At 43.0% G+C, this 144,179-nt stretch overlaps 4 protein-coding genes across 5 annotated transcripts; 2 read left to right on the top strand and 2 right to left on the bottom strand.

The window, feature by feature from the left end:
* The first annotated feature begins 19,069 nt into the window (after nucleotides 1–19,069).
* On the top strand, nucleotides 19,070–24,163 carry LOC145358330 (E3 ubiquitin-protein ligase RNF183-like). The gene has a single exon (XM_080212255.1). It carries the CDS (start codon nucleotides 19,070–19,072, stop codon nucleotides 19,637–19,639), a length of 570 nt encoding a protein of 189 aa, XP_080068381.1. The 3' UTR covers nucleotides 19,640–24,163.
* Nucleotides 24,164–30,377: 6,214 nt separating this feature from the next.
* Nucleotides 30,378–72,144, bottom strand: prpf4 (pre-mRNA splicing tri-snRNP complex factor PRPF4). Its single transcript, XM_080212233.1, has 14 exons — nucleotides 72,081–72,144; nucleotides 66,781–66,965; nucleotides 62,300–62,486; nucleotides 58,924–59,008; nucleotides 58,726–58,805; nucleotides 56,540–56,633; nucleotides 54,775–54,869; nucleotides 48,181–48,239; nucleotides 46,389–46,512; nucleotides 41,195–41,284; nucleotides 40,503–40,625; nucleotides 35,635–35,742; nucleotides 33,174–33,292; nucleotides 30,378–31,533 (listed from the first exon to the last, which is right to left on the bottom strand). Exons 2-14 carry the CDS (start codon nucleotides 66,941–66,943, stop codon nucleotides 31,340–31,342), a joined length of 1,521 nt encoding a protein of 506 aa, XP_080068359.1. The 5' UTR covers nucleotides 66,944–66,965; nucleotides 72,081–72,144; the 3' UTR covers nucleotides 30,378–31,339.
* Nucleotides 72,145–72,300: 156 nt separating this feature from the next.
* On the top strand, nucleotides 72,301–79,643 carry cdc26 (cell division cycle 26 homolog). Its single transcript, XM_080212152.1, has 2 exons — nucleotides 72,301–72,433; nucleotides 79,203–79,643. Exons 1-2 carry the CDS (start codon nucleotides 72,353–72,355, stop codon nucleotides 79,374–79,376), a joined length of 255 nt encoding a protein of 84 aa, XP_080068278.1. The 5' UTR covers nucleotides 72,301–72,352; the 3' UTR covers nucleotides 79,377–79,643.
* Nucleotides 79,644–83,196: 3,553 nt separating this feature from the next.
* Nucleotides 83,197–141,290, bottom strand: slc31a1 (solute carrier family 31 member 1). Of its 2 annotated transcripts, none has more exons than XM_080212090.1 (5): nucleotides 141,200–141,290; nucleotides 98,364–98,516; nucleotides 91,236–91,308; nucleotides 88,037–88,205; nucleotides 83,197–87,290 (listed from the first exon to the last, which is right to left on the bottom strand). In XM_080212090.1, exons 2-5 carry the CDS (start codon nucleotides 98,478–98,480, stop codon nucleotides 87,089–87,091), a joined length of 561 nt encoding a protein of 186 aa, XP_080068216.1. In that variant the 5' UTR covers nucleotides 98,481–98,516; nucleotides 141,200–141,290; the 3' UTR covers nucleotides 83,197–87,088. The 2 variants fall into 2 exon arrangements, with proteins under 2 accessions (XP_080068216.1, XP_080068215.1); XM_080212089.1 differs by lacking the exon at nucleotides 141,200–141,290 and adding an exon at nucleotides 117,421–117,507.
* Nucleotides 141,291–144,179: the final 2,889 nt, after the last annotated feature.

Raw genomic sequence — 144,179 nt, 5'->3', positions numbered from 1 at the left:
AGGCTAGACCAGATAAAGATGGTATATTTTATTCCTTAAAAGGACATTAGTGAAGCAGTTGGCTTTGTACAACAATTAATGACAGTTTAATGGTCACCATCGCTGAGGTTAGCTTTTAATTCCAAATTTGTCTTAATTAATTGATTTAAATTCCACCAGCTGTTATGGTGGGATTTGCACCCACACCCCCACAGCATGAGCCCGAGTATCTGTATTACTATAGGGGAGATGATGGCCTAGTGATACTATCCCTCGACTATTAATCCAGAAACCCAGATAATGTTCTGGGGACCTAGGTTTGAATCGCACCATGGCAGATGGTGAAATTTGAATTCAATTAAAGAAATCTGGAATTAAGAGTCAACTGATGACCATGAAACCATTGTGAACCAGATTGTCATTGTCAGAAAAACAAATATCCTTTAAGAAAGGAAATCTGCTGTCCTTTCCTGGTCTGGACTACTTGGGACTCCAGGGCACAGTGATGTGGTTGACTCTTAACTGCCCTCTGAAATGGCCTAGCAAGCCACTCAGTTGTAACAATCACTACAAAGTCTCAACGAAGAAATGAAACTGGATGAGCCACTTGGCATCGACCTAGGCACTGGAAAAGACAACGGCTAAACAAACAGCCCTGTCAACCTTACAAAGTCCTCTTTATTAACTTACTGGAGGCTAGTGCCAAAATTGGGAGAGCTGTCTCGCAAACTAGTCAAGCAACAGCTTGACACAGTCATTCTCACGGAATCATACCTTACAGATAACACCCCAGACACATAGAACATAGAACATTACAGCGCAGTACAGGCCCTTCGGCCCTCGATGTTGCACCAATCAGTGGAACCAATCTAATGACCCTTTAACCTAAACTATTCCAATGTTATCCATATGCCTATTCACTGACCATTTGAACGCCCTTAAAGTTGGCGAGTCCACAACTGCTGCAGGCAGGGCATTCCACGACCTTACTACCCTCTGACTAAAAGACCTACCTCTGACATCCGTCCTATAATTACCACCCCTTAATTTACAGCTATGTCCCCTTGTGTTAGCCATCACCATCCGAGGTAAAAGGCTCTCACTGTCCACCCTATCCAATCCTTTGATCATCTTGTATGCCTCAATCAGGTCACCTCGTAACCTTCTTCTCTCCAATGAAAATAACCTCAAGTCCCTCAGCCTTTCCTCATAAGACCTTCCCACCATACCAGGCAACATCCTGGTAAACCTCCTCTGCACCCGTTCCAATGCCTCCACATCTTTCTTATAATGCGGTGACCAGAACTGTACGCACCAGAGTTTTGTACAGTTGTAACATGATCTCACGGCTCCGAAATACAATCCCTCTACCAATAAAAGCTAACACACCGTACGCCTTCTTAACAACCTTATCAACCTGGGTGCCAACTTTCAGGGAGCTATGCACATGTACTCCGAGATCTCTCTGCTCGTCAACACTACTAAGAGTCCTTCCATTAGCCCTATATTCTGTACTCCTGTTACTCTTACCAAAGTGAATCACCTCACACTTTTCCGTATTAATTTCCATCTGCCACCTCTCGGCCCAGCTCTGCAGCTTATCTATGTCCCTCTGCGAACTGTAACATCCATCCTCACTGTCTACAATTCCTCCAACATTGGTGTCGTCAGCAAATTTACTAATCCATCCTTCTACACCCTCATCTAGGTCATTTATAAAAATGACAAACAGCAGTGGCCCCAAAACAGATCCTTGAGGTACACCACTTGTAACTGCACTCCAGGTTGAATATTTCCCATCAACTACCACCCTCTGTCTTCTATCAGCTAGCCAATTCCTGATCCAAACTGCTAAATCACCCTCAATCCCATGCATCTGCATTTTCTGCAATAGCCTACCATGGGGAACCTTATCAAACGCTCTGCTAAAATCCATATACACCACGTCTACTGCCTTACCCTTACCCACCTCTTTGGTCACCTTTTCAAAAAACTCGATAAGGTTTGTGAGGCACGACCTACCCTTCACAAAACCATGTTGACTATCCCTAATCAATTTATTTCCCGCTAGATGATTATAAATCCTATCCCATATAATTCTTTCCAAAACTTTGCCCACAATAGAAGTAAGGCTCACTGGTCTATAATTCCCAGGATGGTCTCTACTCCCCTTCTTGAACAAGGGACAACATTTGCTATCCTCCAGTCTTCCGGCACTATACCTGAAGCCAATGACAACATGAAGATCAAAGCCAAAAGGCTCTGCAATCTCCTCCCTAGCCTCCCAGAGAATCATAGGATAAATCCCATCCGGCCCAGGGGACTTATCTATTTTCACATCTCAAGAATTGCCAACACTTCCTCCTTATGTACCTCAATCCCGTCTAGTCTACTACCTGGTATTGCAGTATTCTCCTCGACTACACTGACTTTTTCCTGTGTGAATACTGACGAAAAATACTCATTCAGTGCCTCTCCTATCTCTTCAGGCTCCACACACAACTTCCCACTGCTGTCTCTGACTGGCCCTAATCTTGCCCTAACCAATCTTTTATTCTTGACATACCTGTACAAAGCTTTAGGATTTTCCTTGATCCTATCCGCCAAAGTCTTCTCATGTCCTCTTCTAGCTCTTCTTAACTCTCTCTTTAGCTCCTTCCTGGCTAATTTATAACTCTCCAGTGCCCTGAGCCTTCACATCTCATCTTTACATAAGCCTCCTTCTTCCTCTTCACCAGAGATTCAACTTCCTTAGTACACCACGGTTCCCTCGCTCAACCACTTCCTCCCTGCCTGACAGGTACATATTTATCAAGGACTCGCAGTAGCTGCTCCTTGGATAAGCTCCACATTTCAGATGTTCCCAGCCCCTGCAATTTCCTACTTCACCCTACGTATCCTAAATCTCGCCTAATAGCCTCATAATTACCTTTCCCCAGCTATAACTTCCGCCGTTCGGTATATGCCTATCCCTTTCCATCACTAAGGTAAACGTAACCGAATTGTGGTCACTATCTCCAAACTGCTCACCTACCTTCAAGTCTAACACCTGGTCTGGTTCATTACCCAGTACCAAATCCAAAGTAGCCTCACCTCTTGTTGGCCTATCTACATATTGTGTCATGAAACCTTCCTGCACACATTGGACAAAAACTGACCCCTCTAACGTGCTTGAACTATAGCTTTTCCAATCGATATTTGTAAAGTTAAAGTCCCCCATAACAACTACCGTTACTTTCGCACCTATCCAGGATCATCTTTGCAATCCTTTCCTCTACATCTCTGGAACTTTTTGGAGGTCTATAAAAAACTCCCAACAGTGTGATCTCTCCTTTCCTATTTCTAATCTCAGCCCGTACTACCTCAATAGACAGGTCCACATCAAACGTCCTTTCTGCCACCATAATACTGTCCTTGACTAACAATGCCATGCCTCCCCCTCTTCTACCACCTTCTCTGCTCTGACTGAAACATCTAAACCCCAGAACCTGCAACAACCATTCCTGTCCCTGCTCTATCCATGTCTCTGCAATGGCCACAACATCGAAGTCCCAGGCACTAATCCAGGCTGCAAGTTCGTTCACCTTATTGCGTATGCTCCTCGCATTAAAGTATACGCACTTCAAACCACCCTCCCGCCTGTCAATACACTGTGACCTAGAAACCTTATCCATGTCCTCCCTGTTCTCATCCTCCTGTACATTGGAGCTACAGTTCAGGTTCCCATCCCCCCTCTGAATCAGTTTAAACCCCCCTGAATAGCATTGGCAAATTTTCCCCCCAAGATATTAGTTCCCCTCTGGTTCAGGTGCAGACGATCCCTCTTGTAGAGGTCCCACCTACCCCAGAATGAGCCCCAATTGTCCAAGTATCTGAACCCTTCCCTCCTGCACCATCCTTTTAGCCACAAGTTCAAATGTTCTCTCTATTCTTCTCCATGCTATCCCACGGCACAGGTAACAAACCACCATGATCATCTCTAGATATGTCCTGTTCCACCAGTAGGACAGACCAGCAGAAGTGACTGCACAGTCAGGAGGGAGTTGCCTTGGGAGTCCTTAATATTGACTCCGGATTCCATCAAGTCTCATGGCTTCAGGTTAAACATGGGCAAGGAAACCTCTTGCTGGTTACCTCAGACCGTCCTCTTTTGGCTGAAAAATCAGTATTCCTCCATGTTGAACAACACTTGGATGAAGCACTGACGGTGGCAAGGCCATGAAATGTACTCTGGATGGGGGATTTCTACATCCACCACCAAGAGTGGCTCGGCAGCAGCACCACTGATCGAGTTGCTTGGGTCCTAAAGGTTACAACTGCTAGACTGGGTTTGCAACAGGCAGTGAAGGAACCAACAAGAGGAAATAACATATTTGACCTCATCCTTATCAATCTGCTGGCTGCAGATGCATCTGTCCATGGCAGTATCAATAAGAGTGACCACTGCACAGTCCTTGTGGTGATGAAGTCCTGCCTTCACACTGAGAATAACCTCCATAGTATTCTGTGGCACTATCACTGTGCTAAACTTTGAACCGATCTAGTGACTCAAGATTGAGCATCCATGAGGCGCTGTAGGCCATTAACAACAGTGGAGTTGTACTCCAGCGCAATCTAGCAGCAGTGTGTACTATCTACAAGATGCACTGCAGCAATTCACCAAAGATCCTCAGACAGCACCTTCCAAACTCATGACCACTCCCATCTAAAAGGACAAGGGCAACAGATAAATGAGAACACCACCACCTGCAAGTTCCCCTCCAAGCCACTCACCATCCTGACTTGGACTCCTTTGCCATCGCTGGGTCAAAATCCTGGAAGTCCCTCCCTAACAGCATTGTGGGTCAACCCACAGAACATGGACTGCTGCGATTCAAGAAGGCAACTCACCACCACCTTCTCAGGGCAACTAGGGAGGAGCAATAAATGCTGGCCAGCCAGAGATGTCCATGTCCCACGAATGAATAAAAAAAATTATTAGTCAAGTGACATTACCACTACTATCTTCTCCCATATTTAGAAGATAGCAGTGGTCCTTCTTCTTCAGCCATTGGTATTAGTTTGATACAATCGCTGGTAAGTTAGGCCATTTCTAAAGGTAGTTAAGAGTCAATCACATTTGCGGCACTGACGTCACATATAAGCCCCAATCAGGTAAGTATAACAGCTGGCTCCTTTAAGGGGTGTACACCACGAGAGTCAGGTAATCTGATCACTCAATAGGGATGAGCACATGGTTCTTGGTGCAAAGCCAAAGTAGATTCTAGAGCTGGAAGTGTTAACATCGTGAAAGTATTCTGTATATATTTATCTGCTTAGAAATAAACTGTTATTGTTCATTATACTAACTGGTGGTCACCATTCCTTGTAATTATTACAGGAAGGATGACAGATTTCATTTCAGAAAAGGTATTTTCTGACTATGTCCATGTCATTATCACCACTACCAGTTTTTCCAAATTCACAAATTGCCCAGGTAGGAAGCGAACTCATATCCTTTTGGATTAAAAATCTAGTACTTGGATTACTATCCCAGTAGCAGAATCATTACACACAGTATCCTGGTTTTAGGAAATTGGGAGGTTAGGGAGGGAAAGTCAATGATTTCCTTTGAATGATTGTTTTTTATTATTGCCATTAGGACTATTGCTAGATCAAGCATGTCTGAAGAGAAGCCCTGTGATTTAGAGTGTGCCATCTGCTTCAGCAACTACAACAACGTCTTCAGAACTCCCAAGTTATTGAGCTGCGGTCATACCTTCTGCCTGGAGTGCTTGGCCCGAATGAACATGAAGTCAAATGTTGCTGAAGCCATTTTGTGCCCCTTGTGTCGTGACCTGACACTGGTTCCCAAGGATGGGCTGCCTAGGCTGGGCAATGATCTGAATATCGTGTCATGCCTCCCAAAGGCAATGCAGAGAATACAGAGCATCCACTTCAGCCGCGAAAAAGGCAAGCTCTTTGTGAAGAAGGCACCAAGGTCCCAGAGGAAGAAGAAGACAAAAGTCAAGATGTTCTTTGTTAGCACGGTTAGTCAGAGTCTGGACGTGGGTCACCCAGCCGAACCAGAAAGTGAAAGGCAGCAAAACCAGAGCTGTTACTGTTGGTCTCACAAGTGGTTTGGCATTGTGACAATTGGTGTTATCCTGATATGTGTGGGTCTTCTCATTAGTTCGATTTTGTTGTTTAGTGATGGTTAGCCAGTGAACAGCAGTAGACTTAATCAACACAAAAGTCATAAACAGTCCTGTAAAAGTTTGTTAAGCACCTGAAACCAACCAGCACAAGGAACTTCATTGAAAATTTCTGGTGTACAGGACCAGTAGTGGATTAACTGCCACATGGATCCCTAGGCTGAGCTTTAGTAGGGCCCCCTGACCTTGCCCCTGCCCCCTAACCCATCCTTCGTTGAATAGAATAAAGTGACATTAAGTGACGTTAGATAACTTATATTGTTGTACTATGTATAATGTACTACATGGATTGGACGAGCGTGCCAACTTGTGATATAATTACTGTAGGCCAACTCGACGAGCGTGCCAATTCGTAATGTAATAATGTCGTCATGGTAAACACAATCTCGTGGCTGCAGTACGATGTCCTAAAAGTATTATTTCTAAATGTTTTTATGTTTGGAGCCTAATTTAGAAAATAGAAGTGTTTGCAATATTCCAGGTATGATAAAAGTATATGCAAAAATACTGAAATATCATCCAAAATACTCACGTGTACACTCAATTAAACCATTTTTTTGTACACTCAATTAACCCTTTGAAGGAAAAAAACGACATAAATGTCATTTCTCGGTAGGCTGATTTTGTCATGTCTGCAGTGATTGGTCAAACAAGATTTACCAACCGCTGTTGTTCCAATCAGATGCCTTCTTTCTTCAGCTTCATGATTGTGTCATATACATGTTATTAATAATAATGAATTTGAACTCTTTGGCTGCTGAGCGGTGACAGCAAGTCATTTGTCACGTTGTAAACAACAACTGCGGCACGCAAACGAGTCTGTTTTCACAGGTGGTAAATGTGGTCAACAACAGTTTTGATGATGGATTATGCAGTGATGATAGTGGGAGTGATTTAGATGCCAAGGATTTTGATGTTGATATTGGTGAATTATCAGATGATCGTGAATTTGATGATACATTGATAGCACTGGAGGCAGTGGTGACAGTCATCGTGCTGTGGTGTGGGACTGATACTATGTAAGGGTGAATGTTGAAAAAGTACTATATGTAACTAAATATGCACTAAAATAACTATGTATACATGTTATAGCATTACAATAAACTCTTTGTTGCATTTATTTTGTATTTATTTGCTTGTAGTACAAATCTGGGGGTGAAGCTCCTCTATTTATACATATTTGTATATTAATGCACCCACAGGGTATAGTTATGAAAATTTATTCACCTTTAAAAGGGATAAACCAATTTTTTTTTTGCTCTCAGGACACCCTCCCTTCCGGGCCCCTAGGTTTAAACCTACTCAGCCTAATGGTTAATCTGCCACTGTGCAGGACAAAGAACATTCAGACAACATAATTTGTGGAACATTAATATAAATTGCACTTGTATTTTGATTGTGTGCAGCTGCTAAATTCACACTCTGCATTAAATACTGCTTATGATGCCACCTTGATCTTTTCTGCACCTAATTTGAATTTTGTAAGATCCATCACATTGAAGTTTAAATACTTTAAGATGTCTTTAAGTGATATAAGTCTCCTGCCATATTTTCTCGAACTGCTCTCCTACTAGCTGCCAATATCACTTATTTCCTGCCCAAACAACATTCCAAAAGTAAGGAGGTGAAAAAAAGCAATGTCCAAAACATAGTACAACACAGAGCAATAATCAACATTAAACAGTAGGGGATTTTCACAGTAACTTCATTGCAGTGTTATTGTAAGCCCACTTATGACACAAATTAATAAATGCTACCAAGCCAACGACACCCAAATCCTATGAAAAACTAAAAAAGAGACAAACATGAACTAATGTCCATTAAAAAACACACACACTGAACACTGAGACACACACACACGCGCTGAACACTGAGACATACACACACTGAACATTGGGATGCACACACACACACTGAACACTGAGACACACACACACACACTGAACACTGAGACACACACACACACTGAACACTGAGACACACACTGAACACTGAGACACACACTGAACACTGAGATACACACACACACTGAATACTGAGATACACACACACTAAGAACAAAGAACAAAACAGCCCGGGAAACAGGCCCTTTGGCCCAATGAGCCCGTGCCACCATTTTAACATTATGAGTCCCCATGACCTTTGTCTATGCTTATGGCATTCCACATTGAGGGAAGACTAATTTAGGGACAATTTGTTACACCAATCAGCCTAATAGCACATCTTTGGGGTGTGGGAGGAAACCGGAGCACCCGGAGAAAACCCACGCAATCACAGGGAGAATGCGCAAACTCCCGCAGACACTGGCCCAAATCCATGTATCTGCACAGCAAACAGTGATAGTCACTGAGCTGTCGTGTTGCCCAGCATCTGGTCCAGTTTAAGCGTACACTAACGACGTGAAGCACTAGGCTACTCTCGAAACAACCAGAAGCAGCCCTTGTATGACCCATCGCATGTACGCCCCTTGTTGGACAACAAGGCGGACCGAATCACCTGTGAATTAAAAGAAAAAACATCAGTATCATCCACATCCTTATACACACATTCAAGGGAATCCCCAAGTGAAACAAGTGAGTCAGAAAATATGTTGGAAGGTCCATAGGAATCAATTGATTCCCAGAGACGTCCCAAGGCTCCTGAACCTTATTTAAAACAGTCTCCTATACCCCTCCATCTCCATCCCGCTCATGTGCCTGTGTAAGTAGCTCTTAAACAACTCCAGCATGCTTGCCTCCACCACCTTGCTTGGCATAGCATTCTATACCCCCACTACCCTGTGTGTGAAAAACCTCCCTCTCACATCCGAGTTATACCTCGCCCCCCTCACCCTAAGCCCGTGGCCCCTCGTAATGTGCGTTTCCAACCTAGGAAAAAGCACTGAGACATACACACACTAAACACTGAGACATACACACACTAAACACTGAGACAAACACACAATAAACACTGAGACTCACACTAAACACTGACACACACACACACACACACACACACTGAACACTGAGACACACACACACTGAACACTGAGGCACACACACACTAAACACAGACACACATGCTAAACACTGAGACACATTACGGCTAGTACCCATTTGTCACTTGGGGCATAATTACGCACTAACATTAGATCTTCTTGTTGAAATGAGCGTTGTTTTGCCCTTGCTTCTCAGCTCGCAACTTGGGATTGCTGTTGACGCATTCACACATGATAATGAAGCTTGCACTCTTGAAGCTTTTAAAGAATGCGTGAAGGATTGTATGAATCTTTCAGGTAATCCATTAGTTAATGGATGAGAAGGTGTTGATTTTGTTTGTTGAATACATTTACTATGAGATAATCTGCAAACTCTTGTGAAGTAAACTGTGAACCATTACTGATAACAATCTGTACCAGTTAACTAAATCTTGCAAAAATTTTTTCAATCTTTTCAATGATTTGTTCAGTTGTAATAGATCTGATGACAACAACTTCTGGCCACTTCGAGTGTGCATCAATTATGACCACGAACATGTAAACCTCAAATAAACCAGTAAAATCTATATGCATTCATTGCCATGGCATCTTCGGCCAGTCCCAAGGACGTAAAGGAGACAACAGTGGTGTATTTCTTATTCATGTACAGGATTGACACTGTCTCACTTTTTCGTTATTCTGAACATCCAGACCCGGCCACCAAAAATAATTACATACTAATTCCTTCATCCAGACTATGCCCAGGATGTCCTTCACATAGTTTGTTCAAGAACTCTTCCAAGCAGACTAGAAAGAATAATCACTCAGATTCTCTACAACACACCCACCTTGGACGGTCAACTCAAGCTTTCTCGACACACATGGTTTCAAATCAGGATGTATATGATGCCTTCCAGCTATCATTCTTTCCAATACCATATCCATCACCTTCCCCATCACAGGATCATTTCTGGTACGTTTCTCAAGTTGAAAAGCTGTCACAGGCAAATGATCACTGGCAAAAAATAAAAAATATTAGCAAAACTGGTTGGTGACATCTCCTCAGTAGGGAAAGGTAAACATGATGATGCATCAGCATTAGCATGGCAATCTGATTGACAATACTTTACATAGTAGGAGTGAGCAGATAAGATCAGTGACCACCTTTGCATTCAGTTTGAAGCTAATGACAGAATGTCTTTCCTACAGCCCAAAGGTAGTAGCTAAGAGTTGATGATTAGTCAACAATGTGATATGACAACCATAAAAATGGTGAAACCTCTGTATGCCAAAAATACTCTTGTGCTTCTTTTTGTAGCTGAGCACAGTTAGATTCAGCACATGTCAGAGTATACAGAGCAAAAGCTTTTGGTATAGTTATACCATTATACCAATGGTATAATAGTGAAACAACTGCGCCTACCCCATAAGGTCACAAGCAAGGAGTAATGATAGTTTTGGACTAAAATGAATCGATACTTCAGACTTCTGCAAAATATCTTTGACACCTTTGTATGTGTTCTCACATTCTGTTGTCCAGTCTTATGACTGTTTCATATATACTAAACTGTGTAACCAATAGGAACAAATTTGCCCTAATAATTTACTAATCCTAGAAAATACCTTAATTGCATCACATTTGTCAAACTTGGTGCTTCTAAAATAGCTTCCATCTTTTTAGCTGCTTTATATAGGCCTTCATAATTAATAACATGAACCCAAATACTGATTGCCCCCATGGAAAAAGTCATACTTTTCCTTCTTGCTAAGTGGACTATTATTCAAGTGCTCTTGTTCACTGGACTCTGTAATTAGAATATCATTTACGGGCAGCATGGTAGTACAGTGGTTAGCACTGCTGCTTCACAGCTCCAGGACCTGGGTTCGATTCCCGGCGCAAGTCACTGTGTGGAGTTTGCACATTCTCCTCGTGTCTGCGTGGGTTTCCTCCGGCTGTTCCAGTTTCCTCCCATTGTCCAAAGACGTGCAGGTAAGGTTGATTGGCCATGCTAAAATTGCCCTTTAGTGTCCTGGGATGTGTAGGTTGGAGGGATTAGTGGGAGTACTGTGTGCAGTTTTGGGCGCCGCACCTGCGCAAGGATATTTTGGCCCTGGAGGGAGTGCAGAGGAGGTTTACTAGGCTGATACCGGAGTTGAGGGGATTGAGCTATGAGGAGAGGCTGAATAAACTAGGCTTGTACTCGTTAGAGTTTAGAAGAATGAGGGGAGATCTCATTGAGACGTATAAGATGAAGAATGGGATGGATAGGATAGAGGTGGAGAGACTCTTCCCGCTCAAAAAAGACAGTAGGACTAGGGGGCACAGCCTCAAGATAAAGGGGAGGCGGTTTAGAATGGAGTTGAGGAGGAACTTCTTCACTCAAAGGGTGGTGAATCTCTGGAATTCTCTGCCCGTTGAAGTGGTGGAGGCTGCCTCGCTAAATATTTTTAAGAAGCGGGTTGATGGGTTCTTGATAAGAGAGGGGATTAAGGGTTATGGGGAGAGGGCGGGAAAGTGGAACTGAGCCACAACAGATCAGCCATGATCTTATTGAATGGCGGGGCAGGCTCGAAGGGCTAGATGGCCTACTCCTGCTCCTATTTCTTATGTTCTTATGTAAATATATAGGGATATGGGGGTAGGGCCTGGCTGGGATTGTGGTCAGTGCAGACTCGATGGGCCGAATGGCCTGTTTCTGCACTGTAGGGTTTCTATGATAACATGGTACACCAGAGAGACCACTTACAATCTGATCAATCTATCTTTGGAAGAGGGCTGGTGCAAATGTTATTCTGAAAGGCAATGTTTTATGATGATAATGACTTTAATGAGTAACAATGGTAAGCAAAGGTTAAGATTCAGCAGCTACATTAATCTGTAAATATACTTGTGAAAGATCTTGCTGAATTTCTGCTCGCGTGATAACCCAGCAAACAAACCTTCAATTAAAGGAAGATGATTTGATCAGCACACAACACTGGATTTATGGTTGTTTTAAATCACCACTGATACAAACTGAACCACCTGGTTTCATAACATATAATATGGACGTAGCCCAGTCACTCATTGCAACTGGTTTAGCGCACTAGTATTAACAAACCGCATGAATCCTTCTTCGGCCTTGGGACAAATTGCATTTGGCACCGTTCTTGCTTTGAGACTTTTTGGTTGACTATTAGGCTTTATCTTGACTTTCGCTTGAATTCCATTCACTGAGCCAAGTGTCTTTTTGAATACACTGGTATTTATCCAGAAGGTGCTGTAGGTCTGTTAGGGCATTGACCAATCCATTGACATCACTCCTGTTAAGTTTTATCTTTTCCAGTGATGATCTCCCAAACAGAGCAGGAAAATTACCACAGACCACATGGAGGCAACTCCGCTGTTTGTCCACTCAACTTTATGGTGACAGTGATGTAATTTTTTAATGACACAATCTCTTCTGTGTGTCTCCTTAAAATTACACCAGCTGGTTTTAAAGGAAGATGCCTCAGCTTTTGTTGCTATGTAATCTAAGGAATTAAATATGTAGCAGCATCAGTATCAACTTCCGTTATAATAGGCTGTCCCCTTAATTTCAGAATCATCCAGAATCTATGTCCCTGACTGGATAAGATATTCAGTTGGAGCTCATCATATTTGCGGACATTCTCTTCTTTACAGTCATAATTCTTTTCTTCCATGTTGTTTTTTTTTGTAGAATGCAACTTGTTCTTGAAGACATCCAGATTCTTCTTCTGAATATTCTTCTCAAAGGAAGCTGGTCTTGCCCTACAATTCTTGCATTGACTATCATTGCTGTAGTGTTCACTGAATGGCCCATTTTGGTACATCTGTGACATGTTGCTGTTTTAACTTCTTGTGGGCTGTCCCCAACTTGTCATCCCTGCAAATTGTGAAGCCTCTTTAGCAACCAATTCCAGTGACACTGCAATTTCTACTGCTGTCTTTAAAGTCAAAGCATGCTTAGTAAGCAACCTTCTTTGGACAGTCTCATTTTGAAGTCTACAAACTAGACAATCTTGATGAGTACCTTCTAATGAATCAACAAATTCACAATGCTGTACCAGCATTTTAAAGTTGCCACAAGCTAAGCAATGCTTTTGCCATTCACTTGATTCCCTTGCTGAAATCTGAGCCATTCCATGATGATCAGTAGCTTTGGAGAGTAATGTTCTTCAAGGATTTTTGTCAGATCAATGTCAGCTTTGCGGCATGAACCATACAGCAAAGCATTTCTTCTTTTCAAAGATGTCAGATACTGCCTGGAATCTCATCCTTTTCTTTGGAAACCCACCCCCCGCCCTTTTTTAAAACCACAGAGTTTCCATCCTTTTTCAACTGAGTAGTGAGTCTGATGATACATATTACAACACATCCTGAAACTCAGAGGAGTCTACCCAATTTATTTTTTCAGTAAAAAATGTGTTTATTTTTCCTTAGTTGGTGTTCCTTTACTGGCATTCCAATCTTTAATCCTGTTGTTGATTTTCCTCAGCCTTCTAATATTCAAGGCGCGAGAACCACAATTTTTTTTCTACATAGAATCATCTCAACAAAACAAAATCGTGACTCTTTTTTTTGTAATGTCCTAATTATGTTAGGAGTTGTGGGTACACAAAAACAACAAGATGTGGTTTGCACATATTCAAACCAGCAAGGTTTATTGAGGAAAACTAAATTAAGCAAGAGCCTATGAAAACCCCAATTACATCACCATCAAATCACGTGACTGCCTTTTAAAGTAATCATGTTAACACTGAAATATATAACAGGCATGTGTGCTACACCCCAGTGGTGTGCACAGCACATCCAGACATTTATTCACATACAGATGAAGTCAGAATCCGTGATACTCCCAACTGGTGTTAAGTCCTTTTGTTGGGTTTGCAGCATGGCATTATTTTGCCTAGGCTCGCCTCTACAATTTACACTGCTTTCATAAGGCATGCCTTATGAAGATAGGTTGAGGGAGCTGGGACTCTTCTCCTTGGAGAGACGAAGGTTGAGAGGCAACCTGATAGAGGTTTATAAAACGTTGAGAGGGATAGGGTGGATTCTCAGAGGCTATTTCCCCGGGTTGAAATGGTCGCTACGAGAGGACACAGATTTAAGGTGCGGGGAGGCAAGAAGTGATGTTAGGGGTAAGTTTTTCACTCAGAGGGTGGTGAGTGAATGGAATCGGCTGCCGTCAGTGGTGGTGGTGGCGAACTCGCTGGGGTCTTTTAAAAGACTTCTGGATGAGTATATGGGATTTAATGGGATTGGGGGTTATAGATAGGTCTATGGATTGGCAGGTATTGATGTGATTGGCGCAACTCGTGGGCCGAAGGGCCTGTTTGTGCTGTAGTGTTCTATGTTCTATGTTCTAGTCTCTCCTCCAATTGCTTTATCACTAATTATCACTGAAATGAAATGGGCATACAATCTTCCTTTAATATTTGTATATGTCTGGGAAATTAAGCTTCAATTATCAAGAGTTATTTTCAGAGTCATAGAGTTTTACAGCACAGGATGAAGACTGTTGGCACACTGTGCCTGCACCAAGCACCTATCTATTCCATTTTCCAGCACTTAGTCCATAGCCTTGTATACAATGGCATATCAAGTGCTTATCTAAATGTTGTGAGGGCTCCCACCTCTACCAACTGTTCAGGCAGTGAGTTCCAGATTCCCAAGTTTTTTTGCAGCACCCTTCTAAATCTGCTGCCCCTTACCTTAAATCTGTGCCCCCAGTTATTGGTCCTTCTGTTAAGGGGAAAGGTTTCTTCCTATCTATGTCTCTCAGCTTTGTACATCTCAATTTGGTCCTCTCTCAGCCTTCTTTACACTAAGGAAAACAACACCAGTCTAGCTTGGCTTTCTTTGTAGCTGAAATGCTCTATTTCAGATGATATCTTTGTGAATCTCCTCTACACTCTTTCTAGTGCAATCACATCCTTCCTATAATGTGGTGACCAGAAACGTATACAGTAGTCCAGCTGTAGCGACAAGCATTTCATATAGTTCCATGATAACCTTCCTATGCCTCAGCTAATAAAGGCAAGTATCCCATATGTCTTAACCATCTTATCTACCCGGTCATCTTTAGTTCCTAGTGTCCTATTGTTCAGTGTAATCCCTTCTTTGTTAGTCCTCCCAAAATGCATCAACTCACACTTTTCAGGGTTAAATTCCATTAGCCACTGTTCTGCACATCTGACCAGCCTGTCTGTATCATCCTGTAAGCTAAGGCTTTCCTCCTCACTATTAACATCACATCATTCTTTTTTCCAAATTTCCCTGGATCCCAGCGGTTTTTACCTTCTTGATCAGTCTCCCATTATTGTCAAAAGCTTGCATCTTCAACTGCACTGCTCTCATCTATACAGCTTGTCACTTCCTTTAAAAATTCAATCAGATTTGTTAGACGTGATCTTCTCCTAACAAAGCCATGCTGACTATCCTTGATTAATCCTTGCTTCTCCAAGTGGAAGTTAATTCAGTCCCTCAGAATTTTTTCCAATAACTTCCCTACCACTGATGTTAGACTCACTTGCCTTTCCTCTTCTAAGGTCAAACCAAACAGACAAACTCAAATTAAATTAGGACAAAGTGAAAACGGCAGCTCCCCAAAAGAAAGGGGAACAGCCTGGTTTTTCCTTACTTTCCTTCTTGAATAATGGTACCACATTAGCGGTCCTCCAGTTCTATGGAACTTCTTATGTGGTCAGGTAGAAAATTAGCATCAGAATTCCTACAATCTCTTCTCTCACTTCACGTAGCAGCCTAGGATACATCTCATCTGGGCCTGAGGATTTGTCCAATTATATGCTAAAACCGCTAATACCACCTCCCTGCTAATCAATGCTAATCTCTTCAATTCTGCCACAAAGTACCTCTTTTCTCTATACCTACATTGTCCTTCCCCATAGTGAACACAGATGCAAAATACTCATTTAATACCTCAATAGGGTACCATGTTCTTTCAGTTCCACACCTAGATTGCCACTACTCTTTCCCTGGTTATTGTCTTGCCCTTAATATACTTACAAAACATTGTGGGGTTGTTCTTTATTTTGCCGACCTCTTTGCTCTCCTAATTACTTTCTTAATTAGCCCCTGCACTTTTTAGGCTTCTCGCAGACATCCATTGTTTTGCATCCCTCTTTCTGCCATAAGCCTCCCTTTTATTTCCTCATCCAATCCTGAATGTCCCTTGACATCCACAATTCTCTGGACTTTTTGGTCCCATCCTTTACAGGAACATGTTGACCCTCTATTTTCTTTTTAAATGACTCCCATTACTCTGACATGGATTTTCTTACAAATGGCTGCTAACAGTCCACTTTGGCCAGATACTGTCTAACCCTATTAAAATTGACTTTCCACCAATTGAAAATCTTTATTTGCAGTCCATCTTTATCCTTTTCTACAATTACTCTAAATCTTACTGAGTTATGCTATCACTAAAATGCTTCCCCACTGACACTTCTACCACTTGCCTAGCTTCCGTCACTAAAGTTAGGTTCAGTACCACCCCCTCTCTCGTACGACTTTCTATGTGCTGGCTCAAAAAAGTCTCCTGGATGGAGTTTAAGAATTCCACCTCTCTAAGTCTTTCACGCTTAATATTGAGGAAGTTGAAATCTCCAACTATTATTACTCTATTATTTTTATTTGTTCACATACCTGCACTTCTTTTTTTTTTGGGGGGGGGGTCCTATAGAGCATTCTCAGCAACGTGATTGCCACCTTTTTGTTTTTAAGTTCCACATTCTATACCCTGGAATAACTGGGGGGGCGGTCACTCCTCATAGCCAAAATCCTTTGATGTCAGTGCCTCAATCTATCAGCTTTTGTTCAGCCCTCTTCACCCACCCTGCCATAAAGATTTCCCTGGCAGCTGTTTACTTGCTCCAGGTATGAAAGGCCATTATTTCCTAAGCTATGCTTCCAGCTGGGCTCTTGGGTACTGTGAGGCCCCAGCTTCATGAGGAGACCCAAGCAGGCAGTTTGCAACAAAGCAGCCTTTTTGGCTAAGATCAAGCATCAGATCAAGCCCAAGATCAAGAGCAATGCCTTTTTTTGACAGTTTGGATCTTGTACATCTCTCTTGACAGGACCATGAACCTGATTTGAATTGGTTTTGGAACAAGGTAGGTGATAGATTGAGGGCTTGCCCAGTCCACTCGGTGACACAGTGGTTAAGCATTGCTACTTCACCACACAGAGTGCCGTGTTCGATTCCCGGCTTGGGTCATTGTCTGCGTGGACTATCCATGTTCTCATTGTGTCTGCGTGGGTTTCCTTCAGGTGCTCTGGTTTCCACCAAAAGATGTGCTGGTTACGGGGCATTGCGCCGTGCTAAGTTCTCCCTCAGTGTACCCAACCAGGCCCTGGAGTGTGGTGATTTTCACAGTAACTTCATTGCAGCGTTAATATAAACCTACTTGTGACTCTAATAAATAAACTCTGAACACTGGCTTTGTAACTTTAGGAATGGAGTAAATTTTAAAGGAGGGGCAGTGGCCTTGAGAGGAAAACGTCCTCAAGCTAAAAGCAGGAGAACCTGTTCCACTAGCTTCTCCCACAGCACACACAAGACGAGCGGTCCTTTAAGTCAGAGAGGCAGCAGTTGCTGGAATGGGAGAGAGGGAGGGGGAGTGCGGCATCAAACTGGGACAAGTGGCCAACTGACCCAAATGAAGAGAGGAGAGAGCACCCAACCGGCCAAAGACCAAGACATCAAGAATCACCTTCAGTGGGAGGCGGCGGTGCTGAGGTGGCCTGGAGACCGAGTCAAGTGTCCACTTGCCTGGATGACCCATTCTGACCCGTGCACGGTGGGGTGAAGGCGGCGAGGCCCTGAAGCGGGAGAGATGTCCACCTGAGACCCGGCCAGATGTCCACCTGAGTGGCGGCACATTGTGAGGAGGAGACAGAGAGAGAGAGAGAGAGAGAACGCTGGGGAGGGGGCAGCCTCTGGGCCGACTGCCGGTCACAGGGGGCTGAGTGGGTGAGAGGGGGGCCGGTCTGAGGGGAGAGGGGGGGGCCGGTCTGAGGGGAGAGGGGGGGGCCGGGTTGAGGGGAGAGCTTGTGCGGGGCTGAGGGAAGTGGTACCAAGCGGTCGGGCTGAGTGAGGGGAGAGCCGCGGGAACCGGCTGAGGAGACGGGTCCGGATTGAGGGTCTGAGGGGGGATCCGGGTTGAGGGTCTGAGGAGCGGGTCCGAGTTGAGGAGGGGGTCCGGGTTGAGGAGCTGAGGAGCGGGTCCGAGTTGAGGAGCGGGTCCGGGTTGAGGAGGGTCTGAGGAGCGGGTCCGGGTTGAGGGTCTGAGGAGGGGGTCCGAGTTGAGGAGGGTCCGAGTTGAGGAGCGGGTCCGGGTTGAGGAGCGGGTCCGGGTTGAGGAGCGGGTCCGGGTTGAGGAGGGTCTGAGGAGGGGGTCCGGATTGAGGGTCTGAGGAGGGGGTCCGGGTTGACGAGGGGGTCCGGGTTGAGGGTCTGAGGAGCGGGTCCGGGTTGAGGGTCTGAGGAGCGGGTCCGAGTTGAGGAGGGGGTCGGGGTTGAGGAGGGGGTCCGGGTTGAGGGTCTGAGGAGGGGGTCCGGGTTGAGGGTCTGAGGAGGGGGTCCGGGTTGAGGGTCTGAGGAGCGGGTCCGGGTTGAGGGTCTGAGGAGCGGGTCCGGGTTGACGAGGGGGTCCGGGTTGAGGGTCTGAGGAGCGGGTCCGGGTTGAGGGTCTGAGGAGCGGGTCCGAGTTGAGGAGGGGGTCGGGGTTGAGGAGGGGGTCCGGGTTGAGGGTCTGAGGAGGGGGTCCGGGTTGAGGGTCTGAGGAGGGGGTCCGGGTTGAGGGTCTGAGGAGCGGGTCCGGGTTGAGGGTCTGAGGAGCGGGTCCGGCCGGGCGCGCACCGCCGCCGCCGATGGTTCGAGAAGCGGAGGCCGGCGCGAGCTCCCGGGTCGCCATGGCAGCGGAGGGTAACGGCACCGAGTGCGAGTGCGCCATCTGCTGGAACGCCTATGACAACGCGTTCCGCACGCCCAAGATCCTGGAGTGCGAGCACACCTTCTGCCTGGAGTGCCTGGCGCGCATGAGCCTGGCATCGGTGCCCGACATGGAGCCCGGCATGTGCTGCCCGCTCTGCCGCCGCCTCACCCCGCTGGGCGCCGGGCAGCTGGTGACCGGCCTGCGCACCAACGCCGACATCCTGGGCCGCATGCGGCTGCAGCCGCTCCACGTCTACCTGGACCACGGCCGCCTCTTCTACAAGGGGCCCGGCAAGGCCAGCTTCCTGCTGCGGCGGCCCACCGTCTACACCCTGAGCCTGGAGGTGGAGCGGGAGGGCGGCCTCCCCCTGCGAACTCAGGCGGCTCCGGCCCTGGAAGAGCGGCTGCCTCAGAACACGCTGTGGAAATGCTGCCAGAGCCCTCCCTGCAGAACCGTCACCTACATCATGATCGCCACCTTCGGAATCACCATCATTCTGGTCATCTCACTCTTCTGGACTAAGAAAATACTGTGGGATTTGGGCTGAAAGAAACATCTTGCATTCATTTAGCGCCCTCCACGTCCTCGGGACATCCTCTTCACGGCCAATGAAGTACTTTCTTTATCCCAGTATAGTGGCTGTTCTAATGTAGGAAATTGCAGCAACCAATTTGCCCACAGCAAGCTCCTCCAAGCAGCAGTTTGACAAATGACCAGATAGTCCGTTCCAATGATGTTGCTTAAGGGATGAGTATTGGCCAGTATGCAGGGGAGAACTTCTGATAATGCTGTGGGATATTGTATACCCACCTGAGAGGACAGACTTGGACTCAGTTTAACGATAAGACAGCACCGCTGAAAGCTCAGCACTCCCTCATTACTGCACTGGAGTGTCAGTCTAGTTGTGTGTTAAGTCTCTGGAGTCTCACTTGAATCTGTAACCTCCTGCCTCAGGTACCAGTGCAGTGAGACAAGGCTGAGCCCTGAGGAGCAGGAGCAGCGTCCAAGTGAAGAACTCTGTTCAGCAGTGACTTCATGACTGGTGGAGAATGTTACCTTCTGTTGGGAGCACAGGTCAAAGGCCTTGGCCTTAATTATGCCTTGAAATCTGTTCTCCAGCTCACAGGAAGGGTCACTAGTCTTCTGTTTTTATAAAGGAGGGCGATATCATCTATTTCACATACAATCCTCAGGCCCAGTGTCATAGTAAAGCTGCTCTTGCAGTCTCTTTACGTCTGACAAATTCTGACTGTAGCATCATATGGATGTAAGAAAACATCTTGCAACACCTTTAGCAAATGATTTATTACTTTTGTCCTCATGCGGTGAAAATGCCTCAGTGCCCCACTGATCTCATTGATCAAAATAGACACGTGTGGTCAGGTACTAGTTTGATCAGGACCAAGAGTCACAATGGCATCATATCACAATTGCAACAAACTGCATAGCAGAGAGGAATAGTGTGGGCTGAGTATATAACAGGATATCCTGCCATCCAGGTGGGGGTCTGGTCCACTAACCCCCATCCAGGTGAGGGTCTGGTATACTGACTTCCGGTCAGGTCAGGGTCTGCTACACAAAGGGGAGGCAGTAGTGTAGTGGTATTGTCAATGGACAAATAATCCTGAGACCCAGGGTAATGCCCTGTGGACCCCACGTTCAAATCCCATTATGGCAGATGGTATCATTGGAATTCAATAAAAATCTGGAATTATAAGTGTAATGATGACCATGAAACCATTGTTAAAACCCATCTAGTTCACTAATGTCCTTTCGAGAAGGAAATCTGTCGTCCTTACCTAGTCTGACCTACATGTGACCCAAGATGCACAAGCAATGTGGTTGACTCCTAAATGCCCTCTGAAACGGCTGAACAAGCCACTCAGTTCAAGGGCAATTAGGATGGGCAACCCAGCCAGCAACACTTGCCATTTAAGCGACTCAAGATCCTTGTAGTATGAGTCAGAGAAACAGACACTAAACAGGGTGTCCAAATAATTTCTGCAAAAGGCAATCTCTCATCATTGAACTCCCCGAGCTTTAGCACATTCATAGAGAATTATGTTGGAAAACACATACCTTTTCTTCAATCTCTGGTTGTCAAGGAGCTACTGATTTCGATTCCCACGGAGGTACCGCCATCAGCCTTTGGTTTTTGAGGAGATACTGCTATCAGACTTTGGTTGTCAAGGAGCTACTGACTTTGGTTTCCAGGGAGATACCACCATCAGCCTTTGGATGCCAAGGAGATACTCTAATCAGCCTTTGGCTTCAAGGGAGATACTGCCAACAGGTTTCGGTTCCCAGGGAGATACCACCATCCGACTTTGGTCCCCAGGGAGATACTGCAATCAGCCTTTGATTTCTAGTGAGATATTGCCAACAGACTTTGATTCCATGGGGAATACTGCCAACAAACTTTGGTTTCTCAGGAGATACCACCATCAGCCTTTGGTTCCCAGGGAGCTAACACCTTCAGACTTTGCTTGCCAGGGAGATACCACCATCAGCCTTTGGTTGTCAGGGAGATATCACATCAGTCTTTACAGCAAGATCACCATACCACATCTAAAAATCAGGAACTCCAACTCTGGGCAAATTGGTTTTGCAACCTTTTCGTCAGAGCCCAGGTTGTTAATAATTCATGGAAAGCTTCAATATCATTTTCAAGATCATCATTAAAGAAAGAAAGACTTGTTTTGATAAAGTGCCTTCAATGGTCTAAGGACGTTCCAAAGTATTTTCTGGCCAACAAAGTACTCTTACTTGTAGGAAATGTAGCAGCCTAATTTGCACACAAGATCCCAAAAGTGGCAATGTGATAATGACCATAAAATTTATTTTGGTGATGTTGAGGGCGATTGGACTGGACTTTTCTGGGACATTGGGTAACATTAGATGACAAAAGCCTTTCCTTAGTTAACATCTGGTACCATTGAGTGAGATGACCAAATTGGCACTTGTGTAGATAAAAATCCAACTAATGCCAGGGCTTTACTCAGAGAGCAGGAGATCAGTAGGTTTTGTGTTTTTCAGATACTGGATGAATCGGAATCAAGACCAGTCATAACGTTAGTGAAAGAAATTAGGGATCCTCAGGAATGAGCATCATGTATGGTAATATTGCGTGACGTGACTGCTTGAAGTTTAGTCTAATATTTATTTCCAGTTTACAGCTGAAACAATGTATAATTTTGGGAGTCAAGGTGAACCTTTCACTATATATAATAGACAGACATGTTTGTGAATACATAATATATGTATTTCTGTGTATGTGTTTTGGCAGGAAAATCCATCTGCTTCACTAATGTTCTCCAGGGAAGGAAATCTGCCACTCATCTAATCTGGCCTCAGTGTGACTCACAGCAATGTGGTTGACTCTTAACTGCCTTCTGTAATGGCCTAAAAACCCACTCAATTCAAGGGCAATTAGACTGGGTGATAAATGCTGGTCTTGCCAGTGATACATCCCATGAAAGGAATTTTTAAAAAAGCTTTGATTTAATTCTTGGGATGTTAGCATTGCTGGTCAGACCACTATTTATTGCACATTCCTAACCGCCCTTCAGAAGGTGGTGGCGAGTCACCTTCATGAACCATTGCAGTTCATAATGGTGCTGCGTTTAGTTTCAGGAACCTAAACCTCAGGAATGATATTTTCCCCTGGATGGCGTACAGCACAAATTCACCAGAATGATAACTACTTTACAGGGTTAACTAAAGGAATGAGTTGAATAGACTTGAATTTAAGAGGTTGAGGGGTGATGTAATCAAAGTGTTTAAAATGATTAAATTATTTGATGGGGAGACACTGAGAAACAGTTACCTCTGGTGGAGAATCCAGACTGAAGGGGCGTAATATTGAAATTAGAGTTAGGTCACTTAGGAGTGAAGTCAAGAAGCACTTTTTCCACACAAAACATAGTGGCAAGCTGGAAATTTTTTTCCCAAAAGGTGGGACAATTAAAACTTTTTGGTTTGAGACTGATAGATTTTTATTAGGCACAAGTTTGAAAGCACGTGCAACAACTGTAGAAGAATGGGGTTGAGTTAGAGATCACACATTATCTACTAAACGATGAAACAGATTTGAGGGGCTGAATGGCTTGCTCCTGTTACTATGTTTCTTTATCATTGGGAGCTGACACCAGGAAGGACCACTTCTGCATGTGTTTAGATATATGTGTTAAAACATGTCCTAGTCATGCAAAACCTGTAAAGCCCCCCTGTGATCTCCACAGAAGCCTGTGTACTGTGGTTCCTCTAGGCTGCGTCCTAAGGAAGGATCCAATTGATGTTTGAATCACCCAGTGGTCTTGTTTCTGACTGTCTGACATACAGCGAGTGGTGGTTCTTTCAATTGGAGTTTGCCTTGTGACCTAATTTACTGAACTCCAGATGATAACAGATGGGTCCCACCATTTAGTTTAGTAATGGAAGATTCAGCCATGGGAAGTAGAGATCAGCGGTGGCCCTAGACCACCGCACAAACCCAATTGACAACACACAACTTGTGAATTTCACAAATTCACACCTCATAAACATTGCCAGTGTCAGCAAGGTAACTTCTGAGTGAGCTTTATAGGATTAAACACCAGCTTGCTGAAGTAGAATGGGTGAGTTACTCCAAGCAAGACACATTAAAATCAATTTATCTTGTAAATTGAAGTGTGCAAGATTTGAGGGGTCTGTAGTCACACAGCTGGTATTTGCAGGGTGCAGAGTTTGGCAAGAATAATTCAATGTTAGAGAAGCGGGTGCAGGACATTATAAACTGAACATTCTTGGGCACATGGATTATATCCAGACACACACAAAACATATCCAGAGACATCTCCTGACATACAGGGAACAAACCCCAACATACAGGAAACAAATTCAGAGATGCATGGAACGTACTGGTACACAAGGAACTTATCCAATTACCCACTGAGAGTGGTTTAAGGATAAGACAGTTCCTGCTCGTACAATGCTGTTTATCAGGGCCACTCTTTTTTTCTAATTATTTCCTATACAATGCACATGTGCTGGGAAAGGACTGTAATATTGTTTATTTTAAATCTCTGTACAACTTGATATGTTCATTAAAAATATTGAAAATGACTCATTTTGGTGTTGGTAGATGAACAAATGCAATATGCAGAATCATTACTTTGAAAGGTGAGGCAAAGAGACCAATGTGTGACATAAGGCCAGCCCAGTAAGGTGGTCCTGATTTCACAAAAAATGGTAAATTTGAAACAGCTCCCTAAGTATCAAGGAGAGTTAGTATAATTTAAACAGTTTTTTTTTTGAGGAGCGCAGAAGCACCTTGATGTGCATGTTTTCAAATATTTGAAGGTGATAGGACAGGTCGATAAGGATGTTAAAGCATATTTAATTCACAGCTCTGTAAATAAGGGTGTTGCATACAAAAACAAGGAAGTCATACCAAATGATTACTGGATGGGCCTCTACTGGAGCATTGTTCACAATTCTGGGCAGGAAACTTCAGAAAGGATGTCATGGCCTTAAAAAAGGATGAGGGGAAGACAGCTTTGTGGAAATATTGAAGAAGCTGGATCTGTTCTTCTTGGAACAGAAATTTAATGGGAAACTAATGCTAGAAATATAGTAGGAGTAGGCCATTCGGCCCTGCGAGCATGCTGTGCCATTCATTACAGTCATGGCAGATCATCAAATTCAGCACCCTGGTCCTGCTTTCTCCCCATATCTCATGATCCATTCACCCCTTTAGCCCCAAGAGCTACATCTAATTCCTCTTTGAAATCACACATTTGGTCTCAACTATTTTCTGTGGTAGTGAATGTCACAGATTCACCACCCTCTGGGTGAAGAAATTTATCTTCACCTCAGTCCTAAAATGTTTAACCCTTATCCTCAAATTATAACTCCTAGTTCTGGACTCCCCCACCACCGGGAACATTCTTTCTGAATCTACCCTGTCTAATCCTGTTAGAATTTTGTAAGTTTCTCTGAGACCCCTTCTCACTCTTCTAAACTCCAATGAATATAATCCTAATCAAATTAGTCCTTCCTCATATGACAATCCTGCCATCCCAGGAATTAGCCTGGTAAAACTTTGCTGCTTTCTGTAAAGCAAGAACATCCTTTCTTAGCTGGAAGATACCAAAACTGCACCCAATACAGATGTTCAAAACTATGAGGGGTTTAATAGGGCAGGTAGGGAAAATCTGTTCCCTCTGGCAAGTGGATCGATAAACATAGGTCATAGATTTTTATTTTAAGTTGGCAAAAGAACTAGAGGGGAAATGAGAAGAAATTTCTTCAGTAAGGACTGTTAAGATCTGGAATGCACCACCTGCAAGCATGGTAGAAGAAAATTCCCCAGTAACTTCAAAAGGAAAATGGATATTTACTTGAAGACAACTAATTTTCAGGATATGGGGGAAAGTCAGGGTTGTGGAACTATATCAGTAGCACCATCTGAGACAGCCCAGGCATGTTGGGCTGAGGGGCCTCCTTCGAACTGTAAATGTATCTGACAATCCCTGAATGTTCAAGGTTAGGCAGTCAAGTGTTTCTTTTTCAATAGGGGAGGTAGTGACATAGTGGTATTGTTGCTGAACTAGTAATCCAGAGATGCTGGGTGATGCTCTGGGGTTCGAAATTGGTGATGGTGAAACTTGAATAGAGATCTGGAATTGGAAATCTAATGATAACCATGAAACTATTGCTGATTGTTCTGGTTCGTTATGCCTTTGAGAAAATCTGTTGTTCTTACCTGGTCTGGCCTATATGTAACTCCAGACCCACAGCAATGTGATTGATTCTTAAATGCCCTCAGCGATGGGCAATAAATGCTGGCCCAGCCAGTGATGCCCACAGCCCATGAACACATATTTTAAAACATAAACAAATAAAAGCAAAATTCATTCTTTGGATAAAGGTATCACCGGCAAGGTTGGAATTTATTGAGATAGCAATATTGGGCCTTCTCTTAAACAACACTGGGTGTACCAGCACCACATGAACCAGCAGAGCACAACTGTTTCATAGGCAATAAGTGCTTGATTGCTGATGCAGATACAATGGGCAAAAGGGTCCCTTTTGTACAACTCGTCCATACAGAGCCATTAACTTCCCAATTCAATCCCTCACTCTGCTGGTAATGGAAAAGGAAATCCAATGAGCACCTCCCACTGACAGCTGTGATTCTCATTGGAAAGTTTGTTGGGCACTGGGAAGGACAGAATTGAGCTGCCGATCGTGCAATAACGCACTTGCAGTTATATTCTTGGCCAAGTTTCCAGGACTTGATCAGTGCTATAAAACTGTATGACTAATAAATGCTGGCCTAGCCAGTGACACCCACATCCCATAAATGAATAAAAGAAAAACAGCTTCAGTGTGGTGAAGGTATTGCCAAGTGCAGTGAGGGAGTTCATTGACTCAGCAATGAAGAAGATACAGTGATATAGTTCCAAGTCAGGACGGTGTGTGCCTTGGAGGAGAACTTAAAAGGTACTGGTGTTCCCTGTTGCCCTTAATCTTCTAAGTGGCAGAGGTCAAAGGATATTTCACAATGCATGGATGGTAGAGGAAGCAAAAAATACAATCTCTACCCATCCCTAAAATATTGGTCCCTTCCAAGTATTGAATTACATGAATACTGATCAAGTCCTGGAAACTTGGCCAGGAATATAACTGCGAGTGCATTATTGCACGATCGGCAGCTCAATTCTATCCTTCCCAGTGCCCAACAAACCTTCCAATGATAATTATAGCTATCAGTGGGAGGTGCTCACCGGATTTCCCCTCCCATTACAGCAGAATGAGGGATCAAACTGCAAAATCAATGGCTCTATATGGCTGAGTTGTAGGGTACAATTTAATTGAGGGGTTTAGGTAGTTTAGATGCAATAAAGTCCCACCATTCATGTCTTCAGCCAATTGTGAATTTGCTCATCTGTGCAAAACATTATGTACATCATTTTGCAGATTGAGGGTCCAACATTTACTCATCCATGAGAGAACAAAAATGCGGTAGAAAAATTGTCATAAAATATAAAAAATGCCCAGATGTTTACAAAAATATGGTATGGAAGGTTTGCACAATATAATGCCTGGACTAGAAGATGCACACTGCGTCATGTTGCTTACTGGAATGTTTGCACATGGGTGTTTATTGCTGTAGATTTCATTTGAGTCTACGGCATAGTATCTGTGCAACCTTTACGTGATCACTATTAAAAAAGTGAATCTGAACCAAGCAGTAAACAACAATAAGCTACAATATTAGATAGGCTCAAGGACAATTAGGGATGCACAATAAATGTTGGATTTTCCAGAGGCAGCAAGGTGGCACAGTGGTTAGCACTGTTGCCTCACAGCGCCAAGGATCCGGATTTCATTCCCAGCTTGGGTCACTATCCATGTAGATTTCCTCCCACAGTCTGAAAGATGTGCTGGTTAGGTACATTGGCCGTGCTAAATTCTCCCTCAGTGTACCTGAACAGGCGCCAGAGTGTGGCGATTCGGGAATTTCATTAACTTCATTGAGTGTTAACGTAAACCTAGGTGACAAATAAATAAAACTTTAAACATTGAACCCTCATGAGCAATGGGGCATCACTGTACACAAAATAGGGGATACATAACCCAGAGATACAGAATGGAATCAAAGGAATGACTGGATTGTTGAAAGTTATACATATATAAAATTACATTGGCTTACTGTTTACAAAACCTGACTTCCCCTTGTCTCACTTAGTTGATGTTAATTAGCATGTCCCATCAGTGGTATTGATGTTACCTCAGCTTGCACAGGGACTCCCAAACTCCAACAATTCTCCTCCTTTACTTCTCAAATGTTAGCTCTTGTTCTCACTTCATATAATGTAAAGTCAAAGAATAAAGGTCAGAACATACCATTTTAAAATGACGATTAAATTGCACTCTGCCTTAATTATCCCTCCAGGTTACTTGATACATGATTTGCCCAAGAGTTGGGCATAGGTCATCAAAATGCAGTGTCACAGAGGATTAACCAGTAAGTCTGCATATAGAGTTCATATTTAGCCTGTGACTAGCAGAACCACAACAAAACTTAGAGTATGTTTAACAAGCAGGCCATGCCTATACTTGTGTCTCTTAAAATTTGTCCAGTGGCTGATTTGAAGAAATAGCAATCAAAACTGCTTCATATTTGTTCCAAATACCCAGGAGTGAGTTACACGCAGGGATCTAAATTAAAGAATTAGATCGTTTGTATTATAGAATAAGGAATACCTGAAACTGAATTATATACTGGAATTTAATCCAGGGGTTCAAAGCGCTTGGCAACAACTTGACTTATCTAATGCCTTTAATAACACATTTCACCATCTTCACAAAACAAATTTTGAGCCACATAAAAATATTCAAAGGAAGATGGCCAAAAGCTTGGTCAAAGAGATGGATTTTAAGGAATGTCTTGTGAGAAGGGAAGATGTTGAGGGACTGAATTGGTGATACAGTCAACTATGGAACAGCAATTAAAATTAAGAATGCTCAAAAGGCCAGAATCTCAGAAGGTTGTTCTGATTAGGGACAGATTAGAGATAGGGAGGAATGACGCCTTCTCCAACAAGACAAGGTTGAGAATTTCAGAAGAGGCATTGCTCAATCAGGAAGCAATGTAGGTCAGAGTGCACAGGGGGTGATGGGTGAACAGGACTTGATGCGAGTTAGGTCATGGGAACAGAGTTTTGGATGACCTCAAGTTTACAGACAATAGAATGTGGGAATTGAAGTAGTTAAATCTAGAGGTGAGAAAGGTATGAGTGAGGGTTGCAGCAGATGAGCCAAGGTAGGGGCACAGTCAGACTCAGAGGTGAAAATAAGTGATCTAGTGATGATGCAGATGGTCAGAAACGACAATGTTGCAAGCAGTCTAGTTTAGCTTCAGGAGTTGCCAATGAGAGGGATCGAGTTGGTGGCTAGGGGACAGAGTTTGATGGGGACTGAAGACAATGGCTTTGGTCTTCCCAGTAAATAAATGGAGGATATTTCTGCTCATCCAGCATTACATATCATAGTCTGACATTCAGAGACACTGGAAAGGAGGGCAGTGGTGGTGAAGTACGACCGAGTTTGTAAGTGTACATGCAAATGAAACCTAATGCTGTCTTTTCAAATAACATTGCCTATTATTGTTATTTATTAGTGTCACAAGTAGGCTTACATCAATGCTGCAATGAAGTTAATGTGAAAATCCCCTAGTTGCCACACTCTGGTACCTGTTTGGATACACCGAGATAGAATTTAGCATGGCAAATGCACCTAATCAGCACATCTTTCGGACTGTGGGAGGAAACAGGAACACCTGGGGGAAACCCACACAGACACAAGGAGAATGTGCAGACTCCGCACAGATAGTGATCCAAGCCGGGAATCAAACCCAGGTCCCTGCTGCTTTGAGGAGCAGTGCTAACCACTGTGATGCTTAGGGTTAGTGTGTAGTTGTGAGATAGGAGGAAGCCAAGGAAAAATCCTTGGGGAACACAAGAGGTAATGGTACTATTATAGGTGATTTTCTGGCTATGATTGGCTATGTAAGAATAGAAGGTGAATGCAGTTCCACTCAGCTGGACAAGTGGAGGACAACATTGTGATCGACAGTATCAGAGGATGTACAGGTTGAAAAGGATCAGGAAGGATGGTTTAACTTTGTCATAGAATGGTTTTGTGTTTTTAAGAAAAGCCTTTTCAGTTCCTTCCTGTCACAATGTGTCCTTCATATCTGAGGGTAGCTACAATATGGAGCCTGGCAAAGAGGTAAGCCCCTTAGCCAGTATGAGGATGGAACCTGTGCTGTTGCTGTTATTTTGCATCATACTCTAGTCATCCAGCTAACTGAGTTAACCGCCCCCAGAAACAGATTGGAGGGATTCAAATATGGACTTCTGGGAGATTAGCGTGGATTTGCTTGGCAGTATCATGTTCAAGGATTTTGGAGTGGAGAGAGGTTGGAGATCAGCGGGAATGACTGGTGGGGGATGTTTTACAAGGAAGCTAGGAGTCAAGGGTTGGTCTGTTTGAAAAGTGAGGTAATGAGAATTGACTTGAAGGACAGGGAGACTGAATCTGAAGAGAGAACCATTAAAATATCAGCTTGATGTACTCCCTACGTATAGGATAATACCCTGCAGTGAGTTACAGGTTGGAATCAGGGGTTTAGACAGTTTATTTATAGAATAATAGATACCCAGTGAGTTACAGAGCGATATCTATGTGTAATATGCTACTGTGACTTATTGAATGAGAATTACTCAGTCTGATACTGAAACTACAGAAACACATTTATTAAAATATCTATTACAAAAGCTTCAGAGCCTAAGCCTCTGTATGGCTTATATAGTACTGCACATGCACAAACAAATTCCGGGAACATCACTGAAACAGCTGGGCTCAGTGTTACACTGAGCTACATAAAGCTGAGTGAGGGTTCGCAAAGTGCTAACCTTTGACCCTGACTGTAGGTGTGCCAGATTTGAATCAGTGCTTCTGCTGATGTTGTTTCTTTGAAGTTGCTGGTGGGAATGAGAAGGCAGCGAAGAACGCAAATCTTCTCCAGGGTTTGTTTTTGCAAGCAGACAAGATCTTGTCCAATGTCTGCTCCACATCAAGGTTACGCTGCTCCTGTGAAGCAGTGATGTGGAGATGCCGGCGTTGGACTGGGGTAAACACAGTAAGAAGTCTCACAACACCAGATTAAAGTCCAACAGATTTATTTGTTAGCAAAAGCCACTAGCTTTCAGAGCGCTCGCTGCTCCTTTGTCAGTTTGTTTAAATTGGCTCTGCTTCACACAGTAAGAAGTCTCACTGCTGTCAGGTGAGGCTGATGAAAGGGCAGCGAGCACTCGGAAAGCTTGTGGCTTTTGTTACCAAATAAATCTGTTGGACTTTAACCTGGTGTTGTGAGACTTCTTACTGTGTGAAGCAGAGCCAGGTTAATTTAAACAAACTGTTAACAATCAGCTTGGTTTTTATGAGGAGTTGGGAAGGTCCAAAACATAAACAGTTCTTAATAGTCCTGTCAATCACTAAGACAAACAAACAAAAAACAAACGGTGATCAACTCAGCCTCCAGGTGACTATGGCAACTTGTGTTCGACGTGAGTTTTTGGAATTGTTGAACTGGTGGCCAACTGCCAGTAGTTTGCTGGTGTAATTACCAGAAGTCATCATTCTCTCCGACTACAGATTAGCGGTACCCTGTTATCAGTGCTCTGTTCCATTCGGTTCACTCAGATGTCCAGAGTTTGAAGGTCCTGTCATACGAACACGTAGCAATTAACTGCCCATTTGGAGAGATGTCCAGCCCCATCACCTTGCCCTCATGCCCGGCCATTGTTTTCAGAGGTGACCACCCAGGGTGTGTCCAAATCTTTGCTGTGTTGTCATAGGCACCGGTCAGCAGGTAATGTCCATCTGTGGCTGTGGGGAGAACATAAATTGCCTGTCTGTTACATGGTGGTAGGTTTGGAGACTAATAACAGATGTCACTTCAGAGACGGGAGTAAAATAAAAATGGTGTCAAGAAACTGGTCAGGGTATCATTGACTTAGTTGTGATACAAACCAGGGAACAAACACCTCATGTCCTTGTTACCTGTGTTGGTGGTGAGGGGTTTTATGTCAAATTTGGATCAGGCACTGTGTCAGTCAAAACTTCCAGCATGTCAGAAAACAAATACAACTGACAAATATTTCATGAACAGACCAGATTCCGGGTATTACACAAAGAGCTCCCAGTATGATTGGAGTAATTGCATTGACCAAAGTGAGTCTGGGCTTGTCACTGAGACTGGGGCCTCTGTAAGAGCTTCACAGTACATCACACACAATCTGGAGCTGAGAGTTTATCAGAATGCAATTTTTAATATTGAAAATGAACTCCTCTCTTTCCTCCCAATTCAAGGAGGTGGGATTGTGGGGTAAAACAGAGACCTTCGTTGGAATTCTACCACCTCGCCTACCACAGAATTGGAGCAGGCGAGGGATGGACAATGAAATATCTGTTGACCTCGAATGGGAATTTCTAGTTTCGCTCGAGCGAGGCTGTAAAATCCCGCCCCTCGTCTCAGACTGTGTGTGAATCAGAGGTTTGGCTGCTGCTCCCTTTCCATTACTGCTCAGCATTTCATCACCTCACCACTCTAATGTATTGGACAGAAGCTGAACAACATAAATGACCCAAAACAATGCCCCGGATTCTCCAAATGAACTGTCCTGCTGTTGTTTTGCTGACAACCTGCTGTAGATAATCCTTGTCCTAGGTCACTTAATTCAAAGAATCATCCAACATAGAAGGTCGTTCAGCCCACCATGTCTGTTCTCACTCTTTGAGAGAATGATCCAATTAGCACCACTCCCCAGCATTTCCTCTCATTGCTCTGTACACCTTTCCTTTTTAAGTACTTATCCGATTCCTTTTTCAAAGTAACACTGATTCTGCTTCCATCTCTTTTCAGGCAACACATTACTGATCACAATCTGATATGAAGAAAAATTCTTATCTCCTCCCTGGTTCTTTGCTCAATTATTCAAAATCTGTGTTCTCTGATTTTTATATTTTTCTTTTATTCATTCAGGGGATGACAGCATCGCTGGCTGGGCCAGCATTTATTGCCCATCCTGAGAGGATTTAACAACCAATCATGTAGTTATTGCTCTGGAGTCACATATAGGCCAGACCAGGTAAGGATAACAGATTTCCTTCCCTAAAGGACATAGTGAACTAGATGGGTTTTAATGTCAATTGACAATGGTTTCATGGTCACTATTAGACTTTTAATTCCAGATTTTTATTCAATTTAAATTTCACCAACTGCCATGGTGGGATTCAAACCCAGGTCCCCAGAGTATTCCCCTAGATCTCTGGATTAATAATAGCGATAATAATAACCGTGCACCATTACCTCCCTCCTTGATTTCTGACCCTTGTGCCAGAGCCACACTTTCACGAACAAAATGCTTCATAATTCTGAACACTTCTTTAAATCATCCTTTAACCAGTTCTGTTCTAAGGAAAACTATCAGAAAATTCACTGTTGGATTGCTTTGTGTGGTACTTACGTTGAAATCTGACTGCTGACAGGAGGTTCTGGTGGGCTGGAATAGTGTAGATGCACTTTCGCTGTCGAAGGTCCCAAACTTTGCAGGTATTATCACCACTTCCGGTTGCTGCATGGTATCTATAAACAAAATCAAGAGAGTCACTGTGAGAAAGTGACAACCAGGTCCTTGTTGCGTTCAGGGAGAGATGTCATTATTAAGCTCAACAAGTTGGTGGACCGTACGTCACATGACACTCACTGACCATGTGTACAACTACAAGTTACAGTGCAGTACACAAAAGCAGCATGTCAAGGAGATGACAGAATATCAAAATATGACTGCAAGTTCAGTGTCACTTCACATAACGGGAGAATATCGGCAAACTGTATACTTCTACAGGAGAATTGAGGGGGTCTATTGTGAGGACAGGATCTGCACTTACTTTAGGGGAGATCTGATGGATCCCCACACCCATTATGGACGAACTCAGGGGATCCTGCACCCATTATAAGAGGAGACCTATGAGTCTGTGCCTGATACAGGCTGACTGATAATTCCTGCACTAATTATGGGGGGACCGATAGGACCCTGCATTACTTATGGGAGGGCTGGTGGCATCTATATTCACTATTACCCATTATTAGAAGATGGAGTCCACACTAATTCTGGGAGGAACAAATGAGGTATGCTTCCATTAACAGATGTATGTGTAGGGTGGACTGGGAGTGGAGTAAGGTGGGTCTGTGAACAAGGGCATTAGCCGCACCCGTCCATTTTGCTGAACAAACAGCAGTTTGAACAAAGTACATTGCAACTAGCAGAGTCCAGTTTAAATATTACATGAATAGCTAAGCTTGTCTACATTATAGGGAGAACAGCAGGACTTGTGATTTACAGAGCAAATAAGTCTAAATTGTTTCTCCATGGAATTTACACACATTGTCCCATAGTTACAAAAACTGGCACAATTTGTCATTGTGTCTTTCAGTCTCTATCAATCATCTCCATTATACATACTGACTGTGAACCGTGCTTTGGCCTAGTGTATGTGATGCTTCTAACTCAGAAGTCATGATGTGGAGATGCCGGAGTTGGACTGGGGTAAACACAGTAAGAAGTCTCACAACACCTGGTTAAAGTCCAACCAATTTATTTGATAGTAAACTCACAAACTTTTGGGGTTTGTCCCTTCATCAGGTGAATGACGAAGGGGCAAACCCCGAAAGCCTGTAAGTTTACTATCAAATAAATTGGTTGGACTTTAACCTGGTGTTGTGAGACTTCTTACTGTGTCTAACACAGAAGTGCATACATAAAAATCTACAGAACTTAAAACATGGGTACAGGCCATTCAACTCAACCAGTCCATGTTGACATTTACCTTCTTACAGAAGCAAACAGTTCTAATGACATTTACCCTTCTTGTTCCTACGACCCTTTACCCAGAATTGCAATTAAACCCGCAATGTTAACATAATATCCGCCTCACAGCTTCTGTTGTTCTCCTGCCTTAGCTTGAAAATCTTTTGTATTTAAAATTTTATTTGTGATCCCTCATTCCAAGCAGCTATTGAAAACTTCTAACTAGCCACTCTCATCTTTATATAACTATAAACATTTCTATCATAATAATCTACAACTTGTATTGATCTAAGAAAAGACCTCCCATTTTTCAAGTCTTTCTTGGTATTTGTATTCCCTACCAGAATCCTTTTAATGCCTCAATATCCTTCCTATCATGTAAAGTCCAATATTAAACATAGAAATCTAACTGAGGAATTAAGATTTTATACCGAGCCATCATTATCCTGTTACATCTAGTGACAAAATCTAGAAATTCATTTCTTTAGTTTTTACAGTTTTATTAATCCGAGATGCTGCTTTCAATATCCTGTAGCCTTGTTCCTAAATTCCTCTGCTCTGCCTCAGCATCAAGTCTATTTCCATTCAGAATACCAAAATGCATAACTTTACACTTAACAACAGAGAATTCCATCAATCATTCTTTAGCCCATTCTCCCCAATCGCATCAAAATTCCTTTTGCCTTTTAAGGAATTAACTACAGCATTGTTTAAAAAATACATGCCATTGAATCTTTTCACCTTGCACTTATCAGATCAGACACAAGAATACCAAATTTCAAAGGGAGCAATAATTTATACAGCTTGAGAAAAGGGTGCTAATTCGCTGGCAAATGGACTAACTACACTTAATTTGGCATGGTCCTAAAATTTCAACATCGTATCTAGACATAAATCACTAACATATAGCAAAACAGAAGTGATTCCAGATCTGAACTCTAAGGTACATCACCAATCATTTTGGAAAAACTGCCTTAACTCTGATTTCTCCAGAATAACCAGTTTTTAATCAAGTTTGTTATCCTTCTTCAAGTTCTAAAACTGCATTGTTCTCCAGTCACTTTCCACGAGATACCTTGTCAAAGGCTTTGCTAAACTTCATATATACTTGGCTTACCCATTGGGAGAGAAGCTGATCCCATAGATCTCCTTCAAGTGTCCCTCCAGGAACATGATGCATCGACCTGTTCGTAAATCCCAAAGCCGCCCAAAGGCATCCAGGCCACTGATCAAAAGGAGAAACACTCAGTATTAGTCAGCAATTAAAAAAAAACTCCTAAGATGAAGTCAACTCAAGCAAGGCCAACCAAGTTTTGTCAAATCAATGATTTTTTCATCACTATCCTTCTGAGATTGGTCTTGAACCTTACTATTCTTGCTTAGTCAGGATGACGAAGGTGATGTCATGAACGATGACTCCTCACCTTCCTTCTTTAGAGCTGTAGAGATGGGACCCTGACTTTGTTAATACCGCTGAAATTCTCACCCAGGTATCCAAGGTAGCTACTTAGGCTGAAGATGGAAAATGAGTCTCCATATTGGAAACCGAACAATTTAGTACTGCTGTTAGTTTTCAGATTGCTTTGATAATACCTTAATTCCCCCACACAGACCAACTTCTTCAATGTACGGGTAAATCCCTTTTTTACAAAATGGGCTGGGGCCATTTTACCGGTTTATTAAAAACCGGTAGTTTTCCCTTAGAATAATAGTAAATCACACAACAATTGGAAAATAAAACATGTAGGCTTGTGCTTCTCCTTCATTAACAAATACATTGCCTACTATATATGGTTGCATAATCATAATAATAGATTTTATACATTATTATGGCAGGTGGGAGAATCAGTGAACAGCGATTTGATCAAACAAAAAGATTTATTTATTTCACACAACCCAATTAATTTTATTCTGTAAAACGAGCATTTCTGGTAAAATGGGACAATGTAAAAATGGGATTTACCTGTTGTCTAAATGTCTCTAATGAACTCACCAGATTAGTCCCAATCTTTCCTCATAACCATACAAATGGTCGAGTAAATGTTCAATTGCCTTTTGAAAGTTACTCTGGTATCTTCTGACAAGAGCCTTTGAGGCAGTGTGTTTATTTATTAGTGTCACAAGTAGGCTTACATTAACGCTGCAATGAAGTTGTAAGTGGAATTGAACCACTATCAGATCAGCCAAGATCTTACTGAATGGCGGGGCAGGCTCGAGGGGCTAGATGGCCTATTCCTGCTCCTATTTCATATGTTCTTAAGTTACTGCGAAAATCCCCTAGGCGCCACACTCCGGTGCCTGTTTGGGTACACTGAAGGAGAATTTAACATGGCCAATGCACCCTAACCGGCACGTCCTTCAGACTGTGGGACGAAACCGGAGCACCCAGAGGAAACCCATGCAGGTACAGGGAGCATGTGCAAGCTCCCCACAGACAGTGCTAGGAATCGAACCCGGTCCCTGGCACTGTCATGCAGCAGTGCTAACCACCATGCTGTCCAATCAGAATGCCCCTATAAATAGGAAGAGACTGAAATTGTGGCTGTTGGGTTCATAACAATTCACTGTGGTAAACGAAATTATTATTTTCTCAATTATTTTAAATTTGTCTTCTCTGATTATCCACCCTCTCGCTGGTGCAGTTTCTTTTTATTGTCCTAGCAAATTCCATCTTAATTTTGAACACCCTGATTAAATCTCCCCCAACCCCCTCGACTCCAATAGGGCAATTTCAGCGTTTTCTAGTCTCTCATCCCTGATACCTTCAGCTCTGTACCCTCTCCTAAGCCTTGCAAACTTCCCAGAGGAACAATGTTCAGAATTGGACACAATACTCCAGCTGAGGCCTAACCTGTGATTTTTAAAGTTTCAGCAGAATTTCCTTGCATTGAATCTAAACCTCACGCTTACAAAGACTGTGATCCAGTATGTTCTTAACAGTTTTAGAATTTGTCCTATGTTCTACGCTTGTGTATGTGAACCTTTGCAGATCACTGCTCCTGCATCCCATTTAGTTTATCTTGCCTCTATCATTCTTCTTCACAAAACTGCATCACTTCACACTTCTCTGCATTAAATTTCATCATGCTATCATGTTTCTGTCCATACTACTGGCTTCTTTATATCCTCTTTTGGCCTACTCCTATATCCTTCACTCTTTATCACACTGGTTTACTAAAAGCTTTTAGAAAATGAAAACTGCTTTTCTTACTCTTATAGGGCAGCACAATGGCACAGTGGCTTAGCACTGCTGCCTCACGGTGCCAGGGACTAGGGTCAATTCTGGCCTTGGGTGACTGTGTGGAGTCTGCACATTCTCCCCGTGTCTGCATGGGTTTCTTCCAGGTGTTCCAGTTTCCTCCCACTGTCCAAAGATGTGCAGGGTTGGGCTATGTTAAAATGCTGACAGCAGTTTAAGAAAGCAACTCACTTGCTCAGTGGCACCCACATTCCAAGAATGTTTGATTGCCCACCCAAGAAAGGAGTTTCCTTGTTCTTTGAGTACAATTTGACTTTCACATAGCAACAAAAGTATTCTTTCCAAATGGGGAGCCCTCCCATCTTTGTTCCATGTAAAATCTGCATACTGAACTTCACTGTCATTAAAAGAGGCAGGATGGACACAACTAGGAAATATAACCCACAGCAGAGCCAAACTGCAGATAAAGGAAGCTTTCTATGTGGATCCTGAAAGTCATTCAGGTGAAACATCGTGGGAGCCACAAAGGCGTATCATTTCTTAACAATGCTCTTCATTCAACCACCACATTCAATCACAAGATCCCAATTTCAAAAACAAATCAGTGTATTTGGAGTGCAAAAATATTTTGTAAAAAAAGCACATGGTCAAGTACTCAGATGATATCAGATCGGGAGATGTTGTAATCTGAATGGGCAATATAAACAACCAAAAAACCTGGACAGTATGCAATTGGATGGTAAAGTGGTGTCTAAAATTTAGTACAGGCAGGAAAAAAAAAGCATACATAATCCAAAATGGAAAAAGGCAAAAGAGACCTATGCATTTAAAAAGAATCAATGCTCAGTGTGTTAAACCAATGCGGAGCAGCAGTCAAAACAACCAGTAGTATGGTATACTACAAGCCAAAAGAGTAGAGTTGAATCACATTTGATATTGTCACATGGATTGTCTCTTGCATTATACAGACAAAGCATACTGTTCATAGAGAAGGAAACAAGAGAGTGCAGAATGTAGTGTTACAGTCATAGCTAGGGTGTAACATAGAATGAGAGTAAAAGATAGAATTAGAAGGTATGCTGGACACAGCTTGCAAGAAGTCGCCTCGCTCCAGCACCATCTTGAGAGGAAGAGACAATCAAACTTCTAGTCACACTGCACCTAAAGTATTCCATCCATTTCCAGTCAACGAGACAAAAGAGACACTCAAGGACTGGGAGCAACGTAGAGACGTATTTGGATAGCTATCTTCTTTCAGGAGATCAAACTCAGATAGAATCTCCCTTTAGGGGAGTACCTCAACATCCATAACTAATGTTACCTCAAAGTTACCGCCTGTACTGAGCTGCACAAAAACAATTAAAACATCTATACACTTGAAGGGGAAGCAGTGGCATAATGGTATTATCACTAGACTAGCAATCCAGAGATCCAGGGTAATGTTCTGGGGACTAGGGTTCAAATCCCATCATGGCAGATGGTAAAATTTGAATTCAATAATAACCTGAAATGAAAAGTCTAATGGTGACCATAAATCCATTGTTGACTGTTGTATAAACGTATCTGGTTCACTATGTCATTTAGGGAAGGAAATCTGCCATCCTCAACTGGTCTGACCTATATGTGACTCCAGTCCCACAGCAACGTGGTTGACTCCTAACTGCCTTCCCAATGGCAATTAATGCTGGCCACGTCTCATGAAATAATTTTTAAAATGGATTGTCTGTACAGAACAAAAAAAATTAGGGGGAACGTCACTGTTCCTCTAACTCCTCGAACAAACTGAAAATTGGCCATTGTTTTAATGACTCATTTCTCTAAACACATCCATGGCACCCTGCTTTTAAGTTTGGAACCAGGTTAGCCCTCGTGGGACAGATGTCAAAAAGACACATTTTTATACCATGTGAGGAAATTGAATCCAGTGCCACCAAAGTCACAAAACAAATCAAGCAGAAAGGACCTTGAGGGAAGTGCTTTACCAGCCCAGCAGACTGACACAGCCCACACAGACTGAACGACCATTGGAGTAACTTTATAAGAGTTGAAGAAGGAGATTACGCTGAAGATGCACAACATGCCCCATTGTTAACAGGAAGGAAATACTGGTCAATGTTTTGAATATGGACAGAAAGTTTCACTCTCTTAATACTAATCTATTGTTTAGCTCTTGAAGGATGCTGACCAACTTGCTGGATATTGAACATAAGAACATAAGAAATAGGAGCAGGAGTAGGCCATCTAGCCCTTCGAGCCTGCCCCGCCATTCAATAAGATCATGGCTGATCTGAAGTGGGTCAGTTCCACTTACCCGCCAAAAAAGATTTTGCCAAGATATTTTTTGTTTTTTTTTATTACTCACGCCACTGAGTTAGAAATCAGATACTGAAAGTTAAAATCCCAATCTTTTAGATTAATCAACATAAGGTTTGAAGTTGTGCAAATAATCTGTTCCAAGAGTGAGGTTGAACTTGCTGGCCAGTAGAAACTGATGGAGAGAGGTGAAATGGTGAGGTACAGTACACAAATGAATCTCCTGCATATACCAGTCATGGGGAGGATAATCTGATCAATACAGCTCCCAGAGAGAGCCAATGGTTTTCAAATGGACAATTCCAGAGTTGCCATGTCTGCAAGGGAAGTATTGTTTTTCATGTGGAAGTTGAGGGAATGAGGGAAAAACGTGTTTTATTGCTGCTGTAGAGAGGAGATCATTTTGGATTTTCAATTGCTGTCAGTTTGAAAGGATTCACCCCTAAACGTACACAAAATGTGTCCAGACTTACCCAGTTCCCACCAGTGAGCCATCGCGGTGGAAGGCAATGTCATAAACACCCTTGCTATGGCCTTCTTGGTGCAGGATTTCCTCTTGAGCTTCCAGATCCCACAGTCGCCAGGAATGGTCATAACTAAACAGCAATCAAAATGTCACCATGGAAACATCTTTTACAATGAAAACGACATCTTCCCTGTGTAAATCTGTTACCATAGAAGTTGAATTTTACTTGCATCAATCTGTTACCAAGATAAAGGTTACCCATCTGTAAACTATATCTTACTTCCAGTCATCTGTTGCCACAAAAACTAGATCCTACCTATAATTATGTCACCGCAGAAACTAGAGAAAATGTTTGTAGGGGGTACAGCACACACGCACACAGACAGATAGCATACACCGGTAGAGAGGGGAGAACAGGGAACACTAATGAAATTCACTGCGAAGTGTACATATTTCCAGTGAGTGTGTAAGACAGACATGGAGTAGATGAGACACACTGGAGGGTACTCTTGTGAGTGTATGAAACAAAACATTGAGAAGAGAGCAGCCTGGAGGTGTACAGGATGTGACAGAAGCCATACATTACGTGTTTCACTTCTAGCAACCATAGCAGGTCATAAAACACAAACAACTTTCTATTTATTCAAATGTAATGCAACAGTTACATTTCCCATTAACTCGGGTAATAGACATTTTTACCATGTGGTGCCCAGAAATCTGCCTGATGGGTGCCACGCCACTCGAGCGACTCGCATTGTGTGCCCTTCAATGTCAGCTACTGGTTCATCACTGCAAAAGAACAATACATTGACAGCTCAGACACATGGGGTATATAGTTAAGACAAAGAGTTAGATTCTTACATAGCACTTTTGTGACCTCAGGATGTCCCCAGGCAAGTCACAGTCAATTTGAAGTGTAGTCACTGTTGTAATGTGGCAACACAGTAGAAAATTTGCACACAAACAGAAATGAAATAACTGACTAGATAATCTGTTTTAGTTATTGGTTCAGAATTGAAAATTGGCCAAAAAACTGGGAGAACTCCATTCCTTTTCTTTAAAATATGCCATGGGATATTTACGCTCACCCAAGAGGCACACAAGAACTCAGTTTAATGTCTCACCCGTAAGATAAACATCTCGGTCAATACAATAGGCCCCCAGCACTTCACTAGAGAGTCAAGTTTGTATTATGTGGTCAATTCTCTGGTGTGGACATAAATTAACAGCCTTCAGATTCAAAAGGTGAGAGAGTGCTATTACTGAGCCAAGGTTTGTCAATGCTAGCATGATGGTATGTGCTTTGTGTAAACAGATCAACCTGCTGAGGACCAGAAACACTCAACAAAGCTTTGCATTCCAAAAAGCTGGAATCAACAAATTAAAATGTAACGTGTAGCTCTTTGACTCCAATGTCAGAATCAAGAATGAAGTGTTACCCAATGCTGACAGGACTCATGATATAATTCACAATAACTGATCCATAGTCTGACCACTTTCCTACACATCTTTATTGAAGCAGTTCAGCAGCACCATTCTTTATTACTTCAGATTCCTGACTTTCCAATATTAAACGTAACAGAGTTTAACTGCAGCCGATAGGGAGTTAATACTGTATGTTATATTGAATCTGTCAAAGAAAACACCAACAGATAGTTTACATCTTAGTTTTACAGCAAAGTCCTCAATCACTAGTATCTATTTATCAAGTGATTATATACAATCGCTAAACTAATGGAGTCCAAGTGACTGTGGGAAATGATACACAATCAATGGGGATCTGAGATTTTACTCCCTCCCTCAATCACAAATCTGTCGGGATTTTCAAAGGAAAGCTGGCCTTGCAAAACACACTGTAACCATTCCCTAACAAAGGGCTCACTCGCCACTTCTGCAAGGCTGAGACACAGACAGAGGACTTGTGCATCCTGATATCCCCAACAGTCAAAGACAATGACTGCTGACTGGGTCTGAGCACTGTCTCTCAGGTTTGTGGGACCAGGGAACACAGGAATGTGCAATGGGACTTGCAGCAAGATGTAGCAACCTGGAAGTTCTTTGTAATAGTTGGTGCCAGAACCTCGACACTCTGATGAGGAACTTGGCACTGGTTTAGATGATATTGAGTAATTATATCCAAACATGTAGAGTTGGCTGACACCTTGGAATCAATCTCAATGACAAATAATTAATCCTTTTGGCTCCATTAGTAGGTTTATCCTAGTGAAAATTAATATAAATTTATATTATACATAATTCTTCCCCAATTTGTTTCCATGAAGATTCAGAAGCTTATAAGCAAATGTTTTGGAAAGGATGAACTGTTTAAAAAAAAAAGTTTTGCAAAAACAGGGAAATTAGTAAAAGCAAAATTTGGAGGAAAAAGGTTAAAAGTTTGACTGAATGAAAACAAATCCTTTAAGTGGAGTTACTAGCATACAAGACTGCAAACCTAGAGACATCAGAGTGACAATGGAGTTTGACAGGTCATGTACATACAGTGTTATCTAAACCAGGACAAGATGACAATGGCTGAAGCGATAAGATAACAGGGCTCACCACAGGCACTCCCAGAGAGAGAAAGTGAGCACCTAGGACAAAGTGGTATTACCTGAGCATCCTGGATGGGGAAGGAAGCTGAACATACTAGAAAAAGTGGGGGAGGGAAGGGATGTGTGAAGTTGAACATCCCATGGGCTGGGAGGTTCTCAGTGGCCCAATGCAAACAGCCAAAAGACTGTAATGAAAGGGTTGTATATTTTATGTAGAGGAAAAGTAAAATGCTACAAATGTGCTGTGTCATATTGTATGCCAAGTGTGAACTGCCAAGTCACAGTGTGGTGTTTGGCACTGACCATAGCTCACACATACTGTCTATAAGCAAAGTTCAGGAGAGACTGAGACACTGCACTGATGACCTAGGCTCTGTAGGTAGGTCAGGAAGACAGGATGAAAAATACAGGAGTAGTGGACTAGCTGTCTTGCGGGGGTTCTCTTAGCACAGTTGGCTGGATGGCTGGTATGTGATGCAGAGTGACACTAATAGTTCAAGTTTAATTCCCGTACTGTCTGAGGTTATTCATAAGGTCCCGTTTTCTCAACCTTGCCCTCACCTGAGATGTGGTGATCCTCAGGTTAAATCACCAACAGTCAGTCTCCCCCTCAAAGGGGACAGCAGCCAATGATCATCTGGGACAATGGTGACTTTTCTGTACTTTCACCTAAGCCTTGAGGCCATGAGTTTGAATCTCATCACGGCAGCTGGTTAGAATTTGAATTCAATAAAAGGAAATCTGGAATTAAAAGCTAGTCACAGTGATGGTGACTATGAAACTATCATCGATGGTTACAAAACCATCTGGTTGACTGATGTTCTTTAGGGAAGGAAATCTGTCCTCCTTATCTGTCCTATATGCGTCTCTAGATCCACAGAAATGTAGTTGACTTTTAAATGCCCTCTGAAACACTTCAAGAGCAATTAGGGATGGGGCTAGAATAAAAATATTTCAATATCAAATCTTATGATTGTATTAGTTGTGTTACAGATGTTGTTAAAAATGGCATTTATAAAATAATGTTCATTAATATGGCTTTGACTGAATTCAGTTGTAATGACAGACAAGAAGGAGACTGTGCTGTACTAAATCCCAATTGGGTGTGCTTTGTGTTACCAGAGGCATCGAGCCCTGATCAATCCTGTAACCTGTATACTGGCCGGCTTAAACTGATGCTATTTCCTAGCACAAAATGTAGGGACCAAAAAATCAACTTTGGCACAAGACTTCCCCACAAGGAATTCAAGCTATTCAAATCACTGTACAAACTATTCAAATTGGGAGGTGGTGGCATGTAGTAACGTCACTGGGCCGAGCTAATACTCTGGGGACACAGGTTCAAATCCCACTAAGACAGCTGGTGGAATTGTAAGTTAAATTAAAAGATCAGAAATACAAAGCTGATCTTAGTAATGGTCACCACGAAATTACCATCAATTGTTATTCAAAACCCACCTTTTTCACTAATGTCCTCTGAGGAAGGAAATCTGCCATCTTTATCTGGTCTGGCCTACATGTGACTCCAGACACACAGCAACATGGCTGACTCTGAACTGCATTCTGTAATGGCCCAGCAAGTCACTCAATTCAAGAGTAATTAGAGATGGACAACAAATGGCCAGCAACATCCACATAATAATAATAAAAAATTTTAACAACTCAAACTATATTAAGTAAAACAATTGAGCAAAGTGTCAAGTTTAGCATTAGACATGGACACCCAGTTTGCAGGTATTAAAGTTCAGTAAAAAAAGAATGATCTGATGGAGATGATGACACAGTTTACAGATTTAGAATTTTAAATGAGTACACTAGGAGTACTTTGCTTATTTAATGTCACATAAAAAAAATATGGTTTAGAATGCTCTATCAATGCGTAATTTATGAATAATATGTATGAACTTTAAAACATAAGAAATGAGAGTTTGAGTAGCCCTTTTGGTCCTTTAAGCCTGTCCGACTACTCAATACGATTTTCTACTTCAATGTCATCTTTCTACACTATACCCTTAATTTGCTTAGGACCCAAAAAGAACTCTGTCCTGAATACACTGAACAGCATCATCCACAGCTCTCTGGGGTAGAGAATTTCAAAGATTCACAACCACTTGAATGAAAAAATGTCTCATCTCAGTCCCAAATAGTCAACCATTTGTTCTTAGACTTTGACCCCATGTTCTAGATTCCCCAACCAGAGGAAACATTTTCTGAGCGCCCAGCCCCTTAAGAATGTTGCATATTTCAACTGTATCACTGCCCATTCTTCTGAACTTCAGGGAATATATGTCTAGTCTACTCAATCTCTCCAATAGGCCAATTCACTTAACGCAGTCGAGTAAATCTTCATTGCATTCAGTCTAGGCTAGGTATTTTCTTCCTCAGGTAAGGAGACCAAAACTGTCCACAGTTTTCTTGGCATGGCCTCACCAATATCCTGTATAATTGCTATAAGACTTCTTTACCCAAACACATCAATCCCTTTTGGCTAACATTCCTTTTGCCTTCCCAATTGCTTGTTACACTTGTATGTTAATTTTCAGTGATTCATGTACAAGGACACCTAGGTTTCACAGATCGTGAACATTTCCCCAGTCTCTCATTATTCAAAAAATACCCTTTAACAAAGTGGATAACTTCATACTTTGTCATGTTGTATTTTATTGGCTATGTTTTCTACTTCTCACCCAAATGGTCCCTAGCCCTTTGCAGTCACTTGGTATCCGCCACATTAGTTATCTTTCAACCTAACTTAGCTTGGACATTGTACACTAAGTCCTCTCAGCTAAGTAACTGATATACTTACAATTGAAAATAACTGAGGCCCAAGTACTGATCCATGCTGTACTCTGCTAGTTACAACCTGTTAACCAGAAATATCCTGTTTATTCCTGTTCACCTTTTTCTGTCCGTTAACCAATTCTAATCCACGCTAAGACATTCTCGCTCATTCCATGAGTTCTAATTGTGTATAATAACCTCTTGTATTAAATGCTTTTTAAAAAAATCCAGTTATTCTAGAACTAGTATATACCTCTTATCTATCTTATTAGTAAGAACCTCAAAAAACTCCAAACAAATTGGTCAAACACAATTCCTTTTCTTTAGGAGCTTGACAGGGCAAATGTTCAGACTGTGTTTCCTCTGACTGGGGAATCTAGAACGCAGGCTCAGTTTCAGAACAAGGGGTCAGCCATTTAGGGCTGGGATGAGGAGGAATGTTTCATTCAAAAGATTGTGAATGGTGCTTTGTGCTTCAAAGGGCATTTTAAACTTGGCCTGACCCCTTTACTCCTCACCACAACTCGAAATGCATGTTTTACCCTGCAATCTTTACTAACCTTTCCAGGTTCCAGAGCTTCACCGAGCCATCAGCTGCACATGATGCCATGTTGCAGTCCTTCTCATCAAGGGAAATGGTGGCCTGGGGATGGAATACAATGGCACCCACATTTGTACTGTGACCTGGTGAAACAGAAAACTCAGTTAGCAATTGCCTTAATTCCTGATTCTTGAAGCACTGCAGTGTTGAGTTAGAGGTCAGTATAGTATACCAAATCCTGGCCCAGTTCTACTCATCCAGTTCTTAGTTCCCCGCGTAAGGGCCAGCTCCATTTGGTCTGAGCAGAATTCACAGGCTCTCTAAGTTTGATTCAGCTCTCATCCAAAGCACAATTAACAGAATCACCAAGCTTCATACACCTCAGAATTCAGGGCAAGAAAATGACACTAAATAACAATAAATCAGTTTTGATAGCTCGGTGGGTAAATGGACTAATCAACAATTGTGCTCCTGACTATTGCACAGCAACATCAACTGGAAAGCGTATCTGAAAGAACGTGGGCCGTAGACAGAATCAAATCTTCAACATGATGCCCCCCACAGCCAAACTGCTGGCAAAACAAACTTTCCCTGCTCACAGATGAAGTGTGACCATTGAAGGGATACAAGAGGGCCACTGTGTCCCAATGCTAAGCCCACTGATGTCAAGGATGAACAGAATGCACGAAACTAAGCTATCGTTTATTTGCTCCTAAGCTAGTGACTAGGAGGGTTACTCGGTTTGCAAATAAAGAAACCAAAAGGAACTGCAATAAAAGCAGGCTGCTGACAACTCAGTGGATGCTGCTAAATGGATAAATTAAAAGCTGAATTAAGATCTATGTTACTTCTGCCAACGAAGCCAACAAGGCAGCAAACGTAGCCAGACAAGAGACTATCCCAGTCTAGAGCTGGGTGAAATTGGAATGGTTTGAGTGTGATTGGGTGTCTGGAACAGTTATTGGTGCTGTTCAAAAATTATGAGATGTGAGTGTTGCTGGCTGGGCCAGCATTTATTACCCACACCTAACCGTCCTCCATTTTAGAGAGTCAACCACGTTCGAGTTACAAGCAAGGGAAAGGTGGCATTAAGGACATTAATGAACCAGAAGGGTTTTTCTCGATAACAATGGTTTCGCAGTCAGACTTCTTATTGAATTCAAATTTCACCCTCTGCTCTAGTAGTATTTGAAAATCCCAGATCATGCCCTGGGTCTCAGGATTGCTAGTCCTGTGACAATGCACCTGGTTAGGTGCACTGACCTGAACAGGTGCCAGACTGTGGAAACTAGGAGAATTTCACAATAACTTTACTGCAGCCTTACTTGTGACTAACTAAACTCTAAATAAATAAACTCTATTTTAATACTAGTACATCACTGTGCATTCATTGTGCAGGGATCCTAAAGTGTAACAAGAGAGATATAAGTGACTACACCTGTAGGCAACTACCTATCAGTCTTATTTCCACCCAGTGTAAAATACTAGACTAGTCTTATAGAGCGGGATTTTCAGGCCGTGTTCATCCTGAAACCGGAAAATCCTGCCAGAGGTCCCTCCCTGTAAGTCTTTCTTGTTGAATTTTGTAAATGATATTCTGGAGTCTAGGGTACACCACATCTGGGTCCCTGGAGCTGTGAGGCACAGTGGTTAGCGCTGCTCGGAAGAATGCTGAAATTATCTGGAAACAAGAGGATGCTACAATGTGCAGGGGGGCATTTTCAGCATCATGAACCAAGATTTACCAAAAGACCTTCCTCATCTATAACTATCTTGTGATTTTGTGGAATCTTCGTATGAGAGTGCCTTACCTCTCAGTGTACGGATGAGACTGCAGTCAGGAACACCCCACAGCTTACACAGCCCACTCCTGTAGATAAATGAGACAAGGATAAACTGGTATCAGCACAACTTAACCAAACATGGCAGGAAATCCAAGAACAAGAACACTCTCAAGTCCTTTCATATATCTTCCAGACACAGCACACAGATTCAGCAGAAAGTATAATCTTTCAGTGAGGATGGAAGTCGGGGTGGGAAGAGTTTAAGACACTCTGACCACTGTTCCCTCGAATTCGCCCTATTTGTTGCACTGTGCATCCCCTTTAAGATTGCCTTGGGGCTGTGCAAGCGTGAACCCTAAAAGGAATGTCTATTGTTCATGGCCTGTTTTTTCCTGTACAGTGCATTACATCCATGCAGCTCCATATTTTGTGTTTTTTTTTGTGATATTTTTAATATATTCTTAGTTAAACAGCAAAAAATTGCAGCATGTTTTGAAACAGATGAATGACACAGGACCTTGCCTGCTGCTGAAAGCCAGCAGGATCCTGGTGTTGCCTCCATCAGTATTAAGTGCCTCCCAGCAAGCTGCCTTCCCCTGGATCAAAGACCTTGGGGACAGAATATCCACTCACCAAAAACTGCCAGCCAGAGGCCAGCAGCTCCTTTGCTCACCAACATCATCAGGGAAGCGGGGGCTGCAGCCAGAATGACAGCTACCAGAGGCCCAGGATTGAGGAATGACTCAGGTGAGAGGCAAGTCATCACCTTAACATAAGAACATAAGAACATAAGAAATAGGAGCAGGAGTAGGCCATCTAGCCCTTCGAGCCTGCCCCGCCATTCAATAAGATCATGGCCACCTTTTGTGGAGTATGGGTGCTGCACTAACAGCAAAGGATGGGATGTTGGGGGGTCTCAGGCATTCCTCCTCTCCTGATGCCAGATCTCCTTTGAACAAGGAACTACTTCAAAGGAAAGGACTAATAAGGACACAGAACAGTCTCAAGCCCCAAAGATACTTACGCAGAGATGAAGATAGAAACAGCCAGTAGGCTAGGGTGGATTGGGAACTATAAACACTTTGTGTAGGACATAAAGACAGCAGGGCACTCAGCATGGCACAGGCAAGTTGCAGGTTGCAGAGGCTTCTAGCCCATGTTAATATTGGGTCAATATTCAGGGTGGAGTTTCCAACCAATACATCTGGGTGGGTAAGTCATGACAAAACCAAACAAGCATCTTTAGTCAAAAAAGCCAGATTTTCACCTCAATTTGAGATTTTTCCTCCTGTCTTTAAACTCAGCTTTTTATGTTCGTGGAGAGGGGGTTGGGGTTAATGATTCACCTAACAAAGCAGAGTTTTTATTGGTGTTCCAGTTACACATGATGGATTTACAAAGGTAATTTCCATTATAAATGTGGTGTAAGCATTTACAATGTGCCAAACTGGCAGAAGCATATGTAAATCAGTAGTGTTTTAACATATTACAGATAAGAGAGAGTTGCAGTTATTCTCCACTGTAATGTAATGATGAAACAAAGGCAATGACTGTCCAAACAAACAGCAAAACATTACAATACTAGCAACACTACAGAGCACAAGTTCATTTTCATAAAAAAGTGTTTTACACAAGAAGATCTTGCTTTTTTTTTCATTCCTCACCACCACTGATAAGCTCTCCAGACTCATGTATTAACCATACTTAATTGCCCTTGAGAAAGTGAGCCGCCTTCTGAAATCGTTTGAATATTTGTGGATTTATTATAACTCAGTGGATTGAATGCAACTGAATGACTTGCTGGTAGTGGCTCCCATTTCAGAGGGCAGTTAAGAGTCAATCACGGTGCTGTGGGGCTGGAATCACACATAGGGTATACTGGGCAAGAGTGGAAAATTCCTTTCTCTGAAGGACATCACTGAACCAGTTAGATTTTTACAATAATCCAATAGCTCCATTACTGATGCTACTAGATTTATCTCACTGACAGAATTCCCCAACTGCTGTGGTGGGATTTGAACACATATTTCTGGATCATAAGAGCAGGTATTTGGATTGGCAGTCCAGTAACATAACTACTATGCCATGGCACAAGCTCAGAGCTCTTCTTTCTGTGGGAAGATCATAGGAGAGGAACCTCCCTATACCGCCGCCCACCCCACCAACTCCCTGCACCAGCACATCAGGTATGCATCCAAGAACTACACCTCCAATAGGAAGTTTTGACTGATGACGAGAAAGCTTTATTCATTAAGAGTGGTGCTCATTTCTCATTTTTAACTGCAGATCTTTACAGGTCCTCCGTTGTCCAAACTGTCATTGGGCTCCTGTTACTTCTAGAGGTAGGGATTTGTTTTACTTTGAAGGAGGTGGCTCCACTAAAAACAAATAGGGATCGTCATTAAATATAAATCAAATAATCCCCATGCCAGCAGCAGCTATAATTGCATCAACTGCAGGATAAGATAAAACGGTGCCCCACAAGGTTACCTAATGTTGGGTATTATGTGTAGTCAGTTGCATCTAGAACTTCCAAAACTTAAGATGCAGAAATACACAATTTTTTTCCATTCATTCATGCGTCATGGAAGTCACTGGCTGACCAGCCCATCTCTAGTTGCCCAAGAACAGTTGAGACTCAACTGGTAGGGCTTGGCCAAAAGGACGTCTGGTAAGTGGGAGACTTTCAAAAGTGTGTTAACCAGAGTTCAGGGTAAGCACATTCTTCTTAGACTGAAGGGCAAGGCTGGTAGAAGTACGGAATCCCTGAATGACTCGGGATATTGAGGCCCTGGTCAAGAAGAAGAAAACAGTACATGACATGCATTGGCAGCTGGGAACAACTGGATCCCTTGAAGAGTATAGAAGATGTAGGAGTAGAGTTAAGTGAGAAATCAGGAAGGAAAAAGGAGATACAAGATTGTTTTGACAGATAAGGCAAAGGAAAATCCAAAGAGCTTCTAAAAATACATAAAGGGCAAAACAATAACTAGGAACAGAGTAGGGCCTCTTAAGGATCGACAAGATCATCTATGTGTGGATCCACAAGAGATCCACTAAAAACTAAAACTCCGCTAAACCCAGCGATTAGAGACAAAGTTTTCAACTGGACATGAAGCAAACTCTGAGCTGCAGTAACTTTCCACTGAGCTGTTGAGAAAAGCATGGATGTTGGGGAACTTGGGGAAATAATATCTTGAGGAGTATACACATTACAAAGGTGGTGGTGCTGGAAGTCTTAAAGCGCGTCAAGATAGATAAATCACCAGGACCTGATGAACAGTATCCCAGGACACTGTGCGAGGCTAGGACGGAAGTTACTGATCCCCTAGCAGAGATATTTGAATCACTGATAGTCACAGGTGAAGTGCCTGAAGATTGAAGAGTGGCAAATGTTGTGCCTTTGTTTAAGAAGGGCTACAGGGAAAAGCCTGGGAACTACAGGCTGGTAAGCATCACATCTGTAGGGTGTAAGTTGTTAGAAGATATTCTAAGAGACAGGATCTACAGACATTTAGAGATGCAAGGAGTCTCTAACAACAGTCAGCATGACTTTGTGAGTGGAAAATTATGTTTCACAAATATGATTTGAGTTTCTTGAAGGGTAACCAAGAAGGTAGATGAGGGCAGTGCAGTTGATGTTGTCTACATGGACTCTAGCAAGGCCTTTGAAAAGGTACCACATGGCAAGTTGTTGCATAAGGTTAAATCTCATGGGATCCAGAGGAAGGTAGCCAAATGGATACAAAATTGGCTTGATGACAGAAAACACAGGGTGGTTGTACAAAAGAACAAAGAACAAAAACAGCCCGGGAAACAGGCCCTTCGGCCCAACGAGCCCGCGCCACCATCTTAACACCACCAGTACCCCCTCTCCACCCATGACCCTTATCTAATGTTTTATGGCCATCCACATTGAGGGAAACTAATTTAGGGACAATTTATTACTGCCAATCAGCCTAATAGTACATCTTTGGGGTGTGGGAGGAAACCGGAGCACCCAGAGAAAACCCACGCAAGCACGGGGAGAATGCGCAAACTCCCACAGACACCGGCCCAAATCCATGTGCCTGCACAGCAAACAGTGATAGACACTGAGCTGTCATCTTGGTTGTAGAGGGTAGTTTTTCAAACTAGAGGCCTGTGACCAGTGGTGTGCCTCAGGGATCAATGCTGGGTCCACTGTTATTTGTCATTTATATTAATGATTTGGATGAGAATTTAGGAGGCATAATTAGTAAATTTGCAGATAACACCAAGATTGGTGGCATAGTGGACAGTGAAGAAGGTTATCTAGGATTGCAACGGGATCTTGATCAATTGGGCCAGTGGGTTGACAAATAACAGATGGAGTTTAACTTAGACAAATGTGAGGTGATGCATTTTGGTTGATCGAACCAGGGCATTAAAGTAAGGTAAAAATAATGTTTATTTATTAGTTACAAGTAAGGCTTACATTTACACTGCAATGAAGTTACTGTGAAATTCCCCCAGTTGCCATAGTCTGGCACCTGTTCAGGTCATTGCAACCAACTAACACGTCTTTCAGACTGTGGGAGGAACCCGGAGCACCTGAAGGAATCCACGCAAACACGGGGAGAGAGTGCAAACTCCACACAGATAGTGACCCAAGCTGAGAATCAAACCAGGGTCCCAGACGCTGTGAGGCAGCAGTGCTAACCAGCGTGCCACTTGTTGGGACTTACTCAGTTAATAGTAGGGCGTTGGGGAGAGTTATAGAACAAAGAGATCTAGGGGATACAGGTTCATAGCTCCTTGAAAATGGAGTCACAGGCAGACAGAGTGGTGGTGAAGGCATTCAGCATGCTTGGTTTCATCGGTCAGAGCATTGAATACAAGAGTTGGGATGCCTTGTTGAAATTGTACAAGACATTGGTAAGGCTATGCTTGTACAGTTCTGGGCACCCTATTATAGGAAGGATATAATTAAACCAGAAAGAGTGCAGAAAAGATTTACTAGGATGCTACTGGGACTTAACGATTTAAGTTATAAAGAGAGGCTGTATAGACTGGAACCTTTTTCCTCTGGAGCATAGGAGGCTTAGGGGCAATCTTATAGAGGTCTATAAAATAATGAGGCAAATAGATCAGCTAGATAGTCAATACCTTTACTCAAAGGTAGGGAAGTCTAAAAATCCCATAGGTTTAGGTTTAAGATGAGAGGGGAAAGATACAAAAGAGTCTAGAGGAGCAATTTTTTTCACGCAGAGGGTGGTGAGTGTCTGGAACAAGCTGCCAGAGATAGTAGTAGAGGCAGGTACAATTTTGTCTTTTAAGAAGTGTTTAGACAGTTACATGGTAAGATGGGTATAGTGGGATATGGGCTAAATGTGGCAATTGGGACTAGCTTAACGGTTAAATAAAAGGGACAGCATGGACAAGTTGGGCCGAAGGGCCTGTTTCCATGCTGTAAACCTCTATGACTCTATAACCACATTGCTAGGGCTCTGGAATCACAAGTAGACCAGACCAGGTAAGTATGGCAAATTTCCTTCTCTAAAGAACATTAGTGATCCAGATGGGTTTTTCTGACAATTGAAGATGGTTTCATGGTCATCAATAGATTCTTAATTCCAGATTTTTTTTATTGAATTCCAATTGCACCATCTGCCATGGTGGGATTCGAACTCAGGTCCCCAGAACATTAGCTGAGTTCCTGGACTAACAGTCTAGTGATAATACCACTCGGCCATCACCTCCCCTAATTACATTTCTCACAAACTCAAGATGGCACAAAGCACTTGACAGCCAATTTTATAGTTTTAAAACGCAATCACTCTTGTAATTTTGAGAAAAGTGGCTGCCAATTAGCACAGATCATCAGCTTTGGTGATGTTGTTTGAGAGATAAATATTGGTTTCTGTGGAGAATCCCCTTGCTCATCTTTGAATATTGCTGTGGAATCTTTCACATTCACCTGAGGGAGCAAATAAGGGCCTGTGTTAAATGCCTCATCAGCAATGCAATACTCCCTCAGAACTGCATATTAGTGTGGAAAATGTGCTTGAGCTTCTGGAGAGTTGGGACATAAATCACTGACTTTCTGACTCATGCCCAAGAACAACCCCAAAGAGAACATGGTACTTGATTATTTTAACTCACTAAATACTTCTTTCCTTCAGTGATATCCCCTGGATCTGAAAGTCTCATAACCTAGAAAAGGGAGATGGATTTTTGGACAGAAAAAAGCCTCTAGTGCCTCAATCATGTGGTCATACATTGTGTCTGAAGTGGACATTCAGAACAGGCTATTCAACCATGCAAAATATTGCAACAGGAGGCTGATCTTGTTCCTATTGCCAGCCACACACAGCACTTTCCAACAAGTGGCACTGGGTGGGGAGGGGGGTGTGTGTGTGTGGAAAGAGGAGGAGAAGAAGGAGGACAGGATATCCTCTGCTCATTTTGTTTCTGAACCCAGGGTTCAGGAACAGTTCCAGCATTTCTGCTATGACCTGGCTGGAATCAACTAATTCAGCAGGGACCAAGACTAGGGATATCTGCCAGCTGTATGGCTCAGTACCATGCCAAGCAGTCCATTCACCCACTTACGAGCCTCATTGAACATTATGACTGGGAGTTGATGCCCTTGGGTCTTACCAGGAAGCTGTAACCAGGAGCTTGGAGTTGGGGCTGAACTGGCAGTAGGAGATGGGCCGGTCATCACCAATTTGGCTGCAGAAGTTATTTAGAGCCTGCAACAAGAACAAATAGAAAATGTTGGTAAGGGTTATGGGGTGTGTCGTGTGTGTGTGTACGTGCACGTGTGTGGACGGTCCTCTTGAGTAAACAAACAGAATTTGCTCTTAAACTGTAGTTTGTTTACAATACAATGAGGTAGTATAAACACAAAAGGGAGAATACAGCAGTAGCTAACCACGAAACACAAAAACCCAACACTGAATAAAACACAAACTTAATTATGGCCTTTCCAGAGATCAAATACTGTAACTGGTAACATTATTGCCCCACGACCAAAACTTCAGTCTAACCCTAACCAGAATGAAAGTCTTCAGTTTCTTGTACCTCTAAGATCTCCTTGTTAAGACTGCACTGGGAGAAGCTAGCAGTATTAAAACGTTCTCGACACAAAATGGCAATAACATCGGAAGAGAACATAGTAAACAGAAATGTAAAGGAAGATCCTCCTCGGCAGTATTTAAAAGACTGATTGGAGAGCAAACATTATTTTGTAATTGGCCTGTGGATATGATAAACAGCTCGGCACCTGACACGGGAGAACTTGGCTATGGTTCAAGTGACAGAAGTCACATGTGTGCCCATCCCTAACACTGACATCTATCACCTTGATGAATGCAAGAACAAATACTGACAGCTTAATCAAATATAATGTGACTTTATCACTGAGATTGTTAATTTTCCTAAAATGGTTTGCAGGGCAAGTGGATGTCAGTGCTGGAAAAAGGCAACATTTTTCTGAATTTTTAAATATTCATGAAACACTGCCAGAGATACAAATTATATACAGTATAAAGCTCTATATTATCCCATGAAACAGTCCCAGGGCAGTTACAGCACAGGATAGCTCTCTCTACACTGTCAGTAAGGAGGGTAAAGTGAGTGTTATGATTCTCCTTTCCAAAGCACTCATTATGTACTATCTTGAACCATCTGCAGCCCATCACCTCCTCACCTCTATTCCTCCACAATAATACTGCTCCATATGCCTCTGGCCTTCCATTTGAGACCTTACAGCTGTGGTTGCAGAGTTAAATCGTTATCAGAACAACTCCCTCTCTTACACTGCTCTCCAGAAAGTGAAGGCACAAGATGCTACATGGACCGAGGGCTCTCGCAGATTCACAGAGCAAGGAACATCGTAACATTCACCACACTTTGCAAAGGAATTCATTGCGATTAGTACTTTGTGCCACTATGATGCAGGGGTGCCAGTCTGAACGCATGGAGCGAAATGGAGCAGCAGACTCATGTTTAATCATTCCACAGTGCAGCATCCTGTAACATTCTGAACAATGGTCCTGTAACAGGACATTAATTGAAACACTTCTGCAGAGTCCCATCAAACACTGTCAGAGCAAAGCTCCCTCTGCAGTGTCCCATCAGCTATGACATGGGTTAGCTGCACAGAAAGTCTATTTATATTATTCTCAACACTTTCAGATTGGGTGGAACACCCCACCCAGCCCCCCGCACCTTACGTGAGCACATCATGTGTCCCCCATAACAAGAATAACACAAGTTAGTTGCAAGTAAAGCTCCTTGCACTATCCAATACAAAATTCACATAAATGGTTGCAATCCACTATATGCTGTTCAGTTCAGTTATATATTTAACGTTCTGTTCTCAAACTATCCAATGTGAGTACACTCCATTTATTCTTACCCGTAAACTCTTATGGAGTTCTTGCTGTCGTGCTGTTCGTGAAGCCTCCGGAATCTCCTTGTTAGCCCGGGCTTCCTCCAGTCTCTTTACAGCTCTGAGAAAGAATATTTAAAAAATTACAAAATTCAGTAATTACAGGTTGATAAACACAATGTGTTCCATACACTAACCCAGATAGATGGTTAGAGATACTCATATTGTCTTAAACACTGACCCAGCAAGATGTGTTTCATTCATACTGACCCAAAAGACGGTACCAAAAGCTGTTTACAGGTTTTATAAAGTGACTCAGTGAGAAAGTGTTTGGATGGTACACAGTATTTTATAAGTTGATAAAGTACAGTGATATCAGTGCCGTACTATGTTTTAGACAGACCATCATCCTACGCCCAATGTGTCTAAAACACTGTCGAACACTCACACCATCATACTGGACCAGTGTGTCTAAAACGCTGTATAACAGCAATACCATTGTACTGCGCCAGACTATTGTAGTGTTTCAGACACACTGGCCCAGTATGATGATAAGAGTGCTGTACTGTGTTTCAGACACACTGGTTCAGTATGATGGTGTAAGTGTTATACAGTGTTTTAGACACACTGGCCCAGTATGATGATAAGAGTGCTGTATTGTGTTTTAGACACACTGGTTCAGTATAATGGTGTAAGTGTTATACAGTGTTTTAACCACACTAGTTCAGTATGATGATGAGAGGGCTGTACTGTGTTTTAGACACACTGGCTCAGTACGATGGTGTTGCTGTTATACAGTGTTTAAACATACTGAGCCCAGGATGATGGTGTTGCTGTTATACAGTGTTTTAGCCACACTGACCCAGTACAATGATGTAGCTGTTATACAGTTTTAGACACACTGGCCCAGTACAATGATGTTGCTGTTATACAGGGTTTCAGACACACTTGTCCAGTACAATGATGTAGCTGTTATACAGTTTTAGACACACTGGCCCAGTACAATGGTGTTGCTGTCGTACGGTGTTTTAGACAGACTGGTGCAGCACAATGGTGTTGCTGTTATACAGTATTTTAAACACACTGGGCCCAGGATGATGGTGTGAATGTTATACAGTGTTTTAGACACACTCATCTCCATATTGCAAAAACACATTCACAAATTCGTGCACATACATTGTCAGAGAATCTCTACTGTGCAGAAGGAGGCCATTTGGCCCATCAAGCCTTCGCTGACCACAATCCGACCCAGGGCTTACACCTGTAACCCCACATATTTACTCCCGCTGACACTAGGGTCAATTTAGCATTGCCAATCAACCTAACTCACACATCTTTGGACTGTGGGAGGAAACGCGAACGAAACCCATGCAGACACGGGGAGAATGTGCAAACTCCACATAGACAGTGACCTGAGGCAGGAATTGAACCCAGGTTCCTGGCACTGTGAGGCAGCAGTGCTAACCACTGTACCACTATGCCGCCCATGTAGGGTAAAACTCTTCGTACGAAGGATATGCAAACTACTGTCACAATCAACTTGTCACACTGTCTGGAAAACTCCTTCTGAAATCAGTTTCTGCTAACTTCACTCTGAAATATATAGGGCTTGTTTGAAGGGGTGGGGTAGGTGCTGGCTTTTCTCATCATGAACAAAGCTTGGTGAGGGCCAATTGATCCCAGTCTACAGAGAAGCAAGTTGCTAAAATATTTATTAACACTATCTCTAGATCACGCTACATTTTCTGACTCATTCCTTTCCCTCTCAATGCTGACTTGCTACTTTGAACTGTGATACAGTCTACCATAGTTCTCATACCATCACCACCAATGTGCATACCATTCTAAATCTGTGCTCGATTCACAGAAATAAATTAAAAAACTAAACATTTCTGAGATTATTTAGACTTACCAGTGCAGAAGTATAATTTCTTTTAGTCCACAGGCGATTTGAAGAGGGATGCACAAGTTGCCCAATTCTTAGGCATTCATTTGAGATGGTGTGAGTGCTACACAGTGTTTTAGACACATTGGTTCAGTATGATGATGAGTGTGTCGTACAGTGTTTCAGACACACTGGGTCCAGTATAATGATGAGTGTGCCGTACAGTTTTAGACACAGTGGTTCAGTATGATGGTGTGAGTACTATAGAGAGATCCCCAAAATGCATACCCAATCTTCAAAGCAGCAACTTTACTGATATAAGACTCACCTTGGCAGTGAAAAGCGAGCAATGTAGACACGAGCGGTCTTCAAGGTGCTGGGGCCCTCATGATACCAGGTTTGCTGATGCTGAACACAGAAACATCATTCAGTTAGTATTTTAGCCAAACAGCCATGATTTCCCACCTGGGGTCAGGGATCATCAGCAATATATTATAACACACTAGAACAATTTCATATGCCTCACCTCCTGTCGGCTTTTCTTTGCATCTTCTGTCTTCTCGGTTTTCTTTAAGGCATCAGCTCCCACCACAGACAGGATATTGCGTAATCTGGAAAAAGGCAGCATAAATTCAGGAGTTTGCATGCGCCTCCCAACATGATACCCACACGGCAGCTCTTTTAACAACACTTCAACCTCTGAGTTGTTATCAACTCCAAAAGTCTAAATATAGTAAAACGAGGAAACTTCTGAATGAGCCCAAAATTCTGAATGCATCCATGAATTAAACCTGAGTGTGAGGGCTGGCTGCAGAGTTGAAGTGATAGTTTGCATTTTTATCGTGATTAATACCTGTGCAACACGGGTGCAATGTTCAGGGTGGGAGATAGTGAAAGGAAACTGAGCAGGAGTGAAAAACAGGAAGGAGGGCCAAAGAATCCTTCAAACTGAGCAGGATCTCGGGACGAAAGGAAACGACACTTGCTGAAATCTGAAATAAAAATGGACCTGGGAATAGAGGTTACTCAGCTATGAGAGAAAAGATTAGTGAATATAGGATCTTATATTTATCGTAGAATCCCTACAGTGTAGAAAGAGATCATTCCGCCCATCAGGTCTGTACTGACTCTCTGACAGAACATCTTACCTAGGCCCATCCCCCTGCCCCATCCCCATAACCCACATATTTACCCATTAATCCCCCGAACCTGCACATCTTTGGACACTAAGGAGTAACTTAGCATGACCAATCCACCTAATCTGCACATCTTTGGAATATGGGAGGAAACCGGGACACCCAGAGGAAACCCATGCAGACACAGAAAGAATGTCTAACCTCAAGGCCAGAATTGAACCCAGACCCTGGTGCTGTGAGGCAGCACTGCTAACCACTGTGCCACCATAATTTATCCTGGATTCATGCTGGGGAGGACAGAGAACATGCTTCAGCATCATTAAGGGATCCTAGATAAATCTCACCTTAAATCATATTATCAAATGAAATGATTCCCATGGAAATGGAACACATAGAGACAACTATAAAAAAGGACAATTCTTTTACTTAACTGTATGGGCTTGTTTTCCCGATTTAGATTAAAGGCAAACAGCTCCCCCTTGTGCTCAACTGTACACTTGTTAGTGTATTAAATCAACAAAGCCAGAGTAAGCAGAAAACAAAATTAAGCATCTGGGAGATGAATAGGTTCCCAAATACGCTTGTACAAAGATGATACGGCTACAAATACTGCCACTCACGCACCATATCAAGTCAATAACTGGGAGTTGGGGGCAAAGAAAAAGTAATTATTAGCAGGATGAGAAAGGAGTTGAGGAGCAGTTTCTTCCCCCAGAGGGTGATGCTGTTTTGAAACTAACTGCTTGAAAGGGTATTAGAGACGGAAACGCTCACTGCAATGAAAAAAACTTTGTATTGGAGCTGCAGCAACTTTCAGGGCTGTGGAACAAGACCTGAAAAATGGCTGGATAGTTCTTTTTGGATTATACAGGCCTGATGGGTCAAATGGCCTCATTCTGTACTGTAAATCTTTCAACATCTGTCGGTGGTCATTGCAACAATTACCTCTTAAGCCCTGCCCCCAATAATTCCATTACCCCAAATCCAGCCCTGTAAACCTCTACTTCCAAAGACAAAAGTGAAACTGAACTTTAAATTGGTTTTGTTTTTAACAAATTGTCATGGGTTTTTAACAGTCAGGCTGGACCTATGCAGGGAGGAGTTGGATTGCAAGGCAGTGTGCTCAGAACTCTGAAAGAATGATGTGGACCCTGGGCTGGCCTGCCAGGAGTGGATGGATTCCAGACCAACACATCTTCAATATAAATCCCAACACATAGCCAGGGCTCCACTCCTCACAATCTCAAAGTTAGCTACTCGATGAAATAAAAATGGACACTGCTTATAAACGACTTTTACACACAGTTTAAGAGGGTGCACTGCTTAGACAGCACACACCATGCTTCTTGTAAAAGTGAAAGTTAAACTATTGATAGACAGTCACATTTCCTGCGCCAGAATTAGAAATCTTCAAAATCATTGTGCCACAACTACAGCCTGTGCCTTTTTTTATTCTGTCCAGTCTGAATCCTTTCACTATATTCCAGCTAATGGACAAAATGTTTGCACTCAGCTGCAGCAACCAGATTTCATGACACTAATTGAGGCTGGCTTGAATTAACACATCACAATATTTGACATTACAATGTGATGGAAGTGACTGTTCAGACAATTCCAGGAGAATATCCACCAACGAACCACCAATTCTGAAAGCCAACGCCACCAGACTGTACTCATCCTCATAGCAAATATCCCCCGATTATCCATCCTCACAGCTGTGACGATACTGCACCTTTGAGTAATTTATTTATATCATGTTTCTGGTGAAGTTTACACATAAACTCTGATTACGATGCCGAATTGTCTACAGCCAGCACCCATCTACTGATTCTGCAGAAGGTTAATTGCTCCTGATTACTGGAGTTTGGTTTTCATCTGGGCTAATGCATTAGTGTTATGTTAGGGTTATCCCCTGGGGTTTTTCAGAGTAGGGTTTGATTAGGTTGACTGACAGGATAATTGTGTGTGTGGGTGGATCTAGGCTTAGAGAGCAAAAAACAGTCCCAGTTTGAACTTGATAAGAACAGTGGCTCTTTCTGGAAATTAAAGTATGGGGAACTGCTGGAAAATAGGTATCTCTCTCCAGATGTCTGCAAAAGACAAGAGGTGTTTTTCTTTCTCTCTCTCTGGAGTTCTGTTGTGAAGACACATTTTCCCCTGGTGTCTGCTGCCTGAGACTCAGCAGACGATTGACTCTTCAGAGGGGGTTAAAAGACTGGAGGACTGTGCATTCACATAAGCCTGTGTGTCTTGCTAACTGATTCTGAAGAGGCATTCACGTCGATGGAAATATTGCTTAAATTGAACTGATAGAACTGGCTAGCAGTAAGAAATACACCTTGTCATGTTTAAATATTTCATTGGTAAAAGTTATGCTAATTCTTTTTGTTATATTCTAAATGTGTTGTTGAATAAAGTTTGTTTTAATAAAAGCTTCATAGTGGGTCAATAGAATCACACCTGGAGTTAAACACCTAATGCTCACCAATGCTAGAATCAAAAATAGTTGGGATCTAGGTTAGCTTCATAATGTACCTTGGAGTTTCTCACCTGGTCCCAAACACAGCCAAACCCATCAGGTCACCCATGGTCACAACGTTACTTTTCCTCACAGTTGACTCCAACCAAACCACCACTCGCTCCCTCCTCACAGAAATCCCCACCAGATCATCTCTCTCGGCCAATCTACCAGACAATCCATAGTGAGCCAATCCCATGACTGTTCCTCCTCATAACCGAATCCCATCACAGTTAATCAAACTTTACCTCTCTCGTCGCTCCGCCGGTCCTTCACCAAAAAGTGTGATTGGTTCTCCAAGTGCTCGTAGGCAGGCCTTCACCTCTGCGTCGTCTGTAGAAACATTAATTTGCCGAGCTCGCTTTCTGCGCTCAAATTCTGCCAGCACCTCAGCTTGCCTCTCACTGACATGCTCTTCGACTTCATAGAACTCGTCTGGACAAGAGAGATCAGAATTAAACACAACACTGATTCCCACCTTAGATATTCACCCTCCTGGGTCTATGTTGTACACAATCTCTAATCAATAACAGATGGATTGCAATTTGGAAACAGGCCATTCACTCCATACCTGGCCATGACACTGTTTGCACTCCTCATGAGCAGAAGTCCTAATCCTACATGCCTAACCCAATCCCATACAGGTTTATCTCCCTTTTCTTTCAATCACATTCAGCTTATTCTTAAATAATGACCTGATCTCTGCTTCAATCCAGACACCTCTCAATCTCTCTGTTAAAAGGGTTTAGCTCTCTTGGTCCCAATCTTATGTGATGTCTACTTGTCCTCGACACCTCAATCTATCAAGTCCCATCCAATCTTAATTTTCAATGCCTCTTATTAAATAGCATATTATTCTAACCAAAACAGACTGTTTCTCGTGCTGTCTGCTCCAGGTGAACCTGTGCCATATCCTCTCTATTGCCCCAACATTCTTCCTATAGTTATGAAGTAAAATCAGCGGGCAGTTTTTGACTAAGGCTTTAGGTGGATTCATCATGACTTCAACAGGTGACACTCTTGCTTTTGGATCAAGTCCAATTCGAAGTGGGACTTGTTCCGGCATGGTGGCACAGGGGTTAGCACTGCTGCCTCACAGCGCCAGGGACCCGGGTTAAATACCGGCCTCAGGTGACTCTCTGTGTGGAATTTGCATGTTCTCCCGTGTCTGTGTGGGTTTCCTCCGAGTTCTCCGGTTTCCTCCCACAGTCCAAAGGTATGCAGGTTATGTTGACTGGCCATGCTAAATTGCCCTAGTGTCAGGCGGATTAGGACTGTAAATATGTGGGGTTACGGGGATGGGACCTGGGTGGAGTTGTTGTCTCTGCAGGCTTGATGGTTAAATGGCCTCCTGCTGCACTGTGGATTCTATGAACTACAAGGGCACAAAATCTAAGTTGACAGTGCAGTAGTGCCCGAGATACTGTCAAAGCTGCTGTCCTTGGATGAGGCATTAAACTGAGGCCCCCATCTGCTTCCAATGGATCTAAAAGATTCCATGATTCTATTCAAAGAAGAGAGGGTTGTTAACTGTATATTAATTGTGTTTATTAATTGGATGAAGGTGGTGGGCATTAACTGTTCTGTCACATATGCCCCTATAAAGAGGAACAGACTGAAATTTTGGATGTTGGATTAAGAGATCTGTGCTTGTATTGTATAACTCTATAAATAAATGCTCAAAGTGTGTAAAGACTGGCTCTAGTTCTATCTTTCATCAATTGTCATCCTGAAATAGAACAGGGGTGCCTAAAGGTGAAAGGTGGAAACTACTGGCCAGTGCGAAAAATGGGGGAAGGCAAGTGCAAAGTGGTAGGGCATAATTACCCACTGATATTTGAGTTTGAATCATTCAATGAGTAGAAGAATCAAGTGGCTACGAGCACACAGGTTACTTCCCTAACAAAGAGAAAACAAAATGTGATCCTGGCATCACTTCCTGCACAAAGTAACAAAATGAAGGAGATTGTCATCAACTTCAGGAAGCGTAAAGCAGAACATGCCCTTGTCTACATCAACGGGGATGAAGTAGAAAAGGTCGAAAGCATCAAGTTTTTGAATGTCCAGATCACCAACCACCTGTCCTGGTTCCCCCATGCCGACATTAAAGTTAAGAAAGCCCATCAACACCTGTACGTTCTCAGAAGACTAAGGAAATTTGGCATGTCAGCTACCACTCTCACCAATTTTTACAAATGCACCATAGACAGCATTTTTTCTGGTTGTATCACAGCTTGGTATGGCTCCTAGCTCTGCCCGAGACCGCAAGGAACTACAAAAGGTCGTGAATGTAGCCCAATCCATCACACAAACCAGCCTCCCATTCATTGACTCTGTCTACACTTCCCGTTGCCTCAACAACACAGCCAGCATAATTAAAGACCCTGTGCAACCCGGACACACTCTTTTCCACCTTCTTCCATTGGAAAAAAGGTGCAAAAGTCTGAGGTCACGTACCAACCGACTCAAGAACAGCTTCTTCCCTGCTGCTGTCAGACTTTTGAATGGATTTACCTTGCATTAAGTTGACCTTTCTCTACATTCTAGCTATGACTGTAACACTACATTCTGCACTCTCTTGTTTCCTTCTCTATGAACGGTATGTTTTGTCTGTATAGCATGCAAGAAACAATACTTTTCACAATGTGTTAATACATGTGACAATAATAAATCAAATCAAAGTATAACCAGAATTATTTTGTGAGAGAGATGCCAGTCAGGTAGATAGTGAAGGAGGTTTGGATCTTCTATTAGAGTTATTAGTTGACATCTACAAGATCTGTTAAATGTTTACAAGGAATGGTTAGATTTTGAAAAACACACGTTCATTCCATGGAGGAATATATCATGGACTTTAACACTACGTGAAATATTGCGAACATTGGATTTGGGATTCCCGTACTCGCATTTAAATTGCTGTTTTATTGCTAAGGGATCTCTCGGATTCTCCCACACCTAGAAAGCTAATCTTAAAATTCTTTTAAAACATTTTTGGGAGTTTAGACCACAATCAATATAAAAGCTTCATTTCTGCAGTGATTCTTTTCAGAAAGAAATCTTTCTAAAACTTCCTATACAGACAGTAGATGTAGCAGGGAAAATGTGGAAACTAAACAAGTGCATTATGCTACCTTCATGGTGTGGAATTTTTCAGTATGAATTGCTTTGTTGAAAACAGGCTGCATTCAATTAAAAACAGCTCTTGCAATGTTTTATTGGTATCCTAAAGGAATGTTTTCAGGTATCTTTATGATGCATGTTGATGATTTCTAACTGTGGAGTTTGAGATATGGGTAAGATTAAGGTAGAATTTATAATTAACAATCAGGCTTGTGGAACTTTTAAATCTACAGTGTTACAAATGTCTAATTTTGTTATGTGTGTTTTAAGAGTATAAATTCTGCTTTGGAAATTAATTTTTTTTGAGAATTGCCAATCAAAGGTCATAGTGGGAAGCAATGGGCTACCTCTCTGAACTTCCCTGTGGACAGAGGATGTCCACAGCTGTCTTAATAAGATGTTTAAATTATTTATATGGTTTCCCAGAACAAAGAAGGCATAATTAGTTCAAGTTTCTATGGGACATCCAGGTGTGCCATGTTGATATGAGGATAGATAGTAGGGAGGTGGGTTTTTGTTTGGTTTTGATCTGTGCAATTTTTCACAGTAACATACAGTCAATCTGGGGGCTGTTTTTGAGACAGACAGAGAGAAAGAAACAGTAAAGCAGCTGGAACCAGGAGCAGAGAGTCAAGAGAAACCAAGGGGTTTTCTGACTTGGAGTCACTAAGCAAGAATGCAGCAAGCAACCTGCTTGAGCTGGGGAGTCCACAGTTCTTCCTCTCACTATTCTTTGGATTAAACACAAGGCCTTGGAGCACCAGCTAATTATCTAATTTTCATTCTCTATAATGAAGAGCTCTGTTTGCCAAACAGCATCCATTTTCTTTGTGGAATTTGTAACATCCTGTTTCTAATGCCTCTCAGAAGAAGATTATCCACACATTAAGTGAAGTAGTTATATTTTACTTATGTATTCTCTTCGTATCTGAACATAAATCCATGTTCCTTTTTCCGTGGTTAACATTGAACACCTCTCCAGAAGCTAACTTCACCATATCCTCAGAGTACCCTTCTTGTGAACATCTCCAATAGTTACAGTCTTTCCTCGTGTCATATGGCCTCTCTCCTGTAACATTCCATGCTGGCTGAGCAGAAAGCCTGGAGACTGCTTCCCAGACCTCTACTAATGTTGCTCATAAAAAGGTGAGAGAGAACTGGGAGACAGAGCCACAATTGCTCTCTCTCTTTTCCTCCAAGTGATTGTTAAATCCCTGTAGCAGCAAGACAGAGATCAGTAATTCAGTGTGAAGAATTCTGGAGGTGACCTGCTATTCCATGGCCCAGTACTGTGATGATAAGCTATGCCATTATTCAGGCCTTAGACTGAACAGATTTTTAAAAATGTTTCATTCATTTCTATCGAACCATAACCACTGCCTTCCAATGTTCTGAGGCATTTAAGTCTCTTCAACCTACCATGATCCCAGTGGGCACAGGAATTGATGTTTGAAAGCAGAATATTTCTAAAATTCAACCCATCACACCCAAAAACAGTTACTTACTGAAATGTTCAGCAATCCTTCAGAGGCACCACATTTTACAACTCAATCAAATGTAATAATTGTTCAACGACAGAGGTGAAAGACACTTAACCATTTGAACTTACTACTAGATATGTTAATGTGCCCAGCTTCTATCCCAGCTTTCACTGCATCTTTTCCCAGATATCCTGCATCTCCTTTGGAAAGCCTCTCCCTCTCCTTCTCTTCAAGGCTTCCGTAGTAAATCCGAGATTTCTTTGCCAATGGAGCATCTTCGTCATCAGACATTTTTGTGATTTGAGAAAGAAAACTGTGGGTGGCGAAAATGCACAAAATGAATGAACTATTAGGGTCAGTGATAAAAGATGAAGAAGAGTCTAGTTCTGATCTGTATTTGTGTTTATGCATCTTCATACTAGAATGAACCTAGAACACAGAAAAATATAAATATTTCCCTATTGTTCTTTACTCAGCCTTTATCATCATCTCCGGTATAGCACACAAGAAATCATACTTTTCACTGTATGTTAACACATGTAACACTAATAAATCAAATTAAAATGCACAGCAATGTGGTTGACTCTTAACTGCCCTCTGAAATGGAATTACAAGACACTACTGAAAAGTCAAAAAAGAATAAATGTGGACTGATCGCAAGGCATTGAGGACTGCACACCCAACCCAACATCTGAGGTTTCTACAAAAATTTGGAGCTGACCCACAGAGTAGTCAAGCTACAGTCTGACAGTCATGTTCACAGAATACCTTACAGACACCACCATCACCTCCCTGGATATGGCTTGTCCCATCAGTAGTGGTGGCATGGTGGTATACAGTTGAGAGGAGGTTGCCCTGGGATTCTTCAACATAGACTCTGAACCCATTTAGTCTCATGGCATCAGGTCAAATATGGGCAAAGAGGCATCCTGCTGATTACCACCTACTGCCCTCCATCAGCTGATGAATGAATCAGTACTCCATGTTGAACACCATATGGAGGAAACACTGAAGGTGATAAGGACATCAAATTTACTCTGGGTGGAGAAAATTCAATGTCAATCATCAAGAATAGTTCAGTAGTATCAATATTGAATGAGTTGAGTCCTGAAGGATATATCTGTCAGGCTGGGCCTGTGGCAGCTGGTTCCCTAATGAGTTGATAAAGAAAGGAAGGATAGAGTATGAAGCTAAACTAGCACTCCTTGTGCATGAGTCGCAAAAACCCAGCCTGCAGGTGCAGCAGGTGGTCAGGAAGGCGAATGGGATGCTGGCCTTCATAGCGAGGGGGATTGAATATAAAAGTAGGGAGGTCTTGCTGCAGCTGTATAGGGCATTGGTGAGGCCGCAGCTGGAGTACTGTGTGCAGTTTTGGGCGCCGCACCTGCGCAAGGATATTTTGGCCTTGGAGGGAGTGCAGAGGAGGTTTACTAGGCTGATACCGGAGTTGAGGGGGTTGAGCTATGAGGAGAGGCTGAATAAACTAGGCTTGTACTCGTTAGAGTTTAGAAGAATGAGGGGAGATCTCATTGAGACGTATAAGATGATGAATGGGATGGATAGGATAGAGGTGGAGAGACTCTTCCCGCTCAAAAAAGACAGTAGGACTAGGGGGCACAGCCTCAAGATAAAGGGGGGGCGGTTTAGAACGGAGTTGAGGAGGAACTTCTTCACTCAAAGGGTGGTGAATATCTGGAATTCTCTGCCCGTTGAAGTGGTGGAGGCTGCCTCGCTAAATATTTTTAAGAAGCGGGTTGATGGGTTCTTGATAAGAGAGGGGATTAAGGGTTATGGGGAGAGGGCGGGAAAGTGGAACTGAGCCACGACAGATCAGCCATGATCTTATTGAATGGCGGGGCAGGCTCGAAGGGCCAGATGGCCTACTCCTGCTCCTATTTCTTATGTTCTTATGTTCTTAAATATAAAAAAGGACAGTAAGAGTTTTTACAAATATATAAAGGAGGAGGAGGCTGGCTAGAGTGAATGTTGGACCCTTAGAGGATGAGAGGGGGGATTTAGTGGTGGGACATGAGGAAATGGCTGAGGCCTTAAATAAGATTTTTGCCTCGGTCTTCACGGAGGAGGACGCAAATAGTTTGCCAGATATTAAAGATAGAAGGATGGTAGGAGTTGAGGGCCTGAATGCGATTACTGTCACAAGAGAGGTAGTGCTTGATCGACTAGCAGGACTGATGGTGGACAAGTCCCCAGGACCGGATGGAATGCATCCCAGGGTTCTGAAGGAAAAGGCAGGGGTGATAGTAGATGCCTTAGTGATTATTTACCAAACTTCATTGGATTCCGGGGATGTGCCAGAAGATTGGAAAACAGTTAATGTTACACCGCTGTTTAAAAAAGGTAGCAGGCAAAAGGCAGGGAATTATAGGCTGGTTAGTTTAACGTCTGTTGTTGGAAAAATGCTTGAATCCATCATCAAAGAAGAAATAGCAAGGCACCTAGAGAATAATTGTTTGATTTGTTTGATAGAGCAGACGCAGCACAGATTCGTTAAGGGGAAGTCGTGTTTGACAAATTTATTGGATTTCTATGAGGATGTGACTAGTGCGGTAGACAGAGGGGAACCGGTGGATGTAGTGTTTCTCAATTTTCAAAAGGCGTTTGATAAGGTCCCGCACAAAAGGTTGCTTCAGAAGGTTAGGGGGCATGGAATGGGGGTAAGGTGTTAGCGTGGATAGAGGATTGGTTGTCTAATAGGAGGCAGAGAGTTGGTATCAATGGGTGCTATTCTGATTGGCGGTTGGTGACTAGTGGAGTGCCGCGCCGCAGGGATCGGTGCTGGGGCCTCAGCTATTTACCATTTATATAGATGATATGGAGGAGGGGGCTGAGTGTAGGGTGATGAAATTTGCCGATGACACAAAGATGAGTGGAAAAGCAAATTATGCGGAGGGTGTGGAAAGTCTGCAGAGGGATCTGAATAGGCTGAGCGAGTGGGCGAGGGCCTGGCAGATGGAGTACAATGTTAGCAAGTGTGAGGTTATCCACATTGGCAGAAATAATGGTAGGAGGGATTACTATTTAAAGGGAGAAAAGCTGCAGCATGCTACGGTGCAGAGGGACCTGGGGGTCCTTGTGCATGAGTCGCAAAAACCCAGTCTACAGGTGCAGCAGGTGATCAAGAGGGCAAATGGAATGCTGGCCTTTATAGCAAGGGGGATAGAATATAAAAGCAGGGAGGTCTTGCTGCAACTGTACAGGGCACTGGTGAGGCCGCAGCTGGAGTACTGTGTGCAGTTCTGGTTGCCGCACGTGCGCAAGGATATTTTGGCCTTGGAGGGAGTGCACAGGAGGTTCACTAGGCTGATACCGGAGATGAGGGGGTTAGACTATGAAGAGAGACTAAATAGACTGGGTCTGTACTCGTTGGAGTTTAGAACGATGAGAGGGGATCTTATAGAGACATATAAGATAATGAAAGGGATGGATAGGGTAGAGGTAGAGAGATTCTTCCCACTCAGAAAGGATAGCAGAACTAGAGGGCACAGCCTCCTGATAAGGGAGGGGGGCGCAGTTTAGAACGGAGTTGAGGAGGAACTTCTTCACTCAAAGGGTGGTGAATCTCTGGAATTCTTTGCCCGTTGAAGTGGTGGAGGCTACCTCGCTAAATATATTTAAGATGCGGGTAGATAGGTTTTTGGTAGACAAGGGAATTAAGGGTTATGGGGAGAAAGCGGGAAAGTGGAACTGAGCCACTTCAGATCAGCCATGATCTTATTGAATGGCGGGGCAGGCTCGAAGGGCTAGATGGCCTACTCCTGCTCCTACTTCTTATGTTCTTATGAGGAGGAATGAGAGGGAAAAACTAAGTTGACCTTGTCCTTAGCGATCTATTTCTTGTATTTGTCCTCTCCTTTTCACAAAGGGCTATGGGAGTACAGTCATTGTGTAGATTTAGGGCTGAGATAGATAGCTTTTGATCAGTAAGGGAATCAAGGGTTATAGGGAAAGGGCATGAGAGTAGATGTGAGGAATGTTGGATCAGCTGTGATCCTATTGAATGGTGGACCAGACTCAAAGGGCTGAATGGCCTACTCCTGTATTGAACAAGGGGATTCTCCCCCTTTATACTCTTTTTACAGCAATTAGTCACGTACACACAGTATAACTTCACCCAGATCACGTGCTTAGCAACGCAAAAGTAAGTACAAATACAGTATGTGAGTAAAAATATGCTGAAAACCCACCCACCCAACCTCCCAGTTGCCACTGAAACTGCACATCCACCGTTGCTCCAGTGTGAGCTAGCAACCGTTCTCTTATATCTTGGGATGTTACTTTACCCATACAATGAATGTTATCTCCTTCAAACAAGGACAGCATTTAGCCAAGTCCAGTCGAGACTGATTTAATAAAGCAAAAGTTTTGTTATTTACAAGGCCAGGGTGACAGTTCAGAATAAGGGAGTATGCACTGACATCAGCACAAGTTGTTTCAAACAACATGCAGTTAATCACAGCTTTAAGCTAATGGAGACTTTTCACTTGATCTTAAAGCAACCAGCTGCGTTTGCAATTTTGCAGGACTTCAGCTTGCAAAACCTTTTTACAAATGGCCAAGATCATAGGAGATTCATGGGATGTTAACCCCTTAACATCTCATTCTTCCCATGGCTCAAGAAGACAGCTCACCACCATCTTCTCAGTGGTGACTTAGCCTGTAAGATCTACGTCCCATGAATGAAAAAAAAAGTGGAATTGAGTCCATCATGATCTTAATAAAGGGCAGATCTGGCTTGAAGTCCAGAATGATCTCCTGCTCTATTTTTAAGGTGTGGAGATGCCGGCAATGGACTGGGGTAAAACAGAAAGAACTCCCACAACACCAATTTAAAGTCCAAACAGGTTTATTTGTCAGGTGGCCACCTGACAAAGGGACAGCCTGTCCCAAAAGCTTGCGGCTTTTGCTACAAATAAACCTGTTTGGACTTTAAACTGGTGTTGTGGGATTTCTTTCTATTTTTAAGGGTCAAACTAAAATGATTCCAAATCCCTGCTGCCACCCAGCTACAACTGGCCTCTCCCACCACTCACAGAGGGCCACTGGAACAGCCTGTGGTCCCATTCCAACCACACGCTCAGCAATCCAGCAGATACCAGGCTTAGTTCAGGAGGGGGAAAACTGACCAGCATCACCAGGCCTCACTCTCGCCTACCCGGCTGATTTCCCGGAGACTCCAGCCGGGATATCATAGAATAGAATCGTACAGCACAGAAGAGGCCCTTCAGCCCATCGAGTCTACACATTAGAAACACCTGAATTCCCACCTAACCCCATCTCCCAGCACTTGGTCCATAGCCCTGAATGTTATGATGTGCCAGGGTACTCATTCAGGTACTTTTGAAAGGTTAGACAGCCCGCCTCTTTAACCCGGAGGATCAGAGGAAACAACTTGAGCTAGGCCTCTTACCTCGCACCCTGCAATCTACAGCCGCCGCGGTCGCTAGGCTGACACCGACTACATCCGGGTCAGAGAGCGCCACACGGACCGCTGGGAGTTGTAGTCCTCCTCCATGGACAACATGTCCCAGCGTGCAGCGCGGTGGCGGCGGCGCACAAGACGCCGGAAGTTGTAGTCCTCCTCCGTGGACTACGTGTCCCGGCGTGCAGTTTGGCGACGCATGCGCCTTTGCGCAATGCGGCCTGTTGAGTCTGAAGCCTGGGCGTTGAGTGCGTGATAGGATGCTGCGGAGGAAACCCACCCGACTCGAACTCAAACTGGATGACATCGAGGAGTTTGAGAGTATGAAAAAGGAGCTGGAGGTGAGTGTCGGAGACGGGTTAGGCCCAGGCTTTATTCCAGCGCTGTCAGCTCACCAACATCTGGCTCCAGGTTTCCAGAACTTCTGGCACCGCCTGTGGTACAGCCTGGAGGCAGCACATTGCAGCCTTGGAACATCCTGTGTTACCAAAACAGAGCCAGAGGGAATTGGGAATCACTCCAGAACTAGCAGAGGGAATGACAATTTGTGGAATTTTCACAGTAACTTCATTGCAGTGTTAATGTAAGCCTACTTGTGACAATAATAAACAAACTAAAACCTGAACAATAGTGATAGTCCAGGTGGGAAAAAAAAAACAGGCTTGGATATGATGGGCTGAACAGCCTGCTTGGGCGCTGGAGCACTTCGGAAACTTTTCCCCAAATCCTTTTTACATCCCTCCCTGTTTTTGATGAGAGAGGGGATTAAGGGTTATGGGGAGAGGGCGGGAATGTGGAACTGAGCCACGACAGATCAGCCATGATCTTATTGAATGGCGGGGCAGGCTCAAAGGGCTAGTTGGCCTACTCCTGCTCCTATTTCTTATGTTCTTACGTTCAAAGGATGCAACCACGTTCGTCCTTCCTGAATTCTTGGCGTTCAGTTCTGGTTTACGTAGAAACTAGAAGGAGGAATAGGCTATTTGGCTCTTCGAGCCTGCTCCACCATTCACATTGATCATGGCATTCAATATGTGATCCTCCCCTTCTCTCAGATCCCTTTAGCCACAAGACCTATATCAAATTTCTTCTTGAAATCTGACAACATTTTGGCCTCAGTTACGTTTTGTGGTAGTGAATTCCACACATGCACCATCCTTTGGGTAAAGAAATTTCTCCTCACCTCAGTTCTAAAATGTTTACCGTTTATCCTCAATACACCTAATCACCTCCTCTCAAAATTCAATCAAATTTGTTAGGCATGACCTTCCTCTGACAAAGCCATGTTGACTATCCCTGAACAAACCATGCCCCTCCAAGTGGAGATTAATTCAGTACTTTCCATAGCACTGATGTGAGACTCATGGGTCTGTAATTCCCTGATTTATCTCTACCACCCTTCTTGAAAAGTGGAACCACATCAGCTATGCTCCATGGCACAGTGGTTAGCACTGCTGCCTTCTCGTGCCATGGGCCTATTAGAATATAAGAACTATGCATGCTTGAGGTCTCAACACCACCACATGCTGCCCTCGAAGCGGCTGCGGAGCTGATAAGAACATAAGAAATAGGAGCGGGAGTAGGCTATCTAGCCCTTCGAGCCTGCCCCGCCATTCAACAAGATCATGGCTGATCTGAAGTGGATCAGTTCCACTTTCTCCCCATAACCCTTAATTCCACTGTCTTTCAGAAACCTATCTACCCGTGACTTAATATATTTAGCGAGGTAGCCTCCACCACTTCAACGGGCAGAGAATTCCAGAGATTCACCACCCTTTGAGTGAAGAAGTTCCTCCTCAACTCCGATCTAAACTGCACCCCCCCCCGCCCCCCCTTATCTTGAGGCTGTGTCTCCCAGTCCTGCTATCCTTTCTAAGCGGGAAGAATCTCTCTACCTCTACCCTATCCAACCTCTTCATTATCTTATATGTCTCTATAAGATCCCGCTGTTGAGACGGTCACACACCTCGTTGTGGAATGTGCCTTTGCAAAGAAGGTCTGGAGTGAGATGCAGTGGTATTTGTCGAGGTTCGTCCCGAGCAGCTTGGTGACGCAGGACTCTGTGCTCTACGGGCTGTTTCCGGGGACGCACACCGAGACAAATATCAACTGCTGCTGGAGGGTCATCAGCTCGGTGAAGGACGCACTTTGGTCCACCCGAAACTTGCTGATCTTCCAGTTGAAAAAACTGTCCTTGACCGAGCGTTGCAGACTGGCACATTCCAAGGTCCAGGACTATGTGCTAAGGGACGCGGTGAAGCTTGGGGCAGCTGCTGCAAGGGCACAGTGGGGAAAGACCACACTATAAGGCCTTTTTAACAGAGGCAGACCGAGGGCCCGGGAACTGCAGAATACCCTCGGCCTGCGTAACCGTGTGCCAATCTGACAAATAACGGCACACAGTAAAATTTGAGGCACGTATATAGTTTTAAGTTTTGAAATGTAATGACTGTAATTTGTATACTGCTGTAAAAATGTTTTTATCCTGCACTGTTTGCAATTCATAGACATTTAGATTTGCAATGGTTTAATTGAGATTTTTATGAATAAAGTATATTTTTGAAATAAAAAAAACTAGGAGCAGGAGTAGGCCATCTGGCCCCTCGAGCCTGCTCTGCCATTCAATAAGATCACGGCTGATCTTTTCTTGGACTCAGCTTCACTTACCTGCCCGCTCACCATAACCCTAATTTCTTTACTGTTGAAAAATGTATCTATCCTTGCCTTAAAAATATTCAATGAGGTAGCCTCAACTGCTTCACTGGGCAGGGAATTCCATAGATTCACAACCCTTTGTGTCAAGAAGTTCCTCCTCGACTCAGTCCACATCTGCTCTCCCTTATTTTAAGGCTACGCCGCCTAGTTCTACTTTCACCTGCCAGTGGAAACAACTTCCCTGCTTCTATCTTATCTATTCCCTTCATAATCTTATATGTTTCTATAAGATCTCCCCTCAGTGTTCTGAATTCCAATGAGTATACCCCAGTCTACTCACTCTTTCCTCATAATCCAACCTTCTCAACTCCGGAATCAACCTAGTGAATCTCCTCTGCACCCCCTCCGGTGCCAGTATATTGCTTGTCAAGTAAGGAGAACAAAATTGTACACAGTACTCCGGGTGTGGCCTCACCAGCACCTTATACAGCTGCAACATAGACTCGCTGTTTTTAAACTCCATCCAGCAATGAAGGACAAAATTCCATTTGCCTTCTTAATTACCTGCTATACCTGCAGACCTCCTTGTGGTTCTTGTACAAGGACACCCAGGTTTGATTCCGGCCTTGGGTGACTGTGTGGAGTTTGCACATTTTCCCCCCATTTGCACGGGTTTCTTCTGGGTGCTCCTGTTTTCTCCCACTCCAAAAATGTGCAGGTTAAGTGGATTGGACATGCTAAATTGCCCCTTAGTGTCCAAAGTGAGGTGGATTAGCCATGATAAATGCGCAGGGTTACGAGGATACAGTGAAGGAGGCGGCCCAGATGGGATGCTCTTTCTGAGAGTTGGTGTAGACTCGAAGGGGCCAAATGGCTTCCTCCTGCACTGTAGGGATTCTGTGGTTCCTCCAATAAGAACATAAGAAATAGGAGCAGGAGTAGGCCATCTAGCCCTTCGAGCCTGCCCCGCCATTCAATAAGATCATGGCTGATCTGTCGTGGCTCAATTCCACATTCCTGCCTCTCCCCATAACCCTTAATCCCCTTGCCTATCAAATCCTCTGGCACCTCCCTGTGGCCAGAGAGCAATTATAAATTCAGGACAGAGTCTCCGTAATTTCCTCCCAATTTCATTTGGAAGTCCATAAAAACAGCATCCAAAGCTATTCCCCTATCCATTACTTTAGTCACCTCTTCAAATAATCCTGTCAGGTTCATCAGGCATCACCTACTCTTTACAAATCCACGCTGGCTCTTTCTGGTCAGCTGAAAGCTTTCGAGATGTTCAATCGCTTTATAATTAATTATAGACTTTGGTTATTTCCTAACATGTTAAACTAACTGGTCTATCTATAATTATTTTTATCTTCAGTTGTACCCATTGAAAGATTTACTCAGCTTAGTAATAAAAATACAAAATGTTGGAAACGCTCAGGTCAGGTAGCAGCAGTAGGCCATCCCTGTAACCTCCTGCTGTATACGACGTAACAGAAATTTAGAATTGTTTAATTTCTGCCTTTCAAACAGTGTATTGGAAACAACCTTAACATTTATAAAGTGTTTTTAATGCAGTAAAATGTCCCAAGGTACTTCCAGAAAGCGTTCTAAAATAAAATGTGACACCAAACTTACACACAAGGAGACAGTGGGGCAGAATACTAAAAGCTTGGTCAGAGAGAGAGATTTGAAATGGTTTCTTAAAGAAAGAAAGTGAGATAGAGAGGTTTAGGGAGGGAATTCCAAAGCTTAGGGCCCAGACAACTGATGGGTAACTGCCACCAGTGGTGGAGGGATTTAAAATCCGGAATGCTCAAGAGGCTGGAATTAGAGACTAGAGAAGGTTACAAATAAAGAGAGGTCCAAGCCACAACTTGAGAATAACAATGAAGACGATATAATCGAGCTTTTGTTTTAACCGGTTGTCAATGCAAGTCAACAAGTGCAGGAGTGTTGGGTGAAAGGAATTTGGCATGCGTTAGGGACACAGGCAGCTGATGTTTCAATGATGTCAAGCTTATGCCGCTTGGATTGTTGGAGTTTAGCCAGGAGTGCATTAGAGTAGACGGCTCTGGGGGTAACAGAGGCATTGATGAGGGTTTCAGCAGCAAGAGCTGAGGCAGGAGCAGAATCAGGTGATGCAAGGGAGATAGAGATAGACATTGTTATTGATGGTGCAGATATGTAGTTGAAGGTTCATTCCTGTCTTAAATATCACATCAAGGTTGCTAACAGCCTTGTTCAGCCAAAAATACTTATCGGTGAGAGGGATGGAATCAATGGCTGTGGAGTAGCAGAGACTATAAACAATGTCTCCAGTCTTCCCAACATTTTTAGTTGGCAGTAGAATCATAGAACACTACAGTGCAGAAAGAGGCCCTTCAGCCCATCAAGTCTGCATCGACCACAATCCCACCCAGGCCCTACCTCCATATCCCTACATATTTTACAAGCCCAGGCAAGTCGTGGGGGTTACAGATAGTGTGACATGAACCCAAGATCCCGGTTGAGGCAGTCCTCGTGCGTGCGGAACTTGGCTATCAGTCTCTGCTCAGCGACTGCGCTGTTTTGTGTCGTGAAGGCCGCCTTGGAAAACACTTACCTGGAGATCACAGGCCGAATGCCTGTGACTGCTGAAGTGTTCGCACAGTAAAAAGTCTGACAACACCAGGTTTTAGTCCAACCGATTTATTTGATAATAGACTCACAAGCTTTCGGGGTTAGCCCCTTCGTCAGGTGAATGGAGAGTTCTAACCTCAGACAGAGCATATAAAGCACAGTTTAGAGATTATTATCAAATAAATCGGTTGGACTAAAACCTGGTGGTCAGACTTTTTACTGTGTTTACGCCAGTCCAACGCCGGCATACCCACATCAGAAGTGTTCGCCAACAGGAAGAGAACGCTCCTGCCTGGTGATTGTTGAGTGGTGTTCATTCATCCGTTGCCATAGCACCTGCATGGTCTTCCCAATGTACCATACTTCAAGACATCCTTCCCTACAGTGTATTAGGTAGACAACATTTGCCAAGTTGCATGTGTATGTACCGTATACCTGATGGATGGTGTTCTCATGTGAGATGATGGCATCCATGTTGATGATCTGGCATGTCTTGCAGAGGTTGCTGTGACAGGGTTGTGTGGTGTCGTGGTTACTGTTCCCCTGAAGGCTGGGTAGTTTGCTGCAGACAGTGGTCTGTTTGAGGTTGTGCGGTTGTTTGAAAGCAAGAAGTTGGGTGTGGGGATGGCCTTGGGGAGATGTTTGTCTTCATCAATGAAATGTTGAAGGCTCCGAAGAAGATGTCATAGATCCTGGCCATTGGAAGGGGCAAGTATTGTGGTCCATCTTGGATAAATGTTCACGTACATTAGGCTCATTTATTAACTCGCTGTGGGAATGTAGCAGGTGGGGGTGGACCATATAAAGGTCCATTGACCTCAGGTGGGAATTTCCAGCCTTGAGGCGAGCAGGGCTGGAACATCAGCTCAATGATTCACTATCTTTTCCACCTGAACCCTTCTCCCCAGCATTTACTAGTTTTGGAGTCTTTGTGATTGCCTTATTTATCTTTTCCAAAGACACTTTACCCAGCTCGATTCAAGTGGAGCCTAACCCAACCACACAGCTCCTTCCTCTCCTGGGACTGGTGCCAGCGCCTCATAAAATGGAACCCCTCTTTCCAACAGTAATCCTTCAGCCGTATGTTTACCTCCCTATTCTGCTCATAGCTCAAGTAATATTCTAGAGATTATAATCTTTGATGTACTATTTTAATTACTTGTTCCTGATATTCCCTGAACCAAACTTTATCCTTTTCTTTCCCACATTATTGGTCGCAATGTGGACTATAACAACTGGATCCTCCCCTCCTTTTCCAATACCCTTTCAAACTAGTTTGAGGTCCCTCACCTTGGCACTAGATAAGCAATATATACAGGATCCACAATTCTGCTTACACAGGAGGCTTCCCGTACCTTTAATTACTGAACTTCCTACAACTATTTACACTTCATCTCCTGGACGGCACAGTGGTTAGCACTGCTGCCTCACAGCGCCAGAGACCTGAGTTCAATTCCTAGCTTGAGTCACTGTCTGTGTGAAGTCTACATGTTCTCCCTGTCTGTGTGGGTTTCCTCCGGGTGCTCCAGTTTCCTTCCACAGTCTGAAAGACGTGCTGGTTAGTTGCATTGACCTGAACAGGCGCCAGACTGTGGTGACCAGGGGAATTTCATAGTAACTTCATTGCACTGATAACATAAGCCTTACTTGCGAATAATAAATAAACTTTACTTCTCATGAGGATGTTCAGGTTGATTGGAGCTTTTACCGGTTTTCTCATTTGTTGTCCCTCTGACTCCAAGTTAAGCAATGTCTCTAGTTTCTGCTGGAAGTGTTCAAGGCCCAGAACCTGAATTTTGGAAGAGTTGCTAAATTTATATTGTGGTCTGTTGTCTGCAGAATCGGAAGAAGCAGCAGCGTGAGGAAGGGGTAATGGTGAGCTCCAGTGACGTGGATGGTGCAAACGGAACACGAGACGACGCTAAAGTCCGAGAGAAGATAAACGAGCGAATTGGTTATCGACCTAATCCTCACATCAACAAACCCTTCTCTCTGTTTGGAAACCTCCACTGATGGCCAAGAGGCAAGGAGACAAACACACACACACACAAAAACACAGTGTACAGGTTCATCACGCTTCAGAACCAGTACCTAAGGATTTTGAGAATTGCTAATTCAAGGACCTGGAGTCGTCAATGTTCTGTGACAATTTGGTGCATTGCTCACTCTTCTGCTGAGGGCAGTTCCAAATATATGATACAATGGTGTGAAAATCACTAACCCAGCTAGGAACTCTGTAAATATTTCCACAAAGTGTCTTATAAAGAGTTAACAAACAAATGGCATATGTTGTGAACTACAATTGATCGTCACACAATGCTGGGATGGTGGGTTGGGGGGCGGGGAGAGGGTTGGTGTGGGGGGTGCGGTCAGGGAGAGGGTTGGTGTGGGGGGGGGCGGGATCGGGGAGAGGGTTGGTGTGGGGGGGGGCGGGATCGGGGAGAGGGTTGGTGTGTGGGGGAGGGGGGGTCGGGGAGAGGGTTGGTGTGGGGGGGGTGTGGTCGGGGAGAGGGTTGGTGTGTTGGGGGGGGTCGGGGAGAGGGTTGGTGTGGGGGGGGGGGTCGGGGAGAGGGTTGGTGTTGGGGTGGGGGGGGGAGGTCGGGGAGAGGGTTGGTGTTGGGGTGGGGGGGGGAGGTCGGGGAGAGGGTTGGTGTTGGGGTGGGGGGGGGAGGTCGGGGAGAGGGTTGGTGTTGGGGTGGGGGGGGAGGTCAGGGAGAGGGTTGGTGTTGGGGTGGGGGGGGGAGGTCAGGGAGAGGGTTGGGGGAGGAAAAAGGGGAGGGGAAGGGGGAAGACACGAGCGTAATCTAAGAATTAGTTTAAAGTTTTAGTGTCATGAGTAGGCTTACTTCAACACTGCAATGAAGTTACTGTGAAAATCCCCTAGTTGCCAGACTCCGGCACCTGTTCAGGTATGCTGAGGGAGAATTTAGCATGGCCAATGCACCTAACCGCATGTCTTTGGACTGTGGGAGGAAACCCATCAGACGTTGGGAGAACGTACAGACTCTGCACAGACAGAGACCCTCCAAGTGGTGAACCGTACCTGGGACCCTGCCATTGTGAGGGAGTAGTGCGAACCACTGTGCCACCGTCAAGCTAGGCTACTCAGGAATGAAATCAGAAAGCACTTAGCATTGCTTAATTGTGTACATAGTTTGGCCGTGGATGGAACCAGCTTGAGTGGGCTTTCTCTATCCTTTTTGTATGTCTATTACATTCCATTGGTGGAGGCTAGTTATAGCATTTCTAGCAATGTTTATGACCTGATTGTATCAATATAAATTTCATGAGTCAGTATAGTTTCAAAATTATGAACCAGTTAACGTGGACAAAGATATATGAGTGACACTGAAGGAGCTAGAGTTAGACTCATTTTAAATTTTCAGCTATCTTTTCATTGATCCCACTAATTGTACAAGTGGCTTATTAAGTCACTTCAGAAGGTACCAGTGAGCAATGGTGTCAGGAGTGCACTGAGCAGGGTTACTGATTGTGCCTTCCTGCAGGGAACCAGGGAACAGTGTGTTTGGCAAACTTATGGGCAGAGCCAGATTTCATGAGGTGAGGGAGAAAGCAGCAAGGATAACCCCAGAACTTGAATTGTAGTGTGGTGACAGACAAGGTCGTGGGTAGGGCAGTTTGAAGGCGTGGATGGTGGCTAAAGAGTCAGGAAGGGGAATTAGAGACCGAGTCAGAGCCACTGGTAGCACCAAGTCTGAGAAATCTTGTGGAAAGCAGAGTAGTAAAAAGGACCTGATGCATCAGGCGTAAATAGTCACTGCTTTCCCATGAGACTTTAAGTCCTGGTGGATATTTACAAGCCATATTAAGGTGAAACTATTGTTCAGACAAGAGTAGGAAATGATTTGTTTTTTTTAAGTCTATGGCAAGAGAGCTCGAAGATGTCATTTGCTCCTCTTGCTCCATGTGGGAGGCTAGGCACATTGCCAGTGCCTGGAGCCAGTATGTGTCCAGAAAGTGTGAAAGTTCAAGTTTCAGAACTGGAGCGGTGGCTGGGGACACTGGAGCATCAGTGCATCTTAGAGCATCGAGGAGAGCTCATTTAGGGGGATGGTCACACCGCATTTGAAGAGACTTAAGGAAGGAAGGACGGGAATGGGTTACTATTGGCTGTCTAAGAGATATAGGCAGGTAGTTCAGGAGTCCTCTGGGGTCTCACTTGCAAATCGATGGGGCACTGGTTCCTCCAGGAAGTGCGGACAAAGCCAAATGTCTGGCACCACAAACAGCCTGTCTGTAGAGGAGGGAAGAAAGTGAAGCAGGGTAGTGGTAATAGGGGATTCTGTAGTTGGGTACAGATAGATGCTACTGTGGTTGTCAGTGTGATGCCAGGATGATATGTTGCCTCCCTGGTGGTAGGGTCTTTGAAATCATGAATGACTGCAGGACATTCTGAAGGGGGAGGGTGATAAGGCATGGTACATGTTGGTACCAAATGACAGATTGAAAAAGGGATGAAGTCTTGCATCAAGAATTCAGGGCCTTAGCTAAAAAGCAAGACCTCTCAGGTTGTAATCTCTAAATTACTCGCTGTGCCATATGCTAGCGAGCACAGAAATAGGATAGTACACATGAATGCGTGGCTTAAGGGTTGGTGCAGGAGAGAGGGTTTAAGATTCCTGGATGATTGGGACTATTTCTGAGGAAGGAGTGACCTGTACAAGCAGGATGGTCTACATCCGAATCAAACTGGGACATCCTTGTGATATGTTTGCTACTGCTGTTGGGAGGAGTTAGTTGAAACTTGGCAGGGGACGGGGACGTGGACTGTTAGCAGAATAAGGGCCAGAATCATACAATAAAACAATGTTAGAGGAAGTGCAGCTTAAAATTCAAGGCAGTAAGACCAGTCTGGATGGCCTCTACTTCAACACCAAAAGTATTGGAGGTAGAGTGGGTGAGTTGAGGGTGGTGATTGATGCATGGAAGTGTGATATAGCAGCCCATCTCAGAGACATGGTTGAAGGAAGGGCATGATTGGCAACTCAACATTCCAGGATTTAAAATCTTCAGGTGAAACAGAGAAGGGGTAAAAGAGGAGGAGGCATTGCATTATCAGTTAAGGAGTCAATTACTGCAGTAAGGAGAGATATCATCTTAGAGTGTGCATCAAATGAAGCTTTATGGGTAGCACTTAGGAATAAAAAAGAGGCAGCCACATTGTCAGGTGTTTAATATAGGCCCCAGATAATCAGAAGGATATCGAAGAACAAATATGTGCATAATTCACAGAGGTGTAAAATCAGTAACAATAGGGTTATATTAGGTGATTTCAACTTTCCCAGCATTAACTTGGATAGTCAGTTTGACAGTTAGTTAACTTGAATGGAGTACATTTCTTGAAATGTGTACAGGAGAACTTTTTAGATCAATACCTAGACAGTTCAACAAGGCAAGGAGCTGTGCTGGACAGGTGGTTGAGGAGGTGGTGGGGGAGCATTTTAGTGATAGCGATGACAACATGGTACAATTTAAGCTTGTTATGGACAAGGAAATAGACAAGTTCCAGAAAACACTTTGGATTGGGGAAGAATAGATTTTAGTAAAAAGGGCAGGATCTGGTCAAGGTAGACTGGGAACAGCTACTAGCAGAAAAATCTACTGGAGCGCTGTGGAGGGCATTCAAAAAGGAAATGGGGAGGGTGTAAAGCCAGCGTGTTCCCTCTAGGGTGATAGGTGGGAATAGCAAGCACACTGATGCCCGTATGTGAAATGAATTTATTTTGGAATCTCAAAATCCGACAACTGAGAGTGCAAATCGTTCCAATGGGGATAAACGTGGTGATTTATCAATAAGAAATTAAAAGCACAGTTTGAGATAATACAAACTAAAAAGTTTATTGAAAATAAGCATGATACAATATATTACGATTTTTCCAGTAAAGAAAATTGCATTGTACAGTCTCTCAGAAAAGAGCAGTTTGACAATTCACCAGCAAGGTAACATTGCAACACTGATGTGCTGGAGTGGGAGGGAAGTCATCAACACGTCTGAGGACTAAAACAAAAATGGAATTACAAGACCAGGGCGTCTGTCTCATCTGTTTTGAGAAGATAACCAAAGGCACTGAACTTCAAATGAAAGTTGTTGAAAAAAAATTTCCAAATTCTGAAGGGAGATTTAAAGAAAACAGCAAGAGTAATATAGAACACCTTAAACAAGACTGAAAGAAAAATGGCACACTGCAAACACAGGTACAGTGCTTTCAGATTTTTCTATTTATACTCAATATACAAGGATAATGACTTAATTTCAGAAGGAAAATACACATTTTATCACAGCAAAGTAAAATTTTGATGTTCACAGCTATGCTAACAACTTCCCATCAATAGCAGTTTTAGGTGCTTAGATGTTAAAGTAGTAGCAGTATAACTTGCATCAGCTCCTAATCCAACATCCAAGTGCACGAAAGTCAAGCAGTACAAAACTCCAGGCGCACATCCAGTCTAGAGTTAAGTTTCATTTTGAAAATGTTTCCAGTGGTTCTTTTCACTGGCTCTCAAGGACTTAAAATCTCAAATGGAATGTTTTTTTTAAAGAAGTGATTTGTTGATTTAAGTGGCAGAGCAAATGCTTCCTTCAAATTGCTCAATAATACAAAAGAACCAGAGGAGAACAACATTGCGCACTGACATGGGTCCAAGCACACTTCTGGTGTCAGGTTATTAAGTACAAATGTGAACTAGTGTTCACTGTCACCACTATGTTAGGTAACGCATTGGAGATAATGCGGGACTTATGGCAGGACTCACAGTAAGCAAGTCTGTTTTACAGCAGCAGCAAAGTACTGTAAATTGGAATTAAAAACAGAAAATGCTAGAAATACACAGCACAGATCAGGCAGCATCTGTGGAGAGGGAAACCGACTAGCCTTTCAGGTCAATGACTGTTTCTCATTTCTAAGTATCTACAGCATTTTCAGTTCTACATACTCCAGCAAACAGAACTCATGGCTGAAAGTCCCAATAAAAACAGGAGCACCAGAAGAATGCAGTGAATAACCACATACTGTGATAAACCAAACCTAGCTGCTTACAACAGTGTCCACAGCTTGTCTGATGTGATCAGAACTTGTAGTGTCACTCTATGTAGCTAATCTGAACAAGCTACTTTGTGCCAGACCAGGAAGAAGAGCTCCACACCAAACAACGAGCTCTCAAAACAAATTACTTTTCAGTGAAAGAATTGTGGTTTAAAAAATGGTGTAATTTCCACCTCAATGTACCCATTAGCAAGCTTCGCATTTGCCACTAGATGGTAGCACCTTTTATAAAGAGGCTGTCACATGTTATAAATAGCATCTAATAGTGTCGCCTAGTGTTAGCCCCAAAAATTCTATCTTGGAGCTGTCACCTAACAAGGCTGTTGGATCTAATCAGCATTGAACAGGTACTGAGCAGAAGCACCATCTCAATTCCTTGTTAATCATGATCAATACATAATTTCTTTGGGAAATACACACAAGACTAAATGAATATGACATAGGATGAAGTATCATGCAGAGTGGTGGGTAATCCTGACACATAGTGAACAAAAATTTAAAACCTATAAGACAAGATTCCTTTTTATGAGACATCATCTCTTGGGCTGCTGGGATCCCACATATCATAGTCACTGAACAGGCTGCTACACATCAATCAACTGTGTCAGGTACAGTGCAACCTTCACAAAACATAAGTATTTATAGAAACTCACTGAAGACTTTGTGGTAGTTTTTGGAGTAAGCTGCAGCCCTGATATGATAGTCAATCTCAAACTTTCTAGCTCTTTTGATGGTTAATGCTTTCTTTCTTGTAAACGTCTTTGTAACTATTTAGTGGCACAGTGGGTAAATGCACCAGCTGCCATCATACTGGGCCATATCAATCACTGACCTCAGTTTGATAAGAGTGGATGTACTGCATGCAATGGCTTTGGACTAAAGGGCAGGGGGTTATGGGACTGAGACTGAGCCAAGAGCCCAATATCGTGGTGAAAGGTCGATGTACAACACCATTTGAACTCAACTTTGATGCTCCCCTTGATAGAGCAGCCTGCAAACTCAACTGCACAAGGCACTTGAGCACGGTAGAAGAAACCAGTCAACTCCTGTGGAACTTCAGCGCATGTCAATACTTGAAACAGGACAGACACCCATTTCTATCACGATACAACAGGAGGTTTCATTTGGGAGGATGAGCAAGTTGAGGCAATTGGCCACCCTTACCTATCTTATTTTACAATCCTTATGAATATCTGCTGGAGGAAGAGAGGGAAGTAATTTTGTAAATCATACAAATCTTCACAGCTGCAACTGAAACATGTCTAGTATTAAGGACCTGACTGACCCCTACCCCCATCTCTCCTGTCCTCCTAACCAAAGCAACTAAACTTGAAGAGGGAAAAAAAATGCCCTAATTATTTGAAGTAATATAATTGACTAAACCTACAGTTAGCTCATCATTAAGTTTTTCAGGTTTATAATCATCAGCTGATTGAAATTGAATAATTCCTAAATACAAATTCAGAAGGACCAGTACATTCATTCCTATTGGTCCTGAGCGAGTTTGTTTTACTAGTAGTGCGCCTGAGCAGGCTAGCAGAACCATGAAACCATTAAAAGGCGTCTCCCAGTCCTCTGACTGGCATTAGTACTAATACTCTCCCAAGTTAACTGTGAGGAAGATTCCTACCATATACGCCAGACGATTGCATACATCTCTATCTGGAATCAATACATAATTTTCCTTTTAACTTAGAATTCCATCAGTACAAATATAAATCATTTCATGAATCAAGAATAAAAGCATCGACACTGAGAATCAGGAGATTGAATACTGGGACAGGCTGAGTGTAGAAACAGAAAATGCAGACAATAGATGATGAGTTTCTGGGTAAAATAAGAGTAAAATATTCTGGATGTCAACCAAACAAATAAAAAATTTTTTGTCATTAGATTTCTGTCAGATGCTGAATATTTTAGTGATGAAAGCAAGAGAGGTAACTGAAAAAAAATCTAATTATGAAATGAACTTCACTAGTGAATGACGTCTTGGTCCTGATAGTATTCAGCTTCTTACAACTCCTTTGGAAATTCTATTTTCAAGGAAATTTCTTAATCCTCAAAAAAAACTTCACTGTTCACCTTGACCATAGAGGGGAAGAGGATAGAAAAACTGAAGATCAAGCTCACATCCTCACTTAGACATTACACCTTTTCTAGTTATCCACTGATTCACCATTTCAATACAAAATATATTGGTTTTGACACAACTATTTCTAATTCTTGGGGATCAGAGGAATCTATAATCAGAATAGGAATTCAATGCAGATAGTTGGACTGATGAGAGCTTTACATGCTCCCAACTTAGTGAAGATAACATTGTAAAGTTTTCACGAATGACTCCAGGTAAAGCAATGGCTCATCGTTTAAAGACTCCTGGCACACTTCACTGTAAACAAAGTCCAAAGTGGCCTGCTCCAGCACCAATACCTGAGATCGTGCCTCAGGGTTCAGTAAGGAAAATGGAAAACTGCTCCCGAGCAGCAATTAAGGCGTGAAGCAAAAAACGATTTGAGCACTGATCCTTCAACTGGAGTCCGATCGGAATTAAGCATGTGCGGGTATATATGTGTGTGTTTTTAACTGGTTCAATGGTCATTTCCCACTTGACAGATTGTTGTGCTGGGGAGTGTGATCCATTATGATTGGTCACCCCTGTCGTTAATGGCAATGTTCTGTGATGTCCACCACTACTGCTTTCTTCCAGCTGAAGAGGAAATATCCAGCACCTGCGCCCAATGCTACGGCAATGCAGAGGTAACCATTGTAGGTCATGAAGACCAACATGAGGAAGTAGCTGACAACCACTTGTATGACATGTAGTACAGTCTGGATGAGGTGGGGTACGCTGAACATCTGCTGGCTGTAAACAAAGGGATTAAAGTCAGTGAAAACCCCAGCTCTGTGCAGGAGTGAGTGGACAAGCAATCTTGTTTTTTAAGCACATGTGCAAACCTGCAGTCACTACTTTTAGCACTGCTTTTCCTCCAACTTCTTCCCACTCAATTTTTCAGTCGCTGTGAAATTAGGGCATTGAATAAACTAGGAAGTCACGTGTGTTACATTGCATTCTACCTACACTGTATTTAACAATGGCCAACTCCTCCCACATAATATTCGTGACCGCTATTCTCAGTTTGAAATCCAATTTGGGGCACCTTCCTGCAGCTAAGGAGGTATTAATCACTGTGATTAATTTTGTTTTAATTTACAAACAACCAAAAGTGGATGCAATTTATATTAGAAGTATTTTCTAATAGCTGTTGCCCCTTGGGTTCTTTCCCTTCCCTCTGCAGGAGGCATTGGCCCATACTTGGCCTCCTACAGATACTAACACCTCTCAATACCTCACCACAGGAACTACTGCTCTCCTATGGACCTAGAAAGTGAGTCACAGTTAGCATTTTGACTGCAACAGATATATCCACTGAGCCAAAGTTTGTCCTCCATCGATGGCCATGCATGCAATTTCCAGCAAGTGCACTGCTGAACGACCAGGGTCAGGGGCTGCAGTATCTGTGGTAGCATCAACATATACCCCACCCTAAAACATACTGGTCTCTCTAGCCCAGTACCAAATTGCACAAAGTTATGCTTCACCTCACTCACCCAACAGTTTTGTGCGTTTCCATCAAGATTGTCCCATTTGGTCCAGGAACAGGCATGGAGTTATAACGCACATTAACCTGTGATTTCCGAAGCAAACATTCTCGACTGATTTTCAGCCCCTCGTAAGCCAATGCACAAAGGAAGACAACCACACAGGCAGCGACCATCCCTGCAGAAGGGAAACAAGCAAAGGGGAGGTAGGGTTATACAGGGACTAATTTGGAAATGTAACGATTAGTTTGACCTACTGTTAGGAATTATTCAATGGTCAGAAGCATGGGAGAGCACCAGAGGGAGGGTGGGGGCACATGGACGGAAGTGGAAAGAGAAAGGTAAGGAGAACTTCAGATCAAATTGTGACAAAACACCAATTCTTGTCTTCAATTTCAACTGTTTCTCCAGTTTAGATATTTTCTTAAAATGACATGATAACAACAATAACAGTTTGGTATTAGTGAAAAGTTTTGGTCATCATAAAATGTCTCCATCCCAGGATAAATTGGATCCAGGTGAAATCCAGTCTGCTTAAATTTCAGCTATAGGGAATATTTCTATTTTTTCCATGTCACCACCTGATGGTGCTAAGTTGCTGAACCATACATTGATTATAACTCCGTGAGTGATGGTCACCTTCCAGTATCTCACTCATGACCAGTCTGTCCGTTAGCTTAAAATCATAGTATCTGGATTAATATCACAGAATACATCCACTTGGTCTATGGATTTGTGTCCTCTGCTGTGGCTCATTTGGTAACACTCTCTCACATTGGAATCAAAAGGTTGTGGGTCCTAAGCCCCAACTCCAGATACTTGTGCACAATCCAGAGCAGTGCCGAGGGAGTACTGCATTGGTGAAGGTACTGTCTTTCGGATGAAGCAAAAGAAGTGAAAAGAGCAGGCCATGTGGCATATTGAGCCTGGTCCCCTATTTCTCAAGAAAAACTTCAGTCTTGAACAGATACTTGCTGGTGCAGCATTCGTAATACTTTGTGTCAGAGAATTTCAAAGAGTCCCTCCCTTTCTCAGTTCAAGATGGCTGACCCCTTATCTTGAGACTATGCCCTAGTGCTAGGTTCTCTAGCCAAGGGGCACAGCATCTCAGTAATTATCCAGTCAAATCCTCTCTGAATTTTATACATTTCAGTGATATCACCTTTAATTCTTCTAGACATCAGAGAATATAGACCCACTGTACCCAAATTCTCCTCAGAGGACTATGTTCCCATTTTAGGGCTCCACGTGCCATGTATACTCTTTCCTTGGGTATGGAACCTAAAACTGTAGGCAGACTTCCATATATGGTTTCAAGTAATTCCTATATAATTGCTGCAAGACTTATGCTCTAAGATTCTGGCATAAAAAGGTTCAAATACTATTTGCCTTTCTAATTGCTTGCTTTACCTGCACATTAACTTGGATTCTAAGGACACCTAAATCCCTCTTTAATCCCCAACCTTTTAAAAAAATTCTATTCTTCCGTTCTTCTTACCTGAAGTTAACATTACTTGTACTTAATTCTGCTACCTTCTTGTCCAATCACTTAAGTCTATATCCCTTTGCAGCCTTTTGATACCCAACTCTCAGCTTGCTTCCCCACCTATCTGCAGCAAACATAGAAACTAGAAGCAGAAGTAAGCCATTTAGCCCTTCGCACCTACTCTATCATTCATTTTGATCAGGGTTGATCAACAAATTTAACATCTTGATCCCACCTCCATCCCCACAGCCTTCCATATCCCTTGATCCCTTTAGCCCAAGACTATATCTAATTTCTTCTTGAAATCACACAATGTTTTTGCCTCAACTACTTTCTGTGGTAGTGAATTCCATACATACACCAGCCTCTGGGTGAAGAAATTTCTCCTCACCTCGGTTCTAAAAGGTTTGCCCCTTATCCTCAAACTATAACCCCTAGTTCTGGGCTCCCCCACGATTGGGAACATTCTTTCTGAACCTACCCTGTCTAACCCTGTTAGAATTTTCTAAGTTTATGACAGCCCCACTCACTCTTCTAAACTCTAATGATTATAATCCCAACCGATTTATTCTCTCCTCCTACAACAGACCTGTCATCCCAGGAATCAGCCTGGTAAACCTTCGCTGTACTCCCTCTATAGCAAGGGCATCCTTCCTCAGATAAGGACATCAAAATTGCACACAATACTCCAAATGTGGCTTCACCAACTCCCATAGATATACACGCGGCAATGTGCTAAAGACCAGATATTTTGTTTAGTAACATTGTTGAGGAATTCATGTTGTCTCAAATTTGCAAGATGAAATACAAAGTCTCAATTTAGCATCTCAATTAAAAGATAACATTTCCAAACTGTGCAACAATGCAGCATCAGCCTGGACTTTGTGCTTAAGTGTCTGGAATAGGACTTGAATCCCAAACTTCTGACCGAGTATCACTGAATTACATCTGGCACTATTAATCAGGTCACTGAACTCAATCTCCAGATTGCAAAAGTTATTCACTATCTGAAGAACTCCCAAGTGACAGAGTAAAGTTTTCCCAGAAGTCTCTGAATTTTGTTCAATTATAGAACTTAGAGGCCACACAGCCCCTCATGAATGTATCACGTTTGAGCCTGTTTCATATTTAAAAAGACTCTATGGGTCTGTCACCACATTCAGTGGTTGAATTAATATATCCTCTATTATTTACCTGCCATTGTTTAACCTTGCTGTGATCTTGGTGGAGGTTTCAATATTTGCCAGCACCTTTCCATCAAACCAGATGGATGGAAAACATCATCCTTCCCAATCTGTCAAAGGCTTGAAACTCTCACCCTTGTGTTTAAATTTCTCTAACATCCTCACCCTTCCCTATCTCTGTAATCTGCTCCAACAATAGGTTTCAACATCTCCACGTTCCTCCAATCCTGGCCTTTCATGCATCCCCCATTTTAATCACTGTATCAATGCCTACCGCTGTCTGGGCTCCAAGTTCTGGAAGTCCCTCCCTAAACCTCTCCAACTTTCTCTCCTCCTTTAAAGCCCACATCTTTCAACTGACTTCTGGTCAGCTGACTTAAAATCTTTTTACGTGGATTGGTGTCAGATTTTGTCTGCCAATCACTCTTCAAGTGCCTTGGGGCATCTATCCATTAAAGATATTATATAAAAGCAGGGACCGTTGTTCAACTGTCGATTTGCAGATCATCACGCAAGCTGTTGTGACGTCAGTACTCACCGCCAACTGAGTTGATCACTAGCCCAGGGAAGAGCAGCTCCACATTCTTGTACCCAAAGTAGAATGTCATTTTCTGAGGGATAAGGGAATTGCAAAGTGACACTCAGATTAGATTATGATTGCAACTCCCAGCTAAACAGTCATACTGCATTTTGTCACCTTCCCTTGTTTGGAAATTGTGGTACAATGTTACATTCCAGAAAACCAAATGGTGAAGGTTAGAACTGGAGCCAATTATATACTCCAAGCGTTCTCATAAGAACATAAGAAATAGGAGCAGGAGTAGGCCATCTAGCCCTTTGAGCCTACCCCACCATTCAATAAGATCATGGCTGATCTGAAGTGGCTCAGTTCCACTTTCCCACTTTCTCCCCATAACCCTTAATCCCCTTGCCTACCAAAAACCTATCTACCCGTGTCTTAAATATATTTAGTGAGGTAGCCTCCACCACTTCAACGGGCAGAGAATTCCAGAGATTCACCACCCTTTGAGTGAAGAAGTTCCTCCTCAACTCTGTTCTAAACTGCACCCCCCTCTTATCTTGAGGCTGTGCCCTCTAGTCCTGCTGTCCTTTCTGAGCGGGAAAAACCTCTCAACCTCTACCCTATCCATCCCCTTCATCATCTTATATGTCTCAATAAGATCCCCCCTTATCCTTCTAAACTCTAACAAGTACAAGCCCAGTCTATTCAGCCTCTCTTCATAGTTCAACCCCCTCAACTCCGGTATCAGCCTAGTGAACCTCCTCTGCACTCCCTCCAAGGCCAAAATATCCTTGCGTAAGTGCGGCGACCAAAACTGCACACAGTACTCCAGCTGCGGCCTCACCAGTGCCCTGTACAGTTGCAGCAAGACCTCCCTACTTTTATATTCAATCCCCCTTGCTATGAAGGCCAGCATCCCATTTGCCTTCCTGATCACCTGCTGCAACTGCAGGCTGGGTTTTTACAACTCATGCACAAGGAGCCCCAGGTCCCTCTGCACCGTAGCATGTTGCAGCTTTTCACTCTTTAAATAGTAGTCCCTCCTACTATTATTCCTGCCAAAGTGGATAACCTCATACTTGCCAACATTGTATTCCATCTGCCATCAATGCGATCACTGTCACTAGAGAGGTAGTGCTCGATAGACTAGCGGGACTGATGGTGGACAAGTCCCCAGCACCGGATGGAATGCATCCCAGGGTTCTGAAGGAAATGGCAGAGGTGATAGTGGATGCCTTAGTCATTATTTTCCAAACCTCGCTGGATTCCGGGGAAGTGCCAGAAGATTGGAAAACGGCTAATGTGACGCCGCTGTTTAAAAAGGGTAGCAGGCAAAAGGCAGGGAATTATAGGCCGGTTAGTTTAACGTCTGTTGTAGGAAAAATGCTTGAATCCGTCATCAAAGAAGAAATAGCGAGGCACCTTGAGAAAAATTGTTTGATAGAGCAGACGCAGCACGGATTCATTAAGGGGAAGTCGTGTCTGACGAATTTATTGGAATTCTATGAGGATGTGTCTAGTGCGTGGATGGAGGGGAACCGCTGGATGTGGTGTTTCTCGATTTTCAGAAGGCGCTTGATAAGGTGCCGCACAAAAGGTTGTTACAGAAGGTTAGGGGGCATTGGAGTTGGGGGTAAGGTGTTAGCGTGGATAGAGGATTGGCTGTCAAATAGGAGGCAGAGAGTAGGTGTCAATGGGTGCTATTCGGATTGGCGGTTGGTGACTAGTGGAGTGCCCCAGGGATCGGTGCTGGGGCCTCAGCTACTTACTATTTATATTATAAAGGATGTAATAGCAGAGCATTTAGAAATACATAATATAATCAGAGTCAGCATGGCTTCATGAAGGGGAAATGCCTAACAAATTTATTAGAACTCTGAAGTGGTAACAAGCAGGACAGATAAAGGAGAACTAGCAGATGTAATATACTTGGATTTCCAGAAAGTGTTTGATAGAATAGAATCAACAGTGCAGAAGGAGGCCATTCGGCCCATCAAGTCTGCACCGACCACAATCCCACCCACACCTTATCCCCAAAATCCCATGGATTTACCCTAGCTAGTCCCCTTGACACTAAGGGCAATTTAGCATGACCAATTCACCCAACCCACACATTTTTGGACTGTGGAAGGAAACCGGAGCACCCGGAGGAAACCCACGCAAACACAGAGTACGTGCAAACTCCACACAGAATGACCCAAGCCGGGAATCGAACTCGGGTCCCAGGCACTGTGGGGCAGCAGTGCGAATAATTGTGCCATGGTGCTGCCCACTTTTTTTGCATTTATTGCCTGACCCTAATTGTCCTTGAACTGAATCACAGAATCTACAGTGCCGCAGGACTGTTTTTAAACAAGAATTCCAATCTGTCCAGTCTTCCCTGAGGCGATCAGATAAACACAGCAAGAAGTCTCACAACACCAGCTTAAAGTCCAACAGGTCTACCTAGTAGCAAAAGCCACTAGCCTCTGGAGCGCCCGCACCCGCCCCCCCGGTCAGGTGAGCAGGAGCCCTTCTCACAAACAGGGCACATAAAGACACAAACTCAATTCACAGAACAATGACTGGAATACGAGCCCTCACAGCCAACCAAGTCCCAAAGGTACAGACAATGTGAGTGGAGAGAGCACCAAGAACAGGCTAAGGAGTCATGCACCGTCTCCAGACACGATGAGGGGCACTACTCAAAATGTTACTTAATGAGGTAAAAGTCTAAGGTGTTGGATGTAGTATATCAACATGGATAGAGGATTGGTAAACCAATAGAAGACAGAGTTGGGATAGGAGGATTATTTTCAGGATGGCAACCTGTATTTAATGGAGCGACTCAGGGATCAGTGCTGGGGCCACTATTATTCACAATATATATAAATGACTTGGATGAGGGAAGTGAACGTACTATTGCCAAAGTTGCAAATGACACAAGAATGGTGGGAATGCAAGTGGTGAGGATGCCTGAGGCTCGTAAGATCGCAATCGAGGCTAACGGGGAATGCCATTCTGCAGGTCTCATCTTAGAGAGGTTGAATGAGCAGTCAAAAAACTTGTCAGACAGAATATAATGTAGGAAAACGTGAAGTTGTGCACTTTGGTAAGAAGAATAAAGGAGCTGAATATTAATTAAATAGAGAAAGACTGCAGAAAGCTGGAGCATTGAGTGATTTGGAGGTTCACGTGCATAAATCACAAAAGCCTAGCATGCAGACAATAGGAAAGGCAAATGGCATATTGGCCTTTATTTCAAAGGGAATGGAGTAAAGTTTAAGGTTTATTTACTAGTGTCAGAAGCAAGCTTTCATTAACACTGCAATGAAGTTACAGTGAAAATCTCCCAGTCACCACACACTGACTCCTGTTCAGGTACACTGAGGTCAATTTAGCACGGCCAATACATCTAACCAGCACATCTTTGGGACTGTGGAAGGAAACCAGAGCACCTGGAAGAAACCCAGAGGGAGGATGTGCAAACTCCACATAGACAGTGATCCAAGCCAGGAATCAAGCTTGGGTCGCTGACACTGTGAGGCAGCAGTGTTAACCACTGTGCCACCGAGTGAGTATAACAATTGGGAAGTCTTGCTAAAACTATACAAAGTACTAATTACACTGTGCCTGGAAAACTGTCAACAGTTTTGGTCCCCTAATCTGAGGAAACATATACTGGCATTGGAGGCAGTTCAGAGAAGGTTCACTAAGTTGAACTTGATTATGGAGGCATTTTCTTTTGAGGAGAGATTTAACCTACACGAGAGGCAACTTCAGCAAAACAAAGTTCTCAGAAGGCTTGACAAGGTAAAGGCTGAGAGGTTTTTCTCGATGTGGAAGAGCGTAGACCAAAGAGCATAATCTCAGAGTGAGAAGTCAGCTATTTAAGACAGATGAGGAGGAATTTCTTCTCAGAGTAGCGAATCTGTGGGACTCTTTACCATAGAAAGCAGTAGAGGCTGGATTGTTATGTATGTTTAAGGCCAAGATAGACAGATTTACTCAGTAAAGGAATCAAGGCTTATGTGAATAAATGCAGCTATTTTATTTTCCCCAAGCACTCCTTGTGGTAGAGAGGTTAGGGGATTAGCAGGATAAAAATATGGGGTAATTGGTAAGGCTGATTAAGAGTTGGTGCAGACTCGATGGGCTAAATGGCCTCCTTCTACAATGTAGGGATTCTATGATTCTCTGCATCATCATGCTATCCCAACCTATTTCCACATCTTTCTATTCTGTACGATCCTCTCTCTTATAGTATACCAAATCTGAATAGGTCAGATAAGTGACTGAAAAGGACTAAAGGGACAAGGGAAAAGGATAGTCACTTGAGATTAGGATAAACACTAACATGAACTGGGTAAGCCATGCAGCCTGCTCCCATGATATAATTTCTATTTAATTCCATGCTGCTACTACAATAACCTATATTCATATTGCAGCTTTAACAGAGTAAAATGTCCTAGGGCACTTCATAGTGGAGCATTAACAAAATTTAACAATGAGCCATATAAGGAGATATTAAGCCAGATAAACAAAAGCTTAGTCAAAAGGTCGGGTTCTAAGGAGCATCCGAAAAAGAGAGGGAGGTTCAGAGGGGGAGTTCCAAAGTTTAAGGCCTTGTCAGCTGATCGAATGGCCATGAGTGGAGAAATGATTCAAATTGGAATATAGAAAAAGAGGCCAAATTGGGAGAAGTGCAGATGTCAGAGGGTTGTAAGGCTGGAGGAGATTATACAGAGAGAGAGGGGTGAGGCTGTGTACAAATCTGAAAACAAAAAAGAGTGATAACTTTAAAATCAAGAGGTTGCTCAACTTGGTGTCAAGATAATAACGTGAGCTCGATGATAATGGGTGGCAAACGTGATTTGGTACAAGTTAGTGTTTGGGCAGCAGTGATTTAGTTGAACTCAATATTACGGAGACTGGAACGTGGGAAGTTGGCCAACTGAATTTTCAAAAATTTGGGTGTGATGAATGGTACTCTCCTCCACTTCAAAGTCAATAAGACATGGTTGCGTTTTCCGTATCTGAAACCTACAGTACCACTCTCTGTTTCAACAAAGATCAGGGGATAATTAATAAAGACAGAAAGCTGAAATACTGACTCCTCCACTCCCTCTACAAATGCTCTCTGACCTGCTGACTGTTTCAAGAATTTCCTGTTTGTCAGATTTCACAGCATTTGCACTTTTATTTCTCATTTGTTCAGTTTTACTGCCAGTTGACTCTTCCCGCTGTCTTAATGCTGTTCCTCTTCATGAAACTGTTGAGCATTCACATATAAAAGACTGCTTTTTTGTTGAAAAAAATTATCCTTTTATCCTTCCAGTCTTCTTTATTTTAAATATTCCTTTCTTGGCACAATGAGGAGAAGTAACCTGTTCTGAGGTTACTCCAAACATTCCCAGAGCAGCAGGACTATTTGGGGTGGGTGGGGATCACCTGCTCCCAAATATCCCCCACCCTATATGGGGAAACCACCTCTTATGGTCCTGGAGAAACAAAGATGTAAACAGTACAGCCAGCCACTTCACCCAATGGATGCATGTTGAGTGGGGTGGCAGTGGTTAGCACTGCTGCCTCACAGCGCCAGGGACCCGGGTTCGATTCCCAGCTTGGGTCATTGTCTGTGTGGAGTCTGCACGTTCTCCCTGTGCCTGCGTGGGTTTTCCCTGGGTGCTCTGGTTTCCTCCCACAGTCCAAAGATTAGGTGCATTGGCCATGCTAAATTGCCCATTAGTGTCAGGGGGACTAGCTAGGGTAAATGCATGGGGTTGTAGGGATAGGGTCTGGGTGGGATTATGGTCAGTGCAGACTTGATGGGCTGAATGGCCTCCTTCTGCACTGTAGGATTCTATGAGTCTCAGAATGGTAATTTTCAACTCACTGCCAGAAAGCTTTAATCTGGCACTATGGGTCAGACATCAAATTTTACTTTAATTCCTATAACAGACATTGCCCATGGAACCAGTTTGACAATTGAGAGATAACCGAAAATTAAACATGACAACTTTAATGCGCATGGGTTTAATGATTGCCCATCACCACAGGGAACAGAAATGACCAACAATGAACAAGGATAACAAATACAGTTTGCACAGAAAAAAGGAAGGTGAAAGTTTGATTTCCCCCAAAAAGTGACTTCTAGCAGTTTGAGGAAAAACCCAAATGTTAATGTTCAAAGCCAGCTTGTGGAGAATTACAGTGAAATCAGACAGCAGTTTCCAGGTGTTGCCCATTGTGCTGCATATGGCATGTAAAATAACTCTCCATTCAGTCCCATATCTTGCTCTATTCCTTTACTGTAATTATCTTTTTGCTTTTTTTCTCTCTCTCTCCCTTCATCAGTGCTTTCAATTTAATTAGCAGCCTATAATGCTTTTTCCCTTCTTAGTCTGAGCAAGGCAGACAATATTTTGAAGGTAGGGTCAGCAAAACAGGCACTTATCGTAGATAGAATCCTACAGTGCAGAAGGGGGCCATGCAGTTAATCGAGTCCATACTGACCACAATCCCACCCAGGCCCTACCTCCATAAGTCCATGTATTTACCTTAGCTAGTCCCCCTAATATTAAGGCGCAATTTAGCATGGCCAATCCACCAAACCTGCACGTCACTGGACTAACAAATTGACTGCAGAGATGGACTACACTTGTTGATGATATGAAATAAATTTAGTGTGTTAAAAAAAATCACTTATTGGCACTTCAATACAAACCCTTAAATTTACTGTTCAAGTAAGCTGAATGGTTATACCAAACGCATGCAAATGTTCTTCATTCATATGTGAGTTAAGGGACACTCAAACCACACTGAAAATTATTAAAGGCAGTAGTGAGGAGAAGTAGTGGGTTCAACTGCAAGTAATCTGAACTTTTCCTCTCCCCACACAAAAATTTAATTCATGGCTCACGATGTGATAGTTTCTTGCCTTAAATGGTAAGGAGGATCCAACTCGAAACACTGTGTCTAAGCTGACCATTTGAGTGCTGCAATATTCCAGTACTCTTCCACACCCCATTACTAATCAAAATCAGATTCCTTTGTTTAGGCAGAATCGCAAATGGAATTTCAAATCCCACCAACTTGGTTGCTTTAGCCAAGAAGCAGATTTAATATAAACATTAAAAGATTGGGATGAAAGACAGCCCTTACCATCATTGCACCAGTGCTGTGGTCATGCCCTGATTCAGATGTTGGGGCATGGTGAGCATGGCCATTAGGGTCCATTGACATATGATGGTGGCTGTCGTGATCCATTGACATGTTCATTGCAACGGTGGAGAAAGTGGGTTCCTCCAACAATGTCTGCAAATAGAAGCAAGCATTATTAGATCACTCTAGTTGGCAGTAAAGCATACTTCAAATTTGTTCAAAATAGCGCACAGGGCATTAATGTTCCAGATTGACTGCAGAGATGGAGTATACTTGTTGATGGTATGGAATATAATCAGCATATGATCACATCGATTGCAACACATTCAGTATAAATCAGCAGAAATTCTGCTACTGTTCCACAAGATTGATCCACTTGAGTATAGCAGTCTCCTGGACTACCTGGATGCACTACAGTTTGCCTACTGCTGCAACAGGTCCACAGCAGATGCCATCTCCCTGGGCCCTGCGCTCACCCCTGAAACATCTAGATAACAAGGACACCTATGTCAGACTCCTATGTATTGACTGCAGCTCAGCCTTCAACACCATTACTCCCACAAAATTCATCTCCAAACTGTGGCCTGGGCCTCAACATCCCCCTCTGCGACTGGATCTTAAACTTCCTAACTCACAGACCACAATCAGTAAGGATAGGCAACATCTCCTCCACAATTATCCTCAACACCGGTGCCCCACAAGGCTGTGTCCTCGGCACCCTACCAAGCTTCTTATACACCTATGACTGTGTGGCCAAATTCCCCTCCAATTCGATTTTCAAGTTTGCTGATGACACCATTGTTGTGGGTCAGATCTCAAACAATGATGAGACAGAATACAGGATTGAGATAGAGAATCTGGTGAATTGGCGCAGCAACAATAATCTCTCCCTCAATGTCAACAAAATGAAGGTGATTGTCATCGACTTCAGGAAGCATTTTGGAGAACATGCCTCTGTCTACCTCAACGGGAACAAAGTAGAAAGGGTCAAGAACTTCAAGTTTTTAAGTGTCCAGATCACCAACAGCCTGTCCTAGTCATCCATGCCGACACTATACAGTTAAGAAAGTCCACCAATTGCCTCTACTTTCTCAGAAGACGAAGGAAATTTGGCATGTCAGCTATGACTCTCACTAACTTTTACTGATGCACCACTGAAAGCATTCTTTCTGGTTGTATCACAGCTTGGTACGGCTCCTGCTCTGCCCAAGATCGCAAGGAACTACAAAAGGTCATGAATGTAGCCCAATCCATCACACAAACCAGCCTCCCATCCATTGACTTTGTCTACAATTCCCGCTGCCTGGGCAAAGTAGCTAGCATAACTAAGGACCCCACACATTCTGGACATTCCCTCTTCCACCTTCCGTTGGGAAAAAGATACAAAAGTCTGAAGTCACATACCAACTGACTTACAAACAGGTTCTTCCCTGCTGCTCTCAGACTTTTGAATGGACTTACCTTGCATTAAGTTGATCTTTCTCTACACCCTAGGTGTGACTGTAATACTACATTCTGCACTCTCTTGTTTTCAGCTTTGTCTGCATAGTGTGCAAGAAACAATACTTTTCACTGTATGTTAACATGTGACAATAATAAATTTAACCAATAGACATACTTCTGATTTCAATGCAAAAAATAACATTTATATTTAAAAAGCATATGAAGGAAAGCACCCATCTATATAAGGAAAGAGGAAAAGAAATGAAATTTTGTAAATAAAACTTGATTGTCAAAAAACAAATGATGAGATAGAATAACAGCAGAGAAGAAAAAGAAGCAAATCTGGTACCCTGGTCCTCGTGAAACATCCTGACCAGAAATCTGTGGGTCAGGAATTGGGCTGCTCAGTCACATACGGACCCACGCAGAAACCCTTCACCACGAGTAGATTTCACCCTCAGCTTGAGGGACAGCTGATGGTGATGATAAGCCATGCCACCGGGGAGAATTCCACCAGATCTTCTTTGAGGGATTTCAAACATCCACTCGGAGGGGGGCAGATGGGATCTCCAAATCTCATCCAGGAGGTGGCATCTCCAGAGCAGCACAGTGCAGTCTAGTGTTTTATGCTCAAGTTGTGGAGTGGTATTTGAACCCATAACTTTAAGGCTTAGAGCTGGGGGTGCTACCAACTGAGCCACAGCTGACATTACTGTGTTTTAGTTACTGGAATGACACAAAGAACCAAGAGATCCTGAGTCCACAATTCATACTGGAAAATGTGCCTGAAATGCAATTACATATTATATGCAAAGTTACACTATAATTTTATATAAAATATAGACAGGCTAAACAACTCTGCAACTCAGTTTACACTGATGCCCACAAGTGATTAAACTTCACAAAGAGACAAACCCTCCCACTTCCCAATCTAATTTTGTGGCAGTAGCTAAGCGCACAGGATAATCTCTTAATCTGATTGAAACTAAATTTTCAATCCTCCTAATGCAACTAATTGGCAATGATTCACCTGTTTGCTGAGACACAAAGAGCCGCTGGGCCCCTGTGCCCTTTCTGAAATTTGAAATTAAATCAGGTTTTAGGAGATAGCAGTGCACAAATTGAGTTAAGGGCAAATGTTCTGATCAGAGTAATTGGTTGATTTGATTGTGGCATCAGCCATTTAACGCAGGTTGTAAACCGAACTGCTTCCTGATAAAACAAAATTACCAGAATGAGGAGCTAACAAACATTGTTAAGATTTCGCCCCAAACCCTTTTGCCATCACTTGAGTGCACGTGAATCTAAATGTTATCAGATTTTAATGCTATTTCTGGACAGCTGAATGTTTCACTTGTTACGCTCCGCACCAGGAGCCTGTCTTTATCATGTTACTGGGACCGACATCACAACAGGGTCCGACTCCTAATGCTTTTATTAAAGCAGGCGGCTTTTACCTGAACACACGTTCAAGGTTCTGTGCTTCTGCAGAGTAATCTTCCCATCGTTTCCCCGTAGGTTTGTTTTCTTTATGTCAATGTCATTCAATAAATATAACTGACTGCTCGCAGATATAGCCATGGCAACAATAGCTTAGTCACAACACAATTGTTAATACAAAACAACTCGGATACAATGGATAAAAGTATTTTGTGTGTGTGTTTAGTTCAGAATTCAGTAAAGGAAAAATACAGTTAACAACAATTGCACAAGATTTGTTCTCACTGGCGTGACGGAAGTTGAGGGGAGACCTGATAGAAGTCTGCAAGATTATGAGAGACATGGACAGAGTGGATAGTCAGAACCTTTTCCCCAGAGTCAAAGAGTCAATTACTAGGGGTCATATAGATTTAAAGTGCAAGGGGCAAGTTTTATAAGAGATGTATGAGGCAGATTTTTTTTTTTTTTACACAGAGTTGTGGGTGCCTGGAACTAGTTGCCAGGGCGGTAGTGGAAGCGGATACGGTAGTGACTTTTAAGGGGCATCTTGACAAGTACGTGAATGAGATGGAAATAGAGGAATATGGTCCCCGGAAGCACAGGGAGTTTTAGTTAAGTCAGGCAGCATGGTTGGTGCAGGCTTGGAGGGCCGAAGGGCCTGTTCCTGTGCTGTAATTTTCTTTGCTCTTTGTTAAAGAATGTATTTACAATTGATCCAAAGGGCCCGCATTTATTTAGTACCTTTCATGACCTCAGAATGTCCCAAGGATCCCTACATCCAACTAAGTACATCAAATGTGGTAATCGGAGTAAAGTAGAAAACACAGCCAGGTCCCACAAACAGCAGTGGCCAGATCGTCTGCCTCAGTAACTCGGCTGAAAGACCAAAACAGCAATCAGAACTCTCCTGCACTTCTTCCAATAACACTACAGAGCTTTTATGCCCAATTAAGAATACAGATGGATTCTTTGATTGACATTTCATCAAAGGATATCATCTAAATGACACACACTGACACACCAACAGGTTAGAACATTCATAACAGTTCCCCAGTGGTTGAGACTTAATGCATTACCAAGCACAGCACTGAAAATAGAAGCCGATAAAAGTCCCAAGTTCAAACTGCAGTCTGTGCCATTAGATTATTTCCATATGGTTGGATCCAACTTCAGAAGTAACCAGTGCTATGGCCCTGGCTCCAAGCAGTCAAATCTTGGACATTGTGTGAGGGCAGTATTAAGTGCAGCTGCCTTGGAAATAGCTGAAGATTCAGAAGCTATAAGCAGTCCGAGGAATTGCTATAGAACCTGCAGGTTTACAGTTACTGGACCCATGATCACAATGTAAAAAATGATGATTTTTCTGTCCACATTAATTTTTCTTCTTTATTGTTTCAGAGATTAACTTTCTTCCTTTTTTCCCACTTTTGAACCTTTCCACTTTCTCTAACTTTGACCAATACAACCTCCTTCTATTTCAGTAACCTTACATTTACAGCTATTGGAGTAGCTACTGTCGACTGTTCACACAAGGAAGAGTATTGTAGAGTTGGAAAAAGCAAATTACCAATCCTTTTTCATGTTCATCCTTTGGATTGATGATCATATTCATCATAAAATCATAGAATCCCTACAGTACAGAAGACGGACGTTTAGTTAGGTAGGGTTCTGGAGGGCATGTCAGTTTTTGAGAAGATCGTTCTGAACTCGGAAGGTTCTGCTGCAAGTGGGACAGGACACTGCAGACAAATGTGTTTTGGATGAGTGCTGGCTCGGGATTTCCTCCCCTTGCGTTTTCGGTCTACCTCTGATACATACGTGCTTGTCTTTGAAAGATGTTATACCATTTCTTTATTTGGTTGTACCAGACGGGATGATCCTGGACTAACTTCTCCAAGGACTCAAAAGTCAATATCAAATTTGGAAGTGAAGTCTTCAGGTTGTGTTCCATTCACACAATGTCCACAGTGTGTGCTGAACAAATATTTTCACAAATTGGCCACCATGCGCCACGGTGAAGTGTTATATTCTTGTAGTCCACATGATGGTGCTGAGTAGCATAATTCAATTACGATGAGAAATGGACTTACCATCAGGTAGCATCTTTCACAATCTCAGAATGTCTCTCAGAACTTGACAGCCAATTGAATTCATCAAGATGCTAATCCTGGACACGGTAAACAATGGGTGATATGAAAGATTATGGCAGTGCTTACTGGTAGCATAATAGCAACAAGGTTTTGAGAGAAATTCCATCCCAAGCTTCCCAGATGCCTTAGCGGATAAATGCCATGTCCAGAAGTCCTACAGGCCTGAAGGTCGCTTCTCTGTGCTGAGTTAAATGAATTCAAATAGAGCAATAGCTGTAGTTCTACAATTCACCTCAGCACAACCAAGGTGACGCAGAGAAAAAGGAGCGGAGACACCTGCTCCTGATCACCACGAATGATGCCTGTGTTTGTCCGTGAAGCTCAAATGTGTGTCCCCAACACGGTGCGAGTTGTAGCTAAGCCTAGTTGAAGTTAGAAGGGTTTTGCAGACCCTGTATCTCTATCTCTCTCTCTGAAAAAAGGTATGCCTGGGTTTGCTATTTATTTAGAACTGGATTTGATTTATGCATGAATGGGGTTTATTTGGAACTGGGACAGTCACAAGCCAGAAAGTAAAGTTGCTTCCTTTCATTTTTTAAATATTGTTCAACTGTCAATGGTTAAGCTGCTTCATTTGTTAGAGTTATATTTAAACTGTTATTAAATAAAGTTTGTTTCACTATAAAAGAAGCCTACTTTATTAGTGGAATCATTCCTGGAAATATCCTATCCTCACATTTATGCTAAAATACAAAAATTGTTGGGTGTCTAGTCTGGCTTCATAATATACTTTGGGGTTCTGATCCAGGACCCTAACACTATCATCAATAAGTAACTGAAAGTTAACGTACAAATTAAGCAAGCAAATGGGGTGGCACAGTGGTTGGCACTGCTGCCTCACAGCTCCAGGGACATGGGTTCAATTCTGGCCTCGGGTGACTGTGAAGTTTGCACGTCCTCCCTGTATCTGCCTGGGTTTCCTCAGTGAGCTCCGATTTCTTCCCTCAGTCCAAATATGTGCAGGTTAGGTTGATCTGCCATGCTAAATTGACCCTTAGTGTCAGGGGGACTAGCAGGGTAAATACGGAGGGGTTACTGGGATAGGGTCTGGGTGGGATGTTGTCGGTGCAGGCTCGATGGGCCGAAAGGCCTCCTTCTGTGCTGTAAGGATTCTATGAAATAGGAAGGTTAATAGTTTGTTAACTTTCATTGTTTTGAATGTAGGAGTAGCAAAGTCCTGCTTCAATTGCATAGAGGCTTGGTTGACTGCACCTGAAGTCCTTAGTTTTAGTCCCCAGAACTTAGCAAGAATATTACTGCTATAGTGGGAAGGCAACAAAGATTCACCAGACTTGTTCCTGAATAGCAGAACAGTGCTATGGAGAGAGATTAGGAACATTGAGCCTGTGTTCTCTAAAGCTTCAAGGAATGAGAGGTAACCTAATTGAAAACTTACAAAATATTAAAAATATAGATAAGGTAGATGCAGCTAAGATGATTCTCCTGGTCAGGAAGTTTAGAAATCAGGGGACACCATTTTAAAATAAGAGGGAAGCCATTTTTGGACAGGATGGGAAGAATCTTTTTTACTCAAAGGGTAATGAATCTTCAGAATTCTCTACCCCAGAGACTGTGGGAGCTCAGTCGAGTATGTTCAAAGCAGATTTTTAAATACCAATGACATAAAAGGGATATGGGGATAGTGTGGGAAAGGTCATTGCAGTGAAGGATCAGCCATAATTGAAATGAAAGACAGATCAGACTTGATGGGTTGAACGGCTTACTCCTGAGTTTGAAGAGTGGCAAGGGAGTAATCCCAATAATAAAAACAGAAAGATTGGAACTACTCAGCAGATCTGGCAGTATCTGTGGAGAGTGAAACAGAGCTAATGTTTTGTGTCTAATATGAATCTTCTTTGGAACTAGGGGGGTAGAAATGTGATGGATTTTACACTGTTGGAGCAGAATAGAAGATCAGGATAGGTTGGAGTGCAAAAGAGATGAAATGACAAAGATGTCATGGAATACAAGACAAGCATAGTGTTAATGATAGCATTAAAGACTAAAGCTTTGATCCAAAATATGCATTAATAGCAGACTTAAGCACAGTACTGTCTGAAAGCTAAGTAGCAGAAAACGGATCAATGATGTCTGATAGCAAAACATGAGAAAAAGATATAAACACTCACTAGGGAAAAATATCAAAAATAGGACAGAGAATTATGATCTGAAGTTGTTGAACTCAATATGAAGCCCAGAAGTTATTCCAAGAGTCCTAGACAATCAAAAAATCTGGTCATCAATCAGTGCTGTTTGTGGGATCCTGCTGTGCTGAAATGGGCTACAACATCTTCTCCAGAGCTTTCAACGTGTCATTGATGAAGACGAACACCTCACCAAGGCCATCCCCACACCCCCACTTCTTGCCTTCAAACAACCAGACAACCTCAAACAGACCATTGTCCGCAGCAAACTACCCAGCCTTCAGGAGAACAGTGACCACGACGCCACACAACCCTGCCACAGCAACCTCTGCAAGATATGCCGTATCATCATCACGGATGCCATCATCTCACTTGAGACCGCCATCCACCAGGTACACGGTACATACATTTGCCACTCAGCCAACATTGTCTACCTGATACCTTGCCAGAGAGGATGTCCTGAGGCATGGTACATTGGGGAGGCCATGCAGTCACTACGACAACGGATGAATGAACATCGCTTGACAATCACCAGGCAACAGTTCTCTTCCTGTTGGAAAACACTTCAGCAGTCACAGGCATTTGATCTTCAGGTAAGCGTTCTCCAAGGCGATCTTCATGACACACGATAACACAGAGTCACTGAGCACAGAACGATAGGCAAGTTGCGCACATGGGGATGGCCTCATCTGGAATCTGGGGTTCGTGTCACACTATCTGTAACCCCCAACGACTTGCTTGGGTTTGCAAAATCTCACTGACTGTCCTGGCTGGGGATAATACACATCTCTTTAGCCTGTGCTTAACCCTCTCTCCATTCGCATTGTCTGTAACTTTAAGACTTGATTACCTGTAAAGACTCACATTCCAGCCATTATTTTCCAAATTGAGTTTGTGTCTTTATATGCCCTGTTAACGAACAGAACTCCCACTCACCTGATGAGAGGGCAGCACTCCAAAAGCTAGTGGCTTGTGCTACCAAATAAACCTGTTGAACTTTAACCTGGTGTTGTGAGACTTCTTACTGTCACAGTCCAACGCCAACATCTCCACATCCTGAAATTGACTGTTATGATTCCTACATTATAACTGTGACGACATTTAATAAGTATTGCGTTGACTGCAAAGAACTTTAGGAAACCCTGTGTATGGGGAAAGGAGTTTTCTAAATGCAAGTCTTTTCATTTTTACTTTATCATCTCTCAGACTGATGCTCCAAAAATAGACAGATCACTACAGCACATCTTCGCACTTCTCTAAGTGATAAGTGGGATTTTATGGCCTCGCTCGTCCTAAAACCATAAAATCCCCGCCCGAGGTCAACTGATCTTTCCGTATTCCACTGCCTGCCCACGCCAATTCCCATGGTAGGCGGGATGGTAAAATTCTGGCCATGGTCTTGTGCTTATGATGTAAGAAATATTGTACTTTTTTAACCAATAAAATCTAACCAACATTTAGAGCTCCTCACTTATGTGTAGGGAAAAGAATTGGAGCACATTAAGTCAGTTCCAAAATCTATTTTTGTGCTTCATAACAAATCTCATATTCAAGGATTAAAATCTGTCTGAGCCAAATGTGCCACAGTGGCCAAATACTGGGCAGCTCAAAGCATAAACCTCAAGGAAGGAGTTTCTGCTTCACATTAACTGTTCACACATCTCTCCGCATACATTTATACAACTCTGAACTTTTGGAGGCATAAAAATGCAAGTCCGTTCCCGTCATGCAAAAAAGGCTTTACAAATGGTCAGAGTCTATCTTGGGACTGTAGAGAGAAATAACTTTTATCCACACTTTTTCCGGCAGCAAGTTCTGCCAGTCTGCTTTATTGCTTCTGGTAACCTTTACGGTTATGGTCTCACAACACGGGTCATCACTTGTGATCTCTGTTGATGCCCAGCCTGTCACTTAAAAACAAATCTTCACCAAGCTGGGGCACTGTTCCAGAGGTAATCAGCAGGAAATTAAATTGCAGAGCTAGGTACTGGCAGCCAAATGTATAAAACAGATTTGCGGAGTTGGCTTGTTTGCACTTCCACGTATACAGTGAAAGGATGTATTCAACGATGGAAAGCCTGGGGCAGTTACCAGAAATAGCTCTCGCTCATTTGGAGAACTTAAATTTGTAACCTTCTCTGACCAGCATTTGCAACAAAGGAGCAGTGCTCCGAAAGCTAGTGGTGTTTGCTACCAAATAAACCTGTTGGACTTTAACCTGGTGTTGTGAGACTTCTTACTTGTTTACCCCAGTCCAATGCTGGCGTCTCCACATCAGCAATTGCAACCACACGAAGAAAACTAAATCAACCATTCTGAAAGTTATGCTGTGAATCGTATAACTTTAGTGTGCAGAACATGTTTACTGCAAGCATGTTTGCTCCATGGGCTATTACTGAGCTTCCTTCAATTCGACATTAGCAAGGCTGAGACCATCCAGTTCGACTCACACCAGTAACTAGAAGCTTGCTCATTCAGATGCAACCTGTGTTTCTGTATAACCCTGTTCAAATCTCACATCACATTCAACCAATATTCCACAGCAGAAACCTCCCACCCCCATTAAACAACCCCACCACTGCCCTCACTCCTACTGCTGCTAACGCCCTTCCAGTTCCTTCTACATTTAAGTATAGCTAGTCCCATATATTTGCACCCTGGTTCTCTGCGTTACACAGAAGGTCGCTCTTGTAAAAAGGAGATTGGCAACAAAACAAAGTTTAAAAGCTCGTGACTATAAGTAGGAGAGACAATACAGGTGAAGAATAAACAGCAGGTTGAAGGTCAATGGATATAAAATGGTTTATTTTGGCAGGTCAGGATTAGCATTAATATCTTCTTAATGTTTGCATGGTTTCTTTACAGGCTCTAAACCAGTCAGCCTACCATCAGGCTGAAGATCATGAAGAAATTAATGGAAGGTTGTCAGAAAAACTAGCCCAGCCCAGAGAAGGAGCTGCACTCAAACTATTAAAAATGTCCTACTGATAATTTTTTATGGGGCCTACCCATCTTGCAAAGGAAATTACACAAGTTCACAGATTACAGCACAACCAAGTATCTCCAGTATCACAGGAGCACACATGCTTCCACTGACATACGGATATCTACCACTGCTGCCTCAGTGCCAGAGACCCAGGTTCAGTTCCGTCCTTGCGTGACTGTCTGTATGGAGTCTGTACATTCTCCCAGTGTCTGTGTGGCTTTGAGTGTTCTGGTTTCCTCCACAGTCAAAAGATGTAAAGGTTAAGTGGATTGGCCATGCTAAATTGCCCCTTGATGTCCCAATATATCTATTGTTTAGGGAGATTAGTGGGGTTATGGGGACCGGGCCTGGGTAAGAACTGGTGCAGACTCGATGGGCTGAATACCCTCTTTCTGCAGTGTAGGGATTTTATGATAACTCAAGAGCTTTTACATTGCAGCACTAGTTTTGGTAGATTTGGTAGTACTAGCCTGGGTTTGATTCCAACTTGGGTCACTGCCTGTGTGGAGTTTTGCACATTCTCCTCGTGTCTGTGTGGGTTTCCTCCGGGTGCTCCTCTTTCCTTCCATAGTCCAAAGATGTGCGGGTTAGGTTGATTGGCTATGCTAAAATTGCCCCTTAGTGTCCTGAGATGCGCAGCTTAGGAGAGTTAGCTGGTAAATATGTAGGGATATGGGAGTAGAGCCTGGGAGGGACTGTAGTCGGTGCAGACTCAATGGGCCAAATGGTCTCTTTTTGCATTGCCGGGTTTCTATGATGCTATGATTTCTTTTCTTCCCGAATATACCAGATACTGCCGGCAATCTCATCTTAAAAGCACAGAGTTTTTTTTTCTTACTTGAGCTTTCTTCACTGGCAGTTCAATCTTTAATCCTGTTGTTGCCTTTCCCAGTCTTCTAATATTTAAAGTGTGAGGACTAACAATGTTTTTACTTCTACTTAGGACTTTATCTTGATGTTCTTGATGAAACAAAATCCTGAATTATTGCCCATTTTCTTTTTGTAATGTGCTGACTAGGTAAGGGGTTGTGGGTTTTAAACAAAAAGATGTCATTTGCACATGTAGATTCAAACTTATAACAACAAATTTTACAGATCTTCTTTGCACTACACAGAATAGAAACTGAAAATAAAAGCAGGAGCCTGTGAAATGTCACAAATGACATCACCATCAAATAACGTGACCAGCTCTTAAAGATATCATGCAACCAGTTAAATATATAACACCTCTGAATAGGTAGACTGGGCATTCATATTTTTAAACTGCAGTTAACAGCAAGACAGCTAATGGAATCAAACTTGATGCCAACACAGTGAGGATGCTGAGAGAAAAAAGGATCACAATCCATGTTCTGCCACTTCCTTACACTTGTAAATTAAACATGTAATTTTTTTCACTGAGCAGAAAATGTCCCTCATTTTGTGCGTGATTAGGTTATTCTAGATTACACCCCTGCTCAAGGCTTTGAACACCTGTATCCATGCCCTACTGGGCTTGGCTCATTCCCCATTCAACAACATCTTTATCATTATACTATTGATGGGCCTTGGCTCAAACTCCCACTCTGTGTCTCTATCCAATGGGCCTTGACCCATCACCTTCTTTCCTCAAAAATGAGACCCAGGAGCACAGAGAGCAGGTTTGCCTTGGAGACTGATAAGAACACAGCATATCACTATACAAGTTACCAAAGTCCACGAAACCTTCACAGTGAAAGATTTCAGGGTAGTTACGTGAATTGTTAGACAGTTAACAACTCATTTCAATAAATATTGACACTAAAGCTTAACCACATTCCTTAAGCGTGCCTGCTCTGAAGAACAAACAAAATGCACACCTGCAGGCAGACAGCACAATGCAGCAGATATTCCTAAGGAATCAGTATTAGAATACGTTAGCACTCTTCCCGATAGCTACAGGGAGCTGGGCCCCACAGAAGTAATTAATCCTTCGCGTTTCCTCTTCACTACAAACTCAGCGACCTTCGCTTCTGTAAAAATTATCCTCGCCTCTCCCTGTATCAGTCTATTTGTGTTGAAATGGTCATCCATGTTTTCCCACCTTCAGCGTCAACTATTCCAATGCTCTGACCAGCTTCGTGGAGTACTGACAATACCCTAATCTACACCAAGCACTACCTCACCTCCAATGAACACAACACATGGATGCCTGGCTACTACTCCTGGATCTCTGGCTGCAAGAGGCCCTTGTTCTTAACAGTCCATCCCTATCAGTATTTGTTCTTTCTAGAGATTTTGCCATCGCTGGCTAGGCCAGCATTCTTAGCGCCTACCTCTAATTGCTCTCAGAAAAATGTTGGTGAGCTGCCTTCTTAAACTGCTGCACTCCAGGTGTAAATGCTGTTAGGGAGGGAGTTTCAGGATTTTGACCCAGCAAAGTGAAAGAACAGTGATATAGTTTCAAGTCAGGATGGTGTACGGCTGGGAGGAGAACTTGCAGATGGTGGTGTTCCATGCACCTGTTGCCCTCGTCTTTCTAGGTGGTAGGGGTCCTTTGCTTTGAAAGGACCTTGGCGAGTTGCTGCAAACAGTAAACCGTGCTGCCCCTGTCTGATGTGGTAGAGGGAATGGATATTGAAAGTGGTGGATGGGGTGCCAATCAAGCAAGCTGTTTTGTCCTGGATGGTATCAAGTTTCTCGAGTGTTGTTGGAGCTGCACTGATCCTGGCAAGCACACTATATTCTATCAAACTCCTGACTTGGGCCTTGTAAATAATTGATAGGCTTTGGGGAGACAAGAGGGGAGTTATTTTCAACAGAGTTCCCAGCCTCTAACTTGCTTCTGTCGCAATAACATTTATATAGCAGTTCTGCTTCTAGTCAACGGCAGCACCCAGATGTAGAGAGCCAAGCAATTCTACTACCAATGGATCAGATCTAAACTATGCAGTCCTATCACATCCAGTCTCAAATGGTAATGGACAATTAAAAATCTCACTGGAAGGGGCTTTGCAAATATCCTCGCGGTGCCCAGCATAGTAATGCAAAAAAAAGTAGCTGAAGTATTTTCAACAATCTTCAGTCAGAAGTGTCAAGTAGGTGATCCATCTTTGCCTTCTCTGGAAGATTGACATCTGTAATGCTGGCAACCTCCAGCCAATTTGATTCACTCCATGTGATATCAAGAAATGGCTGAAGGCACTGGATACTGGAAAGACAAGGGCCCTGACGATATTCCAGCAACAGTACTGAAGACTTGTGTTCCAGAACTTGCCACATCCCTTGCCATGCTGCTCTAGTGCAGTTACAACATTGGCATCTACCAGCAGTATGGAAAATTGCCCAGGTATGTCATGTAAATAAGAAATAGGACAAACCCTACCTGGCCAATTATCTGCCTCATCTGTTCTCAATCATCAGTAAAGTGATGGAAAGAGTCTTCAACAGTGCTATCAAGCAGCATTTGCTTAACAACCACCTACTCACTGATGCTCAGTTTGGGTTCCACCAGGGTCACTCAGCTCCTGACCTCATGACAGCCTTGATTCAAATATGGACAAAACAACTGAATTCCAGAGGTTAATTTTTTAATTCATGCGTGGGGCAAGGGCATCACTGACTGGCCAGCATTTATTGCCCTTGTTTAGAAGGCAGTTGAGAGTCAACCACATTGCTGTGTCTCTGAAGTCACATGTAGGCCAGTTAAGGATGGCAGATTTACTTTCCTAAAGGACGAGTGAACCAGATGGGTTTTTCCGACAATCAATAATAGTTTCATGGTCATCAGTAGATTCTTAATTCCAGATTCTTTTTATTGAATTCAAATTCCACCAACTGTTGTGGTGGGATTCGAACCCGGGTCCCCAAAACATTAGCTGAGTATCCGGATTGATAGTCATCTCAATAGAGATGAGAGTGACTGCCCTTGACATCAAGGCAGTACTTGATCAAATATAGCATCAAGGAGCTCTTGCAATGTTGGAGTCAATGGAAATCAGGAGGAACACCCTCTGCTGCTTGGAGTCATACATGGTTGTGAAGACTGAAGATCAATCATCTCAGTTCCAGGACATTAATGCAGGAGTTTCTCAGGTTAGTGTCCTAGGCCCAATCATCTTCAGCTACTTCATCAAAGACCTTCCTTCCATCATAAGGTGAGAAGTGGGTATATTTGCTGTTGACTGCACAATTCAACACCATCCGCAACTCCGTAGATACTGAAGCAGCCCAAGCCCAAATCTTGTCCAGATTTTGTTGCACACTGGCATACTGTTTACGAAGAGTCACAAACGGTGCAATCATCAGGGAACATCCCCACTTCTCACCTTATGAGAGAAAGAAGTTAGCCAAATTAGCCAGATTGGTCTTAACCTGTCACAGGATATCAGCGACCATTCAGCACGGAGTCAGACCACAACAGCATAATATCTTGGAACCCTAGGAGTCGATGACCCAAAAGATGAATGCCTGCCCACTCACCCTGTTCTCCTCACCTTGGCGATGCTCCAGGATTTTGCAATGCCGCACAAAAGCGCAGAAAACATGTTTGATTGCATTGATGACATGGTCAACTCTACGGCACACATCAGAGAACAGCACACTAAGGAGAAGATTACCGAGATTTTCCGCTCAACTCGAATTTGTGGGCAGATTTGACCCATTGGGATTTTACTGTGTTTATCTAATCGCTTCCTCTTAAACGCATCCATTATTTTTGCCTCAACAACTCTGCTGATTGCAAGTTCCATATATGAATCACTCTCCGCTTGAAAAAAATCCTCCCAAATTCCCTTTTGGGATTTATTGGTGACTATCTTGTATTCACGATTCTCAGTTTTTGCTCCCCCACATCCTCCCTGCGTCTACTCTATCTAACCCATTCATAATTTTAAAGAGCCATATTAGGTCACACTGCAATGTTTTCTTTTCTAGCTAAGAGAGTCACAGACTGTTCAATCTTTCTTGGCAGTTATAACCTCAGTTCTGGGATCACCTTTGATTGCTTTTGCACTTTTACCAGCACCTCTATATCCTTTTTCTAATATGGAGGCCAGGGCTGTGAAAAGTGTAAAAGTTAAAGTAAAGTTTATTTATTACAAGTAAGGCTTACATTAACACTGCAGTGAAGTTAGTGTGAAATTCCCCTAGTCGCCAGAGTCCAACACCTGTTCGGGTCAATGCACCTAACCGGCACATCTTTCAGAATGTGGGAGGAAACCCATGCAGACACAGGGAGAATGTGCAAACTCCACACAGACAGTGACCCAATCTGGGAATCGAACCCAGGCCCCAGGTGCTGTGACATAGCAGTATTAACCACTGTGCTACTATGTTGCCCCGTGTTGTGCTCTAAGCATTGCCTAACCAAGGTTCTGTGCAAATATTAATAATTTCTCTGCTTCTCAATTCTATTCCTTGAGAATCGAGTCCCAGTCCTTTGCTTGCGATTTAAAAAAATGGCTTTAATTTGTGCTATTACTGCGATTTGTGTATCTGTGTCCGTGGATCCTTTTGCCTCTTTATCCAGAATCTTTAACGGAGAAGTTCTAAAAAAAATGTGGAATTCTCCAGTTTTCACAAATTCTTTCATGGGATGTGGGTGTTGCTGGCAAAGCCATCATTTGTTGCCCATTGCTGACTTCTCTTGAAGAGAGTATCTTGCCACATCATTTTTGAGGACAGTTAAGAATCCAACACATTGCTGTGGGTCTGGAGTCCACATGTTGGCCATACCAGGGATGGCAGGTTTCCTTCTCTAAAAGACATGAGTGAGCCAGATGGGTATTTACAATAATTGACAATGGTTTCATGGTCATCATTACTAAGACTAGCTTTCCTATTCCATGTTATTCATTGAATTAGAAGAATGAGGGGAGATCTCGTTGAGACGTATATGATGATGAATAGGATGGATAGGATAGAAGTGGAGAGACTCTTCCTGCTCAGAAAGGATAATAGGACTAGGGGGCACAGCCTCAAGATAAAGGGGGGGGCGGTTTAGAATGGAGTTGAGGAGGAACTTCTTCACTCAAAGGGTGGTGAATCTCTGGAATTCTCTGCCCGTTGAAGTGGTGGAGGCTACCTCGCTAAATATTTTTAAGACGCGGGTTGATGGGTTTTTGATAAGAGAGGGGATTAAGGGTTATGGGGAGAGGGCGGGAATGTGGAACTGAGCCACGACAGATCAGCCATGATCTTATTGAATGGTGGGGCAGGCTCGAAGGGCTAGATGGCCTACTCCTGCTCCTATTTCTTATGTTCTTGTGTTATGTTCTTATGAATTTAAATTCCACCAGCTACCATGCTGGGATTTGAACCTTGGTCCTAAAAATATTAGTCTGGGTCTCTGACAATATCACCAACTTTTTAAATTGTAATCAGATAGTTACTTGAGAATGATAAATAGCAAAGATGATAAGACAAGATGACTCGCAGCAGCACTGCCGAGATTTGATGAGCTGATCACGAGATTTATGATGCTATAACACCAAAAATGAATTGCCTAAATGCATACAAGTCCAGACCAAAATAAGTTTCTGATAGCTGCAAATAAAGTTAATTGCATAAGATTAAGGATGTGGATCAATGCCAGTGGTCCAAGGTCCACCTTCTGCTTAAAAATAATTTCAATATCTACAGATCACAACAGGGGTGCACCAACTTAGACAACACTAAACACCCTTAAATTACATGAATTGCACCTTTAGCACTAAATAGAAGATTTGTGGGTCATTTGTTTTTTTATCTTTTTTTCCCCAAATATTGCAGTTCTTTAGGCGAGATAAATTCATTCCTCTTCCTTCTCCATTTCTAGATTAAAGTCCCTTCCAGTACTTTTTTTTGCTAAAGTTTCTACGTGGAGCTGGCCTAAAGTATCATTTACGAGTTCCCTTCATCACTTTATGTAAACTCACAGGGTAGCTTCATCTGGACTTTCAACTCTCAGCAGTAAAATTCTCAAATGTCAACTCAAAGTCGTGGGTTGAAATTCCTAGATCTGAGCGTGTCATCTCAGCTGATACTTTAGTACAGTGCTGAGATAATGTTTTAGTGTCAGAGATAAGATACTAAAGCAATCTGCTGCTTGCCCCAACTATACAAACTATTTGCCCAAGGGCTGTTGATTCTCCCAACTGTCCTTGGGCAACTAGGGGTGGGTAATAAATATTGTAAAAAGTCTGACAACACCAGGTTTTAGTCCAACCTATTTATTTGATAATATACTCACTAGCTTTCGGGGTTACCCCCTTCGTCAGCTTTCGGGGTTACCCCCTTCGTCACCTGACGAAGGGGGTAACCCCGAAAGCTAGTGAGTATATTATCAAATAAATAGGTTGGACTAAAACCTGGTGTTGTCAGACTTTTTACTGTGTTTACGCCAGTCCAACGCCGGCATACCCACATCATAATAAATATTGGCCAGCCAGTGACACCCATTTCCCACGAATGAATAAAAAAAAATACAAACAGGATTCCACGGCATTGAGAAGTATCCTGGTGCCCGTGTTACATTATCCCTCAACCAAAGAAACAAGTGATCCCTGTCCAGTTTGCTATTTGTGGGATCTTGCCACATACAAATTGGCCGCCACATTTCCCTACATGACAGTTCAAAAGTAAAGCATTTTGGGACACAAGCACTTTCTTTCTTGCAGCTATTTCACGGAAGGGAAAGACTTAGCACGCGAAAGAGGGAGAGAGAACGGAAAAGAAGAGCTACATTGGAACGTGTGCAAACATTAAGCCAATCCACACCCACCTGGTCAGAGGAACTTAGCTGATACGATGCTCCCCTGGTGTCCTGAACAACAGTCAGCTTACAATCACCACCACGAACAGATCAGTCATTTCCCACTTGATTTCTGGTCCTTAGGGTCATGAAATTTGCAGCCAATTTGCTTAAGTGTTTTGTTGGTGAGAATTCTACCTTATTTTCTCCCCAGAATATCAAGTTTATATGTGCCTCTAACGCTTCCAATAATCTAATGCCGTTTGTATTTAGGATCAGTCTTTCTGCTCACCTTTTCCCCTTGCTCACTATACATAAACCCCTCTTGGTATTCAGCAGTCAGAGGTGTTCACAGCACTCCACTGTCCTGACCAGCAAACTATACAGTCCCTTTTTATAGTGATGATCATAATTTAACTTAATGGAACAACCAATAGGGGTGGGGAGGGAAGAGATCATTTGCACAGCAGGAGAGTCCTTGAGCACACTGGATCTCGGCCACGGAGAGAGAAGATGCAGCTATCACGTATAGTTAGCATGCTCAAGATTTAGAATTCAGTAGAACGATGGCAAATAAAAGGGATGACATGAATACTGCAGAGATGAGAATGGTGCAAGGCACATGCAGGACAGGATAGGTGATATTATTTTGTCCTGCTTAACAAAAGATTAAGTTTCCACAAAGTCTTGTTTGTTTTAACAAATTAACAAGAGAACAAAAGGCAAGAACACACCCACAAGCCTACTGGATCCAAGAGATTACAGTTCAACAGTTTGTTTGATAACAATGATCAGGACAGAACTCCAGATTTCTCCACTCCCCTCCTCCGATATCAAGTGCCTATCAAAGCTGAAAGCCAGCACATGTAAGAAAGATGTCAAACATGCAAACAAACATATACTATTCTTCAACTGAGGAATAACAAGGAGTACTGTTGCTGAAAAATTCATGTTCACATCCACTGGAGTTGAATTCAGCTCCTTTCCCTCGATACAGCTAAGACACAGAGGTGTTCTCTGAATACGTACAACACCCTCCCTGGCTTATATATAGAACCTATTCAAGTACAGTCACCACACACAATCTCTGCCACGGATAAAGCAGTTCAACAGTTTGAAGATGCATTGCTTCCACAAACACTATCCAATATCTCAAGAGTTCATTATGGCTGAACAGCAAACAGTTCTTTGGAATCCTACTCACCCAAGTGCTACTATTCATGGTTGCCTGTTATATGACAAACAAATGTCAAACTTGCTGCAAGGTCCCTACATCCACTGTCATCTGCTGACACACTAATGAGGAAACCGGTTAAAGTTTACTGAAAGCATACAAGCCAGGACATTGATTAACTCAGTACTGCGATTAACACGTCACTGTTCAGGTGACGCAAATCGAACTGCAACGAGTGAGTGACTCAGGTTATGAAAAACATTACATAGAACATAAAACATAGAACATAACAGCCCAGCACAGGCCCTTTGACCCTCAATGTTGTAGCAAGCTATATCCCATCCCAAGATCAAGCTATCCCCTCCCAATAATTCTGGAGTGCTCCATATGCCTATCCAATAACTGCTCGAAAGTTCCTAAAGTGTCCAACTCTACTATCACAGCAAGCAGTCTATTCCACACCCCAACCACACTCTGAGTGAAGAATCTACCTCGGACATCCCTCCTATATCTCCCACCATGAACTTTATAGTTATGATCCCTAGTAACAGCTACATCCACCTGAGGAAATAGTCTCTGCACGTCCACTCTATCAATCCCCCTCATCATCTTATAAACGTCTATTAAGTCTTCTCTCATCCTCCTCCACTCTGAAGAGAAAAGCCCCAGCTCCCTCAACCTTTCCTTGTAAGACCTACCCTCTAAACCAGGCAGCATCCTGGTAAATCTCCTCTGCACTCTCTCCAATGCTACAACATCCTTCTTATAGTGAGGTGACCAGAACTGAACACAATATTCCCAATGTGGTCTCACCAACGTCTGGTACAGTTGTAGCATAACCCCACAGCTCTTAAAGTCAAACCCCCGTTAATAAATGCTAACATACTATAAGCCTTCTTCACTGTTCTATCCACTTGAGTGGCAACCTTCAGCGATCTATCGATACGAACCCCAAGATCTCTCTGTTCCTTCACACTTCTCAAAACCCTGCCGTTGATCTTGTAATCTGCATTCAAGTTTGTCCTACCAAAATTAATCACCTTGCACTTATCAGGGTTAAACTCCATCTGTCGCTTTTCGGCCCAGCTCTGCATCCTATCAATGTCTCTTTGCAGCCTGCAAGAGCCCTCCACCTCATCCACTACTTCATCAATCTTAGTGTTGTCAGCAAATTTACTAACCCACCCTTCAGCCCCCCTCTTCCAAGTCATTGATAAATATCACAAAAAGCAGAGGACCCAGCACTGACCCCTGTGGTATACTGCTGGTAACTGGCCTCCAGTCTAAAAATTTTCCCTCCACCACCACCCTCTGTCTTCCAGGAGACAACCAGTTATTTATCCAATCGGCCAAATTTCCTTCTATCCCACACCTCCTTATCTTCTTCATCAGCCTACCATGGGGAACCTTAATAAACGCCTTACTAAAATCCATGTATACAACATGAACTGCTCTACCTTTGTCTACACAATTTGTTACCTCCTCAAAGAAGTCAATCAAATTTGTGAGACAGGATTTACCCTTCAAAACTGTGCTGACTATCCCAGATTAAGCTGCATCTTTCCAAATGATCATAAATCATATCTCTCAAGACCCTTTCCACTAACTTACCGACCACTGAAGACTAACTGGTCTATAATTACCAGGGTCATTCCTATTTCCTTTCTTGGAGAGGAACAACATTTGCCATTCTCTAGTCCTCTGGCACCGTCCCCGTGGACAGTGCGGACCCAAAGGTCAAAGCTAAAGGCTCCACAATCTCATCCCTTGCCTCCCAAAGTATCTTAGGATGTATCCCATCTGGCCCAGGGGACTTATCCACCCTCCGGTTTTTCAAAATTGTTAATACACTTCCCTCAGAACATCTACCTCCTCCGTCCCGTCAGCCTGTATCACGCACTCATCCTCAAAAACATGGCCTGTCTCCTCAGTGAACATTGAAGAAAAGTATTCATTCGACGCCTCACCTATCTCTTCTGACTCCATGCACAAGTTCCCACTATCCTTGACTGGCCCTAACTTCACCCTGGACATTCTTTTATTTCTCACATAAGAGTAAAAAGCCTTGGGGTTTTCTTTTATCTGACCTGATAATTATTGACAATCTGACCCAAGGTAATTTTCTTTTATCTTACCTATTGCAGCATTAAGTAACAGAGACTAAGAAAATCTCAGATTGAGACCATAAACCAAGCTATGCAATTCATAGGATTTTCAACTCTGAGTGGACCTATTTATAGAATCCCTACAGTGCAGGAGGCCATTCGGCCCTTCGAGTCTGCACCGACAACAATCTCACCCAGGCCCCATCCCCGTAACTCCACATATTTACCCCACTAATTCTTCAAACCTACATATCTCAGGACACTACGGGGCAATTTAGCATGGCCAATCAACCTAACCCGCATAACTTTGGACTGTGGGAGGAAACCGGAGTACCCAGATGAAACCCACAGAGACATGGGAGAATGTGCAAACTCCACACAGACACTGACCTAAGCCAGGAATTGAACCCAGGTGCCTGGAGCTGTGAGGTAGCAGTGCTAACCACTGTGCCACCGTGCCAAGTTTCATCACATCTGACCTATGCCTTTCTCAGCTAAGTTGGTTCTCCTCAAAATGCTGAGCCATTGCGATTTTAAAAAATGTGCCACCAGGAAAACCAGCAGAGAGTGTAATCAATTGGATGATTCTTCACTCCAACTGCCTCTCTCATCCAACTTCAATATTTTTGTAATTAATAAACCGAGATGTTCAAAGAAAACAAAAGAAAAAACAAAAGAAAATCCAAAATGAACAGATAAATATTCTGTCAAATTGCTTGCTGCAATGGCTGGGAAATTGATCCTTAATTGTGAGCCTTCAGGATAATGTTGGAGTACTTACAGCCCTTCTAACCGCACCAGAGTGATGGTGGGTGCATCACAAGCAGTCCCAGGCTTGGGAGAGCAACAATCAGTCAAGCTTCCAAATAGATTGCTTGCTAGTGCCTCCTACTGGAAAAGCGTGCCTGCATTGCAGTGGAATGAGGATAGGATCAGGACTAATCTAGGATTTCCACCAATGCTGACCTAAGTGATCTCAGTTATGGATCAGCAGATAGCAAGCATGCCTCTGAGTTAGAAAGTTGTGGTTCAAGACCCACTCCATTCACACTTTTTTGTTTAAGACATTACTGTGTACAAATTAGCTGCCATTTTCCTACATTACAACAGTGAATGAATTAGCTGGAACGAACTTTGGGAGATCTTGTGATTGCTAAAGGAGTTATATAAAATGCAAATCTTCCATTCCATATAACAGATATAATGGCCCTTTTGGTCAGGTACCCAAAGGTTGGCATCTACACGTGGGATAGTTTCTCAATGCGCCATCTTCAGTCTTCTATGAATGCAGTTAAAACAAAAGTTTTTCTAAAGAAATGCAATCTATATTGATTGAAAGTTAAAACTTCAGGTTTCCAAAGCAAGTTTTTTTTTAAATTCCTTTATCGTGCAAGATTGATCTTGCCTCAGCTGCCAAATAGACCTTAAATTGGAGTTTTAGTAGAGGAGCACGAAGCTGGTTGGCATATTGGGTACTCATATTGTGAACCAAGTTGTAACTCAACCTAAATGGAAAGTATGAATGCCTCCTTTCTTCAGATGATCGATTTGATACAAAGCACAAGTTATGAGGGAAGTTAGGTCAGGTCCAAAGCACATGGCATAGCTCATGTAAGAACCACAGATGCATAACGACACCTGGAGTTCAGCCATGTTTATTTTCCATTGTAACGCTTTGTACCAATTTCTAAACATGAAACAGAAAAACCCAACAGCCAACAATTAACAGAAAAACCCACAGGTCTAATCAGAGTATGCCTAATTCTCAAACAAAGTGCAGAACACACATCGAATTTTCCATGTTAGATGGACATAAATGTGAATTCCTTACCTTGTTCTGGTTAAATTATCAGCAGAATTTATTTCAAGAAAGAATCAGCTGACAATAATATATTGTTAAATACAATGACATAGGTATTTTAATCTAGCATCGAAATCCAAAATAAAATGCTTGCGCTTAAAAAAACTTTATCCAAGTTGGATGGCTTTTTAACATCTTGATGATTGCACGATGCATGTGAACAAAATTATAGCAAAAGTTAGTTTCTCACACCCAAGGTCAAAAACAAAAACTTAACAATATGCAAACCTCACACCTTAATATAGTCCATGCCATGCTCAAAATGTGTTAAATCATCCATTCTCGGCAAACAAAAGAAATATGTTCAAGCTTTGTATCTTTTTTGAACTATTCAGGAGTTTGGGGAGCCTATACGTCACTGTTACATAGAACCAGCGAAAATAGGAGGAGAAGGCCATTTGGCCCTTCCAGCCTGCTTTGTCATTCATTATGATCATGGCTAATCATTCAACTCACTAAACAGATCCCCTTTCCCTCATATCCTTTGACCCCCTTCACCTCAAATGCTATCTCTAACTGCTTCTTGAAAACGTTCAATGTTCTGCCCTCAACTATTTTCTGTGGTAGCAAATTCCATGGGCTCACCACTCTGGATGAAGAAATTCGTTGTCCTAAATGGTCTACCCTGTGTCCTCAGACTGTGACCCCTGATTCTGCATATCTCACCATTGGTAACATCCTCCTTGCATCTAGCCCGTCTAGTCCTGTTAGAATTTTATAAGTTTCTGTGAGACCACCCACCCCCCCCATTCTTCTGAACTCCAACAAATACAATCCTTTTCAACTGAATCTCTCCTCATATCACTCTCACCAACCTCAGAATCAGTCTGATAAAGCTTCGCTGCACTTCTTTTACAACAAGAACATCATTTCTCAGAAAAGATGATCAAAATTGCATCCAATATTCCAGGAATGGCTTCACCAAGGCCCTGTATAATTGCATAAAGACAACCCTGCTCCTGGACTCAAATCCTCTTGTTATAAAGGCCAACATACCATTTACCTTTTTTACTTTCTACTGCACCTGCATGCTTATATTCACTGGTATTACAAGGATATCCAGGTCTCATTACACATCCCTCTCTCTTAATTTATGGCCATTTAGATAGTAATCTGCCTTTCCTTCTTTGCTACCAAAATCACATTTATCCAAATTATACTGCATCTGATGATCATTTGTCCACTCACTCAACATGTCCAAATCACAAAGAAGCATCTCTGCATCCTCCTCACAGCTCACCCTTCCACCCAGCTTTGTCTCATTAGCAAATTTGGAGATATTACATTTAGTTCCATATAGATTAGTGAATAGCTGGGTTCCGAGTACTAATCCTTGCAGAACCCCACTAGTCACTGTCTGCTATTTGAAAAAAGACCTGTTTATTCCTACTGTTTCCTGTTGCCAGTTTTCTATCCAACTCAACATACTACCCCCAATCCCATGTGCTTTAATTTTACAAGCTAATCTTTTATGTGGGACTTTGTCGAAAGCCTTCTGCAAGTCCAAATAAACCACATCTACTGGCTCCCCCTCATCAACTCTGCTAGTTACATCCTCAAAAAAAATCCAGTTGATAATTCACTATGGTGACACCATGGCCAGGTTTGACTTTCCAAGTCAACACTTTTCTTTTGCAATATAAATTGTTGTGATTGTTTGAAATTTGGAATTTGAGTTTGTCCAGATGATTGCAAGATGAAAACCTTTGGCAACATGTCTCTCTGTTCAGCAATACACAAAAAAATTGATCAAATATTAAAAGCACTCTTCACAGGATCTAAACCATCCTGAAGATTTGTACAAGTGCCAGGAAAAGTTGAATGCAATTTAATCTAACATAGAATTTCCTTGAATGCTCTCAACCCATTGTGTTTTTTGACTTGTCACACTACTGTCCTTTGCATAATACTGTCAGAGCAGAAATTTGAATGGCTGGTCCAGGTCAGTTTCAGATCAAATGGGAATCTGCAGATGTTGACAGAGGAGAATCAGTCTTGGTAATGCCATTGAATGTCCAAGGCAGATGGTTAGATTAAATTGCCTTGCTCTTTTATATTCCTGAGCACTTAACAGTCCAAGACTGAACATTGTACAGGTCTTGTTGCATATGGTAATTGACTGAACAGCTGAAGAGTCGTGCATGGTACTGAAAATGGCACAATCATTAGTGAAGTAACTGAAGATGGAACTGAGATGATTGGCTTCCAACAACCTCAGCTATCTTTGGTTGTGCTAGCTATGACTCCAACCAGTGGAGATTTCAGTTTTGCAGATGTTACCGACAGGAGGGACACACACTCATGTACCTTACAACTACTGTTTCTCTTTGGAGTTACTGCCTGAGTTCAAGTGATGTGGAGATGCTGGCTTTGGACTGAGGTAAGCACAGTAAGAAGTCTCACAACACCAGGTTAAAGTCCAACAGGTTTATTTGGTAGCATAAGCTTTCGGAGTGTCACTCTTCACCTGAAGGAGTGACACTCTGAAAGCTTTGCTACTAAATAAACCTGTTGGAGTTCAAATGATGTGGAAATACCGGTGTTGGACTGGGGTAAACAGAATAAGAAGTCTCACAAGGCCAGGTTAAAGGCCAACAGGTTTATTTGGTAGCACAAGCCACTAGCTTTCAGAGCGCTGCTTACCTTAGCCCATGCCCCTTTTTGTGAACAGAACTTCCACTTACCTGATGGAGCAATGCTCCGGAAGCTTGTGGCTTGCGCTACCAAATAAACCTATTGGACTTTAACCTGGTGTTGTGAGACTTCTTACTGAGTTCAAGTGCACAGGACAATATTACGAGTTCTAGCATTTTGGCTGGGGTCATGTGACAAACTTCCCACTGCTTCTCCTTGATATTGGATAAAGGACGTATTTTCCCAGGGCCGGAATGTAGAGGTTTTAATAGGAGTCAGGATTCCTTTTGTTTTTGGAGACACTGGTTTCAGGTTTCCTAAACCCTGGTTGAAATCCATTGTTTGTTGGAACAGGTAACACTTAGGCCATAAGCACCAGATTGGAGACCAGGAATTGCAGCTGCTGCCTTTATCTGTGGGGCAGACAGTTCATCTGCGAGATAATTGTGTTGACTCGGCTGAAATACTTATATTTTAAAAAATTGCGACACAAAAGGAGTGTTACATTCCAGGAGCTGAGAGGTGTTGGCCTTTGTTCACTTTCAAACTGCTCAGAAACATCCAGAAGTTAACATGTGTCAGATGGTGCCATTTTATCAGCTCAGCAATTGCCCATTTTGAAAACAGAAAAAAATAATTTTATACAGTCTGGCTGATGGAGATTTTTTTTCCTACTGCCTCAAATAGGACAGCAGTTGAGGCAGTTAAATTGTCTTGAAGTCACTGGCACAAACTCTCTCTTCGCCTCTGAAATTCAGGCTATTTTCTACATTCATAGGATCCCTGCAGGGCAGTGGAGATCTGAACTCTGATCAGAACTCTCCACTCACCTAATTGTTCAGTAGACTTAAGTGAGCCAATTTGTGCTTGGCCTGTATGGCAGCTTAGAGAGAATTGCACTCTTGACTTTCCTTTCCATCCAAATATGGTATTTTTATTCACTTATGGGTAATGACAGCACTTACTGTCCACCCCTACAGCAGAGCCCTGAAAGCTTGTGGCGTTTACTACCAAATAAACCTGTTGGACTTTAACCTGGTGTTGTGAGACTTCTTACTGGGCAGAAGGAGGCCATACGGCCCATAGAATCTGCACCGACTCCCCAAAAGAGTATCTTACCGAAGCCCATACCCCATCCCATTTTCTTAACTCCGCTCATTTACCTCATTAACTCGCACATCTTGGGACACTAAGAGGAAATTAAGCATGGCCAATCCACCTACCCTGCACCTCTTTGGAGTGTGGGAGGAAACCAGAGTACCCAGAGGAAACCCACGCAGAATGTACAAACTCCATACAGATAGTCACTCAAGGCCGGAATTGAACACGAGTCCCTGGCACTGTGAGGTGGCAGGGCTAATCACAGTGCCACCATGCCACTCCTAATTGGTCAGTAGACTTAAGTGAGCCAATTTGTACTTGGCCTGTATGGCAGCTTAGAGAGATTTGCACTCTTGACTTTCCTTTCCATCCAATATGGTATTTTTATTCATTTATGGGCTGTCATTGGTAATGCTAACACTTAGTGTTCATCCCTACAGCAGAATTCATTGGTTTCAGCTAAGACAGCTGGAGACATACAAATAGTGTCTGCTTCCCAGGAACTGAAGGGGAAAAGGGGAAGTCATAAGCCTGTTAGCCCCTACCTGTTACAATCTGTATCCCCATCTTAATTGCATATCAATACTTGCCATCCTGCCTTACACGAAGAATGCCCAATGGATGAAGTACCACATCAATGCCATCATGGGCGTCATGGCACGATGGCACAGTGGTTAGCACTGTTCCCTCAGCACCAGGGACCCAGGTTCAATTTCCATCTTGGGTCACTGTCTGTATGGAATTTGCACATTCTTGTGTCTGCGTGGATTTCCTCTGGGTGCTCCGGTTTCCTCCCATAGTCCAAAGATGTGCAAGTTAGGTGGATTGGTCATGCTAAACTCTCCCTTAGTGTCGGGGAGACCAGTTAGGGTAAATGCATGGGATTATGGTTGGTGCAGACGCAATGGGCTTAATGGCCTCCTTCTGCACTGTAGGATTCTATGATCATCACTGTAATCAATCCCAATTTGAATCACTACCTTCAAAGACAGGAAGGATGAGAAAACTCAAGCAAGTAATAAAAGAAGCAGAATAATGTATAGGTACTTCTACCCCTATGAAAATTTATTGCAGAACAGATAAGTCATTTTTGGAAGAGGCGCAAAGAAGTAAACAAGCAAAAGTAGTTTTACTTTAACTATGTTTAAACTTCAAGGTCTTTCTCAATGGTCCTTGGTCTCCTAAACATTGTGCAATGCACAAATAAGCCTTTGTTCATTTGAAATTTCAATGCCACATTCCAGACATAATAATTCATAGAATCCCTACAGTATAGCAAGGGGTCTTCTGGTCCATCAAGTCTGCAATTCCCCTGCCCTCCCCATGTAACCTGGCGCATTTACCATGGCAAAGCCACCTAACCAATACATCTCTGGAGACTAAGGGGCAATCTAGCAGGGCGCATCCACCTCAACTACATATCTTTGGACTGAGGGGGGAAAACTGGACACCCAGAGGAAACCCACGCAGACACAAGGAGAATGTGCAAACTTCACAGTCACCCAAGGCTGGAATTGAACCTGGCTACCTAGCACTGTGAAGCATCAGTGCCATTGTGTCACCTTAACTATTTTCTATTATAAATTAGCCTGAGGGAATATGCTGAAAGTGCCCCTTGTGAAGATTCAAGCATGGGTTAGGAATCAGTCTGGTGTCCTGAATAGAAAGGTTGACAATCTTTGCAGTTTTGGAAGATCACAAAAGTCGTAAATTGACTCAAGTATCTGTCGGTGTTTATTGGCACAAATTAAACCATAGAATCACAATTGGCAGGGCACGAAAGCTTAATCACATTGTCCCGATAAGGGCAACATAAAGCACGGCGTACAGTCTTCAGGAAGAATTGTTCAGAAACAAGGTGCCACTCCAATGCATAATATATTTTAAACTGATATTTCTGATAAAATCTTCATTTATTTTGGGGAGTAAGATGAGACTTTAAGCAATCTCTTGACATAAAAGATCCCATGGCATTCATCAAACAGAAGAATTCCCCTGGTGTCTGAGTCAACATTGACCAGGAAAAAAGGTAAGCCAGAAATTATGTCAGCTTTGTTTACTCCCTTGGGGTTAGGCTGCTGTGAAGTTATTTGGAGCCTCTTTCTACTTTCTCCAAAGATGTGCAGGTTAGGTTAATTGGCCATGCTAAATTGCCCTTAGTGTCAATGCAATTAGCAGGATAAACACATAGTTACAGGGACGGAACCTGGCTGGGAGTTTTATTGGTCAGGCTTGATGGGCTGAATGGCCTCCTTCTAAACTGTAGTGATTCAATGATTCTACTTTAAAGGCATTATAATAATGGACATCGTCACTGTTGTAAACTGTGTACCCAAAATAGGAAAAAAAAATTGTTAGGATTTAGAAAGAGATAAATTAATCAGTGATAATTATATCGACAAACTTGGTTTGTTTTCACTTGAACATCAGAGGCTGAGGGGTGACCCTGGCAGAAATTTACAAAACTATGAGGTGTGGATAGAATGGATAGTCAGAGTCTTTGTCCCAGGGTGGGGTGGGGGGGCATAGATTTAAGGTAAAAAGGGGAAAGTTTAAAAGGCAATATGAGAGGCAGAGGGTGATAAGTGCCTGGTGTGTGCTACAGAGAGGGTGGTAGAAGCAGGTACAACAGCAATGTTTAAGAGGCATCTTGACAGATACACGTATAGGCAAGGAATAAAAGGGATATGGACATCATAGAGGCAAAAGGCATCATGTGTTGGCGCAGGCATGCTGGGCCTAAGGGTCTGTTCCTATGCTGTACTTTTTTTTGTAAATTTGTAAAGGAAATGCTTGTTTAAATAGGAGAGTCTTGTTTTATAGCATTTTGAATGACGTCAGGATATCCCAAAGTGGGTACTTTTGCAGTGCATCCATTCTTATGAAGTAGAGAAATATAAAATAATTAAGTTGAAGAAATAATTAGCATGTGAAAAAGGCACTGTGGTAACACACTAACATATTATGAACCGAATTCGGCAATTTGGCTCTCAAGTCTGCTTCACCATTCCATAAGATTACGGCTGATCTGACTAAGGCCTTAATTCCATTTTCTTTCTTACTCACTATACGCTTTCACTCATTTGTCAATCAAAAAAATTACCTAATTTAGCTTAAAAATATTCAATGACCCTGCATGTTACCCTCTGAGGAAGAGAGCTCCACAGATGTGTGACCTCAGAAAAAAATTCTCATCTTCAACTTAAACAGAAGACCCTTGCTTTTTAAGCTGTGTTCCCTAGTTCTAGTCTCTTCCACATGGGGAAACATTCTTTCAGCATCCACCCTCTCAAGTCCTTATATTTCAATATCATCTCTCATTCTTCTAAACTCCAATAGAAAGAAGCCAACTTGTCAAGCGTTTTCTTACAGATTAACCTCCTCATTTCAGGAATTAGTTGAGTGAACCTTCTCTGAACATTTCTTATGCAATTATATCCTTTCTTAGTAAGAAAACCTACCTGTACATAGTACTCAAATACCCTGTACAATTGTGGAAAAAAAATCCTATTTTTACATTCCATTCCCTTTGCAATAAAGGCCAACATACCCATTTGCCATCCTCATCACTTGCTATCTCTGCATACTAACTTACTGTGATTAATGTACCAGGATATCAGATCCCTCTGCACATCCATGTTGCTATTATAGATATGCATTTTTGGAGGTGAATTTGAGAAGCTACTATAATGGAATGGTTAAATAAATAAAAGCACTAATGGAAAAAAAAGAGATCCAGGTGTATGGATAATAAAATGGCTGTGTGTATTTTGGGGGAAAATATACAAGTTAAGTTCTGAACGTAAACAGCAATGTTGGTGTACCTACACCACATGGACTGCAGGGACTCAAGAGGCAGCTCACCACTCAAGGGCAATTAGGGATGGGCAATAAATGCTGGCTGAGCCAGCAAAGCCCATATTCCTTCAATGAATAAAACTGTGTGCAAAGATCTCTAACCAACACCTGTTACTTTAAAACTGGACAGAAGGGAGAAAAAGCCATAAAAAGGAAAGTGGGATTTTGGACATTGAACAGGAAAAAAAGTGTTATTCATTTCATATGACAGAGATTTGGCCACAGCTGAAGTTTGGTGTTCAGTTCTGAGCTTATTTTAGCAGTAACATTAAAGACATGGAAAGGATTTGGCAGAAATACCAGGAAGGAGAGGCTATACCAATCTGGGTTTTTTTCTCTAGGATAAGGAATGTTAACACACAGGTTTTGAAATTATGACAGACAATTAGTGAAGTTAAAAGATTTAGATGCAACACAAGGACATGGAACACTTTACAAGTGACTTGCCGAAACTGACTCAAAAGGAATTAGAGAAGCACCTAAAAAAAAAAGGAATATTAATCAGCTAAGGAATGAAGAGGAGGAAAGAGGATTAGAATAATTTACTAAATTAAATGTAATCGAGAGCTTTGAGACCTCCTGAAATCATGGAAATGTTCTATGAATGGAACTCTGTTCTATTCTCTACAACACGCTGAATTCTTAAACTACAGCTAAAAACATCAGGATTAAAGGGAAATTAATTTCATTTGTTCAATTATGCCTGTCCATGTAGTTCCCGATTCAAGCATCACAGAGACTCAACCAACAAAGAGAGGTTCTATCTTAATCAATTATATTCCAAATTAATCAAGTTAAAGAGACCCTTGAGATTTCATTTAAAACTATTCAACTGACTTTAATGAAAGTCAGCACTAACTCATTAGCAAAGATCTCTGGTTCAAATGCAATATTCAAGAAATCCCGGGTAACCTTTCACTTTACAACAATATCATTGAGTTATTTTGCACTTTTAAAGGTAGAAAAAGAGCTCAAGAGAATTCACAAAATTAAATCAGAAAGAAATGATACTAAACCAGAAAACATAAGCAAAATCAGAAAATGGAGAAATTCAGCAGGTCTGGCAGCATCTGTGGAGAGAGAATAGAGCCAACGTTTCAAGTCTGGATGACGCTTTGTCAGAGCTGGAAGAAATACAAGGATGGGTGACCAACAGGATGAGAAAGTAGAAAAACAGAAAAATTTAGGGAATGAATTCCAAAGCATAGAGCCTAGATACCTGGAGGCATGCAGTGAATAGTACAGTGTGTGCATAACAGACCAGAACTGAAGGATTATTGGCTCTCCCAGGAAGAAGGGGGACTGGAATAGGTTTGTAGGGGAGATTATAGAGAAAGGCATGGGCAGGACCATGCAACAACATAAACTATGGGGGCTTGATTCGCTCATTGTCTGGCATTTGCATGGTCCAAATGTTACTTGCCACTTGGATATTGTCTGTGAATCACTGAAGGAGACAGAGGGGGATCATTTACTTGGCACTTCTGGCTGAAGATCGTAGCAAATACTTCAGCCTTATCTTTTGCACTGATGTGGTGGGCTCCCCCATCATTGAGGATGGGAAATTTGTACAGCCTCCTTTAACAGTTATTTAATTGTTATCACAGATGCCAGTCTCAAGCCAATTTGATTCACTCCATGTGATATCACAAAATGGTTGAAGGCACTGGATACTGCAAAGGCTATGGGGCCCTGACAATGTTCAGGCTATAATACTGAAGACAAGTACTCCAGAACTTGCTTTGTCACTAATGTGTGATAATTTATGATGACATGAGACACAAGTAATACAACAGAATTAGCTGCAACTACCTCAAGATTTGTTTCTCTGATATTTTGTCCTTGAATAAGGCACTACATTACATCCATCGCAGCGTCTGACACATCAATCGTCACCTGTTCCTGCATCCTCAGACTCTCAATCTCAATTTTTTTGGTTTATATCCAATTCAATCCAAGTCAAAGTCTCAACAAGCGAGACATTCCAAATCCAAGCTGATAAGACAGGCTCACCACTTCTGTCTTGGGCTTGATCTATATGATCCAAACTTGATTGCAGCAGGCATTGCACCTCCTCCATTTGCATCTTAGCAAAAGACCTAGATGTTGCTTTAAAAAATTGCTTCAAATGAAGCCTCAGTGTTACCTCATGACTTCAACTAAGTGCAGGACAACAAAATTACACTTGATCTTAGCCAAAAGGCTGAGAATCACACAAATGACCACTGGTAAGCTCACCAGAATTTCTCACTTTGTGCATTGAAAATGCAAGGGACACCATATCCATTTTTATTATAATATTGCTTAATTTTCACCCAGTAGGATGATGGATCTCCCCAGTTTCAGAACAGTTGCTATTAAAGTGCAATTTAAGCTCACTGTTTCTGGCTTCTGTTCCTTCCATGATTTCTCCAGTTCTACATTCTCCATCTGCTACCCCCCACCCCCAAACATACTATCACTTTTCCAGAATGTAGAGGCTCACACTTGCTACTTCACTTCAACAGCGCAAGCCTAAACAGTGAGTACTGCAGACTATTTCACTATTCACTGAGCCTGTACTCTGACTACTTTCCGCGGCAGTTAGAAAGATAGCTGTCAGAAACAGGATTGCAGATGGCTTCTCCCTACCTACCCCTGTAGTAGGACACACTGGCTAACTATAAAGCCCCAGACTGCCCATAGATTGACAAACTGAGCAAACTCCAAAGGTTGGTTGTTTCAGTACAAATATTTCACTGGCCAAAAATCTGAAACATTACTCACATTGGGCAGCACTTGATTAAGCAATAACATGGACACCATGTCCAGTGTGGCTGTTTTTAAATTCTTCACACAGTATACTTTAGAAATAAGAGTTCTCTGGGAAAGCTAACTATTTAAATATTAACAGCAGGGTACTGAAAGCGTACAGCTTTAAACAATATCGAAAGATCTAGCAGCATTGCACATGCACAATAAGTGAGATGTCTCTGAGGTACACGCATCCAAGCTTTCTCCATGTTGACAATTTACTGTTGTAGCATATAAAGAGTTGAATGCCCTCCAGTCCCTCTGCCAAAATGGCCACAGCATGAAAATCTCGACAGTGAATTCCGACCTGCCTTTTAACCAAGTGGGGCACAGCACTTCACTCACACAGGCAGGAGAGATTATATGAATGTTATTTATGGTGTGGGAGATGAAAACTGTTTAGACACAATTCTCCAGCCATCGTGGTATTGGGAAGGCCCAAGGTCCAGTTGGTGTTTTCCTACCCATTAATTCTACATAGCTAAAAGACCACTTTTACCATCTTAACTAGAATCAATTAGGTCAGCACAGATTAGAAATCAAAACTGGAACCACCTAGTCTCTACTACATGCTAACTTTTCCAGCCTTTTGGACTGCATACTCAAGGAGACAATGTCACATAACACTGGTCAATAATTGCAGCATACATTTTTCAATTGGTCAGCTGAGCAAGGTCGTGTCACATATCGAATAAGGTTATAGACCAAATACAGGAATACCTCTTTCTCCAACAGCATGGCCTTGAAAGCAGGAGTCACAAAAAACCAGTGAATTAACCTTCACAAGTATTGCAACAAAGTCAAACAGAAAAAAGTTGGCGTAAAACAGATAATTACAGATAACTCTATCCACAGTAAGTTTCCATCCAACTGCATTCAGAACACCTCAATAACAAGGCAAGAGATCGAACATACAGCACAGAAACAGGATAAACACCAAAAAAGAAAATGCTGAAAAATCTCAGCAGCTCTGGCAGCATTTGTGAGAAGAGAAAAGTGCTGATGTTTCAAGTCCAGACAACCCTTTGTCAAAGCCACGGTTCATTCAATCAAACAGGTGGGCAGACAGGAGTAGGCCACGATGTCGTTCAAGCCTCTCCACCATTCAATACGATCATGGCTGATCTATGTCAGTCTCAACTCTTTTTCTATGCCTTTTCCCCATAGGCTTTTTCAAGCCTTTTGGCACATATGCTCCACATAAGAGATAGCACAGTGACAAGCATTGTTGCTTCACAGCACCAAGGACCCAGATTCAGTTCCAGCCTTAGGTGACTATGAAGTTTGCACAGTCTCCCCATTTCTGCGTGGGTTTCCTCCAGGTGCTCCAGTTTCCCCTCTCAGTCTTCTAGTGACTTTTCTTATATTTGCGTCCCCTAGTTTTGCTCTCTCTCACACAAAGAGAAACATCTTCTCTACATCTACTCTTTGAATCCGATCAGAATTTTAAAATTGGCTATCAAGCCACCCATCAGCCTTTTCATAGAATCAACAGTGCAGGAGGCCATTCGGCCCATCAAGTCTGCACCGACCACAATCCCACCCACACCTTATCCCCAAAATCCCATGGATTTACCCTAGCTAGTCCCCTTGACACTAAGGGCAATTTAGCATGACCAATTCACCCAACCCGCACATTTTTGGACTGTGGAAGGAAACCGGAGCACCCGGAGGAAACTCATGCAAACACAGAGTACGTGCAAACTCCACACAGAATGACCCAAGCCGGGGATCCAACCCGGGTCCCAGGCACTGTGGGGCAGCAGTGTGAATAATTGTGCCATGGTGCTGCCCACTTTTTTTGCATTTATTGCCTGACCCTAATTGTCCTTGAACTGAATCATAGAATCTAGTGCCGCAGGACTGTTTTTAAACAAGAATCCCAATCTGTCCAGTCTTCCCTGAGGCGATCAGATAAACACAGTAAGAAGTCTCACAACACCAGCTTAAAGTCCAACAGGTTTATTTAGTAGCAAAAGTCACTAGCTTTTGGAGTGCTTGCAGCCCCTTTGTCAGGTGAGTGGGAGTTTTTTTTCCACAAACAGGGTATATAAAGACACAAACTCAATTCACAGAACAATGATTGGAATGCGAGCCTTCACAGCTAACCAAGTCTTAAAGGTACAGACAATGTGAGTGGACAGAGCATTAAGCACAGGTTAAGGAGATACGTATTGTCTGCAGACAAGACAGAGTGAGATTTTGCAAGTCCAGGCAAGTCTTGAGGGTTACAGATAGTGTGACATGAACCCAAGATCCCGGCCGAGGACATCCTCGTGTGCGCGGAACCTGGCTATCAGTCTCTGCTCAGCGAATTTGGCTATCAGTTTCTGCTGAGCAAAGACTGATAGGCAAGTTCCGCACACGAGGATGACCTCAACCGGGATCTTGGGTTCACATCACACTATCTGCAACCCCCACGACTTTCCTGGACTTGGAAAATCTCACTAACTGTCCTGTCTGGAGACAATACACATCTCTTTAACCTGTGCTTAACACTCTCTCCACTCACATTGTCTGCACTTTAAGACTTGATTAGCTGTAAAGGCTCGCATGCCAATTATTATTCTGTAAATTGAGTTTGTGACTTTATATGCCTTGTTTGTGATTAGAACTCCCACTCAGCTGACGAAGGGGTAGCCAGTGCTCCGAAAGCTAGTGGCTTTTGCTACCAAATAAACCTGTTGGACTTTAACCTGGTGTTGTGAGATTTCTTACTGTGTTTACCCCAGTCCAATGCTGGCATCTCCGCATCAGGATCAGATAACACATGAATCTTGAATTCAGACTCAGTGAAGCCTTAAACCCAAGGACTTCAATCACTTAGTTTGCTCTGAGGAAGTGGGCACAGCTGGCAATTTTTTTAAATCCCAAGATTGGAATAAAATCTATGATACAAAGCCTTTTCCATCACTTCCTGTGGTTAGAAGCTATTAAACTTGTCAACAGCCTCTATATGAAAATACTTCGGCTGACAGATTTCAAGATTTTGTTGCTTTTGGTATTTAAGTGTAAATTACAGAGTCTTTTGGATCCTGTAAAAAGTTTAAATTTATAATATGTGGAAATCTCTGCTGCGGATGATAACAGCTTCCAACTGCAAAGAATCTCACCAGGAAGGTTTTTGCAGACCTCTAAAGTGTCTAAAATATAAAGAAAAACCAGCAATAAAGATATATAAATGCAAAATAGATAGGAGTTGTCTTTGGTCCTAAGTTTGTGCCAAGTAGTCCCAAGGCAGAATGTCAGCTGTTTCCTTTCCCACCTTTGTTCTGATCATAGGGTCATTACAGCATAGGAGGCCATTCAACCCATTGATTCTGTAGAGTGATCTTATCAGTACAATTTCCTGCACTACCCACATAAAACTACATGGTTTATTTCATTCAAGTGTCCATCCAATTTCCTTTTGAAATCACTGGTCTCTGCTTCTACCACCTTTGTAGACAGCAAAATCCAGATCATTACCACTTGCTGCGTAGAAGGTTCTTCCTCACATCCCTCCTGCTTCTCTTGCTCAAAACCTTAAATCTGTGTCCACTAGTTAATGTACCATCAGCTAATGGGAATAATTTTCTTTGGCTGCCTTTTCTAAAACAGTCATAATCTTGTACACCTCCACCAGATCTCCCCTTAATCCTTTTGTTCCAAGGAGAACATCCACTCCTCCAACCTAACCTTGCAGCTAAAATTCCTCATCCCTGGAACCATTCTGGTAAATCTCCTCTGCATCTTCACAAGGACCCTTACATCCTGACTAAAGTGTGGTGACCAGAATTTAACCCCAGTTGTGGATTAACCAAAGCAGTTCCATAAAAGGGAAGGAATCCAACCAAAATTTCACTCCAGTCTCTCTCTTTCATATACCAAGTGCGTAATGCAAACAATTTCTCTTTCTGAGACTCTTGTGTCTAAACTGGTGTTGCGACAACAGAGGCAATGGACAAGACACAACTCAACTTCTGTACAAAATCTCAGACTAATCAAAATAACAGAGATGGACTACTGCTATTGCAATCAAGGTCCTGGTGCACAGAGGGAACAAAATTATAGCAATTTCCTTACTTAATAATATACCTTGATTACGTTAGTGGGCAGTACAATCCAATTCTGTGGCTGTACATTACATGCATTTCTCAAATTACATAGTGTAACTCCATACCCCTTTGTTCAGCTAGTTATGGTTTTAACTTCACAGCAGAAACCCTGTAATTATCACGGGAGCTCCAGGGTTTACTTGCACTTGAAAACGATTACATCATGCCTATCACTACAGGTGCTAATTATTACTAAGTCCATACACATTGGCATGCCAAAATGTTCCTGCTGAGTAAATAAATTGAAAGACATCAGTACGGTTCAGCATATACTAGTGGTCAAAAACTAGTTTGTTTTACAAAGTACTTTTAAACAAATGATAAATACACAGCAGTGAAGCCAAGAGCTATTACTTATGCTGTATCTCAGGAGACCACAATCCAACATGGAACAAGTCACTGCCCAATTCATGACTCTTTGTTTGCCATGACCTTGCATTATATCAATTAACCTGACTGAATGCTGCACCAGCAGGATTAAAAACCCTCGAGCAATTCTGCAGCATTCTCAGAACTTGCGTTCAGCACAGAAAATCTGACACGTCTGCTACAACTCAACAGTTTTTACAGATGCAGCATGGAAAGCATCCTTTCTGGAAGTATCACAGCTTGGTGTGGCTTCTGTTCTGACCAAGACCGCAAGAAGCTATAAAGGGTTGTGAATGTAACCCAGTCTATCGCTCAAACCAGCCTCCTATTCATTTACTCCATCGACACTTCCCTCTTGGAAAAGCAGCCAGCATAATCAAGGACCCCACACATCCTAGACACACTCTCTCCCACCTTCTTACGTCAGGAAAAAAATACAAAAGCTGGGAACATGTACCAACCAACTAAGAACAGCTTCTTCCTGCTGCCATGAGACTTTTGAATGGACCTTTCATATATTATGCTGATCTTTCTATATGCTCTATCTATCCCTGCAACACTACATTCTGCATCCTCTCCCTTCTTTTTCCCCTATGTACTATATGAATAGTATGCTTTGTCTGTATAGCATGCAAGAAACAATTCTTTCACTGTATCCCAATACATGAGACAATAGTAAGTCAAATTCAAGTGTTTGGAAAGTGCAGGTGAGCTAAAGTTTATTTTTAAAGTTAATTTATTAGTCACAAGTCAGGCTTACATTAATACTGCAATGAAGTTACTGTGAAATTTCCCCTAGTTGCCACAGTCTGGCATCTGTTCGGGATCAATGTATCTAATTTGTAGGTCTTTATCAATGTGGGAGGAAACCACAGCACCCAGAGGAAACCCACAGCAACACAGGGAGAACAGGCAAACTCCACACAGACAATGACCCAAGCCGGGAATCAAACCTGGGTCCCTGGCACTGTGAAGCACCAGTACTAACCATGCCACCCCTCAAGGGATGCATTTATCCATATTGCATCTGTGACAGGCAAGATTAGTCACCAGTTTGTCCTGAAGTATTTTGAACTATGATTTTAAAACACAGCACTGACATTCTTTAAAAGTAGGCACCACCTGCAGAAAAGGAAATCACTGATTAAGTGTACACAGTCCAAAAAAGACAAGCCTGGCTGTGTTGAAGCTGAGCTTAGTCTGGAATGAGACAGTGTCACACTATAATTTTATTTCAGTTCCCTGAGTCAGACTGACAGAACAGAGATCCAATTGGCTATTTCCACCGGGTGATTGGTCAGTTCATTCCACAATTCAACTTGGTTCAGTACTGCGATTGGATGCAACTCTCAAATTCCATCATCTCACATAACATAAACATAAGAACATAAGAAATAGGAGCAGGAGTAGGCCATCCAGCCCTTCGAGCCTGCCCCGCCATTCAATAAGATCATGGCTGATCTGTCGTGGCTCAGTCCCACATTCCCGCCCTCTCCCCATAACCCTTAATCCCCTCACTTATCAAAAACCCATCAACCCGCGTCTTAAAAATATTTAGCGAGGCAGCCTCCACCACTTCAACAGGCAGAGAATTCCAGAGGTTCACCGCCCTTTGAGTGAAGAAGTTCCTCCTCAACTCCGTTCTAAACCGCCCCCCCCCCTTTATCTTGAGGCTGTGCCCCCTAGTCCTACTGTTCTTTGAGCAGGAAGAGCCTCTCCACCTCTATCCTATCCATCCCATTCATCATCTTATACGTCTCAATGAGATCTCCCCTCATTCTTCTAAACTCCAACGAGTACAAGCCTAGTTTATTCAGCCTCTCCTCATAGCTCAACCCCCTCAACTCCGGTATCAGCTTAGTGAACCTCCTCTGCACTCCCTCCAAGGCCAAAATATCCTTGCGTAAGTGCAGCGACCAAAACTGTGCACAGTACTCCAGCTGCGGCCTCACCAATGCCCTATACAGCCGCAGCAAGACCTCCCTACTTTTATATTCAATCCCCCTCGCTATGAAGGCTAGCATCCCATTAGCCTTCCTGACCACCTGCTGCACCTGCAGGCTGGGTTTTTGCAACTCATGCACAAGGACCCCGAGGTCCGTCTGCACCGTCGCCTGCTGCAGTTTTTCGCCCCGTAAGTAATAGTCCTTCCTACCATTATTCCTACCAAAGTGGACCACCTCGCACTCACAAAGCCATACAATTTAGTGAACGCACAAGATTCAATAAATGCATCACAAGCCTCAACCAAAAAAAAATCAATTAAAAATGCAGCTCACTGAGTATTAACAGGAATTTCAGCAATTCAAATGAGCACCCTCTCGGAAAGGATTTTTTTTTTCCCCCCAAACACAAAACAAACCGGGTACACATGCAGATTCACATTGATGTTGTGATCAGGTACAGGTGTCTGAATCCATCACCCAATCCTCCATTAGCTGAAACATGTACCTGAGGAGGATTTCATCCCCATGCACTTACCTGCATGTCAGCTTTTAATTGCGCAAGATAAAAAAAGTAAAAATATAATCACACCCTCCCCAGTAACTCAGTGGGTGGGTTCACTGCCCATTGTGCAATTCAAAGTCAAACAGGAAGGATACAGTGTTGATTCTTGGTCTGGAGCGGTTAGGGGTGTTTGAATTAATCTCTATCATCTCAGCCACAAAGAGGAAAAACGACAGAGGTTTTTGTTCCTCATCTGCCATTATCCAGTTACTTCATTGCCCCGTAGCCAAACAGAAAGAGTAAGAGAGACTTTGCTGGATGTTCCCATCACTGGTAGCCTGCTGTCACTTTCTGGACACTGCCACATGAAAAATACCAACTCGATGAGTGTTGGGAGAGCAGAGCTTCCTCCACTCAGCCCTAATCTCAAAATATCCCTGCTTCGTTCAAGCGATATTTGCATTTTCAGCTTTCTTTATGGCCGGTGAGGCTGACAGTGGTGGCAAATCTTCAGCACATCTGTGCTCCAAGCCCTGGTATAGTAGCCCCAATCTTACTTCACACAGGTTTTATATATTCAGCAGTCACTTCCAACACAGGCCAAAGAACAAGATGAAAAATCCATTGCATCACTCAGTCCCACAGTCATAATAATTATCAAAGTGTAGCAAGACAGAGTAAGTAGCATTTAAAAACAATTTTTTTTGGCAGAGGTAAATAATAATGATCCAAGCTGCAACTCTGAGCTCCACCAGAGCACTCTGTTCACAGGCACTGAGTATACTCTGGTGTCACATTAAAACACTGTTCACAGACACTGGTGTACACACTGTCACATTTTGAAACACACCGTCTAAAACAGAAACCAATTTTGCAGACAGCAGTTCCAAGTCAGATTTTGATGAAATACAATTAACTTATTTGGGTTCTGAATGCTTTATGTCACAAGGACAAAGTATCAGTTGCATAATTTACAAATCTTAAATGCTCCACTCACAGACACAGCAAATTCAAAGGTAACTCATCAAATACAGCAAAATATCATAGGCTGTATTTATCAGTGAAGATGTAGCCTAGGATCCTACATATTTGCATTCTACACTCCGAAGCCCATTTGAGTGCCAGATCTCACATTTCCTTTCAAGTGATCCAAAGCTAATTTCAAAGTTAATATGTCTTTCACAACAGATGCTGACAAGCCTGCTGAAAGTTTCAATCAGTGCAGACTGATTCCTTTGCACACTAAAAATTATTACTGGATTACAGTATTTGATACAAAGTGTTTCATATAATTCTGACTGGGAGAATACTATGTATATCAGAGATAGTCAAGCAGCACTTCAAACAGTTCATTTCAATGCTAGCAACAGATCAAAGATATACTGAAAAACTGGAGGACAAGACTTCCATTTCAAAATGAAGCATTCTGCCTTATTTTTATATTACCATTTTAAACTTAAATTGGATCTGCTTATCTAAACTTGTCACGCTGTAGTTATAACCCCCTTCCTTTGAATGGTTTTATTCTGTTTTATCAGTTTTCAATTCCCCACAAGACTAGAGACGCAGCCCGGCCATCAGACCAGGCTTTGTGGAGACTACTGTCTGCCTGCTGTAAGCTTATTGGGAAATACTGGCAACCATGGGATCTGCATCTGGTAAGTGGTTGCATCATAGAAACCCTACACTCACATTGTAGATACAAATTGCACCATTACGACACATGAAAGTATCCCTCCACTATCATTCGGAAGGAATTAGAGATTTGGTCAGTGTTGGATCAGTGGAGAGCAAGCTCTACTGTCGAGGCTGTCTATGCTGACACTTCAGCGCATTACTGAGAGCACATCACGACTGATGGAGGCGCTTTCTTCAGATGAGATGTTCAACCAAGTCCCCAACTGCCTTATCAGATGAATGTAAAAGCGTGCTTAACACTAGCAGAATTAGGGAAGTACATGTTTGCCCAGCCAATATCTTTAATTCAATCAACATCATAAAAACAGCTTAACTGATCATTTGCTTGACTAAGATTGGGGTTGCTGTATATAAACTGACTAATTTTATATTCACAATAAACAAAATTATAATTTACAGTTTATATTTACAATCCCATATTTATAATTCAAACATGGACTGTAAAGAAACTTGGGGCATCACAAGAAACCCTATATAAATGCAAATTCTAATGACATTACTGCCTAAGGGTTAACATTCTTTTGCAGTGGGTTGCAGAACTGCCGCGAGAAGAGCAAGCAGCTGAAGGCAGGGGGGATCAGAGGACACATATCCTCGTCTTTATTTGGCCCAGTTGCCAAAGGGCAATCAAGGGCGCTTCATTCAGAAAGCGGCCCGGTGTAAAAGTTGACTAACTTGAGGTGCTGAGGAAGACACAGCTCGCCGCCCTCTCCAGATGCATCACCTCCTACAGAGGGGACGAGGGCCCAGCTCGGTCACTCCTGCGAGCTGGCCGGGCCTCTCCGTCCCGGGGTGACCGAGCCTTCGGCCTCTCCCTCCCGGAGATTTATTATTTCCCTCCTTACCCCCGCTCTGCTTTCCCCTCAGGCCGGCGCTGCCGCTCACACCGTCCACGTCCTCGAGCCCGACCGCTCCAAGCCCCGCCTACCTGCCCGCACGTTACTGGTGGGGGGGCCAACGTGATGACGTTGACGCCACGTTGGACGGCGCGTCGACGTCACGAAAGCTGCGACATCTTTAACCTGTGATTATCCCTCTTGTCGCTTGCATTGTTTTTATTGACGTTTAGTTTGCGCTTCACTCCCATGCTCCTGATCTACGGACACCCGGTGCGGAGAGGGGAGGGCCGAGATGCCGACCTTCTCGTGAACCTGCTCTTGGGCCTGGCGAGACGCGCCATCAACAGGTCCAGGCGGGGCGGGGGCCGTCCATCCCGACTGTCTGCCCCTCTACCGCGGCTACGTTCGCGGCCGGTGTCCCTGGAGAGGGAGCACGCGGTGTCCACGGGCACTGTCAAGGCCTTCCATGCCCGTTGGGCACCGCAGGGGCTGAAGTGCCTCATAGACCCTGACAATCACATTTTGATTTGACGTGTCTTAAGTTTCCTTTGTACCGTTTGTTTCTGTTAGGGCCATTCCACCTCCTTTTGGGGAGCTGCCCCCTTTTTCTTTGTCCGAATGTAATTTAAGTTTTTTCAGTGAAAGATTTTTATTTCAGGATAATTTAATTTGTTACAAGATTTTTTTTCCTTGGAGAAGGTCCAGATGGAATTGGAAACACATCTCACAGCAGCAAAGCCATCTCCAGTCCAATCCTAGAAGTCTCATTAAGTGCCCTCCTCCAGTGAGAGCTTGTCAAACAGGTACTCTCCCATCCCATTCTCAGCGGCTCCCAGACGCTTCAAGTTGGTGATGTGGTCGCCAAGTTGCTTGATGGTCTTGACCTACTCATCCAGAAAGTGAGTCTTCAGAAAGTCACACACATGAGGGTCAGTCTGGGTGGTGGCGAGTTGGTGGAGATCCAGGAGACTCTGGTTCACATTCTTCTCCAGATCCAGAGCTACTTGCATTGCCTGGAGACCGTCGCCCCACTCATCCCTCTCTGGCTTCTACAATGGACAAAGACAGGACGGTTCTTGCGGGTCGAACCAAGTATACAAACTTAAATTACATTCGGACAAAGAAAAACGGGGCGGCTCCCCAAAAGGAGGGGGAACAGCCCAAACGGAAACAAAAAGTACAAAGGAAACTTAAGGCAAGTCAAATCAAAATGTGATTGTTGGGGTCTATAAGGCACCTCAGCCCCTGCAGTGCCCAACGGGCATGGAAGGCCTTGACAGTGCCCGTGGAAACCGCGTGCTCCTTCTCCAGGGACACCCGGCCGCGAACGTAGCCGTGGTAGAAGGGCAGGCAGTCGGGATGGACGGCCCCATCGATCGCCCACTGCCTGGACCTGTTGAGGCACGTTTCGCCAGGCCCAGGAGCAGGTTCACGAGGAGGTCGGCATCTCGACCCTCCCCTCTCTGCACCGGGTGTCCGTAGATCAGGAGCATGGGACTGAAATGCAAACAGAACATCAATAAAAGGTTCTTCAGAAAATCAAAATGGGAGTGCAATCTATAACACAAAACGTAGACGTGGTCCACGGATTCCACAAGGCCACGGAAAGAGCAGTCTCGGGAGCCCGTGAACCAGTGAATCCTACTGTTGTGCGGCACTGCCGCGTGCAGCACCCTCCACCCCAGGTCCCTGAGGTAATTGGGGGAGATCCCTCCGTAGAGGGAACGTAATTTAAGTTTGTTTACTTGGTTCGACCCGAAAGACCGAATGTAATTTAAGTTTGTTTGCTTGGTTCGACCCGAAAGACCGAATGTAATTTAAGTTTGTTTGCTTGGTTCGACCCGAAAGACGCCCCCCTTCCCACGCTCCTCATCTACGGACACCTGGTGCAGAGAGGGGAGGGTCGGGATGGTGACCTCTTCGTGAACCTGCTCCTGGGCTTGGCGAGACGCGCCGTCAATTGGTCCAGGCAGCAGGAGATCGGGGTGGGGGTGGCGTCCATCCTGTCTGCCCCTCTACCGCGACTACGTTCGTGGCCGGGTGTCCCTGAAGAGGGAACATGCGGTGCCCGCGGGCACAGTCGACGCCTTCCGCGCCTGTTGGGCACCACAGGGAATGGGGTGCATTATTGACCCAAATAATTTGATGTTTGTTAAGTTTCCTTTGTAGTTTTGTTTTTGTTCGGGCTGTTCCCCTTCCTTTTGGGGAGTTGCCCCTTTTACTTTGTCCTACTTTAATTTGTGTTTGTTTATTTGGTTGGACCTTAAGAGAGGACCACTTGCATTGTCTGTACCTGTAAACACTTGATTACCCGTAAAGACTTGCATTCCAACCATTATCCTGCAATTGAGTCTCTGTCTATATATATGTTGTGTTTGTGAACCCAACTCTCCACTCACCTGAGGAAGAAGCAGCGCTCCAAAAGCTTGTGATTCCAAATAAATCTGTTGGACTTTAGCATAGGTCTAAATTGGATGGTTCTTTTTAAAACCTGACACAGGCAGGGGCAGGCATATGGCTGCTTTCACTACCATAAGACTTTAAACTCCACCTGATTTAGAGGAACAGTGATTAAACCAAAACTATAAGCTTTGCTTAACAAAACATGCATCATCAGCAAAAGACAAAATAGTGAAAGAAGGCATTGTGGGGTGCCAGTCCATCGCCCAAATCTGCCACCTGCTTATTGACACTGTGAGCTGCCTCGGAAAAGCAGCCAGCATAATTAAGGACCCCACGCGCCTCGGACATACACTCTTCCACCTTCCGTCGGGAAAAAGATACAAAAGTCTGAGGACACGTACCAACCGACTCGAGAACAGCTTCTTCCCTGCTGCCATCAGACTTTTGAATGGATCTACCTCACATTAAGTTGATATTTCCCTACACCCTAGCTATGACTATAACAGTACATTCTGCACTCTCTTTTCCTTCTCTATGTACAGTATGCTTTGTTGTCTAGTGCACAAGAAACTACTTTCACGAT

The sequence above is a fragment of the Carcharhinus amblyrhynchos genome, chromosome 25 (assembly GCF_965287045.1).
Source record: "Carcharhinus amblyrhynchos chromosome 25, sCarAmb.v2.hapA, whole genome shotgun sequence".
In the NCBI taxonomy this organism is placed as follows: Eukaryota; Metazoa; Chordata; class Chondrichthyes; order Carcharhiniformes; family Carcharhinidae; genus Carcharhinus; species Carcharhinus amblyrhynchos.
This window is presented reverse-complemented; position numbering and strand designations above follow the sequence as displayed.

Excerpts from the sequence above, each read along its gene's own strand:
- LOC145358330 (XM_080212255.1), top strand. The coding sequence starts at position 19,070 with ATGGCAGCGGAGGGTAACGGCACCGAGTGCGAGTGCGCCATCTGCTGG.
- prpf4 (XM_080212233.1), bottom strand. The coding sequence starts at position 66,943 with ATGTCTGATGACGAAGATGCTCCATTGGCAAAGAAATCTCGGATTTAC. Across the intron at positions 62,487-66,780 it reads GCACATTAACATATCTAGTA|ACGAGTTCTATGAAGTCGAA; the intron begins GTAAGTTCAAAT and ends TCTCTTGTCCAG. Across the intron at positions 59,009-62,299 it reads CCGGCGGAGCGACGAGAGAG|ATTACGCAATATCCTGTCTG; the intron begins GTAAAGTTTGAT and ends GCCTTTTTCCAG.
- cdc26 (XM_080212152.1), top strand. The coding sequence starts at position 72,353 with ATGCTGCGGAGGAAACCCACCCGACTCGAACTCAAACTGGATGACATC. Across the intron at positions 72,434-79,202 it reads GTATGAAAAAGGAGCTGGAG|AATCGGAAGAAGCAGCAGCG; the intron begins GTGAGTGTCGGA and ends TGTTGTCTGCAG.
- slc31a1 (XM_080212089.1), bottom strand. Across the intron at positions 88,206-91,235 it reads AGTGATCAACTCAGTTGGCG|GGATGGTCGCTGCCTGTGTG; the intron begins GTGAGTACTGAC and ends TCCCTTCTGCAG. Across the intron at positions 87,291-88,036 it reads GAAACGCACAAAACTGTTGG|CCAGCAGATGTTCAGCGTAC; the intron begins GTGAGTGAGGTG and ends CTTTGTTTACAG.